Source organism: Hylobates moloch, unplaced genomic scaffold, assembly GCF_009828535.3.
Source record: "Hylobates moloch isolate HMO894 unplaced genomic scaffold, HMol_V3 SCAFFOLD_4, whole genome shotgun sequence".
NCBI classification, from domain to species: Eukaryota; Metazoa; Chordata; class Mammalia; order Primates; family Hylobatidae; genus Hylobates; species Hylobates moloch.
Window position 1 is genome coordinate 159,481,575 of NW_026652279.1, and position 144,179 is coordinate 159,625,753.

Genomic DNA, 144,179 nt, shown 5'->3' on the forward strand with positions numbered 1-144,179 from the left:
CCAGCAACTGGTGACAGTATTTTTTATTTCAGCCATTTTAATAGATGTGTAACAGTGTCTCACTGTGGCTTCAATTTGCATTTCCCTAAAAATGGCTGTGATATTGAACATATTTTCATGTGATTATTTCCTTATGTTCTCTTTGGTGAAATATCTGCTCAAGTCTTGCCCGTTTTTAAATTGGGCTACTTGTGTTTTTTTGCTGTTCAGTTTAGAGTTCTTTGTATATTCTAAACACAAGTCCTTTGTTGGATATATGATTTGAAAACATTTTGTTCTAGTGTAGTGTAGTTTATCTTTCCATTCTCTTGAGTCTTTGCAGATAAAAGTTTTTATCTGCATGATACAAAATCATATAATTTTGATGATGTCTATTCATTTTTTCTTTTATTGATTATGCATTTGGCATTCTGCCTGAGAACTCTTTGCTTAACTCAAGTTCATGAATACTTTCTTTCATGATTTCACCTGAAAGATAACCTTTCATTTTACATTGAGATCTAAGATATATTTTGAGTTAATTTTTGCATAAGCTGTGAGATTTGGGGCTCGTTTTTGTATGTGTGCATATGTTCAGTTGCTCAAACACCATTTATTAAAAAGATAATGCTTTCTCCACTGAATTGCCTTTGCATTTTACTCAAAATTGGTCATATTTGTCTGGTCCAATATTTAGGCTCTCTTTCCTGTTGCACTGATCAATATGCCTAGCCCTTGCCATACCGCACTGTCTTGCTTACTTTAGCTTTGTAAAAATTTAGTAGTATGATCCCTCTGAATATATTTATTTCTTTCAAAATAGTTTTGACTATTCTAGTTCCTTTGCCTTATCAAATGAACTTTAGAATCAGCTCATCTATATCTACAAAATCCCTACTGGGTTTTTTTTTTTAGATTGCCTTATATCTGTGCATTCACTTTGGGAGAATTGCCGTATTTACTATGTTGACTTTCCTAATCTATGTTTTTGAGGCAGGAGCTCACTCTGTTGCCCAGGCTGGAATGCAGTGGCACAATCACGGCTCTGCAGCTGCAACCTCCCAGGCTCAGGTGATCACCGTGAATAGCTTGAATCTCTTAATCTATGAACACAGTATATCTCTTATTAATTTTTGTCTCTTCAGTGTTCAAGTTTTATAGCTTTCAGTATTCAGATTCTATACCTATTTTGTTAGATTCATATCTAATCATTTATTTTTGAGTGAGCGATTGTAAATAATGTGTGTGTATATATATTTAAATTCTGCAATATACTTTGTACTGTTAGTACATAGAAATACAATTGATTTTCATGTTGACCTTGTATTCTGCAACCTACTAAGCACATTTATCATATCTCGGAGGCTTTTTGTGGATTCCTTAGAATTTTCTATGTAGCCAATCATTTTGCGTGTGCAAGAAAACCATTTGGATCCCTTCCTAATGTGTATGTGCTTAAGGTCTTGCCTTATTGTACTGGCTAGGACTTCCAGCATGATGGCAAAGAAGATGCCAAAACTTTTGTAGTTTTTGTTTTTACTTTTCAAGGTTGCATTTATCAACCTTTTCTCTCTCTCTCTCCCTCTCTTTTTCTTTTCTTTCTTTTTTTTTTTTTTTTTTTGTTGAAATGGAGTCTCACTCTGCCACCCAGGCTGGAATGCAGTGGTGTGATCTCAGCTCACTGCAACCTCTGCCTCCCGGTTTCAAGCAATTCTCCTGCCTCAGCCTCCCGAGTAGCCAGGATTACAGGTGTGTGCCATCATGACCCGCTAATTTTTGTATTTTTAGTAGAGATGAGGTTTCACCATGTTGTCCAGGCTGTTCTCAAACTCTTGACCTCAAGTGATCCACCCACCTCGGCCTCCCAAAGTGCTGGGATTACAGGTGTGAGACACCACGCCTGGCCAATCAATCTTTTCTTTTTAACTCTTATTTTAGGTTTGGGGGTACATGTGCAGGTTTGTTACCTAGGTAAACTTGTGTTATGAGGTTTGATGCACAGATGGTTTCATCACCCAGGCCCTAAGCCTAGTATCCAATAGTTATTTTTTCTGATCGTCTCCCTCCTCTCACCCTCCACCCTCACGGAGGACCAAGTGTGTGTTGTTCTCTTCTTTTTGTCTATGTGTGCTCACCATTTAGCTCTCACTTATAAGTGAGAACATGCGGTATTTGGTTTTCTGTTCCTGTTAATCTATCAATCATTTCTTAATGAATGATAATGTGTCATTAAGAAATGATTGATGCATTATCCTTACATTTTTAATTTTGAGTAATGATAAAAATTGCTTTCCCACTGAAAGTTATTTTATAATTTTCCTTATGTTTTTTTGGAAAAATGATGGGCCAGGCACGGTGACTCATGCCTGTAATCCCAGCACTTTGGGAGGCTGAGGCAGGCAGATCATGAGGTCAGGAGACTGAGACCATCCTGGCCAACATGGTGAAACACCGTCTCTAATAAAAATACAAAAATAAGCTGGGTGTGTTGGCGCATGCCTATAGTCACAGCTACTTGGGAGGCTGAGGGAGGAGAATCATTTGAACCCAGGAGGCAGAGGTTGCAGCAAGCCGAGATTGTACCACTGTACTCCAGCCTGGAGACAGAGCAAGACTCCATCTCAAAAAAAAAAAAGATGTTAGGGCAGCTACATTTGTGAGGCCTGGATGAGGGAGAAGGAGAGACTTAGCCATGTATTATGGTAGTCTATGTATTTCTTTTCATGGTGTCTGGGAAATGCTATATGAGAACTTGAGTTATTTTGAAATTAATTTTTTAATTATTGAACTCCATTCTTTAATCGCACTCCACTCACACTCGATAATGTGAGTGAGAACTCTACGGGGGTCATATTACCTCAAGGATACAAAAGGTATCCACATTCATTTCTTTTTTTTTGAGATGGAGTCTTGCTCTGTCTCCCAGGCTGGAGTGCAGTGGTGCGATCTTGGTTCACTGCAATCTCCATTTCCCAGGTTCAAGGGATTCTCCTGCCTCATCCTCCCAAGTAGCTGGAATTACAGGCACCAGCCACCACACCCAGCTAATTTTTGTATTTTTAGTAGAGACAGGGTTTCGCCATGTTGGCCAAGCTAGTCTCGAACTCTGGACCTCAAGTAATCCACTCGCCTTGGCCTCCCAAAGTACTGGGATTACAGGCGTGAGCCACTGCACCTGGTCCACGTTCAATTTTAACAAGAGTGTGTTTACTAATGTGAAGTGAGGCTTAAAATTCAAGTGTCCTGAAAATTTTAAGTACGATTTCAAGAACAACTAATAAACATATAAAAACATGCTCAATCTTATGAGACATCACAAAAATCAAATTAAAGTTCAAATGTGACACTATTACATACTCAACACAATGGCTAAATGGAAAAAGACAAATACTGAGTATTAGGATATGAAAAAAAACAGAACATTTATGCCCTGCTGTTGTGAATATAAATTGGTACAATCAATGTAAAAAGTTAGTGATATCTACCTAATGCTACTGTACATATCCCAGGACGTGCCAATTACATACTTAAGTAGATGTTCAAGATAAATGCACAGCTATGTTTGACAAAAGATATACAACACACGAATATTCACAGTAGTCCGAATTGGAAGCTACTTAACTCTCCATCAACAGTGGAATGGGCCAGGTGTGGTGGCCCATGCTCGTAATCCCAGCACTTTGGGAGGCTGAGCCTGGAGGGTTGCTTGAGCCCAGAAGTTTGATACCAGCCTGGGCAACATAGGGAGCCCTGGTCTCTACAAAAACATTTTAAAAATTGGCCAGGCATGATGACGTGTTCCTGTGGTCCCAGCTACTCCAGGAGGCTGAGGCAGGAGGACTGCATAAGCCCACTGCGAGGTTACAGTAAGCTGTGGTCACACCACTGCACCCCACGGGGCAACAGAGTGAGACCCTACCTCAAAAAAACAGCAAACACACACACACACACACACACACACACACACACACACACACACACACCAGTGGAATGGACAAAGAAATTATGGTATAGTCACATTGCTGTATACAAAACTATATCCACCAAGAATAAAGGCCAGGTGCAGTGCCTCCCTTCAATCCCAGCACTTTGGGAGGCCAAGTTGGAAGGATGGCTTCAGGCCAGGAGTTTGAACCAGCTTGCTTAACATAGTGAGACCCTGACTCTGGAAAACTTAAAAAAAAATTAAGCCGGGCGCAGGGGCTCATGCCTGTAATTCCAGCCCATTGGGAGACCAAGGCTGGCAAACCACCTGAAGTCGAGAGTTTGAGAGCAGCCTAGCCAACATGGTTAAACTCCGCATCTACTAAAAAAAAAAAAATAAAAAATAAAAAAAACTTAGCCAGATAGGCGCCTGTAATCCCAGCTACTCGGGAGGCTGAGGCATGAATCTGGGAGACAGAGGTTTCAGTGAGCTGAGGTCGCGTCACTGCACTCCAACCTGGGCAACAGAGCAAGACTTCATCTCAAAAAAAAAAAAAAAATTAGGTGAGTGCAATGGCACACGCCTGTAGCCCCAGCTACTTGGGAGGCTGAGGAAGGAGGATTGCGTGAGCCCAGGAGTTTGAGGTTGCAGTGAGCCATGATCACACCACTGTACTCCAGCCTCGGCAACAGAGCAAGACACTATCTCAAAACAACAACAACAAAAACAAAAAAACACGAATGAACAACCCGTAACTACATACAATACTGTGGATGTATCTCACAAGCATACAAGCATAAAGTCAAGTTAAAGAATCTAGACACAGAATAATGCATACTGTGTGAGTCCACTTATATAAAGTTCAAAAATAAGCAAAACTGATCTATAGGGTTAGGAATTAAGATAACAGATACCCTAAGGGGCGTAAGAGCAAAAGGAGGCATGAGAGAGCTTCTGATAACACTTGGTCTCTTGATACGGGTCCCATTACATGGGTGTGTTCAGTTTGTGAAAATTTACCAATTTTACTATTATTATTTGTGCACTTTTCTGTGTATATTTTACACAAGTTTTAAAAATAAACATGTTTTTATTTAGTAATCATGATTGTTAATTGGTGGAATAAGACACAACTGGTCTCAAAATTCAGCCACATAATGCATTATTATTATTATTATTATTATATTATTATTATTATTATTTGAGACAGAGTATCACTCTGTCACCCAGGCTGGAGTGCAGTAGCACAATCTAGGCTCACTGCAACCTCCACCTCCTGGGTTCAAGCAATTCTCCTGCCTCAGCCTCCCAAGTAGCCGGGACCACAGGCACGTGCCACCATGCCCGGCTAATGTGTGTATTTTTAGTAGAGATGGGGTTTCACCATGTTGGCCAGACTGGTCTCGAACTCCTGACCTCAAATGATCTGCCTGCCTTGGCCTCCCAAAATGCTGGGATTACAGGCGTGAGCCACTGCGCCCAGCCTGTGCAAACTCTTCATAGTTTACTTGACTGTCACCATCAATATCTGCTTCCCTGATCATTTCATCAACCTCTTCATCTGTTAACTTCTCTCCAAGGTTTGTCATCGCATGGCAAAGTTCTGGGGCACTAGTATAACCATTGCCATCCTTATCAAACACACGGAATGCTTCTCTCATTTCTTCTTCACTGCCTGCATCTTTCATTTTTCTTGCTCTCATTGTCACAAATTCAGGGAAGCCAACTCTGCCATTACTATCAGCATCTACTTCATAAGTCATGTCCTGTAACTCCGCTTCTGTGGGATGCTGCCTAAGAGACCTCATTTCTGTTCTCAGTTCCTTTGTTGTTATGGTTCCATCACCATCTTTGTCAAATAGTAAATAAGCTTATTTGAATTCTACAATCTGCTCTCCAGTCAGTTGGTCAGCCATGCTGAAAGCGCTACCGGTTTCGAGACGCGACTGCACGACCACTCGGCTCGCTCGCTCCACTCGGACTCCTATCTACTTTAAAGATCAGATAATCTCAAAGCTCTTAATTCCAGACCATAGAAAAAAAGAAAACTATAGATAAATTTCACTTATGAATATCAATGCAAAACTCTTAAATATAACCATAGCAAACAGAATCCAACAGCGCATTAAAAAATAATACATTAGCCAGGCGCGGTGGCTCATACCTGTAATCCCAGCACTTTGGGAGGCTGAGGCGGGCGGATCACCTGAGGTCAGGAGCTCGAGACCAGCCTGGCCAACATGGCGAAACCCCGTTTCTATTAAAAATACAAAAGTTAGCCAGGCGTGGTGGCAGGTGCCTGTAGTCCCAGCTACTTGGGAGACTGAGGCACGAGAATCGCTTGAACCCGGGAGGCGGAGGTTGCAGTGAGCCGAGATCGCGCCACTGCACTCCAGCCTGGGCGAAAGAGCGAGACTCCTTCTCAAAAAAAAAAAAAAAAAATTGTACAAATGATGATAGCAAAGACATTGTACAAAATGTGTTACATTTCTTTTACAAAATTATTTATTTGCCTTTTCTTTGTTTGTAACTTATCTGTAAAAGATTTCTCCCTACTGTCAAAAAAAAAAAAAAATGCATGCATAGTAATCAGGACTTAATTCCTCCATGTTTTCTTCCCCTATCTCACTGTCATTGTCTTGAAACTTTATTTTAGAAAAATGAGGCCGGGCATGGTGGCTCACGTTTGTAATTCCAGCACTTTGGGAAGCCGAGGCAGGCGTTTTAACTGAGGTCAGGAGTTCGAGACCAGCCTCGTCAACATGGTGAAACCCTGTCTCTACTAAAAATACAAAAATTAGCTGGGTGTGGTGGCACACACCTGTAATCCCAGGTACTCGGGAGCCTGAGGCAGGAGAATCACTTGAACCCAGGAGGCGGAGGTTACAGTGTTGAGATAGCGCCATTGCACTCCAGCCTGGGCAATAGATTGAGACTCGATCTCAAAAACAAACAAACAAACAAACAAACTCCACAAAAAAATATATGTACTTAAAAGTGGCACTATTGCAAAACGGGCATATTATTCAGGTGTTCATATACTTTTTTTGAAATGCAGTCTCGTTCTGTCTCCTAGGCTGGAGTGCAGTGGCATGATCTTAGCTCACTGCAACCTCCGCCTCCTGGGTTCAAGCAATTCTCCCGCTTCAGCCTCCAGAGTAGCTGGGACTACAGGTTCGAGCCACCACACTTGGCTAATTTTTATATTTTCAGTAGAGACGGGGTTTCACCATATTGGCCAGGCTGGTCTCGAAATCCTGACCTCGTGATCTGCCCGCCTTGGCCTCTCAAAGTGCTGGGATTACAGGCATGAGCCACCGCACTGGGCCTATACTCTTTTTTTGTACTGCTGGTTCTGTACCAGAAACATTTTAACTGCTACTTGCTTTTTAAACTTTGTTTAGCCACTTAAAGAAAATCCACTTACACTGCAAGTTGCCTCAAATTCATTCCAAATTGTATATTTGTTTTCTAATTCAAAATTACAATAAAATCATAATAATAAAGTAGATGGAAGGTAGAATTCCCCTGTGAAATCTGGGCTTGGCGTTTTTTTTTTTTTTTTTTTTTTTTTTTGAGACAGAGTCTCCCTCTGTTGCCCAGGCTGGAGTGCACTGGTGCAATCTTGGCTCACTGCAAGGTCCGCCTCCTGGGTTCTCAGCATTCTCCTGGCTCAGCCTCCCGAGTAGCTGGGACTACAGGTGCCCACCACCACGCCTGGCTAATTTTTTGTATTTTTAGTAGAGATGGGGTTTACCGTGTTAGCCAGGATGGTCTCGATCTCCTGACCTCGTGAACCGCCTGCCTTGGCCTCCTGAAGTGCTGGGATTACAGATGTGAGCCACCGCGCCCCACCAAGCTTGGCATATTTTTGAGGAGAGCTCTTCAGCTACTTCTTCTATTTCTCCAGTGGTAGTTAGCCTGTTTAAACAGGTTAATCGTTATAAGTAGTGTTTTTCTTAAAAATTACATATTTTATCTGAGTTTTCAAATTTATTTACAAGGAGTTGTATATGGTAATGCCCAATTTTTTTATTTCCTCTGTGTTATGGTTATTTCCAATTTTGTATATTTATCCTAGTGGTTTAACTGTTTAGTTTATATTTTCAGAAACAAACTTAGATTTATTAGTTCTGTTTATTTTCCAACTCATTAATTTCTGTTTTTATATTTATTGTGTTTTTTTTCCTTCTGCTTTGTTTTGGCTTATTTTGTTTTTTCTTTAGCTTTCTAGAAAGGAGGTTTAATCAATTAATTTCCATATACCCCAGGTACTTAATGGTACTCATATATACTTAATGCAATAAATGTTCCTCTAATCACTGCTTTAGTAGTATGACACAGATTCTGATACATCATATTTTCATTATCTATATTTTCAAGAAGTTTCCATTTCAATTTCATTTTGACTCAAGAATTATCTAATAGTGTACTTTGAAATTTGCAGGTGGAAGAATATTTTGCTTTCATTATTTCTAGTTATATTGCACTGTGGTCAGAGAACACTGTGTACTTTCTTTCTATTTCTTGACATTTCTTGAGATATTATCTTTGTGCCCTAAAATGTGGTTATTCATGCATATGCACTTGAAAAAGTACATTCTCCAACATTAGGATTTGGAGTAAGTTCTGTTCAGCCTACATATTAAATAGGTTTTTAGTTTTGTATTCCTCCTTCCTTTTGTCTGCTTGATCAGGCTTCTGTTGGGAGTGCTCAGGTCCACTCTTATTGGTGTGCTTGTTGGTTTCTCACACATGTCCTTTAAGTTCTGCTTTATGAAAGTTTTAACTTTTAACTTTTTTTAAGTTTTAAGTTTTTAACTTTTAAAACATATTAATTTTTCTGAATCTTTTTTGAGATGTGTCTTGTATATAGCAGAGTGGTGGAGTTTGCTCTTTTACACCAGTTTGAAAATCTATTGTTTCTGGGCAACCAGTGGCAGCCGACAAGTCTGATGACACTATGACACCCTTTTTTAAAAAGCAACTTGATTTTTCTTTTTTTTGCTTCAATATCCCCTTTTTTTTGGCTGTGAGCAGTGGCTCATGCCTGTAATCCTAGCACTTTGGGAGGCCAAGGTGGCAGATCACCTGAGGTCAGGAGTTCGAGACCAGCCTGGCTAATATGGTGAAATCCCATCTCTAATACAAATACAAAAATTAGCTGAGTGTGGTGGTGCACGCCTGTAATCCTAGCTACTTGGGAGGTTGAGACAGGAAAATCACTTGAGCTTGGGGCGTGGAGGTTGCGGTGAGCTGAGATCACATCACTGTACTCCAGCCTGGGGGACAGAGCAAGACCCTGTCTCAAAAAAAAAAAAATCCCCTTTTCTTCCTCTATTGTCCAATTGTTTTGCTAAAATATGACTTGGTGCTGGCTGTTCTGGGTCAGTTTCCCTAGGTATGACAGGTAGTGTGATCTTTTAATAGGATGTTCCGGTTGTCTTTTTCAGGAGGTTTTTCTTTCTTAGACCACTAACTGTGTATCTTAGGCTAATTACTTAATCAGAAATGGAAGCCTCCATTTCTGTCTGAAAAAGGGAATGAGAGACCCTCTTTCAAAAGAATGTTGTGAAAATTAAACATCATCATATGCGCAAAACTCTTGACTCTGTGTCTTGCAAATAGTAAGTGAATATTAAATATTAGCCAGTATGACAGAGAACCTTAATACCAAAAAAGATTCTTTCAGAACACCATTGATCTTCTTAGCATTAGAAGAATCAATTACACTTAAATCCACTGCCTTGTAGTAATACTCTTTCCTTGGATAATCACTGGTATAACACATACTAAAAATCTTGCTTTTTCAATTTTTCCTTTATAGTTTGAGGCATTTCACCTATATTACATTCATTGGTTTTACATAAGAATTGACAGGTAGGCAGTAGTTTTCAAATAAGCATTTAAAATGTCCAAATATAAAATTAATAGATGTTCATTGTAGAAACTTTGGAAACTTTGGAAAATAATATTTTTAAAGAAAAAAACACCCAAAAAATACACTCACAAAATGGTAGGTTTACCCCCATATTTTCTTCCTGTGCATTTAAAAATCAAAGTTGTGATGATTCCCTTTTACATACAATCTTATGTCCTGGTTCTTAAACCCAATATAATGCAAATAATAACTTGTTAGCTTGAGCCACCAATCTCAGCATAGTGTCTTATCCAACAAAAACATATGTGACCTTAAAAAGCCAGGAGAAGTCTGGGTGCAGTGGCTCATGCCTGTAATCCCAACATTTTGGGAGGCCAAGGCGGGTGGATCACGAGGTCAGGGGTTTGAGACCAGCCTGGCCAACATGGTGACATCCTGTCTCTACTAAAAATACAGAAAAATTAGCCGGGCATGGTAGTAACACGCCAGTAATCCCAGCTACTCGGGAGGCTGAGGCAGGAGAATTGCTTGAACCCAGGAGGCAGAGGTTGCAATGAGCTGAGATCACACCATTGTACTCCAGCCTGGGCAACAGAGCAAGACTCGGTCTCAGAAAAAAAAAAAAAAAAAAAAGGCCAGGAGAAATAATGTAAAACTTTACCCAATATCTCTTATGGAGGTGGGGATGGGCGATATTGAAGCAGATGTAACAAGGAGAATTCCTAGAAAATTATAGCAATGTAAAATGGATTTGGGGATGTTTTGCTGTGTTTTCGTGGTTAACACCCCCTTCAGAGTCCCCAGAGATGGTTATGGGACAATGACCCATGTCTTGCTTGCCTTGCCTTAGCCCTCTGTTCTAGTTGTCCCCGACATTCATTCTCCCCTTATTTGCTATAACTGGGATTCTGGGTTTGGCATATGGTGGCTCTACTGACTATATTTCCAAGACCCCTTTGCATGAATGCATCATCGTGACCAAATTCTAGCCAACAGGGTGTACCTAGAACTGAGGCATGTAACTTCCAGGCTGTGGTCCTGCAGGGAAGGGGTGTTCTCTTTTCTTCCCCTTTTCTCCTCCTTTAGAATGTGGGGGCTGGAGCAGTCATCTTACACTATGAGATGGAGGCTGTGCTGAGAATGGTAAGGCCACAGAAGGAAAAGAAACTGGGTCTCTGATGATGTTGGGATTCCCAGACAACCTGCCTGGATGTCTCTGCAAGAAAATTAAACTTCCACCTTGTTAAATAGAAGTTTCCCTGTTAGAGCAACCAAACCTACATTCTAACTAATACACCTTCACATGTGAGTTTACACTCAGTTCTCATTGGCTTTGCACTTGCTCAGGTCTTTGATCCCCTGGTCTGGTATCTTTGTGAATGCCTCATCACACAGGTGGGTGATCCATTCCTGCTACCGTCCTTCCCCACCCAGGCCTGGGCATGGAGACGCTTTCCTTCTATCTTAGTGCTCCTCTAGCTCCATCAGGCAGAAGAGCCCATGAAGCATCTTATTAAAAGTAATTAAGGCCAGGCGCGGTGGATCACACCTGTAATGCTGGCACTTTAGGAGGCCAGGTGGCCCAGGAGTTCAAGACAAGCCTGGACAACATGGTGAAACTGTGTCTCTAAAAAAAAAAATTAAAAATTATCCAGGTGTGGTGGTGCATGCCCATAGTCCCAGTTACTTGGGAGGCTGAGGTGGGAGGATCACTTGAGCTCAGGAGGTGGAGGTTGTAGTGAGCCATGATCGAGTCACTGCACTCCAGCCTGGGTGACAGAGTGAGACTCTGTCTCAAAACAAACAAACAAACAAGCAAACAAACAAAAACAAGTGATTAATAAACCTTAAAGAAACAATGTTTTGATAGCTGAAAATATTCCATTCTAGAATTTTTAAATCAAACCCTATTATTGGTTATTTAGGTTTGTTTCCAAATATTTGCCATTACAAAAAATAACAAGGCATAACGGGAGGACAATTGGCTGAGAGAGGCAGATGGGAGTTTGACCTCTGCTCTGACCACTCACCATCTGGGTGGTTTGGGACAAGGCATTTTTCCTCTCTGGCCTTCAGTTTTCTCCTTTGTAAAATAAACACTATAATACTCATCTCTCTGATTTGTTATGGAGATTAGAGACCATTACATAACTCAACTAGCACAGTAGCAATCATAGAGGAGGCTCAATACATGGTAATTATCAGCAGAGGAGTCGTTATGTGCTTTTGTACATAATACTATTTCTAGGTACCAGATTTTTTCAGTGATAAAACTCCTGAAGTAGGAGATTGCTGAACTGGTCAGAAACAGAAATCAGAAAGGAAAGGGGTTCATAAGCAGGATAAACAGTATCTGTCTCTCAATAGTGGAGAATGGGAACTTATTAGCTGACCATGTCTTGGTAAAAATATTTCTTCCAACAGCTGGCTTCTTTTAATTTCATATTCACGGTACAACTCCAATCTGAATGTATTTTTTTCAAGGTTATTGACCTGCTAAAATGAAGATTTGATTGCTTTCATTGTAAATGTATAAGGGAACCTGTTGCTTTGTTGAGTTGTGCCCATGGAAAAGGCCTGTTCGCCCTTGAGTAAGTCTGAATGGCGGGATCTCTAACGCTGAGAATTCTGGAAACTGCGCTGGAGGCCTTTGGCAACCTCCATAGCAACAAGATGAGGGGCCACGTTGCTTCTGGAAGAGTCTTCCAGAAACCAGGTATTAAAAATGGTTTTCGGCAGGCATGGGTCTCTGTGCACAGATTTGCACACCAGAGTGGCGCTCCCAAAAGATCTAGTCTTGTCCAACCCTTCATGGTTGACATCGTTGATGGAGAGAGGAGATAAGGTCTCAGAAACACCTGATTGTTTGTCTCTCCCTCTCCCACAGAAGGATTTTGTGCCCCTATTAGTCCAGCTGAGGACATAATCTTATCAGTTAAGCAAGATAGTAGGGTACCTGGTTAGGAAAAAGGGAGGGCCTTTTAAGTCATAGGAATGGGTCAGGTAGATGGGCCCCAGCAGATCAGTAGACATAAAAGTTTTTTCCAGGGTAAAACAGATTACAAGAGATTCTCAAAAAGCAGACTCTCTGGAGCAATTGTCAAGGCCCATGTGGTGAGCAGGGTGGGGCAGACCCCTGTGAAACAAAGGAGGCTGTGTCTCCTTAACTCCCATGCCCTTGGCACCTGCCCCACTCAAGTCCCTCCCCTGGTGGTTTGGGCCTTCTTCTTCCAGCTGCTCCAACCACTGGCTTCTGGAACGTTTTCAGTCTTCAGTCTCCTGCTCCAGACTTTGACTGCTCGGTGGACTGTACCTGCTCAGATCTTGGTCCAATTCTCCACCCTGGAGCCCTTACTTGGCTTAATCACACCCAGACTTGCCTGCAGAGCTTAAACAGATTCAATGTAAAGGTTCCAATGGAGGGAAATGACTATGCGTCCCCTTGATGGAATGTTGTATTTCTTCTGCCAGATCCCATACCCTTCATCTGAGATCAACAAAACCACAGGAAGAGTTTGAGCTGGGTCGGCTAGGAAAATACCACCTGCCCTGTGACATTATTAAGATGTATGGAAGCTCTGTAAAGGCCAAATTATAGTGTGGATCCCATGTGGCAACAAGGAAAGATGCTTCTGGTGAAATGGCAGTGAAATAGGACCGGAATGTATATGATGCCAAGATTACAGCCCTGTACAAGATTTCTCAAAGACAATGCTCTCAGAAGTATCTAGGTCTCCAGTCCTAGGGCTGCTGGATCAGAGCTTTTGGGGCTAGAGCCCAGGAATCTGAACTTTAAATGAGTTTTCCAGGTGGTTCTTCTGAACTCTATAGAATGAGGTCAACTATGTAAAGAAAGAATTGTGTGCTCAAGGCATCCTACTGCAGCAAAGAATTGTGGCCAGATTCAGTGGGACTACTCATGGTAACCCACAATTTTCAAATTTTATCTGTACATATAAAGTATTTTACTTTTATAATAAAACAAAATACATGAAAATAAAAACAAAAATAAATAAAAAGTTAAAAACATATCAATAAAAAGGATAGATAAATTAGATGAAGAGGGCCCAGAGACAGGGACACAGGTAGGCAGCCACTGATTGGCCCAGGTGAGAGAGGATGAAGACAGAACCTTTGCAGTGCAGGTGTAGACAGACAGGTCCTTTCCACCCAGACTTAGGAAACTCAGGTTTGATGCCAGCTCTGGGTTGCTGGCTGTTAACATGGGGTGAGACACTGAGCCTTAGGATGTTGTTGTGAAGTCCAAATGTAATAACTGATGTTCTTGAGCACTTTCCATGAGCCAGTCCCTGTTCTGAGTGCTTCACATATCATGTGATCATCACAGAAGCTCTTTGGTGTAGATACTATCATTATCCCCCTTTTTCAGATGAGAAAATTGAGAAACAGAGAGGGTAAGTAACTTGCTCAATGACACTCAGCTAGGAAGTGGCAGAGCTAGGAAGTAGGTATGGACGTACGCTGTGATGTGTACAGCTCCATATAATGTTAGGGGGCAGCATTTTTCTGCCTCCTAAACGTGGCAGAGTAATCCCTTTAATTAGAAGGAAACCTTTAGATTCTTCTTAGCGGCTTCACACATTGCTCTGTTTTCTAAAGAGTCCTTCTCTCTCTCTCCCTGTGATCAGCACAACCTGAAATGGAGGCTCTCAACTGGGAAAATGCCATCCCTCCGTGGCAAGTATTGTCGAGGGAAGCCCAGTCTCTACTTCAGCCTCTTACAGTACATCTGCTCTGTGACCCGGAGGTGTTACTTGCACTTCCAGCTCCAGGAACTGGCTCCTTAAGCCAGAGCTTGGGTTTCCCTGTCAATAGATCTGGGCTCAAGTCACAGCCCTGCCACCTGCTGGCCATGGGATTGCCTGCAACATATTTAACCCAAGGGTTTTCAACCAGGCTGCCCTTTTTGGGGATTACCAGGGACTGGGCATTTAAAAGCCCTCCAGGTGACTCTCGTGCACAGCCGGTGCTGAGAACCTCTGGCTGACCTCTCCAAGGCTTTTTGTTCCTTGTGTGTAAAATGGAGGGATCCACTCTTAACCAAGATTTATTCATTGAGCACCTTTGTTTTTTTGGCCATCAGCAAAAGCCCACAATTTCAGTACTATGTATCTCCCATGCAACAGTTTGTGATTAGTCGCAAACTAGACCCAAACCTAGCTGATCCAACTGCCGGCCAGCTCTTCCACCATTCCACAGCCCTCCAGCTGATCCAACTGCCGGCCAGCTCTTCCACCATTCCACAGCCCTCCATCAACAGATATCCCAGCTGATCCAACTGCCGGCCAGCTCTTCCACCATTCCACAGCCCTCCATCAACAGATATCCCAGCTGATCCGACTGCCGGCCAGCTCTTCCACCATTCCACAGCCCTCCATCAATAGATATTTTCCACACATGGTTGTTCTGAGGATCAACCAAGAAACTCCAAGTACAATGCCTGCAGCATGAGTCAGTAGCAGTAATATACTTAATTAACTTGAGATTAGAACATTAGAACTCATTCTAATTTACATCTTTCCAGGTATCTTGGAGCTCAGTATATACATATCTACATACTATATATATATGAGGGGCTCAGGTCATACACACACACACACACACGTATATATGAAAAAATAACGACAAACAGAAATTAAAATACATATAGCCGGGCGCGGTGGCTCACACCTATAATCCCAGCACTTTGGGAGGCTGAGGCAGGCAGATTACCTGAGGTCAGGAGTTCGAGACTAGCCTGGCCAACATGGTGAAACCCCATCTCCACTAAAAATACAAAAATTAGCCGGGTGTGGTGGCGGGCGCCTGTAATCCCAGCTACTCTGGAGGCTGAGGCACAAGAATTGCTTAAACCCAGCAGGCAGAGGTTGCAGTGAGCTAAGATCGAGCCATGGCATTCCAGCCTGGGCGACAGAGCGAGACTTCATGTCGAAAAAAATAAACAAATAAAATTAGGGCCCTTACCCCTAGTCCTGGATTTCCTGGATCAGCTTTTCTCAGCCAGGCCTGCATCAGGTGGTCCTTGGGATCATTGCAATGTGGTCTGTTTGCTCGAGTGGAGGAAGACGATGGCTTCCAGTGGAGCATGCGGGCTTGGAAGTGGTGTGGATGCAGGATGGCTTGAGCCATATCCCCTTTGTCTCCCTGAAGGTCCCGTTTCAGGAAATCTTTGACTCTTGTTTTGGGGTATTTGAGTGACTTCCTGATATAGTCCCCCAATTCCAGGGCTATGGCTCCAGGGGGCCAACTGAGGGCTGTGCATTCTCAGGGTGACAGCCTGAACCACACAGACGTCAGGAAAGCCTTCCTTGAAATCCCTGCCCACTTCCCCTCTCCATATCAGAATCATCTGGAGACTCGTTAAAGCACAAGTGTGGTGGGTTAAAGCAGTGTTTGATTCAATACAGCTGTGGCAGTGCCTGAGAAGGCGCATTTCTAAGTTGTTCTCAGAGGCTGCTGATGCGCTGGTCCAGGGACCACACTTTGAAAACCACTAAACTAGAGAGAGAGCCGGCATCATCACCTGAGTCTTGTGAGGCTGCCTCTTGGGGATTCTAACAGTGACTTTGAGGCCTCTAGGCCTGACCTGGTCCATGAACTCTTTCTTCACATTGGAGTATAGAAGACCATGGGGAGAAGTGAGAGGCAGGAAGTTTGGGCAGATCCACGACCAGGAGTGTAGGAACTCACACTTGAGGCTGGACAGTGAAGTCTAGAGTACGGAGTCTGTTTTTTTTTTTTTTTTTGAGATGGAGTCTAGCTCTGTTGCCTAGGCTGGAGTGCAGTGGTGTGATCTTGGCTCACTGCAACCTCCACCATTCAAGTGATTCTCCTGCCTCAGCCTCCCGAGTAGCTGGAATTACAGCATCCGCCACCAGGCCCAGTTAATTTTTGTGTTTTTAGTAGAGACGGGGTTTCACTGTGTTGGCCAGGCTGTTCTTGAACTCCTGACCTAGTGATCCGCCTGCCTCAGCCTCCCAAAGCACTGGGATTATAAGCATGAGCCACTGTGCCCAGCTTTTTTTTTTTTTTTTTAAAGAGGCAGGAGTCTCGCTGTGTTGCCCAGGCTGGTCTTGAACTCCTGACCTCAAGCCATGCTCCAGCTTCAGCCTCCCAAGTATCTGGGACTACAGGCGTTTGCTGCCGTGTTGGCTTAGTTACAGAAGTCTTACACGCTAGGATTGAAGATCAAAGTCCAGGGATAAATGCAAGCCTTGAATGCCAAGAAAGTCTTAGCAGTAACAGCAGACAAGGTCCAGAGGTAGCAAAATGTGGGATGGTGATGCCAAATGGGAATCACTGACATGATGAATCCTCAGGCAGAGAAGGACCTGAAATTCTGTGTGCAAAGGTGGTGAAAAGTGGGGTGGGATCCTGAGCTCATAGGGAAATAGCTAAAGCCGAAGGCAGAGTTGAAAGACCATAGATGCATTCTGACTGGGCCTAGGGCAGAGGAGCCCAGAGCCCTAGGAAGCAACCCTGGCCAAGCCATGTGGAAATATCAGTGTGATGGGCATATGTTTTTTGCCACAGGAAACTTAAAAATAAGTTTTTGTATGATGCTAACTGAGGCAGGAAATTGATCTTGAGAAACTGCTTTGGTAAAAAATATCTGATGTCAATGGTTTTTGCACGTTTAGATAGTGAGCCCCCAGGCTGGTCTAAGCCAGCCATTGCTTTGAATCTGCTGGTTCTCTTAAGAAAAGTGTCAACTTCATTCATTTGGAAATCGCATTGTATTCTTCTGCAGTATGGTTAAGAGCAAGTGAGGGCTGGGCTCGGTGGCTCACACCTGTAATCCCAGCATTTTGGGAGGTCGAGGCAGGTGGATCATGAGGTCAGGAGTTTGCGACCAGCCTGGCCAATATGATGAAACCCCGTCTTTACTAAAAATACAAAAATTCAGCTGGGCGCAGTGGATTATGCCTGTAATCCCAGCATTTTGCGAGGCTGAGGCGGGTGGATCACCTAAGGTCAGAAGTTCGAGACCAGCCTGGCCAACATGGTGAAACCCCGTCTCTACTAAAAATACAAAAATTAGCAATGGGTTGTGGCAGGCGCCTGTAATTCCAGCTACTTGGAAGGCTGAGGCAGGAGAATAGCTTGAACCCCGGAAATGGAGGTTGCAGAGAACCAAGATTGCGTCATTGCACTCTAGCTTGGGTGACAAGAGTGAAACTCAATCTCAAAAATAAAAACAAAAACAAAAACAAAAAAGTTAGCTGGGCATGGTGGCAAACACCTGTAGTCCCAGCTACTCAGGAGGCTGAGCCAGAAGAATCGCTTGAACCCGAGAGGCGGAGATTGCAGTGAGCCGAGATTGCGCCACTGCACTGCAGCCTGGACGACAGAGCGAGACTGTCTCAAAAAAAAAAAAAAAAAAGAGCAAGTGAGATGCAAGGCTGGGATTGGGACAGGTAACTCCTTTCCCTGCAGGAAACAGTGAAGCCCTCGCAGAGCCCTGCGCTTCCCCCAAGCTCTTCATTAATCATTCAGTCTCGCTTGGACATTTCCAGATCAAATGAGGGCACACTGCTTTAAATGAGAATAGGAGTTATTTTTTGTCTAGGAGTTATTTTTTGTTAGGAAAAAAACTGTACTCTGACTCATCACAATAAAAAACATTTTCAACCTGCTGTTCTTCAACCGGTAAATTATTTTTATCGGAGCATCTTAACATCATTAGGCTAACACATGTGCTCTGAAATTCGCTGGTATCCAGGTCAAAGGAGGTTCACTTCTTTTGCTTGGAGCCTGGGATGAAAAGAACACCAGGATCTGAATGGTTAGCATTCACCATTGACAAGCATGTTTCAGTTCTGTCTTGCGTGTGCTTTCTTCTTAATGGAATTTCAATTGCACTGAAAACTGTGTTGGCTAAAATAAGGCTCAGGAATGCATAGGAAGTCGTAAGGTGAGTAAGCGCACAAATGGAAGAGAAAGTGAAATGCGCAAATGTGAGGCTGCCCACGAACCTGAGAACGGCTGAGAGGGCCTCAGAATTACATTGAAAGGGCTTTGGAACACAGAGGGAGTTTGCAAATGCTCTGCCCTTCTCCTCGGAGAGCTTTTTGAGAGCATTTTTCCTAATTCAAAAAAGATCCAGAAAGTGAAATCCGGTGTGTTCATCGGGTTGAGTATTCACACGGGCGTTGTTTTGAGAATTTTCCTGGACGAAGCCCACATGACTGTCGTCACCATGCAAGGGGATGGCTCTTTGTCCACTGTCAGCCAGGTTTTAACGACAAGATCACATCTCAACCCGTGTTGGCACGTGATTCCTTTCTTTTCTTTTTTTAAATTTTATTATTATTATACTTTAAGTTTTAGGGTACATGTGCACAACATGCAGGTTAGTTACATATGTATACATGTGACATGTTAGTGTGCTGCACCCATTAACTCATCATTTAGCATTAGGTATATCTCCTAATGCTATCCCTCCCCCCTCCCCCGACCCCATAACAGTCCCCGGAGTGTGATGTTCCCCTTCCTGTGTCCACGTGTTCTTATTGTTCAATTCCCACCTATGAGTGAGAACATGCGGTGTTTGGTTTTTTGTCCTTGTGATAGTTTGCTGAGAATGATGGTTTCCAGCTTCATCCATGTCCCTACAAAGGACATGAACTCATCATTTTTTATGGCTGCATAGTATTCCATGGTGTATATGTGCCACATTTGCTTAATCCAGTCTATCGTTGTTGGACATTTGGGTTGGTTCCAAGTCTTTGCTATTGTGAATAGTGCCGCAATAAACATACGTGTGCATGTGTCTTTATAGCAGCATGATTTATAATCCTTTGGGTATACACCCAGTAATGGGATGGCTGGGTCAAATGGTATTTCTAGTTCTAGATCCCTGAGGAATCTCCACACTGTCTTCCACAATGGTTGAACTAGTTTACACTCCCACCCACAGTGTAAAAGTATTCCAATTTCTCCACATCCTCTCCAGCACCTGTTGTTTCCTGACTTTTTAATGATGGCCATTCTAACTGGTGTGAGATGGTATCTCATTGTGGTTTTGATTTGCATTTCTCTGATGGCCAGTGATGATGAGCATTTTTTCATGTGTTTTTTGGCTGCTTAAATGTCTTCTTTTGAGAAGTGTCTGTTCATATCCTTCACCCACTTTTTGATGGGGTTGTTTGTTTTTTTCTTGTAAATTTGTTTGAGTTCATCGTAGTTTCTGGATATTAGCCCTTTGTCAGATGAGTAGGTTGCAAAAATTTTCTCCCATTCTCTAGGTTGCCTGTTCACGCTGAGGGTAGTTTCTTTTGCTGTGCAGAAGCTCTTTAGTTTAATTAGATCCCATTTGTCAATTTTGGCTTTTGTTGCCATTGCTTTTGGTGTTTTAGACATGAAGTCCTTGCCCATGCCTATGTTCTGAACCCAGTCCCTTAATTCTGTCAGGCCTACAAAATTTTTGTGAACAATAACAACAAACACAAAAACGAACAAGGTTCCAGGTGCGGTGGCTCATGCCTGTAATCCCAGCACTTTGGAAGGATGAGGTGGGCAGATAAACTAAGGTCAGGAGTTTGAGACCAGCCTGGCCAACATGGTGTAACCAAGTCTCTACTCAAAAAAACAAAATACAAAAATTAGCCAGGTGTGGTGGTGGGTGCCTGTAATCCCAGCTACTCAGGACGCTGAGGCATGAGAATCACTTGAACCTGGGAGGCAGAGGTTGCAGTGAGCCTAGATTGTACCACTGCACTCCTGCCTGGGTGACAGAGTGAGACCCTGTATTCAAAAAGCAAACAAACAAACAAAAAACAAAGAACAATACTGGCATTGGCAAGGACATTCGGTGTCTAATCCACTCTCTGATGGTACGGACATTTGGGGCCTAGTTGTTTTTTTACAACCCTAGAAGAGCAGTCCCCAACCTTTTTGGCACCAGGGACTGGTTTCGTGGAAGACAATTTTTCCATGGGGGGGATGGTTTCAGGATGAAACTGTTCCACCTCAGATCATCAGGCATTAGATTCTCATAAGGAGCACTCAACCTAGATCCCTTGCAGGCGCAGTTCATAACAGGGTCCGAGCTCCTATGAGAATCTAGTGTGGTGGCTGATCTGACAGGAGGTGGAGCTCAGGCAGGAACGCTCACTGGCCCACCACTCACCTCCTGCTGTGTGGCCCAGCTCCTAACAGGCCACCAACCTGTACCAATCCGCAGCTCGGGCATTGGGGACCCCTGCCGTAGAACACTCCACATGGCTGAATTTACACCTTCTCAAAATATGGGATAAACCATTTTGGTGAGATAGGAGCCTTTTCTCTAAGACTTTGGTGTTTAGCCTTTCCCTAAGGCTCTCTCCAACACTTCCAGATCAAATGAGGGCACACGGCTTCAAATGAGAAAAGAATTTGACCTCATCTAGGAGTTATTTTTTATAAGGAAAAAACTGTACACTGACTCGTCATAATAAAAAAATATTTTCAACTCACTGCTCTTCAAGGACAAAAGCAAGGGACCTCTCTGAATATTAAAGTTATTCCGTTCTTTGAAGGAAGACCTGAGAAGGCATAGAGAACTCTATGCTGAGGTCTGATGCACTGTTGCCTTTGTTTGTTTGTTTTTTCTTGAGATAGGATTTGGCTCTGTCACCCAGGCTGGAGCGCAGTGGCAGGATCTTGGCTAATTGCAACCTCAACCTCTGGGGTCCAGGTGATCCTCCCACCTCAGCCTCCTGGGTAACTGGGACTACAGGCATGTGCCTGTAGTCTCATCATGTTGCCAGGCTGGTCTTGAACCCTTGGGCTCAAACGATCCTCCTGCCTCAGCCTCACAAAGTGTTGGGATTATAGGCATTAGCCGGGCCCACTGTTTCTATTGGAGCCCCAATTCAGTCTTTGCCTAAAGGTGGTGGTTGGCATGGAGGAGAGGCTTCGTGTTTTGTACCTAATCACTGCTACTACCAGTCATCTGATCCGTCCAGGGGTTGCCAAAGGTGCTACTAATTCTGCGGGGTCCCTAGCGTCTCCTTCCTGCCCCAGCCATGCTGCCTGCTGCTCCACCATGGTGAGTTCTGCTGGAGACTTTAATTTGCTTTCCCGAGGGTCACTTCCTGTGAAACTCCAACCAGATGCCCACAAGGCTGATGCCTGAAGGCCTGGAGTGTCCACGTTGGGTAGTGCCTCCCGAACATCGGAAAACCACCTCAGGCCCCTGACTCATTATCTGATCTGGGAAGAGCAGGCTGGAAGGAGGGGCCAGGAAGAGGTGGCAGGAGGGTTGGGCGGGCAGTGGAGGGTTCTAGAGGTGAGAGGGCTCCATGCCATCCTTGGCACACGGATTTACCTCGGCAGCAGGGAGGACATTGCTCTCATCCAGCCTTGACCCTGGAAGGGTCTTCTCTCTTCCTAGGAAAGAGAGGCTGGTTCTTGCATTGGAAGGAATCAACAAAGACCACTCAAAGGAGCACAAGGAAAAGCAATTTATCCAGAGCTTGCCATAGCAAGGGAGCTGGCCACCATCACCGGCATTTGGCAGAGACTCAAAGACAGGCATGGGAATGGGAGAGCTTTACCGCTGACATGAGGGACGGCTTCAGGTATGCCCTGTTGGAGGCTGTTGGCCTGGGGAAGCCGGGGGCAGCTGAATGGGAGTGGGGCAGCCACGTGATTGGTCCGGGGCAAGCTGGCTGGTCCTAAGCTAGAAATGGGCACAAACATCAGGGAAGTGGTCAGTTATTAATTGAGTCCTGGCCATTTGGGACCCACTATTGGAGGGGTTACTCTTTGGCTTCCTGGGCTGGTGGCTAGATGTGGTGGCCTGAGTCCCACTGGTCTGATTCACAGATACCAGGCCACGTCCTGGGCTGGCTGCTACAGCTTTGGGGCCAGAGTTCTATTTTCATGTATGATCTGGCCACGAGCCGTCTGCATATTTAGCCTCTCACCTTCATCTTACTGCACAGGGGTCCTAAAGAAGGATAACAGGGCCGGGCGCGGTGACTCACGTCTGTAATCCCAACATTTTGGGAGGCCGAGGCGGGTGGATCACGAGGTCAGGAGATCGAGACCATCTTGGCTAACATGGTGAAACCCCGTCTCTACTAAAAAATACAAAAAATTAGCTGGGCGTCGTGGCAGGCACCTGTAGTCCCAGCTACTCAGGAGGCTGGGGTAGGAGAATCGCTGGAACCTGGGAGGCGGAGGTTACAATGAGCAGAGATCATGCCACTGCACTTCAGCCTGGGTGACAATAGCAAAACTCTGTCTAAAAAAAAAAAAAAAGGAAGAAAGATAACAGAGACTGCGGACCACGAATGGGGAGTGGGCCCGGGAGAAGGGCTTCTTATTCCCCAATCCCAAAGGCCCTGCTGAAGGCAGCTGGCACGCCCATCTAATGGTCTCACCTCTGGAAAGGGAAGGAACGCCAGGTGAGCGTAGACAGAGCACGGCCCTATCTCACTTTCCTTGGTGGGTGCTGGCCCTGCGTGCTGGTGTCCTTGCTGCCCTCCCCAGCCCTCTCACAATGCTTGGCCCATAAAGGCCGGAGAGGGCCTCTCCCCAGGCTGCCTTCACCTACGTGCCCAGCTCCAGCACACTATTTCCTTCTCCACCTCTCCTCCGTCCTCATCTTCTGCCTCCAACGCTCTATTCTCAGAGTGTGAGGTCTTGGTGGGCATTGCAAACAAGCAGGCATGTGAATGTGCCCGGGTGATTGGCCTTTCTGAAGAAGATGCTGGTTGAAGCTAACAGCTCGCTCATGATAGCTCTGGGCTGTGTGTCTCAGGGAAAGATGCCCAGGTGATTGGCGTCCTGTGCAATGGGAGGGACACTTTAATTTAGCCAGCTTGCTGGATTGAGAGGACAGTGAGCCAGGGGATCTGAGGCCACCCGGAGTGGTGCAATTCATAGGTGCAACTCCGGCCTCTCAGCCTGGAGACCCAATCAAAGCATGTGAGCTGGCAACAGCCCTTCACGGGTAACTTACGGAACTCTGTTCCTGTAGATTTGGGCTCAATATTTTGATGCTGATAGAGCATGTTCTTCCCACAACACAAAGTCTGTGAGCGAAAAATCGGTGGCTTGGAATCTGGAGAAGAAGCCAGAGCATGGGGTCTGGCCCCGCTTTGTCTGATCAACAGAGAAGATTTGCATCTCTGGCCTCGGCCCTGACATGAAGTCTGTGTGCCTGGTGCTGCACAAAGTGTTGGAGAAATAGAATTAAAGTTTTTAAAAATCCACTCCCAGCCCAGAAAACCTATCCTGAAAGGTAGAGAGGAAGAAGATACTGTTATCATTGAATAAGCATCTAAACCAGAACAAGATGAACATCGCACGTGGCAGCTAAAGGTGTCATGTTTCTGACATTAGGCAGGTTTTACAATGTGGAGTCAGGTGATGCTCTAGGTTTTTCTCCTCCCAGGAAAGTGGGAGATGGGAGGGATGCTCCTGTCCTGGATGATTCCATTGCAAAGAGGGGGCTCCCCCTGGGTCCTCGAGGAAACATTTCTGAGTTGTAAGACTGGCTTATTTAACCATTAAAAAGATTCACATAGGCCAGGCACGGTGGCTCACGCCTGTACTCCCAGCACTTTGGGAGGCTGAGGGGCAGGCGGATCACTTGAGGTTAGAAATTCAAGATCAGCCTGGCTAACATGGTGAAACCCTGTCTCTACTAAAAATACAAAAATTAGCCAGGTATGGTGGTGTGTACCTGTAATCCCAGCTACTCGGGAGGCTGAGGCAGAAGAATCGCTTGAACCCAGGAGGCAGAGGTTGCAGTGAGCCAAGATCGTGCCACCACACTCCAGCTTGGGTGACAGAGCAAGATCCCATCTCAAAAAAAAAAAAAAAAAAAAAAAAAAAAGAAAGGAAAAAAGATTCACATACATTTGAAAAGGATGGAGAAATAGCTTCTGGAAGAAAAGGGAAAGGTGGGGCATCCCTTTCTTTTCAGCTGGGAGAATTACTCCTCTTGTTTTTAATTTGTATTTGCCTCATTTCAGGAATCAGGGACTGGTTCCGAGGGCTGACCCCGGAACCTGCCAGTGATCAAGCCTGGCACTGACGTCATCCACGAAAACTAGCAGGAGTGGGGCAGTTTCCCCCTTCAAATGCTCCCTGCAGCCCAGAGCGAGACCTGGGGTGGGGGTCCTCATTCATGCTAGGGAACAATTCTCAGGCCAAGGTGGGGACCTGTGAGGGCTTACATCACCTTTCCTTCTCCCCACAGAGCCTAAACACCTATCCTCTGTTACAGGAAAGGGGTCCCGATCCAGACCCCAAGAGAGGGTTCTTTTATCTCACGCAAGAAAGAATTATCGGTGGGTCTGCAGTGCACAGCAAAAATCGTGCCACTGCACTCCAGCCTGGCAACAGAGCGAGACTGCATCTCAAAATAAATAAATAATTAAATGAATAAGAAAGTAAAGTGGTGAATGAACAGGCTACTCCATAGACAGAGTAGGGCATTCCCTAAAGTAAGAGGAAGAGCGCGTCTGCCCTAGGTACAATGCTTGTATGTATGTGTATACACACACACACACACACACACACACGTATATATATGTGTATATATGTATACATGTGTGTGTGTATATATATATATATGACTAAAAAAAGATGATGGGAAGAAGTGCTCTTCTACAAGGGTTTGTGATAAAGGATTAATTTTATTTAATTACTATATTTTGTAAGAATCAATAATATTAACTCTAAAGCAAAATTAGGAATGCCTGTGTTTTCCAGATATTAGATATCTGGACATTCACAAGTCTGGGTCTGTCTAGTAAGTATTATCAATCTGTTCCCTTAACCATAAACTTCTAGAGGCTCGAAATGCCCGACTCTCTGGGAAAACAGCCCAGCAAGTACCAGCCTCATTTTCCAGCCCTCACTCAAGATGGAGTCACTGTGGTTCGAACGCCTCTGACACCTCCATAAGTCTCACGTTTCTCTCTGGTCCTGACTCACCAGATACGGTTTCTATAATGGAAAATACGAGCACAAGCCATGTCAGGTGGTGAGTCAGAGATGTTCAACTGCGACTAAAGAAGCCTGCTCCATGGGGTGGCTCGGGTACTGACACCTACGCAGAGGAGGAACCTGCCAGGGAGTCGCGGCTGCTACACGTGGGTGTTTTTTTGTCTTCCTTCCAAGTCATCTTTTCCCAATCTAGTCCTTTCTGGAAGTACAGCCGCTGTCCTCCCTATGGCTTCTGGAGCTCTGAGTGGAGTGGGTGTTCTACTGTTTCTAAAACATTCCCTCAAAGCCTCAGGCAACTATTTGGTGGGTTTCTAACAAAACAATCAAATGTCAAAAAAAAAATGGCAAATAAATCACAAATTCAAATCCTCTGCCTCCAGACAGGTCATTGCCTGATGTTTTCAAGGTGGATAACTGCTGGTCTTCTCTTAAATGAAATATCAACATTGCCACATTCTACCGACCATACATTCATTCACTGGTTGATTCCTTTTGAACAAAAATGTATTGATGGCCAACTCTGCATTGGACATTACTCCAGATGGTACGGATTTAGGACAGATTCTGCCTCTGTATGTCCCAACAGATTGAACAAATGTGGCAACCTGTGGGATTTGAGCCATGCATCCCCAGGGATGCTTAAGTATTCCTGGCAGTGACCAGGGACCCTTGGGAGTCATTTGCCATGTGGTCTGAATTCTGTATCTCTCATATTCCTGAAAACTGTTCAGTGGAAAGACCGGGAAACCTTTGAAAACCTTGAAAAGCATCTGGTAGCAGATAAGGATACAAGGAAGTTTCATTTAGCCTGTGCTTTTGGCCGAAGTCTGTAATTCAGCTTTGCAGTTAGGATTGCCTTTAGAGTGTCTGACAGCAAACTTCATTGCTTTTTTGGACATCCTGACCTCATGTACCTAGGTTACCATTAAGTCTAACTAATGCAGTGATGAATGCAGTTCAGGTTTGTTATTATACCTGAATACTTGCTTTCAAATATGAGCAAATATTCCAGATTAATGTGTAATGAAAACACCCAGAAAACACATTCTTTAAGCAATGCACAGGTCTTAGTTTACGGGATTGCTTTGATGAGCTTGCATTTTTGCCATTGATCAAATCTATAAGCTCAGGAGTTAAAGAACAAATACATCTTTGCCTTTGTCGCTTGCCACTTGGAGAGGAAGGGAAGCTTAATAATTTGGTAAACATGATCAACCCCAATGCCTTGCCCTGGCAAAGGTAACCCCCCAGAAATCTTGCTCCCCCACCGACTTTATTGGAGAGTGACCAATCTCATAAAAATGTAGTTTTGTGGCCACGAAAGAAATTGGTTTTGTGTTGAAATGTCAAAATTTAAAAACCGACTTCTTAAATTCTTGATGATAACATTGCAATAATAAATAATTTTTGATGAAATTTCAGGTTTATTTTTGTAGCTCAGAGGTTTAGTCTTTGATGATTATTTTTGGCTTCAGCATCAGCTGAATATTGAATTTAACACTCAACCATTCCCATTTGGCCAAAATAAACATTTGCTGCACCTGTGGTCACAAAGACCTTCAGGCTGACTCCACCTCATTCTCCATGACTGGTCTGTGGTGGGGTTGGGGTGGGGACAATGAAGAATAATGAGGGCAAACGTCAAGGGGTAAAGAAAATAGCTGGAGAAGTTGTGAGCTCAAAACTTTTGTGACAACATTAGTCTTACAGCTTACCCTCCACTAATCTCCTTTTCTTCTAAAGGAAGGGACAGCTGCATTTCTCTTTTGAGCCCAGGGCCCTGGTCAGTACTAGCATTTTAGCACCTGGACCTCCTCTTGTCCTGCTCCTGGTCTGAGTTCTTTGGTCCGGAGGCCTTGATCCCTCTAGCACTGGGATCTCGCCTCATGCCCTAAGTCTACCTTTGAAGCTCTGAGTTCATGGCTCTGCCCCTACTGTCCATTGTCAGTTTCTCTGAAAGAACTTTCCATCTCTCAGAGTCTAAGCCTTGAGCCTTGGTCCCACTGCATGGCCCCTTCCTGCGGCTGTTGGCTGGCTGAGCCCCACTCTCTAGATTGAGTAGGTTCTGCTCCGGTATTGGCTTTCTCTGAAAACCCTGTGTCAAGGTCACGGCTGCCATATTGATTAAGTGTAGAAGAAGGCTTGGTCAGACTGTTAAGGCAAAATACACTGGAATTCAAGAAATCTTTGGAATAAACAGATAAAGGAGGAAACATACATCATAGGTACAGGCATTTTAAAAAATAGCCCTTGTAGCAAGCCAGATAACACCTGGTTTGGAACTGACACTGATGATATCAGTTAATGGGAGTGAGGACCCAATGAGACCCCAGAGCAGGTAATGGGGAGAGGGCAAGCTCACTGCTACAATATCTTACTTCCTCTTGATTATATGCCTGGAACAGATGCTCAGAAATATTTGCCGTAGAATTAAATGAATTGGAAATCCTTTTACGTCTGCCTTTCCAAAGCATGCTTGTTGATATTTGATTTAACAATTTATGATGATGTTTTCATTTTTTATTCAAAATTTTTACCCTGAAGAAAATCTCAGGCATCAGAAAAATTACAAGAATAGAACAATGAGGCTGGGCGCAGTGGCTCATGCCTGTAATCCCAGCATTTTGGGAGGCCGAGGCAGGCAATCACCTGAGGTCAGGAGTTCAAGATCAGCCTGGCCAACATGGCGAAACCTCGTCTCTACTGAAAAATACAAAAATTAGCCGGACGTGTGGTGGGCGCCTGTAATCCCAGCTACTCAGGAGGCTGAGGCAGGGAGGATTGCTTGAACCCAGAGGCGGAGGTTGCAGTGAGCTGAGATCGTGCCACTGCACTCCAGCCTGTTCTACTAAAACATAGAACAATGAATTCAATGAATTTCATGCACTCTTTGCCTGAATCCACCAATTCTAGCCATTGTTACATGTTTGCTTTCTTGCTCTCATTCTTTCTTTCTCTTTTCCCCCTCTCTCATAGTATAGTATCTCATAAGAACAAAGGCATTCTGTTACCTAACTAGAGTACAATTAGTCAGAGTCAGGAGATTGAATAATAACACTCTTCTACTAGCCCAGGCGCGGTGGCTCACGCCTGTAATCCCAGCACTTTGGGAGGCTGAGGTGGGCGGATCACAAGGTCAGGAGTTAGAGTCCAGCCTGGCCAACATGATGAAACCCTGTCTCTACTAGAAATACAAAAATTAGCCAGGCATGGTGGTACCCGCCTGTAATCCCAGCTACTTGGGAGGCTGAGGCAGGAGAATCGCTTGAACTCGGGAAGCGGAGGTTGCAGTGAGCCGAGATCGCGCCATTGCACTCCGGCCTGGGTGACAAATCGAGACTCTGTCTCAAAACAAAAAAACAAAAAACAACACTCTTCTATTATCTAACCAACTGTCCAGTAATGTCTTTTAGAACATTTCTTTCTGAACCAGGATCTAGCCCAGGATTGTGACTTGTATTTGGTTGTCATGTGTCTTTCCTTTCCTTTATCAGGACCAGTTCCTCAGCCTTTTGGTTTTGGTCTCCAATTTTATATATATATATATATATTTGCCTTTCACGACATTGGCATTTTGTAGGGGTACAGGTCATGTGCTTTGTAGATTATTTCCCCATTTTATCTTTGTTTTCTAGTAATTATGATCAGCTTTCTTGATTAGAATCAGGTTCTTCATTTGTGGCAGGGTTTCTACATAAATGATGTTGGATCCTTCTCAGTGCAAAGCATTAGGAGGCATGTGATGTCAGCGTGTCCCATTACTACTGATCACTCAGGTAAGAGAGTACCCTCCTGGGCCTCTCCACTGCAAAGTTCCCTTTTTCCCCATTGCAATTAATAAATTAATTGTGGGGATAGGCTTTGAGATATGTCCTGTGCCCCACTGCATTAGTCAAGGTTCTCCAGAGAAACAGAACCAATAGGATATGTGTGTGCATGAGCGCGCGCGCGTGTGTGTGTGTGTGTGTGTGCGCGCAGAGACAGAGATTGGTTTAGTTTAAGGAACTGGCTCCTGCAACTGTGGAAGCTGTCAAGTCCAAGATCTGCAGGGCAGGCTGGCAGGTTGGTGGCCCAGGGAAGAGGAGATGTTGCAGCTTGTGTCTGAAGACAGTCTGAAGGTAGGGTTTCCTTTTTCCTCAGGGGACCTTAGTCTTTCTCTTCAGGCCTTCTGCTGATTGGATGGCCGCCCTCCCCCATTAGGAAGGATAATCTACTTTGCTCAAAGTCTACTGATGTAAATGTTTAGCTCATCTAAAAAAGACCTTCACAGCCACATTCTCGTGTTTCACCAAACATTTAACCTAGCCAAGTTGACACATAAAACTAAGCATTACTCCTGTCAAACTTTCACTGTTTTCCAGTGGTATGGTACACAATTATTACTTTGATGTATATAATTCCAAAGTATTTCATTTTTTAAATATTTAAATCTTTGCTTCATTTGGAACTTATTCTGAGTGCAGTGTGACCTATGGATCTAACTTCATTTTGCTCCAGGTTAACTATCCTACTTTCCTATCATCGTTTGTTGAAAAGTCCATGTTTTCTCCCACCAATTTGATATGACAGCTTTATCGAATTCTAAATTCCCATATGACTGGTGTTCATTTGGATCTTTATCTTCCATTCCATTTGCTTAGTTGTCTTTTCATACACTTGTATTTGCTGTTTTAAGTATAGAGGATATAGACCACTGTCTTTGGGTCTCTTGCATTTTTCTACACCTTGTCAGCTGAAGATGCCTTTGGTCCAGACTATCTTTACGAGGATATTTAGATGGCAAACAGCCTTGAAAGATGGAGATGGTGGCTCCCTGAAGTGAAGGACAGTCACACCTATGCCCACCGTAAAAGATTTGGCTTTCCTAGGCTCAGAGCTCCTTCCCTTAGTGTAATCCACGGTACATGCCGGTGTCCCCTGGCCCACTCTATGTCACCTTGTGGGAATCAGGGGTTGGGAAACCCATCCAAGAAAATGTTGATAATGCGGACACGTGGCTTTCCCCAGGAATCTCATGTCTTCTACCAGCATCACGAAACTGTGCAGGGTAACTTGTTAGCTTGAGAGAGGACAAAACATCACACTCTTCACCATCCTTGATGCCTCATACAGTCGTCTCTCCTCGACGCTCTTCTTTTTAGTTTTCCTGGTATTTTTCCATGTCTACTTGTCCCTGTAAACTTAGAATTATCTAGTTCCAAAATGAAATCAATCAATCGAAGAAACAAAAGCTTCAGTATTTTTATATGGAGTGTGTTAACTTTACCAGTTGATTGAGGGAAAATCTGTCTTCGTTGTCGAATATTCCTCTTTTCCAGTCTCATGCTCGACTTTGTAATCTGGGTCCTTATTAATTACAATTGAATTACAGCCCTTCTAAGAATCAAATCTTGGATTTTGTTTTAAACAAGTGAAACCTTAGGATGAAGAGCAAATGGCCAAAATGCGGCCTGTCATTTAGCAGAACCTGGGCTCCGTCTGAAAAGTGAGGCAATAACAGAGCCAGTCCTGCGGGGCTACTGGGGAGAGCACGTGCATGAAGGGATATGGGTCAGGCGTGAGGAGGGCTGGATAAACGGCAGCAATTGTTATTCTTATAACTAGTTCTTTGTTGCAATAGTGATCTTTCATCTCATTTGGTCCTAAAAGTCCCAGTTCTAACCTTTGTAATATATGCAAATCTGTACGGTGAGGAAAGTCAGAATAATTCTTGCAATATGGAAATATGATTTATTGGACTCCTGTTGAACACAAATTCATTAATTTGACTAATATGGTTATTATCATCTATAAATAAAATCATTTCCCGCAAATTTATCTTTTAATTGAAAAACATTTTACATTTCTCATGGAGGCCACTACTTAATCATTTCTACAATGTAATGAGAATGAGAGCCCTGCTTATTCAGAGAGGGGTAGTAATTGATGGCTGTGTTCCCTAGCAGAACTATTATGCTAAATCTGGGTCATCCATCCTTGGAAATGTTTGGTTCATAGATTAAAACCGATAGAAGGCACTGCAATCTTCACACTTTTACTGGAATTTGGCAATTTGCTTCATTCTAAGATATATTTTTCAATTCCCAATATTTCATTTGGATATTAAGAGCCCTGCCTTTGAGGTCACAATCAAGTGACTGAGTGATTTCCATAATTATATGCTAATTTTTAAGGCCTAAATCTAAAAATGCAAGGGGACTCCTGAGTTGTTAAGGGCAAATCACTCAGCACAGTAACCTCGTCCAGAGGCAGGAGCGAAACTCAGGCAAAGCCTGCGTGGGTCTCATGGAGAAGCCGGTGGGATTTAAGACATGGCGCCCTAGTCCAAAGACAATGCCCTCACTTATCTGTGACCTGGATGCTCCCTCCCTGCTTCGAGTCTTCCTGTCTTTGCTTCAAGTTGTCCCGCCTTTCCAGATGGAACCAATGTACTTCTTACATATATTGATTGATGCTTCATGTCTCCCTAAATGTATAAAACCAAGCTGTGCCTTGACCATCTTGGGCACATGTTATCAGGACCTCCGACGCTGCGTCAGTGTCCTCAACCTTGGCAAAATAAACTTTCTAAATTAATTGAGGCCTGTCTCAGATGTTCTGGGTTCACAATATGTACCACATTTTCTTTATCCAGTGTATCATTGATGGGCGTTTGGGTTGATTCCCTGTCTTTGCTATTGTGAATAGTGCTGCGATGAACATATGTGTGCATGTATCCTTATAATAGAATGATTTATATTCCTTTGTCTACCCCTACTCTTAAACATAGAGCAGACAGCCAAGGGTCATAAGACATCGAATGAGATCTGCTATTTGAAAAACATACCAAAAAACAAGCACATCAGAAAAAAAGGCAACTTGGGGAAAATAGAGATTACATAGGGTAAAAAAACTTCAAAATCCATATGTCAACTGTCTGAAAGTTCTAAGAGAAGACACTGTAATCACGAAGTACAAGCTGGATACTATAATCAATAACAATTTAGGTAAGTAAAAAGCCCTTTGGATTGAAGACATGATGAAGGAAGTAAAAAATACACGAGAGAGCTTAGAGCATAGCTGAAACAATCTCAAAGTAGAGGCTGGGCTCAGTGGCTCACTCCTGTAATCCCAGCACTTTGGGAGGCCAAGACAGGTGGATCACTTAAGGTCAGGAGTTCGAGACCAGCTTGGCCAACGTGGTGAAACCCTGTCTCTACTAAAAATACAAAATATTACCTGGGCGTGTTGGCGAGTACCTGTAATCTCAGCTACTCGGGAGGCTGAGGCAGGAATGGCTTGAACCTGGGAGGTGGAGCTTGCAGTGAGCCAAGACCACGCCACTGCACTCCAGCCTGGGCGATAGAGTTAGACTGTGTCTCAAAAAAAAAAAAAAAAGAGAAAAAGAAGTAGGAGAGAATGGATAAGAAAATTAGAGAGCTGGTCAAGGAGGACTAACCTCTAAATATAATAGGAGTCCAGAGAGAGCAGAGGAAATGGAAGGGAGAAAATTATAAATGAAAAATTCATTAAAATGTCCCAGAATCAAAGGACATCAGTTTCCAGTTTGAAAGGGCCACTACAGCATCAGCACAATGGTTAAAAATGGGCCCATGCCAGATATATCATCATGAAATTTCAAATTTCTAGAACCCAGCAGATGATTGTACAAGCTTCTGGAGAGAAAAACATTCTTACACACAAGATCAGTAATAATCAGAATGCCTTGGGCTTTTCAATAGCTGAAACATTGAAAGCTGAAACACAGTGGAGTGATACTTTCAAAATTGCTGGGGAACACTGGGCATGGTGGCGTATGCCTGTAGTCCCAGCTATTCAGGAGGCTGACGGGGAGGATCGCTTGAGCTCAGGAGTTCTGGGCTGTAGTGTCCTATGCCAATCGGGTGTCCACACTAAGTTTGGCATCAGTATAGTGACCTCCTGGGGGTGGGGGACCACCAGATTGCCTAGCAAAGGGTGAATTGTCCCAGATTGGAATCGGAGCAGGTCAAAACTCCTATGCTGATCAATAGTGGGATCGTGCTTGGGAATAGCCACTGCATGCCAGCCTGGGCAACATAGTGAGGGCCCATCTCTTTAAAAAAAATTACCAGGTAAAATGGTCTCCAGCTGGAATTCTATACGCAGTCAAATGTCAAGCAAAAGAGAAGGGAGAATACAAACATTTTCAGACCTGCCTGAAAAACATTTTCAGAGTTTACCTCCCCTATTACCTTTCTCAGGAAGTCACTACAGAAAAGTACCCTACCAAAAAAAGGAACTTCTTTCTTTCTAAGTCAAGAAAGAAGATGATATGGGGTACAGGAGGTGACAAAGTGGAGAGATGAAGGGGACCCCGACATCGTTTTTTGTTTTGTTTTTTGTTTTTTAACCCAAACCAAAAATGGTCAATACCCAACATAGGTTTAGAAGGATTTCTCGGAATTCTGCTGTACAATGGGCCTCCAGGTTGGAGTCCTTCAAAAGGTTCTTCAGATACTGAAATTAATAGAATACTCATCAGAGTTGACTAAAATATCAGCCTTCATTACTCTCTGCCTCCTTACTCTCTTTGTTTCTGCTTTATGACACTTATCCACACCTGACGTTAGATTCTCTGTCAGTTTATCTGGCCTACATCCGTGCCTAGAAAATAGTAATGCTTACTTAATATTTGTTGAATGAATGAATGGACGAGGACATATGTAAAATAATGCAAACCCTGGCATGTAGGAAGTGCTTTGTCAATGTGAATTTCTTTCCGGAATTTCTCCTAATTTAGTTAAAGCCCATTGCTTCCACAAGATGCCTGGTGCCATCTGGAGGAACTGTGATCCTTGCTGGAATCCCTACCTGAGTCCAGACAGACTGCGAGGCCGCTATGGCCAGTCCCAAGATTGAAACTTCTAGAAATACAAATACTCAGTTTCGGACAGGCCTTCTGATGTGTACGCACAAAAAAATTCCTAATTTCTGGCATTTAGAAAAGCCTTTTGTTGCCATGTTTTCCTACAAATGTGCTTTCCTGCCATCTCGTGGCCAACCTGGGGAACTTGCAAACAGTTTGCTTGGACCTCATTCACTCTAAAGAAAAGGCTCCGGGAGCTGGGCTTGCCCAGAGCCATTTGGCAAAGCACCTGTGGTCATTTGACCACACCCTGGGGCCATCCGGCTTCTCAGACGCCCATGTTTTCGAAACAGGAAGCCACTGAGGTCACTGCTCTGTTTGGTGGCTTCTGCTGGGGACACCTGAGAGAAGTGCCTGACCTTTGTCCTCCCATTTAGACACAGCCCCACTATTAACCCTGTCATGGTTTGACCCCAGGGATTTGCTCTGAGCATTCCGTGAACACCTGCAAACTCCTTGAGGGCAGGGCTTTATCTATTTTCTACCCCCAGTGTATCGCACATCATTGATAGGTGTGCTTACTAAATAAATGTTGCTGAAGAGATACTGTCATTGCAGCATTTAAGAGCACTTCAACGTGCCAAGTCCAAGCACTTTACATCGATTGTCTTATTAAATTAAAGTGACCAACTCATCCTGTTTGGCCAAGGACTGTCCTGAGAATCCTCTCAGTCCTGGACCAATGAGGGCAGTTGTTCGGTCCCCTTACAGCAAATTCTGGCAACACCTCTCTGACACTGACATTACCATTATCCCCATATTTCAGATGAGAGGACCGAGGCTCAGAATTCTAAGAACTTGCCCATTATCACACAGGTCTTAAGAGCTCCCTACTTAGGGACTTAAGTCCAAATCTTGGACTCTGCGACCTCCGTTCTCACCACTGTTCTGTGCTATTCCCCGAGAGGCAGCGCAGGTCATTGTGCCGCAGACGGGGCTGCCTGTCTCACAAGGCATTCCCTGCTCCTATGACGGTGAAGGTGTGAAGGGGATTGGAAGTGTCCTCAAGTTCTTTCTGAAGAAACACATCAGGCAAATAACAGAATTATAAAGGTGAGCTGAGACGGAAGAGAGAGAGAGAGAGAGAAAGAGAGAAAGAGGGAGAGAGAAAGAGAGAGAGGGAGAGAGAGAGAGAGAAAACATGCTCTTCTTAGCAATTCCACCTTGATATGGTTACAGACTGGAAGTCTATACCTAGACTAGTTAACCAGGAAGGCAGATGGGAACTTAGATTTCCTACTTCCCAACTGTGGTTTCTGTTTCTAATCACAGACTGCTGCAGTCACCTCTCTGTTGGAAACAAACGTTGAGTCTCTGCTTCCTCCCAAGGTATGGGCGCTCTCAGAATTCGAGAGAAGAGAGGCACAGGAAAGCCATCATCAAGCTTGGGTTTGTCTCTGTCACTTACAGAGTTGTAGGATCTCGAGCAAGTTATTGAACCACAGTGTGCCTCAGTTTCCTCATCTGTGGCATGAGGATGCTGATATGTTTACCTCCAAGGCCTGCTCAGGGTATTAAATGAATAAAATACTCAAAGTCCTTAGAACAGGCCATGCTGAAAGTAGCAAATATCTTTCTCTTGTCTCCCACATTCCATCTGTCAGAGAATCCTGTTGGCTCCATCAACCTCCAAAGTGTATCCAGAATCCCACCGCTTCTCACCACCACACTCTGCCACCTACCTAGTAGAACCACCCCCCTGGAAGGTCACCTGGGAACCTGCATGGACACTTGGCCTCTTTCAGTTTATTCTTTAATAATTTTTTTTGTTGTTTTTTCAAGATGGGGTCTCCCTATATTGCCCAGGCTGGAGTGCAGTGGTGTGATCGTGACTCACCACTGCCCCGAACTCCTAGGCTCAAGGAATCCTCCCACCTCAGCCTCCTGAGGAGCTGGGATCACAGATGTGTGCCACCATACCTGGCTAATGTTTAAATTTTTTGTAGAGATGAGGTCTCCCTATGTTTCCCAGGCTGGTCTCCAACTTCTAGGTTCCAAGTAATCCACCTGCCTCAGCCTCCCAAGTGCCCAAGTGGCTGGGGCTACAGATGCGCCACCACGACCAGATCAGTCTATTCTTAAGACAGTAGCTAGAGGGGTCCTTCCACACAGCAGTCACATGACTTCTAGGCTCGGAACCCTCTGGAGACATCTCAAAAGCCCAAACTTTCACCCTGGCCTGCCCAACATGAAAGACACACCCCTTCTCTCTGCCCTCAGCAACTCGCACCCCTCACTCCCCTGATTCTGTGTGCCGGCCTCTCACTCCCCTCACTCCCCTGATCCTGTGTGCTGGGCTCTGGCTCTCCCTCACTCCCCCTGATCCTGTGTGCTGGGCTCTCGAAGACACCAGGCTTGCCCCGCCTCCGGCCTTTGCACGGCTGCCCCTCTGCCAGGCACTCTCTGCCCTCACCTTGTTGAAAAGGCTGCATGCCACCATCCCAGGAAGCACCCTCTGACCATCCTTTTCAGTCGCAACCTCTGTCCCTCTGCTCTATTTTTTTTCAGATCCATGGCACCTAACACCTCCTACTATACCACATCATTTTCCATAATTTCCTTATTTAGCACATTTGTTGTTTATGGTCCATCTGCTGCTGCAAGAATGCGAGTGTGCACAGAGGCAGGGTTCTGGCTTCTTTCTGTACTGGGAGGTATCCCACGTACCTGGCATGTGTCTGCCCTTGGTGCATGCTCGGTAGGCATGGGTAGAACAACTAGCACAGGGCAAGGGCTCACCCAGGGTCCTTTCTTGGCACCACAAGGCCCTTACCCCAACCCTGGGAAGCGGGCACTGTCTTTATTTTACAAATGATGACGTTGACGCCTCCAGCGGCCTGCCCAAGCTCACAGGTCAAGGAAGGGAAGAACCAGGAGCGTGATGTGTTTCCACCCTCGCCCTGCAGTCTCGCCGCAGCCCCACCCTCCCGAAAGCACGTGCTCGCCCAGGGTGCAGGGGTCTCTCCCCGTGTCCGCTTCTCCCCAGCACCTACCTGCCTGCTGCCCGCCCCCTCCCACCTGCAGGCAATTTGCCCATCTCCACTTGCCAAAGGCACCTCCCAGGCCACACCGCAGAAACCCTGCACACTCCGATTTACCTTCGTATCCCGTGTTGGTCACTGCCGTGGTTTGGGAGCCACCGCCCTCTGCTACTGACTTGGTCCCTTCCTGGACCTCCCTAGTGGGCTCATCTGTTTCATCTTTCTGTACACTCGTTAGGGAAGATGGGCACACGCACGCACGCACGCACGCTCTCTCGCTCCTGGGATGCCTGCTGTAGGTCCTTAGTAACTAACGACTAGTTGTGCCTGTTAGTAGCTGGGTGGGACTTATTCCAGATCCTTTCCAGGTTTGTAAATCAAATCAAGGACCTGAGTCAGACTCCTGACTTACTGAAGTTCAGCCTTCCCGAAGATGAAAACAGGCTGAGCAGCATGGACAGCAAGGCTGTCTCTGCCCCAAGGCACCAGCTGGCGGACGGGCTTTCGGTTCCATCTAGCAGCCACTGCAAAGCAGGGACATGTGTGTCAACCGGACCCTGGGACAGGTGGTCTGGGCCTACCCTCTCTTCCCTGTGGTGATAGGGACAGGGAACTTTGTAGGAGAAACCTATGAAATGGAAACTGTGAAGGGAAATGCTTTTTTTTTTTTTTTTTTTTTTCAAGGAGACGGAGTTTCACTCCTGTTGCCCAGCCTGGAGTGCAGTGGCGCGATCTCGGCTCACCGTAACCTCCGCCTCCTGGGTTCAAGTGATTCTCTTGCCTCGGCCTCCTGAGTTTCTGGGATTATAGGTGCCTGCCACCACGCCCGGCTAATTTTTGTATTTTTAGTAGAGACGGGGTTTCGCCATGTTGGACAGGCTGGTCTTGAACTCCTGGCCTCAGGTGATCAGCCCACCTCGGCCTCCCAAAGTGCTGGGATTACAGGCATGAGCCACCGTGTCCAGCTGGGAAATGCCTTCCTTGACTCAGTGCTAGGAGTAGGATGGCCCCCAAGCACAAAGGGCTGCTTAGTCAATCCTCTGACTGCCAGAAGGTACAAAGCTCTTAGGGCCTGACATGGTTTGGGTGTGCGTCCCCTCCAAATCTCAGGTTAACTGTGATCTCCAGTGTTGGAGGTGGGGCCCAGTGGGAGGTGTTTGGGTCATGGGGGTGGGTCCCTCCTGAATGATTTTGTGCCATCCCCTTGGTGATGGGTGAGTTGTCGCTCCGTTCACATGAGACCAGGTTGTTTAAAAGTCTGGGATCCCGCACTCTCTCTCGTTCCCACTCTCGCCATGTGATGGGCCCGCTTCGGCTCTGCCTTCCGCCATGGTTGTAAGCTTCCTGGGGCCTCGCTAGAAGCCAAGCAGAGGATGGTGCCATGCCTGTATAGCCTGCTGAACCGTGAGCCAAATAAAACTCTTTTCTTTATAAATTACTCAGTCTCAAGTATTCCTTTATAATAACACAAAAGCGGACTATGAATAATACAGGGCCCCACGCTGGCCTCCAGAACATTCAGCCCTCAGAAATGCATGGCTTTTTGTTCCAGACGCACCAGAACAGCACCCCACCAGATTCGGTTCCCGTGGCTTTTGAGTCTTAAACACATCTACGGCGTCTAACAGCCTCATTAGAACAAACCAGACATTACATCAAATGAAAACCCCGGTGGTTCTGAATCACCAGACGTTAGCAGGAGGCGAGATGAATGAAAAGCCACACTCCTCTCGCAGCAGCTGCTGGAGGTGGCTGTGTCCTTGCTGATGGACCTGGAGGTGGCTGTGTCCTTGCCGATGGACCTGGAGATGGCTGTATCCTTGCTGACAGACCTGAGAGTCCTGGAGGGCCAGGCTCACTCCCTGCTCACTGCCTCAGATCAGGGCTGGAGACAGAAACCCGGACACACAGGACACTCTTGAGAAAGCCCAGGAGCCCTCAACATCACAGGACACAGGCAAGTGGAAGGAGAATGGCTTTTTCGTTTCTCACACTCTGGTGGCCTCTGGGGTGAGGGGGGAGTGGGGAGTTAGTGTGGAATGAGAACAGAGTTCCCGTTCTGCAAAATGAAAAAAGTTCTGGAGATGGATGGTGGCCATGGTCCTCCAGCAGTGAGGATGTTCTTCATGCCACTCAACTGCAGACTTAAAAACTGGTTCAAATGGTAATGTTACCTTATCTGTATTTTGTCATAATTTTATTTTTTGGGACAGAGTCTCACTTTGTTGCCCAGGCTGCAGCACAGTGACACAATCCTGGCTCACTACAACCTTCATCTCTCGGGTTCAAACTATTCTCCTGCCTCAGCCTCCTGAGTAGCTGGGATTACAGGCACCCACCACCAGGCCCGGCTCATTGTATTTTTAGTAGAGACGGGGTTTCACCACGTTGGCCGGGCTGGTCTCGAACTCCAGACCTCAGGTGATCCGTCCACCTCAGCCTCCCAAAGTGCTAGGATTACAGGCGTGAGCCACCATGCCTGGTCTGTATTTTGCCATAATTTTAAAATAAGTAAATGGAGGAGCCTGCCTATTCTTGCTGCCCTGTGCTGTAGGCCCATGGACTTCCATGCTACAGGCCTTCCTTTCCTCTCCTTCGCTGTTTCTGGCCACTCCTTTTTCTGTGGCTCTCACTCACTCTGCCCCTAAGCCGGCTGCCCCTCCAGGTGAGATGCTGGCCTACTGTGTGGTGAGTTTCAGAGCTAATCACCACCGCCTTGTTGGAGGGGTCACCCACAGGGACACCCGTCGGCAATAGGGCACTCACAAACCGGGCCCCTGGGGGAGGGGGTTCCAACATCCTTACAGAAGGCCCCGGCTCCACTAAGAGGATAAATGTGCTGAGACTTCACTAAGGGGATAAATGTGCTGAATCTTTTCTGTTTAGCCCTTTGAGAGCAGGGTTTTTCAGCCTCTCCTTTCTACACACTTAAGCCCCTCTTATCCACCGAGGCCAGGCCTGGGGGTTCATCCTGCGCTTCAAGCGGACAGTTCCCTCTCTGCAGCCCTTCAGTGCCCACTTTGCCTTCCCTTGCCCCCTTTACATGGCCTCAGCCATCACAAGTTTGCTTTCTGTTATATGAACAAAGACGGCATAGTGTCGTGGGTAACAGGGCTTTCTCTTTGCCCAGACATGCTTGGGTTCAAATCCTGGCTCAGCAAGCAGCCAGATATATGGCCTTGGACCAGTTACTTAAACTTCACGTTCTCCAGTTTCCTTGTCTCCAAAATAGGAATAACCAAACCTTCCTTAGTTTTGTTATAAGGATAAAAATAGAATTAATCCATACTACCCATTGAGCATTGGCAGTGAGAGGCGGCTCTGCGCAATGACTGGCAGCTGGGCTCTGGAGGAGTGGGATGGCCTGGGGCAGGGTACTTGGTTTCGCTGTGCCTATTTTCTCCTCTGTGGAATAGGAATGGGTAACGTAATCTACGTTACAGGGCTGTGGCAAGGATTGCATGTTTGTAAATTTCATTCAAGAGCGTGCTTGGCATGCTGTCTGCACATACTCAGTGTTCAATAAATACCACTTTTGTTAGAAAGTGAGGTGGCCATTTAGAAAGGAGGTGTGGCCAGGCACAGTGACTCACACCTGTAATCCCAGCACTTTGGGAGGCGGGCAGATCATCTGAGGTCAGGGGTTCGAGACCAGCCTGGCCAACATAGCGAAACCCCGTCTCTACTAAAAATACCAAAATTAGCCAGGCATGGTGGTAGGTGACGGTAATTGCAGCTACTTGGGAGGCTGATGCTGGAGAATCGCTTGAACCTGGGAGGCGGAGATTGCAGTGAGCCGAGATCATGCCATTGCACTCCAGCCTGGGCAACAAGAGCGAAACTCCTACTCAAAAAAACAAAGAAGCTACCAGGCCAGGCTTGGTGGCTCACGCCTATAATTCCAGCACTTTGAGAGGCCAAGGCAGGTGGATTGCTAGAGCTCAGCAGTTCGAGACCAGCTGGGGCAACATGGTGAAACCCTGTCTCTACAAAAATTAGCAGGGCATGGTGGTTTGCACCTATAGTCCCAGCTACTTGCAGGGCTGAGGCGGGAGGATAGCTTGAGCCCAGGAAACAGAGGTTGCAGTGAGCCAAGATGGTGCCACTGCGCTCCAGCCTGCATGATAGAGCTAGACCTAGTCTTAAAAACAAAAAAAAAAAAAAAAAAAAAAAAAGCTACCAAAAATATTCCAGAATGCATGACAAAAATCAATGTCTAAAATAGTCAACAAAAATCAAACCTGGACATACATTAACCAAAGTAATTTTATAACATCTAAAAGAGATACCAAATAAATACTTTAGTGCCCTGAAAAAAAGAACATTCACAAAATGAAAAACATAATTGGCTGGGCATGGTAGCTCAAACCTGTAATCCTAGCACTTTGGGAGGCTGAGGCAGGCAGATCACTTGAGGTCAGGAGTTTGAGACCAGCCTGGCTAACATGGTGAAACCCCATCTCTACTAAAAATACAAAAATTAGTTGGGCGTGGTGGCACACACCTATAATCCCAGCTACTCAGGAGGCTGAGGCAGCAGAATCACTTGAAGCCAGGAGGCAGAGGTTGCAGTGAGCCAAGATCATGCCACTGCCCTCTAGCCTGGGCGACAGAGTGAGACTGTCTCAAAAAAAAAAAAAAAAAAAAAAAAAAAAAAAAAAAAAAAAAAAATTATGGAGCACATGGAAACAAGTAGAATAGGCCAACATGAAAAATACTCATATACGCATTGTAAACACTTCTCAAGGTATGCTGGCTTTTAGGAGTAAGATACGAAGTCCTGCTATGTCCAATTAAAGCATTTCCATCCCAGGGGCTTCTTTAGCTCCTCCCAACCCATGCTGAATTGTATTTTAATAGTCAGACAATGGTCAAGTCAGTGTACTATTTTGGTTATGCATTGGTTGTCATGGAATTTAGAGAAAGGCACAAAACACAAAAAAATGAGTTGCAGGGAAAGTACAGAAGAGCAGAGGTTACTGATGTGGCCTCCGCATTCCCCTCCACCACCCCCATCCATGACATTTGCAATTGCATGAGGTCTGGCAAAGAGGGCACCCATGATGGCCTCTGTCTATCTTGATTATGCTTGCAAGTGGTCAAATGAGAGCCAGAGGGAGGATTACTCTGCAAAGTCAACCCTGATGGGCAAAATGCCCAAGCTCCCCTCTGTGCTGTCTGCATGTCCATCAAAGGTTGAAGAGGAGCCTGTAGGCATCATTTCCACCCATATGCAAAGCACACTACATGTTAGTTACTCACACGCAAAGCACACTCTATGTTAATATCAGACTTGGTTGAGGGGCATGACAATGGCCTTCATTCAAATATATGAATGCCTGTTGTGTGCCAGGCACCCTTAAACAAAGGATTTATTTATTTATTTATTTTGAGATGGAGTCTCACTCTGTTGCCCAGGCTGGAGTGCAGTGATGCGATCTCGGCTCACTGCAAGCTCCGCCTCCTGGGTTCAAGTGATTCTGCTGCCTCAGCCTCCTGAGTAGCTGGGATTACAGGCATGTGCCATCATGCCTGGCTAATTTTCGTGTTTTTAGTAGAGATGGGGTTTCACCACGTTGGCCAGGCTGGTCTCAAATTCCTGACCTCAAGTAATCCGCCCGTCTCAGCCTCCCAAAGTGCTGGGATTATAGGCAAGAGCCACTGGACCCAGCCAAACAAAGGATTTTTAAGGCCTCACATTGTCTGCCTGGTATTCTCTTTATTTCATAGGAGAGGAAATGAGATTAAAAAGATCAAAACCTGCCCTAAGTTAAACAGTAACTGTAAGAGTCAGCACTAGGGCTGGGTTGTAGTGGTTCATGCCTGTAATCCCAGCACTCTAGAAGGTCTTAAGCCCAGGAGTTCGAGACCAGCCAGTGAGACCCTGCCTTTACAAAAAAATTAAAACTTAGCTGGGTGTGGTGGCACAAGCCTGTAGTCCTAGCTACTTGGGAGGTTGAGGTGGGAGGATCCCTTGACCCTAGGAGTTCAAGGTTGCAGTGAGTTATGATCGTGCCACTGAACTCCAGCCTGAATAACAGAGTGAAAACTTGTCTTAAAAAAAAAATTAAAAATTAAAAAACAAATAGAGGATTACTATGTTCTGGAGACTGAACAGTGAACAAGATATACAGAAGAGCTGTTGGTCTAGGAAAAGCTAGATAGACATGATCCACTGAGGTCTGTGCAACTTGAAAATGTTAAGGTGTGTTATGGGAGCTCAGAGCAGGGCCACATCCTAGCATGGGAGGGAGGGAGGACAGGAAGAGTCTTGGAGGACATGGCATGAAAATGAAGAGGGCTTAGCCAGGTGGAGGGGTTGGGGGTGGTGGGCAGAGAATTAAGTGTCTTGGGGTATTCTTTTTCTTGGCTTTTGACTTGGGAATGAGAATGTGATGTGTTCCAGGAAGGAGCAGCAGCTCCACGCTGGCAGGATCAGAGTGCATGGAGAGAAAGGAAGTGTGTCCAGAGGGAAAAAGAGCCTCATGGGCCCTAGTTAAGGAATTAGGACTTGATCCCAAGGCTAGAAAAAGTGTTAAGGTTTGATAATCACATTGTGTTTCTCACTCTGGGCTTTGAGTCTCCCCTTCAATGCAGCCCCTACGGTGCAATGGCGAGCTTGTATGTAAGCATTTTAGAGGCCAAATGCGAACCCTTCCTTCTAATCCAGGAACCAGTTTCGGTCTTCAGAGTTGTGCACTAGTTTGTCTAAGAACTGTGGCTTTTTTGTGTAGGAGCGCCAAGGTAGACTCATTCTGGACCTGATACCTGGGATGGCTAAATGATAAACATCTCTAGGATAAATTAGGCATTAGGTGTTTACAATGTTTTAGAAGAATTTTTACGCCAGCAGAAAATGTTTGTGAGTATCGAGAAAAACGCTAGGAGATGGTACACAAATGTGCACATAGGAAGGTCCTAGTAATATAAGTCTCTCCTATCTATCTATCTAATCTGTCTATCATCTACCTGCCTACCTACCTCTATCTATCTATCATCTATCGATCTATCTTTTTTTTTTTTTTTTTTTGAGATGGAGTCTTGCTGTGTCACCCAGGCTGGAGTGCAGTAGCACGATCTCAGCTCACTGCAAGCTCCGCCTCCCAGGTTCACGCCATTCTCCTGCCTCAGCCTCCCGAGTAGCTAGGACTACAGGCGCCTGCCACCACACCCGGCTAATTTTTTCTATTTTTAGTAGAGACAGGGTTTCACCATGTTAGCCAAGATGGTCTCGATCTCCTGACCTCGTGATCCACCTGCCTCGACCTCCCAATGTGCTGGGATTACAGGCATGAGCCACCACGCCCGGCCTATCTATCTATCTTCTATCTACCTACCTATCTTTATCTATTTGTCTGTCTTTCTGTCTGTCTGTCTGTCTATCTATCTATCTATCTATCTATCTATCTATCTATCTATCTATCTATCATCTATCTACCTACCTTTATCTGTTCGTCTATCTACCTACCTATCTATCATCTATCGGCCTACCTACCTTTCTTTATCTGTTTGTCTATATATCTATCAATCAATCAATCAGTCATCCCTGGGGAAAACAGGACCAGGAAGAAATTTCAATGAGCAGGTGCTGCTTTTATAATCAGATAGTATGTTAAAGATTTCTTACCCTACCCAGAGATACGTGAACACTTATGCTTAAGAACAGAAATTTATTTCACACCATTGAAACTTCAAAAAAATCATTACTGGCCTTCACATGAGCTGTCTTTCAAGTTATCCATAATTTAAACAGAGGTAGGGACTGGAAAAACAAAACAACAAAAACCCAAAGGTAAAGTTATCAGTTAATACCAGCTGGTCCTTATCACAGCCATTCTCAAACCTGTATGTTCACTTTTGGCCTTGGCTCTTGCCTCCTTTAGAATAGTTTTCATAAGAGTGTTAGAAATGAACAATATAGAATAGGAAACTTTGTTACCCTTTCAAAATTAAGCTAGTCCAAAATAACATCATTTGTGTGATAGGGAAGATGGCAAATGTGGGGTGGGCTTGCAGTGCTGTAAGACAGTGTATGTGTGGCTTAAATAAGCCTTTCAAACCGAAGACTTCTTCCAGAGTTTTAGATTCATTGCTGGCTGCTTAGAAAATAGCATTTGTGGCCGGGCGCGGTGGCTCAAGCCTGTAATCCCAGCACTTTGGCAGGCCAAGGTGGGCAGATCACCAGGTCAAGAGATCGAGGCCATCCTGGCCAACATGGTGAAACCCCATCTCTACTAAAAATACAAAATTAGCCGGGTGTGGTGGTGCATGCCGCTAATCCCAGCCACTCGGGAGGCTGAGGCAGGAGAATCGCTTGAACCTGGGAGGTGGGAGGCGGAGGTTGCAGTGAACTGAGATTGTGCCATTGCACTCTAGCCTGGACAACAAGAGCAAAACTCTGTCTCAAAAAAAAAAAAAAAAAAAAAAGAAAGAAAGAAAATAGTGTTCATGGTTTAGTTCCCAATTCTGAAGTCTTCCTCACCAGGGGCCATCCAATGGAGTGTCCTGCTACCTGGGGGCGGAGGTCAGGGCGTCTGCGGGCCCAGTCCATCCTCCACTTGCCTCCTGACCTTCACATCTGTGTCTGTGAATTGGCCCCCGACATGAAATATGGGTTACTCTTTTCCAGTCTCTTTTCCTTTTCATCCTCATCAAATTGAGCTTCAATCTCTGCTGGATTGATGTAAGTATAGAATCGAGCCATGATGGCAAAAATTACACAGACGACCAGAAGCAACGCGGCAAATAGAATGTACTCAGCCCACTTTGAAGAAATCAGAGTTGGAGCAGGAAAAAGAACAAAAATAAAACAGGTCATACTGATGAATATATGGTGTATACATTTTCTTGCTACATGCAGATGGAGAGTGCTTTGAAATTAAATTATGGAAAATTGGTAAGCAACCAATACAGATACAGTAAGGCCAGCTTTTCTTGAATGCCCAAGATAGATAGATGCTAATATAGACAACATGTTTTGAACAGCACTAAGGTACAGCAACAACAGACTTTGGGAAGATGAGAAAAAAATTCTGAAATACTCAAGCCTTAAGACATATGGCTGGACCCTGGAAGGATGGGGACCAAGAGAACAGCAAGCAGTCCCCACGAGGGAAAAATGAATGTGCTGAACTCTAGCAAGTTAAGAGCCCCATGTTCCTCCCTGGAAACACCTGGAGCTCATAAGCACACAGCATTAGCACATCTGCTGCTGGGACCTGGTGCAGGAAGTCATGAAACGGATGGGATAACAGCTCCCTTATGAGGTAGACATGCTACAGTGCAGAAGGAAAGAGTGTAAGTATCAGTAGAGCCCTCATTTAATTGTAAAATTTATAACCATCTCTAGGATGGCTTTAACTTCAGGTGTTATGAAAGTTTCAGGATAACATGTGTCTGCTTTGCAGCTACTAAGCTGCACTCACTGAAGGTAGGAGACATGTTTCCCTTGATAGTAAAACACATAAGGGCGACTTCAAGTTAACCTATTCCGGCTATTTTGGTTGTCAATTTCCAGCTGCGTTAACAACAAGTGGAAATAAGAAGAATCAGCAGGCTGGGTGCGGTGGCTCACACCTGTAATCCCAGCACTTTGGGAGGCCAAGGTGGGCAGATCGCGAGGTCAAGAGATCGAGACCATCCTGGCCAACACGGTGAAACCCTGTCTCTACTAAAAATACAAAAATTAGCCGGATGTGGTGGTGGGTGCCTGTAGGCCCAGCTACTCTGGAGGCTGAGGCAGGAGAATCACTTGAACCTGGGAGGCAGAGGTTGCAGTGAGCCGAGATTGTGCCACTGCACTCCAGCCTGGCAATAGAAAAAAAAAAAAAAAAAAAAAAAGAAGAAGAAGAAGAAACAGCAGACACTTTGCCATAAGTCTATTTGGGAATAGCCCTGGCTGGTCTGGCAGTTTAATCCAGCTATTAGCCTAGATGACCACACAGAGCAGACAGATGGCTAGGGAGGGCCACCATGATGACCATGAATAGGAAAGACAGAGGTATGTGCAATCTCCCCTCCCTCATCATACCTGTTTGCTGAACTGGCCTGCCCCTGCCACGATGAGCACGATGATGTTGCCAACAGCCACCGTCAGCAGCCATCCTGCCTGAAGCACCGACTTCATGTTGGAAGGAGCCTGAGGAAGCAAAGCAAAGTGAGTCCTGCTCCAGGTCTCACCCTCCGAGCAGGAGAACACAGCTCACCGATGGGCATTTCATGAAGCAGACCACCCTAACAATGCACACGAAAAGTCAGGTGGCCTCAATGTAAAAAGGATCATCACTTAGGTAACAAGACACCCAAACACGCACAGACGAGTAGACAAGAATCCCTGTGTTTCATGCTCCACATCCTTGCAACGCCGTCCCCTTAGTTAAATGGACACATCTACAGAGGAGCTGATCCTATTTCTACAGGAGAGCTTCCAAGCGAAGCCACCCAGCCTGGCATAGTCTTCCCCTCAAATGCAGGCTGCCCTGGGCTGCAAGCTTGCCCTTCTGTGGCTTTCCTGCCACATCTCCAAAATATCTCTTCAAACACCTGTCACCTGTATTACAGCTATCTCCTTTATTAGACTGTGAGGTTATCACAGAAAGTGATTTTCTGACTCATCTTGGCCTCTTTACTATAAAAATTGATGGTACTAGGCATTGCGGGCTATAATGCCTATAAGTATAGTTCTGACAACACAGTTCAATAATTAAGCTCTAATTTGGGTATCAATAAAACCTAGCTCATTAGTCTAACACACTTAAAAGCAATAATTCTTTTAAACTTTTTCCTTTTTTTTTTTTTTTTTCGAGACAGTATCTTGCTCTGTTGCCCATGCTGGAGTACAGTGGCGTGATCACAGCTCACTGCTGCCTCAGACTGCTGGGTTCAAGCAATCCTCCTGCCTCAGCCTCCCAAGTAGCTGGGACCACAAGCGTGCTCTACCACGCTCAGCTATTTTTTTTTTTATTTTATTTTTAAAGCTAGACCTTATTTGCTATGTTTACTGGGAGCTATAAAGAGACCTCAACCAAACCTATCACGAGGACACAGACCTGTAATTGAGCTGTTTTATGAATGGTTGGTTACATTTGGTTGTTTCAGAAAGGAGAATCTGCTGACCTTCATCATTCTGGTAGCAGTCAGTAATAAATATTGGGCACTAAATGTCTAGGGTACGACTGTGGGGCTATAGACACATATGAACACACACTCTTGCACAGCTCAAGAGAGTAATAATTCTCATTCACTAAGGACAACACTTGGTGACCTCAGAGACCTTGCTCTACAGAAGATACCATAATACTTTCTAGACTTTTAAAAAACATAGTTATCCCAGATTTAAATGAAGTCCCATCAGTATTTTCTGCAGGCAGGGGTATAGCAGACGGGTGGTAAATACAACAAACAAGAAACCTGAGAATATGAGAATTCCAATCCTGTGACAGAGAAGACCACCTCGCCACAGGTGAGAAGAAAATACTGCGGGATTTGCAGAGCCATGTTAACTGTGTTGGCTGAAATATCTTCAAACGCCTTCACTTCGGGGCAGCTGTCATTCTGCAGCAGTAAGGCAAAAGCAGAGGAAGTTGAGAGAGCTTCTAAAATAAAAATTGTTCGAACAGGTAAATTGAGTTTGACCTTCTAGGGTTACATCATATGATTTATCAAGTACGTACACATTTTAAACATAAGGCAACACTGCATTTTACACTTGCAATGGGATTTGAAGACACGTTCACTAGCATTTTTCTTTTAGATAAGAGAGTAGGTTGGAAGTCGTTTTAAAACACTGCCCTCTCTTTGAACTATGAGTTCCTTAAGTCTATGTTAATATTCTATAAGGAGGCATCAGACATTGGCTAACATAAATTATTATCCAGGGGAAGTCAGTCTGTTTAGATTCTAATGATTAAGTCAACAATAAGTTAAAGAATTAGCCAAGCGAATTAATTCTAAGCCCATTTAAAATACAGATCCTAATATCACTCTAGTTAAATCATATTATGTCCTAAGTGTTTGTGAGTCTTCATATCAATCGAGTTTGAGCAGATCTTCTGATACAATGAAACGAGTTACTAACCTTCTTTTGGACTATATAGGTATAAGCACTACCAAATTCAAGGTAGAATGTATTGAAATTAGGTTGACATTGTGATGGAATCTCTGTTGAGCTTATTATGAAGCCTTTTCTATCAAAAGAAAGAATAATATTGGTTAACATTCTTGGCATTAAAAGTTTCAATGTATTTTTTAAAGAGAAATTCTTGAACCTTTGAGTGAAGCATTCAGTCTAGGTACTTACGTGCCAGAAGGAAAAAACTGATATTTGCTGACGTTGTAGCTGCTGATATTTGCATAAACTTTCCCACTCATTGTGATGGTGATGAGCTCGTTAAAAGTATTTACAAATCTGAAACAGAAAACCATCTGTCTTGTAATTGAACTACAGAATAATATATTCTAGGTCGCAGTACATGCACCTGAAGTTGGGCAATACTCCCTATTTTGAAGGAGTTTAAGATGTTTTCAGAATATTTCTAGAGAATAAAGACAAAAAGTGAAACACCCTGGGTTTATCCCTGCTCACCCACTCATGAGAACACACCTAAAAGAATGTATTTAACAGTGTTTATATGTGCTAGTTACTGCTCTAAGTACTTTGTGAATCTAACCTAGTTCAATACGTTAGGAATATTAAGCAGGGACTGAAGTAGATCCTGAGCCTCTTCCCTTCAAGAAGGTAGCCATGCCTTTGTGTTCCTTGTTTCAGAAACTTTATTTATTTAGAGATGGAGTCTTGCTCTGTCACCCAGGCGGGAGTGCAGTGGTGCAATCTCGGCTCACTGCAACCTCTGCCTCCCAGGTTCAAGTGATTTTCCTGCCTCAGCCTCCCGAGTAGTTGGGACTACAGGCATGCACCACTACACCCGGCTCATTTTTGTATTTTTAGTAGAGATGGGGTTTCGCCATGTTGGCCAGGCTGATCTTGAACTCATGACCTCAGATGATCTGCCCACCTTGGCCTCCCAAAATGCTGGGATTGCAGGTGTGAGCCACCGCGCTCAGCCAGAAACTTTATAGCTCAAGTAGTGAAAGACCAAAACCAGATGCTGCCCAGTTCCTTAAAGAAAGACCCCAGTTCCTAAATGACACCCCCTTCTTTAGGGGGTTGAGGAGGAAAGCCCACCTACTTCCTACCTCTAGGAGCCTCAGGTGGGGAAGGGCACCCGGGACTGGTGAGGAAGAAGTGGGCCAGCCCAGTAACAAGAGACAGGTTTTTTAGTGTTTTTTTAGAGATCAGGTCTTGCTCCGTTGCTCAGGCTACAATGCCGTGATACAATCATAGTTCAATGCAGCCTCGAACTGTGGGCTTCAAGTGATCCTCCCACCTTAGCTTCCTGAGTAGCTGGGACTACAGGTGTGTGCCACAATGCCTGGCTAATTTTTATTTTAATTTTTGTAGAGACAAGGGTCTGGCTGTGTTGCCCAGGCTGGTCTCAAACTCCTGGCCTCAAGAGATCCTCCCTCCACAGCCTCCCAAAGCACCGAGATTATGGGTATGGGTCACTACACCAGGCTGAGAGACAGCTTTAAGGAAGCCCCTTCAGAGGGTGGAAGCCTGTGTGGTCCTGGAGTGACAGTGGTCAGCATCCTGCTGGAATACAGCTTTGAATGGATACCCAATAAGACCGACTTCCAGGTCCAAGGCTTCCTATCTCTACAAAGTCCCGTGAGGCTACACTTCATATGGAAGCAGGTGAATTGTTTGCCTTCATAGGACCATACGGATGGTGAACAGCACGGATGGCTGATTATAGACCCCTTTCATAGCTGTTTCAGGCTATAGATGACCCTGAAACTCTCATACAACCCTAGTGACCAGGATGGTGTTGCTCAAAATAAGACCAGTTGACTTTTTCTACCAAACACGCGAGTGAAGGCCTAGAGAAGATTATCCAGTGTAGAGAACAGTAAGTCTTACTAGTGTACACCTCCGCAGTGTAAAGAACGATTTAATCTTTCCATCCCTAAAATATGGGGCCAAGTTTCATCAGCTTTGTGGCAACAAATAATACTGATCAAATTTTAGGTGCTGGGAGAAAATGTGTATGAATTAAGCTCAGGTCCTGAAGTCCCGAGGCCTTCTACTTGGTATCATTTGATAGCTGATTAATATAGAAAATGGAACCTGAGACAGATCCACACGGGCCTTAGCTAGAATTCACACTGCTCTAGACTGTAAGAGCTGCTTTTATCAAAGATGAAGATCATCCACTCAAAAGAGAGCGTGTGGTTTTGTGTGGGCAGAGTATGAGATCAGGAAGCAGAACGTTGGGCCTGAGGCCTGGCTTTATAACTTATCAGCCATCAGACTCAGAATGAAACCATCCCTAAGGCTAGAGGATTCTGAGCTGCCTGGCTTATGTCTTAGGGCTGGTGCAACAAGAAATGAAAACAGTCCCAAGTCACTTAATGATGGGGATGGGGTCTGAAAAATGCGTCAGGAGGCGATTCTGTGGTGATGGGAACCTCATAGCGGGCACTCACCCACACCGAGACGGTGCCACCCACCACACACCCGGGCTGCATGGGTGTGGCCTTTGGCTCCGAGGCTACAAACCTGTGCAATGTTGGCTGCACTGAATACTGGAGGCAACTGTGACACAATGGTAAGGATTTGCGCATCTAAATATGTCTAAACACTCCCATTCTTTCCTCCCCGGCCCCCTGGGAGCCCCTCATCTGCTTTCTGTCTCTGTGGCTCTGCCTGCCACTTCATTTCAATGGAATCATTCCATGCAGTTCTCTGTGACCAGCTTCTCCCTCTTAGCATACTGTCTTTCACATTCATTCATATCGTGGCATGTATCCGTACTCCATTCCTTGTTTGTTTTTTTTTGAGACAGTCTCGCTCTGTTGCCCAGGCTGGAGCGCAGTGGTGCGATCTCGGCTTACTGCAACCTCCGCCTCCCAGGTTCAAGTGATTCTCCTGCCTCAGCCTCCCGAATAGCTAGGACTACAGGTGCCTGTCACCACGCCCCGCTAATTTTTTGTATTTTTAGTAGAGAGGGGATGTGTTAGCCAGGATGGTCTCAATCTCCTGACCTCATGATCCGCCCACCTCGGCCTCCCAAAAAGTGTTGGGATTACAGGCATGAGCCATCACGTCCGGCCACTTCATTCCTTTTTATGACTAACATTCCATCATATGGATATATCACCTTTTATCAGCTGATGGACATTGGAGTTGTTTGTATGTTTTCTCTATTGTGAATAATGCTGTAATGAACATTCATGCACAAGGTTTTGTGTGGACATGTTTTCATCTCTTCTGGGTGACACCTCACATGTCACATGTGGCAGGCTTCCAAATCAACCACCTGGGGAAGGTCTCACAATGCCTGGCTTATATCCTGCCCATGAGTAAAGAGTGCCTCCCTCCAATCTTATTGTGCTGATATACTGATTAATACACAGCCCACTAACACTAAAAAGGATGCTGATTTGCTTCTGAATCATGACGTTTTACTGATTGTCTTGTGCTAAAACATTTTAGCCCATATGTTGTTATCTGCAGCCAGTGATCATAACCTCTGTATTATAACCTCCAATGAAAATGGAAAGCTCGGGCCGGGCACGGTGGCTCATGCCTGTAATCCCAGCACTTTGGGAGGCCGAGGTGGGTGGATCACCTGAGGTCGGGAGTTTGAGACCAGCCTGACCAACATGGAGAAACTCTGTCTCTACTAAAAATACAAAATTAGCTGGGCGTGGTGGTGAATGCCTATAACCTCAGCTACTCAGGAGGCTGAGGCAGGAGAATTGCTTGAACCTGGGAGGTTGCGGTGAGCTGAGATCGCGCCACTGCACTCCAGCCTGGGCAACAGAGCAAGACTCCATCTCAAAAAAAAAAAAAAAAAAAGAAAATGGAAAGCTCTAATATGAGGAGTCCCTCTCTCTTCTCCTAAACTTTTTTTTTTTTTTTTTTTTAAAGACAAGGTCTCACTCTGTCACCCAGGCTGGAGTACAGTGGTGCAATCGTGGCTCACTGCAGCCTTGAACTCCTGGGCTCAAACAATCCTCTCACCTCAGCCTCCTAAGTAGCTAGGACTGCAGGAGTGTGCCACCATGCTTGGCTAATTTTTAAATTTTTATATTTGTAGAGAGGGAGTTTTGCTTTATTGCCCAGGTTGGTCTTCAACTCCTGGCCTCAAGTAATTCTCCTGCCTCCACCTCCCAAAGTGCTGGGATTACAGGCGTGAGCCACCAAACCCGGTCTTCCTCAACTTTCTTATAAGGGTCTTCCAACTTGCAGCAGACTCTGGGACACTCCCTACTTTGCTGATGTCTCTTCCCAGGTTGATCCTCACATTTGGCTTCCAATAAATCAAATTATTTCTGCTTCCACACCCTTAATTTTGGTCAACATGGTTATATACCTAGGAGTGAAACTGCTGAGTTATATAGTAAAACTCTATGTTTAACATTTCAAAGAACTGTTTTTCAAAGTGGCTGTACCATTTTAGATTTACCACCAGCAGGGAATAAGGGTACTAATTTTTGTTTATTTATTTGTTTGTTTGAAGACGGAGTCTCACTTTGTCACCCAGGCTGCAGTGCAGTGGCACCAACATGGCTTATTGCAGCCTTGACCTCCCGGGGCCCAGGTGATCCTCCCACATCAGCTTCCCGAGTAGCTGGGACACACCACCATGCCTGGCTAATTTTTGTATTTTTTTGTAGGGACAGGGTTTTGCCATATTGCTCAGGCTGGTCTTGAAATCCTGGGTTCAAGCACTCAGCCCACCTTGGCCTCTCAAAGTGCTGGGATTATAGGCATGAGCCACCATGCCCAGCCAAGGGGTCCAGTTTACCCACATCCTTAACAACACTTGTTATTGTCTACCTTTTTTTTTTTTTGAGACGGAGTTTCACTCTTGTTGCCCAGGCTGGAGAGCCATGGCACAGTCTCAGCTCACTGCAACCTCCACCTCCCAGGTTCAAGCGATTCTCCTGCCTCAGCCTCCCAAGTAGCTGGGATTACAGGCACCTGCCAACATGCCTAGCTAATTTTTGTATTTTTAGTAGAGAGGGGGTTTCACCATGTTGGCTAGGCTGGTCTCGAATTCCTGGCCTCAGGTGATCTGCCCACATTGGCCTCCCAAAGTGCTGGGATTACAGGTGTGAGCCCCTGTGCCTGGCCTATTGCCTATCTTTTTGATCAGAACCTAGAAGGTAGGCAGTGGTATCTCATTGTGGTTTTAACTTAAGTTTCCCTAAAAACTAACAACTTTGAGCATATATTCATATGCTTATTGACTGTTTGGATATCTTCTTTGAAGAAATATCTATTTAAATACTGTGCCCATTTTAAAAATTGGGTTGTCTTTTTAGTACTGAGTTGTGAGAGTTCTTTATGTATTCTGGATATAAGTCCCTTATCAGATATATGATTTGTAAATATTTTCTCTCATTCTGTGGGTTGTCCTTTCAATTCTTAATGACATCATTTGCAGCACAAAAGTTTTCAATTTTTATGAAGCCCAAATTCTTTTTCCTTTTTTTGTCACTTGTGGTTTCGGTTTTCTTCGATAGATTTCATTGTTTTGGTTATGTGAAAGGAAGGAGAACCTGAGGACCCCAAAGTCACTATGCCAAAGAGAAAGCGAAGCTTGGGAACACAGTCACACAATACTGGCTTCTCTTTGTTCTCAGATAGCTGTAATTTTACAACCCTGTGTCACAGTCTCACAGTAAGCCAGCTTCCCACAATGATAGAAGGCCATGTATCTCCCCGGGTGGCCTCCCTCACCAATTGCTCACCCCCTAAATCTTTCAGGATTGAAGTCTTTGATCCATTGAGTTAATTTCTGTGGAGAGGATCAACTTCAGTCTTTTGCCTGTGGAAATCCAGTGGTCCTAGCACCACTGGTTGAAAGCTTCACAATATATAGATGAAATTTTGTTTTTTAAAAAATCAAATTATGGTCAATTATGCCGATACTCCCTTCTTGAAGTATCTTTTTCAGTATGACAGTCATGAAAAATAAGCATTGAAATGAACTGAACTTAATGCCAGGCCTTTGCATAGCTGTTTTCAAATCTTACACTGAGATTTTTAGAAATGAACAAAGTGTATTTCAACCACATTACCTACACTAATGATTTCTGTACCACTAATGAATAAAAATATTTGTAAAATATTGGTTTAAAAAAACTTTTCGCATCCTCTTTATATTTATTTTTTGCATTATTTATGAAGCACATTAATTTGATGCAGTTTATATAATTTATAAAGGATACCATATTCATATATAGTGGGTGCATGCTCAAATTATTTTCATTAAATGTGACAGAAAGTTTTAAAGAAATCACTGCCCTAGAGAAACTTCATACATGTGGACAAAGAAACAGATAAGAATGTGAATTTTGGCATTGTTTGGCAAAATCAGAATCATCTAAATGTCTTTGACTAGAAGAAATGAATAAATAAATTGCAGTATATCCATGTAATGGAATACTATACAGTGGTTAAGTGAATGCATAAAAGATGCATTGGCTGGGCGTGGTGGCTCATGCTTGTAAATCCCAGCACTTTGGGACGCTGAGGCGGGCGAATCAGGAGATCAGGAGGTTGAAACCATCTGGGCCAACGTGGTGAAACCCTATTCTCTACTAAAATACAAAAAAAGATTAGCTGGGTGTGGTGGCATGCACCTGTAGTCCCAGCTACTCAGGAGGCTGAGGCAGGAGAACCGCTTGAACCTGGGAGGTGCAGTGAGCCAAGATCACACCACTGCACTCCAGCCAGGGTGACAGAGCGAGACTCCGTCTCAAAAAAAAAAAAAAAAAAGAGATGCATATATCAATATGGCTAAATACTAAAATAACATATTTTCTAACATTATTTATAACATTGCAGAATGACATGCATTGCATGCAGGACAGTCACTTTCCTATTTAGTGTAAAAATCTGCTTAACAATGTGTTGTTTATAGACATATACATATGGAACAATGTATAATGTTTAAAAAGTGCATGAGAAAGATCACTATCAAACTCTCAACCAGTTATTTTTTATTTTTTAGATACAGGGTCTCATTATTTTGTCCAGGTTGGCTTCGAACTCCTGAGCTCAAGTAATGCTCCCGCCTCAGCCTTCCAAATAGCTAGGACCACAAGCATGCGCCGCTATGCCAGACCCAATTTTTTTTGTTTGTTTGTTTAAGACAGAAGTCCCACTCTGTCACCCAGGCTGGAGTGCAGTGGTGCAATCTTGGCTCACTGCAACCTCTGCGCCCCGGGTTCAAGTGATTCTCTTGCCTCAGCCTCCCGAGTAGTTGGGATTACAGACAGGCACACACCATGCCCAGCTAACGTTCTTGTATTTTTTAGTAGAGATGGGGTTTCACCATGTTGGCCAGGCTGGTCTCAAACTCCTGACCCTGGGTGATCTGCCCACCTCAGCCTCCCAAAATGCTGGGATTACAGGCTTGAGCTACCGAGCCCTGCCCAGGCCCACTTTTTGGCTGATGCATTGCCACTTTATTCAAAAGGTTCTATTTAAGTTAATCACTTAAGTCTTGCAACTTACTGATACCACATAGTCAAAGGATTCCATTTTGCTTAAAATAGTATATACTCTTCCTTTAATTCACATATTGCTCAGAAGTCTGACTTCCTGAGATTCTCTGTTGTTCTATTTCTCTGTTATTTTCTGACACCGGTTTTCTAGAACTTCTCTTTTTTTATGTTTTGTCCCTAAGGCCTCACTGAAATAATAAAACCTTTGATCCATTTAAGATTTGATGTTACCAATTAAAATTAAAAGGAAAAAAGCTTCCAGTTCATCTTTTACCACGTGAGTGGGGGTAAAGTAGTCAAGTGTTGCTAATCTCCTGGGTCTGTCTTCTTTTCTCAGATCTCTTTGAAGACAATTTTTTTAAATGGAGCTTTGGGACTGAGCACGGTGGCTCACAACTGTAATCCCAGCACTTTGGGAGGCTGAGGTGGGAAGATCACTTGAGGTCAGGAGTTCGAGACCAGCCTGGCCAACATGGTGAAACCCCGTCTCTACTAAAAATATGAAAATTATCTGGTCGCGGTGGCAGGTGCCTGTAATCCCAGCTACTCAGAAGGCTGAGGCAGGATAATTGCTTGAACCCAGGGGGCGGAGGCTGCAGTGAGCCGAGATGGCACCACTACACTCCAGCCTGGATGACAGAGTGAGATTCCCTCTCAAAACAAAACAACACAACAACAAAAAACCCCAACAACAACAAAGAAAGGAGCTTTAACAACACCGAAACAAGAAAGGATCCCCCAATCTCAATTGCTCAAAGTTTCCAAGGTTAGGAAACATTCCTGAAGAAAGTAAAGCAACGGAAACCACATTCTGAGGCGAAAGGGAAACTCCAGAGGTGCTCCCAGCTCAGAATCAAATACAAAGACCAGGACAGGACCAGGTGACCACTGTCAGTGTGTTTCCTTCCAGATCAACCACGGCAGCTGCGTATGAGCATGTGTGGGGGACAGGAATGATCCTGGAGAGGCGGGAAAAGGGGCGAAGGGCTGAATGGTGTCACTCTCAAATTCACAGGCTGGAACTCTAATCCCCAGTACCTCAGAGAGGGACTGTATTTGGAGAGACTTTTAAAGGGTTTACCCCTTTAAAGGTGATTAGGATGGGTCTTAATCCAACGTGACAAGTGTTCTCATATAAAGAGACGATTAGGACACAGCCACACACAAAGGGCCATGTGAGGACCTAGAGGGAAGGGGGCATTTACAAGCCGAGGAGAGAGGCCTCAGGAGAAACCAGCCCTTCTGGCATCCTGATCTTACACTTCCAGCCTCTGGAGCTGTGAGAAAATTAATTTTTTTTTTTTTTTTTTTTGAGAGGGAGTCTTGCTCTGTCACCCAGGCTGGAGTGCAGTGCCGCAATCTTGGCTTACTGCAACCTCTGCCTCCTGGGTTCAAGTGGTGCTCCTGCCTCAGTCTCCCCAGTAGTTGGGATTACAGGCACGCAAAACCACGCCCGACTAATTTTTATATTTTCAGTAGAGACGGAGTTTCACCATGTTGGCCAGGCTGATCTCGAACTCCTGACCTCATGATCTGCCTGCCTCACCTTCCCAAAGTGCTGGGATTACAGGTGTGAGCCATTGCTCCTGGCCTGAGAAAATAAATTTCTTTGTACATAAGCTACTCAGCCTGTACTATTTTGTCATGGCAGCCCTACGAAACTCATGGAGAAGAAAACAAAGAAAAGGAACGAAGGAACAACAAAAAAAAATGGAAGACCCTCTTGCTGGCAAGATGAATACAATTATGTACAATTATAGCCATGTTTAGTTACACTGCAGAGAAATTTGGCAACACCAAAGAGAAAGAAGACGCTGAAAGCTTGATGAGCAGAAATGGAAACCAACCACAAAGACTGGCCGATGCTTTTTTTTTTTTTTTTTTAAATCTTTTAGTCAAGCCTCCAAAGTTATGGAAGAAAATGTTGTCTAGCCAATGATCCAAGTGTGAGAATATAAAAAGGCATTTTCAGGCAAGCAACGACTTGGAATTGACCTTGTTTTCTCTTGACAAGATATTTGGCCGTACGCTGCCACAAAAGTAGAAAGAAGGCTGAGAAAGATGACATAAAATCCAAGAAAGAAAGGCATTAACCTGGCACACAGTGAAAAATTCTACCAGGATAGTGGTTCAGCAGGATGACAGAGCCAGTGCTCCCGTTAGCTCAAAGAATGTGCTGAAGAGTTGGTTTTTCAGGAGGAAAAGTGGATTCCCAGAATAATAGTATAATTAGGAAGCTGGTAACCTTGGAGACTGGGTAAAGGCTTATGTTTTTGTTAACAAGAGGCCAACTGGGTTACGGGGAAAAAAAACAGAAGCTGTGCAAGAAAGCCTTGGTGAAATGAAAGCAATCAAGATGGACACCGCTGAACAATTCATCAATGTAATAGGAGATTCCAGTGCACCTGGATATTCAAGACATTTTCAGTTGAGGGATACATTTTCAAGGATATAAAGTAACATTTTCTCTTGCAGACTGATCACACTTTATTATGTTGTAAATAATATTTATAGGGTCATATTGTAAATCCTGTTTATGGATCTATTATTTAGACTCAGCCTAGCACAGAGAAAACAGAAACATAAATCTAATAAATATTAACAATGTGAAACAAACAGGAGGTGAGATGAAAAGTAAAAGTCCATTTCACCACCATTTGTATTAGTAAGTTGTTTTTTGGTTTCGTTTTGTTATGCTTTTTTTGAGACAGGGTCTCGCTCTGTTGTCCAGGCTGGAGTGCAGTGGCAAAGTCTTGGCTCACTGCAGCCTCCGCCTCCACAAATGTTCAAGCATTTCTTCTGCCTCAGCCTCCCGAGTAGCTGGGATTACAGGCACGTGCACCATGCCTGACTAATTTTTGCATTTTTAGTAGAGACAGGGTTTCACCATGTTGACCAGGCTGTTCTTGAACTCCTGACCTCAGGTGATCCATCCACCTCAGCCTCCCAAAGTGCTGGGATTACAGGCGTGAGCCACCATGCCCAGCCTACATTCGTAAGTTAATAGACATTGTCCCAAAATATACTTAAGTCTCTATTATTTTGTGTTTTAGTGCTAACTAGTAAAAGCTAAAATCAGGAATTATCAAAGTTGTGGCTACTGGGGACTGGAGACTGGTTGAAAGTTGAGGTGAACAGGAGACCTACTCTCATTCCCCACAGTTTATTCTCATTAAAGATTTATTTATAGTAAATTGGCTTTTGGGGTGTACAGTGCTATATAAATTTTAACATTATTTTGATTTATAAATACTGTCACAATCAGAATACGTGGACCCCAAAATTGTGCTACCCCATAGTCAAACCTTTCCTCCACTCCTAACCCAGGCCGATCACTAATGTGTTCTGTGTCCCTGGAGTTTTTGGCTTTCTGTGTCCCTGGAGTTTTTGGCTTTCTGCGAATGTCATGTAAATGGAATTATACAATTATTCTGTTAATGCCGCTTTTTTGGGGGGAGTGGGACTGGGCAAGAGAACAATTTCCGTTTTTAACCACAGAGCTACGGCAGAAGGAACCAGTGAGCTGTCCCTCCCTTCCCCTTCTCCACATTTCCAATCACAGGTGTGAGAAAAGGAACTCCAGCCCAGGGCGGGACCAGCCCCTCCCCACACCCTCAATGTTTAAGAAGTAAAAGTGTGTAATTTTTTGAGGCTGGCTTCTTCCACAGCACAATGCATTTGAAATGCATTCACATCGTTGTATCAAGTTTGTTCCCTTTTTTGCTGTGTGGTAGGTGTTTATGCATCCTCCATTGAAGGACATTTGAGTGATTTCCAATCTTTGGTGATTATAACCAGAGCTTCTATAAACATTCATGTGTGGGCTTTTATGTGAACACAAGTTTCCAGTTCTCTAGGGTAAATATCTACGAGTGGGATGGTTGGGTAACACGGTGAGTGTTTACCTGTATAAGAAACTGCCAAACTGTTTTTCAGAGGGGCTACAGCCTCTTGTCCTCCAACCGGCAGTGCAAGGGAGTTCCAGGTGCCCCGCATCCTCACCAACACTTGGTATTGTCAAGGTTAAAACAATTATTACAGCCACCTGATAGGTGTGTTGTAACTCATTGCGGTCTTCATTTATATTTCCCTTAATAAGACCAGTGCTATTGTTCATGTGCTTATTTGGCATGTGTGTATATCTCCTTTGGTGACAAATGTGTTCAAATCTTTTGCGTTTTTAAATGGGTTATGTAAAATTAAATTTAAATTAAGATTACACAAATTTGCTGTGAAAGAAGCCAGCCTCAAAAAGTTGCACACTGTATAATTCTATTTACATTGAGTTTTTAGAGTACTTTACATATTTTGGATACAAGTTCTTTGTCAAATACATGATTTCTAAATATTTTCTCCCAGTTTGTAGCGAATCTTTTTATTCTCTTCAGAGTGATATTGGCTGGGTGCATGTATCCAAATTTGTATTCAAATCTTAGTGTAGGCCCAGCACAGTGGCTCATGCCTGTAATCCCAGCATTTTGGGAGGCTGGGGTGGGAGGACTGCTTCAGCTCGGGAGTTTGAGACCAGCATGGGCAACACAGTGAGACACCACCTCTACCAAAAGTAAAAATCAGCTGGGCGTGGTGGTACACGCCTGTAATCCCAGCTACTTGGGAGGCTGAGGCAGAAGGATCACTTGAGCCCAGGAGGATGAGGCTGCAGTGAGCTGTGATTGCACCACTGCATTCTAGCCTGGGCAATAGAGCAAGACACTGTCTCAAAAAAAAAAAAAAAAAAAAAAGAAAAGGTGACATTGACAGAACAAACATTTTTAGTTTTGGTGAACTCTATCAAGTTTTTCTTCTACAGATTGTTTTTGATGTCATATCTAAGAACCCAAGGTCACAAGAGTTTATGTTTCTTATATAAATTTTATAGTTTTATATTTTACTTGCAGATCTATAATCAATGTTGGGTTTTCATGTAAGATGTGTAAGAATTTAATAAAATTTTTATATGTGAATTGTGTATAAGATCTGAGGTTTAGGTGAAGTTCATTTTTTACATATGAATGTTCAAATGTTTCAACACTGATTGTTGAAAATACTTCCCTTAATCCATTGAACTGTCTTTGCACCTTTGACAAAAATCATTTGGTTGGGTCTAGATTATTCATTCATCTATGCATCTATTTCTTTGCCAATACCATTTTGTCTTGATTGCTGTAACTTTATAGTAAGTTTTAAAACTAGTGGTAGTAAGACTCTTCCAACTTAATTCTTTTTCAAAAGTATTTGAACTGTTCTAGTTCCTTTGCCTTTCCCTATACATTTTAGAAGCAGCTTTTTTATACCAATAAAAATAATGCTATGATTTTGATAGGAATGGCAATAAACCTATATAGGTCAGCTTGGGGAGAAGTAACATCTTTACTATATTAAATCTTCTGATCAATGAACACAGCTGTCTCTCCATTTATTTAGCTTTTCACTGATTTCTTTCATAAGCAATTTTGTAGTTTTCACCACTCAAATCCTGCACGTTTTGTTAGATTTATATCTAAGTATTTCATATTCTGTGGGGGGAGATAGTATACACGAAATGGTTGTAAAATTTCAGATTCCAACTCTTCATTGCTAGTACATTGAACAGTGATGGATTTTGTTTTTGTCCTGTGTCCTGTGACTTTTCTAAATTCACTTATTGATTCCATGAGCTTCTTTTGGTAGAGTCCTGGGGACGTTCTATATAGACAATTGTCATCTATAAGTAGAAATTTATTTATTTATTTATTTGCATTGGTTTATTTTGAGACAAGGTCTCATTCTGTCACCAGGCTGGAGTGCAGTGGCAGGATCACGGCTCACTGCAGCCTCAACCTCCCCAAGCTCAGGTGATCCTCCCACCTCAGCCTCCCGAGTGGCTGGGATTACAGGCACACACCACCATACTCAGCTAATTTTTTTTTTTTTTTTTTTTTTTCGGCCAGGTGGATCAGAACACAATCACTCACTGCAACTCTGTCTCTGCCTCAGCCTCCCGAGTAGCTGGGATTACGGGCGTGTGCCATCACGCCTGGCTAATTTTTTTTTATTTTTATTAGAGACGGAGTTTCACCATGTTGTCCAGGCTGGTCTCGAACTCCTGGGCTCAAGAGATCTGCCTGCCTCAGCCTCCCAAAGTGCTGGGATTACAGGTGTAAGCCACCACACCTGGCCAATTGGAAATATTTTTATTTCTTCCTTTCTAATCTAGATGATTTTACTTCTTTTTCTTGTATCTTTGCTCTTGCAACCAGAGGATGTTTAATAGAAGTGGGGAGGGTGGAAAAATCTTACCTTGTTCCTGATCTTAGTGGAGAGCTTTTAGACTTTCACCATGAAGTATAATATCAGCTCAAGTTTTTGTAGATGTCTTTTTTCAGGGTAAGGAAGTTCCCTTCTATTCCCAGTTTGCTGAGAGTTTTTGTCATGAATGGATGCTGAATTTTATCAAATGCTTTTTTAAAATCAATTGATAAGATGATGTACATTTTCCTCTTTAGTTTATTAAGATGATGGGTTATATGGATTGATTTTTTGGGGGGAATATTGAGCCAGCCTTACATTGTTGGGACAAATCCTATAATCTCATTTTATATCGTTGTTACCTTTGGACTTTACTATGGGTATGCATTACTTTCATAAGAAGCTGATAAAACTTAAATTTTAAAGAAATATACATACCTGATTCCATTTTCTCCTTTTTCTGGCTTCTGGTTAAGACCATCCTCTACCTGAGAGAGGAAACAGTAATATAAAAATATTTTCAAAATAATATTCATTAGAATGAGTTCAGATGAATATTTTAGTCTTTGAGAAGGTGGTATTGACACTTATCCTAGGACCTAAGGACATGGTTACATTAGAAGGGCTCTGGAGGCTGGGCACAGTAGCTCATGCCTGTACTCCCAGCACTTTGGGAGGCTAAGGGAGGAGGATCACCTGAGCTTAGGAGTTTGAGACCAGCCTGGGAGACATAGCGAGACCTTGTCTCTATTAGAAATTAGCCAGGTGTCAAAGCACACTTGTAGTTCTAGCTACTCTGGAAGCTGAGGTGGGAAGGAGAATCATTTGTTGAAAATGATTCTTGAGTCTGTGACGTCGAGGCTGCAGTGAACTGTGATCCTGCCACTGCACTCCAGATGGGGCAACAGGGGGAGATCCTGTCTCAAAAAAAAAAAAAAAAAAAAAAAAAAAAAAAAAAAAGAGGGTTTCTGGGCCAGGCATGGTGGTTCATGCCTGAAATCCCAGAGTTTGGAAGGATCTCTTGGGGCCGAGAGTTTGAGACCAGCCAGTCAGCATAGTAAGATCTTGTTGAAAGTGAAAGAAAGAAAGGAAGAAAGAGAAAGAGCAAAAGAATGGATGGATGGACGGACAGAAGGAAGGAAGGAAGAAAGGAAGGAAGGGAGGGAGAGAAGGAAGGAAAGGGAGAAGAAAAGAGAAGAGAGAAAAGAAAGGAAGGAAGAAGAAAGAAGAAGGGTTCCATTTCTTCAGCCTTGATTTTCTTTAAAGCTAACATGAGCCTCTACAATTTTTGATCATTGGTTGCCGGTGCTTCCACAGAACACTACTCTCTCCAAAACTTTGGAACAAGCCACTCAGCAGCTCCCTAATTAAGCAAATGACCAAGAGTCTTAATTCCATATTGCAGTTCCCTAGAAGCTCACTTAAATGCACTTTACAGAATGCCCACAACTCTACAACTCTTTCATTTAGTTCAACTATACCTTCATAGCTGCTGCTTTTTTTTTTTTTTTTTGAGACAGGGTCTTGCTCTGTCACCCAGGCTGGAGCACATTGGCATGAACATGGCTCACTGCAGCCTCTACCTCCTGGGCTCAAGCAATCCTCGCACCCCAACCACCCAAGTAGCTGGGACGACAGGCATGCACCACCATACTCAGCTAATTTTTAAAATTTTTGTAGAGACAGGGGTCTCACTATGTTGTCCAGGCTAGATTTCATAGCTTTTTATGTGCAAATGACATATTTAGATCTCTGTATTTTCTCATCAAATATTTTGTATGTATAGTATTTTATTGCTTTTACCTGGTAGGCTTATTATACTTTTTCAGAGACTGCTCTAATTTTCTGACTAGTGCAAATTTTTAAATTCAGTGCAATTAATTATGTATTTTAAACTATCTGAAAAAGTCCCTGAGAATTCACATATGTACTCTGTGTGACTTCTGTACACACGTGCACGCACATTCGTGCACAGACCCAATACAATGTCCACAAGTTGTCTTTTTAGAAATTTCAATTAATATTAACTTTTCCTATCCACCAGTCATACTTTTATTGGAAGTCTGACGGGTGTTCTTGAAGTCTTGTGTTCCAGAAGAAGGAAGAAATTGAGGATGATCTAATATAACACTATATGGGAGTAAAACAAAGTCACACCATAAAAATTTTGGCCTCCAGTATCACAAACAGCAAAGAGTCAGCTGTAGGTGTTCACACACTTACCACCTGGTAGTGATTGGGGGCCCACACTAGAAGCGTGTGGCGCTGGCCCTGCTTGAAGCCGTCAGTTACGGCAGTAACTGGTGATCCAGGAGAAGAAATGTTTATACTTGTCAGTTTGTTTACATCAAAAGTCATAAATGCATTTGTCTATAGAGGGAGGCAAAGAGGCATAGTTAATATCACAGAGTCTCAGCACTATGCAACTGAACACTGGAACGGCAGTTATCTGATATTCCCCATTTCCAAGTTCATGTTCATAGATACCAAAAAATGCCTGTGGGGAGTTGGCATTTATTTGCCTCAGCTTCCCACCCACCCTTACAGACTCCATCATGAAGTTTTTAGTACCACCACAGGAACCATACTTTTCACCAAGCATCTTACTTTTATTTTGCTTTTATAAAAATAAATACTATGAGAATAATTTCTACTGTTAGGCAAAGAACAGCACCAGGGCAAAAGCAACAGCCCTGGTGAAAATCAATACTGGTCTGCTCCAAGCATTAGGAATCAGGCTTTTTGTTTTTACCTTCAAGATTATTAGTTTGGCAAGGTCTAAGGTTATGGTGCTCAACCATGGCTAAACAGGAACGAGACTGGCTAAATCTCAACATCTCTGGGGCTAGGGCTGGGCACGGTGGCTCATGCCTGTAATCCCAGCACTTCGGGAGACTGAGGCAGGCCAATCTCTTGAGGTCAGGAGTTCGAGACCAGCCTGGCCAACATGGCAAAACCCTGTCTCTACTAAAAATACAAAAATTAGCTGGGCGTGGTGGCATGCACCTGTAATCCCAGCTACTTGGGAGGCTGAGGCAGAAGAAATGCTTGAACATTTGTGGAGGCGGAGGCTGCAGTGAGCCAAGATTTTGCCACTGCACTCCAGCCTGGGTGACAGAGCGACAGAGCAAGACTCCATCTAAAAAAAAAAAAAAAAAAAAATCTGCATTTTAACGAGCTCCCTGGGTGATCTGCATACACAACACATAACATAGTGTGGAGAACACTGGTTTAGAATATAGCCAACATGAGATCAAGATCCTTAGTTCACTTCTGGGCTGGCCTTGGCATTTACACAAGGACCAAGAAAATCAGCTTCTCTAAATCCTATTATAACGGGGTCAGAAGATGAAAAAGAAGGCAGCATTTCCTTCTACTTACTTGAGACATTGGGTCAAGTGTCACCATCTCTCCAGGAAGAGATATATTCATGGTATTGTTTCCTATATTCAAAACTTTAATTTGGACTTCGTTTCCTTTGGGGAAGACTGGAAGAGTTTTCTGAGCAAAATAAAAGAAAATTGGCAGTGGGGTCTTCAATACAACATGGAAAGTCATCTTAGCCCTGACAAGGGGGCGCTTTCCCCCAGCTGTGAAAAGATGTGCTGGCTGAGACATGCCAGGTGTCTCCCAGTAAGCGGCCAATCACAGACCTCGTGGCACCCACAGAAATGACTTTTGCAGGGAATATTGAAGTGATATGGTTTGGCTGTGTCCCCACCCAAATCTCATCTCCAATTGTAGATCCCATCATTCCCGGGTGTTGCGGGAGGGAATCAGTGGAGATAACTGAATCATGGGGGTGGTTTTCCCCGTACTGTTCTTGTGGTAGTGAGTAAGACTCATGAGATCTGATGGTTTTATAAGGGAAAACCCCTTTCACTTGGTTCTCACTCTCTTTTTGCCTGCAGCCATGCAAGATGTGCCTTTCACCTTCTGCCATGATTGTGAGGCTTCCCCAGCCATGTGGAACTGTGAGTCCATTAAACCTCTTTTTCTTTGTAAATTACCCAGTCTTGGGTATGTCTTTATCAGCAGCGTTGAGAATGGACTAACACATGAACGAGTCAGAAAGACGCTGCTCTTAGTCTTATCTAGCCACTTCCAGGCCACAGGCTGCCAGGATATGAAGCCAAATATCTGAGGGCTCCGAGTCACTATAACCTAAACAAATATCCCTCTTGTCATGACACCTGAGATCTACCGTCACCCGACTCCAGTGTTCTCCTGTAAGTCTGGAAGCCCAGTCCCCAGCCCTAGACGCAGCAGTGTACACATCTCACAAATGCCTGATGCTCTCCTGCCTCCATACCTTTGTTCAGAGTTTTTGTCTTTTTTCTACAATGCCCTCTTTTAAAACCCAGTGTCACTGAAGCAATCTGTGTCCACCTTAGCCCACAATTCATCTTCCACAAAGCTAGCTATGTCCAAGAGGAGCATGAGTACCGCCATGTTCATGGCGGCACTGTTCGCAATAGCCAAAAGGTGCAGGTAACCCAAGTGCCTGTGGGGGGTGAATGGATGAACAATGTGGTGTATACACACAATGGGATTAGTATTCAGTTTACAAAGGAAGAAAATTCTGACACAGTCTGCAACAGGAGGAACCTTGAAGACAATATGCTCAGTGAAATTAGCCAGTCACAAAAGGACAAATACCATATAATGCCACTCATAGGAGGTGCTAGAGTAGTCAGATTCATACAGTCGGAAAGCATACATCCAAATTGATGGGGCTAGGGAAAGGGGAAATGGGAGTTGTTTAATGGGTACAGAAGTTCAGTTTTTTAAGATGAAGAATTCTGGAGGTTGACTGCACAACAATGGAAAGGTACTTAACGCTACTGAACTGTACACTTTAAAATGGTTAATACATGACTGGGCATGGGGGCTCATGCCTGTAATCCCAGGACTTTGGGAAGCTGAGGTGGGAGGATTGATTACCAGCCTGAGCAACATAGGGGAACCCCGGCTCTACAAAAAAATTTTAATAAATTAGTCGAGTGTGGTGGTGCATGCCTACAGTCCTAGCTACTCAGGAGGCTGAGGTGGGAGGATCGCTTGAGCCCAGGAGGTTGTGGCTGCAGTGAGCATGATTGCACCACTGCATTCCAGCAGCCTAGGCGACAGAGTGAAACCCTGTTTTAAAAAATTAAAAAAAAAAGAATATGGTAAATGTTACGTTATATATATATATATACCACAATTAGTTTTTTTTTAATTTAAAGATATTAAAAGAGCTGCTCTGCCTATGGAGTAGCCAGTCTTTATTCCTCTACTTTCTTAATAAACTTGCTTTCACTTAAAAATATAAACAAACAAAGATATTAAAAGAGAGAGAGAGGGGGAGGGAAGAAACGAGAGAAAGACAGAGAGAGAGAGAGGCAAATAGAGGGAGGAAGTGGTGGGGGATGGTGGGGAGTGGGAAGAGACTCTTACCCACCACATAGCCCTGTTTCTAGGAGCTTATCTCAGACTACCAGCATTAGGAGTCTAGTTTAGCCCACTGCGAGTCCAGCAGATGTGTGGATTAACTTAGAAACCAATCGTTTTTAGAAACACTAGAATTCAAAATACATTCTCACACCAAAAAGACCATTTACACACATTTGAAGTGATGCTTGTTTGTAAGTGATGAACTTCTTTTAACCAGATCCCCTGGGAGTTCAGATTGTGAAGGAACACGTTCTGTGAACTTCTTGTCCATTATAAAAACTGTATTATAAATGCAAGCTACTTATGTAAGCCTTTTTCCCCTACTGAAGCCCACCCACTTTACCCTCACACCCATGGTGCCTCCCACTGCCCACAGCTCCAGGGCTCAGTTTGCAGAGAAAGACTTTGGCCTCCTCTAATCCCCTTCATCCTGAAGAAAGAAGATTCTGAACGCTCTACCTACATCCACTAGGAAAGGACATGGGAGAACCAGGGGACAACTCACATCGATTTCCACCTGCACGATGGCAGCCACCACAAAGGCCATGGAGGCCAGGAACATGCCGACTGTCATCTTCTTCAAGGAGCTGATGGGACAAGAGAAGAGTGACTCTCAACCAGTCTCACATAGATGAGCTAAGCTAAACCCCCACCCCCATCATCCCCCCAACAAAACTGAATTCCCTCCAAAAACATGGGCTTGAAAGCACCTCTCCCCCTCTTGGTCATGGATTCATGAGGATTCAAGGAGGATAAGTGGAATATAGCTTCTTGTTTGCTTATTTACTTTTTTTTTTTTTTTTTGAGACAGAGTCTCTTTCTGTCACCCCGGCTGGAGTGCAGTGTCACAATCTCAGCTCACTGCAACCTCTGCCTCCCAGGTTCAAGCAATTCTCATGCCTCAGCCTCCAGAGTAGCTGGGATTACAGGTGAGTGCCACCACACCCAGCCAATTTTTTGTATTTTTAGTAGAGATGGGGATTTGCCATGTTGGCCAGGCTGTTTCTCGAACTCCTGACCTCAAACGGTCTGCCTGCCTTGGCCTCCCAAAGTGCTGGAATTACAGGCGTGAGCCACTGTGCCTGGCCTGTATATTTACATTAATTTCTAGAAACTATAGTTCAGGTTTTCCTCCAGATTACAATGACCATTCCTATCATCTGCGTAGAGAAGAAAGCCTTGATTAAAGGCCTTTTCAGGCTGTCACTCACAGCATTTTTATTTTAAAGAACATTTTCAGAAACATCAGCACACGAACATTTGTTTTCTTCCTTCTTCAAAACCCTACCCTCTAGGTGGGGTTGCAGGAAGGGCTGCAGGCTGAGTGCAGCCCATCTGCAAAGCCCTGGGACCAAGGGAGCTTCAACCAACCCAACCCACCCATCACCTACGTGAAATTGAAGCCACATTTTGCAATGAGAGGGTAAAGCACAGCATCGAAGACCGGGACCATGATCACAATCAGGATGGCATTCACGGTCTGCAGAGGAAGTGGAGGAGAAATGGTAAGCTTGTCTCAAAGAGGACTCTGATCCCTGAAAGCAACTTACATGTCTTCTACCTGCATCTGATCAGGCTGAATTTCAAGAGCTCCCTAAAAAGAGAGGAAAACAACCTCATTGAGAAATGTCATGAAAGGGAAGAAGAAAGGGGACAAAGAAACCAACACAAAGGAGTCAAACTTACGATTTTCCCGGACATAGTTGTTGCCTGCAGTGTCCACCTGGAGCCCTTAAAAAGGAATAAATTTGCTGTATTATTTGGGGATGTGGGTTTTTAAAATTTTACAAGTCAATAGTGAGTCTTTTCCAAATCAGGAATGAGGTCTGACATGTTATGGGATTTGAAGTTGTTTTAAACATCAAGTTAATCTCCCAGCTGTATTATAACACTAGGTCAAAAGAAACAGGTTGCATTTCTAGTGTACGAGTGAACACAATATGGAGTGCTCCAACCCCTCCTGAAGCCGCACAAAGCACTACCCTGAGATGAAGCTATCCCTAGGAAATACAAAAATGCATTTCTGAGGCTCGTTGGAAAGCATGGTGTCATCTGCAAGGTGAAAGCAGCTGTGTACATTGCGGATGGTCCATATTCACTGCCATCCAAGATTCAAAAATATTATTGTTAACAGCCGTTTTGACAGTCTAGGCTGACCCCAACTAGATCTCCATCAAGAGTGTGGTGGATTTACACCTGGGCAGCCCCTTTACAGTCAACCTATTTCACAGTGAAAGAGGACCCAGGACAGGTAAATATGATTATGTCCATGGAAGACTAAACATGTAAATGCTTCCGTATGAATCCATCAACTCCACTAGAAAGACATCATAGAAAGTCAGGAAATTGGCCAGGTGCAGTGGCTCATACCTATAATCCCAGCGCTTTGGGAGGCCGAGGTGTGTGGATCACCTGAGGTTAGGAGTTCGAGACCAGCCCGGTCAACACAGCAAAACCCCATCTCTACTAAAAATTAGCCAGGTGTGGTGGCAGGTGCCGGTAATCTCAGCTGCTCGGGAGGCAGAGGTAGGAGAAACGCTTGAACTTGGGAAGTGGAGGTTGCAGTGAGCCAAGATCGTGCCACTGTACTCCAGCTTGGGTGACAGAGTGAGACTCTGTCTCAAAAAAAAAAAAAAAAAAAGAAAAAAGAAATCTACCCCCATTTGAGTTCTTCATATAGGCCAGTCACTGAGTACCTTATGGATGTTCTCACACTGGACCCTCACAGCCTTGAGGAGGGTGATTAGCACGCTTTGGGAAGTGTTAAGAGTTATTACAGCCACTCAAGCCTCACAGCTACCAGGTGAGGAGTGTGTTTCCAGAGCAAGCCTCATTCCAGGGACCAGCTCCTGTCCGCATGCAGCTCGGCCTCCCGGGTCCGTCTGACACATCTCAAACTCCTACTTTCAAATGAGGAGATGAATGTGTACACTCACATTTCTCCCAAGCAATGCTTTATCCCTATCATCATCCTCCCTGCTCAAACCACATGTGTTCATAAGTTTTTTTTAACTCCAGTTTCTAAGAGAAACAATATCTATTTTTTTGTTCTTAAACCAGGATTGATCTTTAAAAAAGAAACACTATCTGATTACTTCGGTTACTGAGCCCCATGCACTGAGTTGTCTAACATGATTGTGAAAAATTCCTGGGTATGTGTCTTAGGACTGTGGTAGAAAGAGACAACAGGTCACCTGCCGGGTTCTAGGTCCCTGCTCAGAGAGGAGTCATTCTCCACCCCAGGATGGTACTTCTAGCCCAAGCATTCCATCTTACAGTGGAAGAGATCAAGTCCTTCTCCATTTACGTATGGACTCCATAAAAGGCAATGTATCTTGTTACCATGCTGTATTAGTAGGAAAACAAACTCTTGACTCTCAGCTTTGATTGGAAGAGTCCTGGATGAAATCTTTCCCGACGCTACTTGACTTGACCTCATCCAATTGTCTTCATTGTTTAGCAACAGAAGTGTGGATAGAACCACCTAGAATTGCTTTTGTTTTTGTTTTGTTTTGTTTTTTACAATAAACTCAATGTGATCTAACAATTAAACAGGTGAAATATAAATGAGAAACTGGAAGAGCACTTTTTAGGTGTGAAATATACAGTGAGCCTTGGTACCTGGCAGTGTGGGATGTGCGCTTGCTCAGTGGAGAGGAGCGGAAGCAGAGTTTCACATTACCTGCTGGTCAAACAAGGCCCAGAACATTGGGAGTGGAATATACAGGAACATCACCCTCGTAACCATCTTAATTTGGGAGATAAGCCGCTCCTGTAGTTGGAGTGAGGAAGGGACAAATCAGCCACACCCTGTGTCCTGTGCCACTCACGGCTTACAGGTGCTGCTGATTTCAGTGGAGACACAGGTATTTGCATCTAGAGACAAGCTGGGAGGTGATTAATCCAAAACATACTGCCACAGTTTTCTTTAGAAAATCGAAAATGTCTAAACTATTTAAAATATGAGTGAAAACATCTATTTAGGAGGTAAATTATGTGAACTTACTAAATGTAAATCTCACCACCGCAGTCACTACTGCTTGACTCTCCTATATTCAAACTAAGGTTATGTGATCCCAATTACATATAATTAATGCCAGATTATACCAAATGAAAAACTATGAAAAGGTAGTATTCTTTCCAGGTCTATTTATCAAGTTCTTTCAATTAAAAACATGCACTCATGAATAGTTTTATTTAATATGCTATAAAGGTTCAGAAGGTATCACTGATCATTTTGTCCATGTAACCTTAATCCGAATTGAGATTTTGGGTGTTCACTTCCTGGGGGAATCAGGGTCATTGTAGCAATGACAGTTACTTACATCGTATTTCTCTTTAGCCCAGTCCAGCCAGTGCTCCCTCTTGGGAAATGCCTTACTCCGGTGCCTAAATCTATTCTTGATGGCAAACTGAAGGAAGGAAGAAAAATCAAATTTCCAAATAGGACCAACAACTTTATCAGGGAAGCACATTCCAATTAAACTACCTTTAGTAGAAAAATATACTTGTGAGGAAAGCAAAATATACCATTGTATCTACTAGTATATGAGCACTTATTTCTATTAATAGTCTCTTTCCAACTAAGAACATTTGAGTTGGGGTGAACAGAATTAAGCTGCGTCTACTTTACTTTCTAGATCCTCTAGAGAAGCACGCCCAATAGAAATAGAACACTTTTGCAATTTAAGTTTTCTAGTAGCCAGCTTAAAAAGTGAAACAGGTGAAATTCATTATACATTTATATAACATGATAAACCCCACTATGATTTTAATAGGTAATCAATATTTAAAAATTAGTAAGAATTTTTACCTTCTTCTTTCATATTGTCTTCAAAATCCAGAGAATATTTTACACTTATGACATAATCTCAGTTTGTTTGTTTTTGAGACAAGGTCTTGCTCTGTCGCCTAGGCTGGAATATAGTGGCACTGTCTTGGCTCACTCAGCCTTGACCTCCCAGGCTCAAGTGATCCTCTCAGCTTGGCCTCCCAAGTAGCTGGGACCATGGGTATGTACCACCATGCCTGGCTAATTTCTTGATTTTTTTTTTTTTTTTTTTTTTAATGGAGACAGGGTTTTGCCATTTTGTCCAGCCTGGTCTCAAACTCCTGAGCTCAGGTGATCCACTCGCCTCAGCCTCCCAAATTGCTGGGGTGGCAAGAGCCACCATGCCCGGCCAGCATATCTCAATTTGGATGCTAGATTTTTATTAGAAATACTTGATCTGTATTTAGGTTTTATAAAGTTCGTGTTTGAAAAACCAGATTTACACACTAAGTTGTTTCAAACATACTTAAAAGCCTTCCAATAACTGAACTGAGTAAGAACACACTACAGAGAAATACATTTATTAAAAAAATTAAGGCTATAGGGAAACATTTTAAGATATAATAACACAGGTCAGAAAAAATACGATGGCCCACCCATCATAAAATTAGGGGCCACTAAGATTCCTTGTTAGTGTTGTTTAGGAAAAAGTCCTTTGGGAAGAGTAAAGTGCATTTGCAATGACACAAGAGGTGAGGCTAGTGGAGGCTGGAGGCATGAGTGTGATCGAAAGGCAGTAAGTTGGCCAGGCGCAGTGGCTCACACCTGTAATCCCAGCACTTCAGGAGGCTGAGGTGGGCAGATCACTTGAGACCAAGAGTTCAAAACCATCCTAGCCAACATAGCAAAACCCCATCTCTACTAAAAATACAAAAATTAGCTGGGCGTGGTAGTGTACGTCTATAGTCTCTGCTATTTGGGAGGCTGAGGCTGAGGCAAGAGAATTGCTTGAATCTGGGAAATGGAGGTTGCAGTGAGCCGAGGTCATGCTACTACACTCCAGCCTGGGTGTCAGAGTGAGACTCTGTCTCAAAAAGAAAAAAAAAAAGAAAAGAAAAGCAGTAAGTCGAAGCTACAGGCTGACTTTAGGATACTTCGCAATACAGTTCTCATGACTCTAAATAGCTTGAAGTTGTTCTTCTGGGTTTGAACTAAGTTGTCAATGACTTGTTAGGGAAGGACTTGGATAGGTAATTGGTAAGGTCCTCTCTTTGCTTGGAAAAAGCTTTTAGGTGGGAACAGGTTTAATGTTAGAAGAAAAGAGTACAGCTGCCCTTGAAGGGATTTTTTTTGACAGGGAGAGGGCACATTTATTTCAAAAAGTGAAATACAACACAATACAACAATCTAATAGTACAATACAATTGAAATATAATACAATAATCCCAGCACTTTGGGAGGCTGAGGCGGGCGGATCACCTGAGGTCAGGGGTTTGAGGCCAGCCTGGCCAACATGGCAAACCCTGTCTCTACAGAGATAGAAAACTTAGCCAGGTGTGGCGGTGTGTGCCTGTAGTCCCAGCTACTTGGTAGGCCGAGGCAGGAGAATCGCTTGAACCGGAAGACAGAGGTTGCAGTGAGCTGAGAGTGCACCACTGCACTCCAGCCTGGGCAACAGAGCAAGACTCCGTCTCAAAAAAAAAAAAAAAAAAAGAAATGAAATATAATACAATAATCTAATGCAATAAGGCCAGGTAAGATAAAGTAAGCAATCTAAAATTATCTTAAGGCTGCCTTTTCATCCAAAAGATTCACACATGTGGTTTTTTTTTTTTAAATAAATGACACATTTACCTCCAGTTATACAACACATACAGTATGTTCACTAAAAAAATGGGTATTGTATAAGAAAAAAATTATTTGATTCCATTATCTAAGGATTCCTACTGTCAACATTTATTTCCCACCCACAAATGTATGTATATATGCATATACTATGGAGGTGCTTATGGAAGAAACCATATTCTGCACATTCCTATCACCAAATATTCTTTAAAAACAAGACTGCTCCTGGCTGCATGCTATGCCAGAGATGAACTGTAAGTTCAGCACCAACTTTCTATTTGCAGCAATTTGTGGGCTTACGTTTTTGCTATTATAAATATTACAATGATAATCTTTGTATATGAGTCTGTGTTCACTTTTAAAATCTTTTTCTTACTCTAGTTTTGTTTTGTTTTGTGGTGGAGTCTCCCTCTGTCGCCCAGGCTGGAGTGCAATGGTGCAATCTCAGCTCACTGCAACCTCTGCCTCCCAGGTTCAAACAATTCTCCTGCCTCAGCCTCCCGAGTAGCTGGGATTACAGGCACCCGCCACTATGCCTGGCTAATTTTTGTATTTTTAGTAGAGACAGGTTTCACCATGTTGGCCAGGCTGGCCTCGAACTCCTGACCTCAAGTGATCCGCCCGCCTCGGCCTCCCAAAGTGTTGGGACTATGGCCGTGAGCCACAGTGCCTAGCCTATTTTCTTACTCTTAATTCTTGAAAGCAGCATGACTGACGGAAGCATCTGAACACCTGAGACTCTTGTTACACACCGCCAAATTGAGCCTCCCCATTTTTGATTCACTGCTCCCTGACAAACCTCAAGCACTGTTCTGCCATTTTGACAGATAAGGAGTCACTTTGATTTGCTTTTCTTTGACCAATGATCTTATTTTATAAGCTCAAGAGCCATTTCCATTCCTCCCTTATTATGTTCTGTTTGTGTCTTTTTCCATTTAGAAGAAACTGCAATTTATTGAAATAGTTAAGAACACTAAAAATATACTTAAAGGAAAGTCAAAGCTTAAATTTTAATTTAAAGGAAGTAGAAGGTTCTGAGGTGGTTAAATGGCCTTGAGAAAGAGCAGCTGAGATACTTACACCGATGCACTTGGCCACTTTACCCATGATGTTGCCCTGTGGCTTGAACTTCTTGTACATCCCACTGCCAAGGACAAACACAACTAGATAGGGCAGAAGAAGACATGTCAGCAAAGCATGTGCCCGAGCGACCTGTGGCCTAGAGAGATGCGCCTTTATTTGAGTTATAACTTTGTTTTGGGATAATGGGATTACTTGTGGAATGGGTTTACCTTCCAACCTCACAGTTTAGAAAGTGCTTTTAACTCTCGCAATCCACAAAAACCTCTGAGTAACGTTATGTTTGTGTTCTAATACGCAAACTTTAAGCCTAATATCATCTACTTCCCATAACTTAAGGTAGCTCACGTACACTCACACAGCTATTTAAGCACAAGTTCTATCTCTACTTAAAGGGAGACAAAAGGAATCAGTACTTTCATATAACACATTAATGTACTATTCTACTAAGACAATAAATGGGGCCAGGCGCGGTGGCTCAAGCCTGCAATCCCAGTACTTTGAGAGGCTGAGATGGGTGGATCACTTGAGGTCAGGAGTTTGAGAGCAGCCTGATCAACATGGTGAAAACCCGTCTCTACTAAAAATACAAAAATTAGCTGGGTGTGGTGATGGGCACCTGTAATCCCAGCTACTCGGGAGGCTAAGGCAGAAGAATTGCTTGAATCCAGGAGGTGGAGGTTGCAGTGAAATGAGATCGTGTCACTGCACGCCAGTCTGGGTGACAGAGTGAAACTCCATATCAAAATAATAAAAATAAAAATAAATGGAGCTGTAATCTTCTGAATGCAGTGGGAAGAGAAACCTTTTTCTTTCTCTTTTTAATATTCAGGAAAAAAGAATTAATCTTAATCATATGTGGCAGAAATTTTTTCTGTGGTCACTGTACAGAAGCAGTTAAAATTAATTGCATCTGCAGCTGCAGTTTTACAAAAGTTAGAAGCACTTTTTCAATGAGGTCATTCTTCCACGGACCTTTTTGGCAAGTCATATTGTGAAAATAACTTAGAAAAAAACCATTCTGGGGCTGAGTGTGGCGGCTTATGTCTGTAATCCCAGCATTTTGGGAGGCCAAGGCAGGAGGAGCACTTGAGACCAGCAGTTCAAGAGCAGCCTGGGCAACATAGTGAGATCCTATCTCTATCATCTTATTAAAAATTTTTTAAAATTTTAAAGCATTGTTGCAAGAGTCTCTGAAAACATAGTCCATATACTAGGATTTCTGATTATCCAATACCACAGTTCAATAATTTAAAAACACGGATAGATAGCTTGAATTCTACTTATTTTTCTCAATTAAGAGGGTCTGAGATTTTTGACAGGTGCTAGCTCCAAGTATGTGCCTATACTATAGATGTTCTTTATAGCTGATGAAAGAGATGTTTACTAATATTCTTGCCGAATGTCAACCTTTCTGAATGCAGACATGGATGGTAAAGATGTCCAAGAGATTGAGTCTACGTTTTCTTTTACCACTAATATTTAATCTTTAAGCTTCTGATCAACTGAAACCTAATTCAAGCATAGGAATTTCTAGAGGTGGTGTTGACACATCGGATTTGGCCTGTTCTCAATTCCTCCAGAAGAAAAAGCATAATCTTTGATAGAGGAATGACTTGTACAGATGAAATAAGAATGTACCTAACGTGCTTAATACAGTGTCTGGTGTAAAGCAAGACTTTTTGAAATGCTCTCTGTCTCCTGCCAAGAATGAGAGAGGAAGAGGTATCAATGAGCCTGCTAGGGCACGGTGGCAGTATGGGAAGAACCACGGAAGAAAAGAGACATTAAAAAGAGAATACTGAGCTCTCACCTAAATGAAAGGGGAAAGCTAAATTGCTACACTGTGAGCAAAAGAGATTTAAAATGGTCCTATTCCATGCACTACTAAGATCTGAAAACAAAAATTGGAGAGAGAGATGTGATTGTCAGCTGAGCAAAGCTGATGACAACCTCATCTGAGTGGGAGAAGGGGCTCCGAAGAGTTGAGGTGGCCACTGGGCTGTTTTCTTTTTGCACCGTTCTTGGCCACCTTTCACATCCAACCATCCCATGTAGAAAACGCCACCTTTCCTAAAAGCCAGTGCCAAGAACTAATGTGCCAATGAATGCCTCGAATAGACGTATATGTTCTATCCAGTGGGAAAGAATTCTAGTAGAAACATATGGGGGAGGGGGGTGATACTAGTTTGGTGCAAAAGTTATTGCGGTTGTTGCCATTACTTTTAATGGCAAGAGCTGCAATTACTTTTGCACCAACGTATTCGATTATGGAAATGTAGACGTTCACTGGATGTTTCAATGGCAACTGAACCAGGTTGCCATTTCTTCGAGTAAGTTATAGATAAGTACATGTTGACAAGAACAAAAGCTTTTAGCCTTGGGTTCAGCTAATCCAGCAGATTCTATCACCTTCAGCTTTTTTTTTTTTTTTTTTTTTGAGACAGGGTCTTGCTGTATCATCCAGGTTGCAGTGTTGTGGTGCAATCATGGTTCACTGCAGCCTCGACCTCCCAGGCTCAAGCAATCCTCCCACTTAAGCTTCCAGAGTAGCTGGGACTACAGGTGTAAGCCATAGCACCCAGCTAATTAAAAAAACAAATAAACAAAACAAACAAAAACAACAACAAAAAAACCAGCCAGCCATGGTGTCTCATGCCTGTAATCCCAGCACTTTGGGAGGCTGAGGTGGGTGGACCACCTGAGGTCAGGTGTTCGAGACCAGCCTGGCCAGCATGGTGAAACCCTGTTGCTACTAAAAATACAAAAATTAGCTGCGCATGGTGGCGGGTGCCTGTAATCTCAACTACTTTGGAGGCTGAGGCAGGAGAATCGCTTGAACCCAGGAGGCGGAGGTTGCAGTGAGCTGAAATCACACCATTGCACTCCAGCCTGGGTGACAAGAGCAAGACTCTGTCTTTTGTTTGTTTGTTTTAGAGGTAGGGTCTCTCTCTGTTGCCTAGGCTGGTCTTGAACTCCAGGCTGGTCTTGAACTCAAGGGATCCCCCTGCCTTGGCCTCCCAAAGTGTTGGGATTACGGGCACGAGTGACCATGCTGGGCCTCTCTCACCTTCATCTTAATCTGCCTAAATTACACCTTTCAATGACCAACTCAGTATTACACCTTTCAATGACCAACTCAGTTGGTTCCTTTTCTTGTAATCCTTTTTTTCATCCTATTCCCTCAGAACTGATGGCCAATCCTACTTTCTTTGAATACTTAGAGCGTGTTTAACATCTGATGCCAATTCTTCTCACTACTTTTTGTTGCCACTTGTTACATGCACTTTAAAAAAACTAGTCACAATCATTCATGTAGGGCCTGACCTGGTCCTAGGCTTCTGTTAATTCAACCGATTTCCACTTACTCAGGGATACAGCCATGAGAGCAGCAGGAACCCCAAAGGCCAGTGGGTAACAAGCTTGTTTACTGTGAATTCCACATTGTTGAACTAGGGAGAAATGACAAGATTAAAATTATTATGGCATTGGTAATGAGGATATAGTTCCCATTTGTAAAGATCCCTCACTGATAATTACATATTGCTTTCACATACTGTTCTAGACATATCCATTTGCCTCACTGACATAATTGCCAGCTAAGCAAAGCAGCAGTGTAGCAGGAGGAGCAGGAGATGGAAACCAGTTCTAATCTCAGCCCCTAAATAGATGGGTGATCCCAGCTTGGCCAAAATCAGTGGCCCCCTCTTGGTTCTGTGGGTTTTCTTTGCGGGGGAGCTAAAGATGACCTGGATACACTAACTTGATTATATGGGACTCAGTAAATGAAAAGTAGACTGGTAAGTCAATATTGTATGTTCCTGAATTCATGCCAATCAGGCAGCAATTCGAAGACCCAGGGCAGGGGTTGGCACACTTTTCTGTGAAGGGCCCAACAGTAAATATTTCAGGCTTTGTGAACCATTGGTCTCTGTCAACTACTCAACCCCACCTTTGCAGGGGAAATCAACTGTAGGCAATACATCAATGAATGCTCTTGCCCAGATTTCTGGATTTGGCCCATGGGCCACAGTTTGGCAACCTCTGACCAGCAGCTATTTTAGCTTTGAAATAAAAATTATAAAAAAAGTAAGCCTTTGTTAGAAGTCATAGGGATTCCTGGAAACCCTTTCCATGGAATGCTGGAGCCTCCAGGCATGATCTGATGCTATCAGGGTTTTGCTTTGGTTCAGCTATCTCACAATTCGGGAGAGAAAGAAGTTAACTAGCAGAAGTGACAGTCATGCAAATGTTTCCTGTTCCTGGCAAAAAAATAATTTTCCCCCTATAAAGAATAGAAATTTGTTAGTCAAACCTTTATTTGAACTGATTTGTTATCAACTAATTAACAAGTTACATAAAATTTTTGTCACATGTTCACTTTATATTTGTATGAGAGTCATGAATTTCCTTTTAACAAATTATCCTTTAACAGATTCTATAATTTAAACATGCACCCTCTAGTAGAACCTAGACATGGGAGAGGTGAGCGAACAGGACGCAGGAATAAAAGCTGTTACATTTTTATACAAAACAAGTTGGAAAAAAACAAAAAATAAAACAAGTTAGAATGGGGTTTAATTGTCTGTCATCTTCAAACCACTATGCTGTGCAGGAATACATAAATCCCCCTGAAATCTTTATTTCATAATCTAATCTGATTCAAATGTGGGCAAGATGGTCTTGTTAGTTTGTCACCAGTAACACCACATATTCCCTTCCACGTGGGAAATTCACAAACTCTCAATGGAGCATTAGCAAGCACAAACCTCTGATAGTTACTGACACTGTCCCATTCTCTTTATCTGAGCAGTTCTTTTGGAAATACTTGAGATGATAAGAAAGCAAAGAAAAAAACTTTGCCTTGGCTGGGCGTGGTGGCTCACATCTATAATCCCAGCACTTTGGGAGGCCAACGCAGGGAGATCATGAGGTCAGGAGATTGAGACCATCCTGGCTAACACGGTGAAATCCCGTCTCTACTAAAAATACAAAAAAATTAACTGGGCATGGTGGTGGGCACCTGTAGTCCCAGCTACTCAGGAGGCTGAGGCAGGAGAATTGCTTGAACCCAGGAGGCAGAGGTTGCAGTGAGCCAAGATCGCGCCACTGCACTCCAGCTTGGGCGACAGAGCAAGACTCCTTCTAAAAACAAAACAAACAAAAAATCAAAACAATTTTGCCCAGTAAACTCTTCCTAAGTCACAGAAATATCACTGGGGAGCAAAGCTTGAAGGCTAAAATGGCAGCTACGGCCACCAGCTTGGCTTCCGAGGCACCTCTCTTGCCTCTTACCTCTTACCATGAGCACAACTTTGCATGAATAACAGTTTAGGAAGATGGATGCCCATGCTAAGGATGGCTTAGACTCTCCAGTGGTCACTGGGATAAGGGATTTAAATAAGATGAAAAGGAGGTGAAACTCACAGGGAAGGAAGCACTTATTCCAGATTCCAACGTCCATCCCAGCATGTAGCTGACAGCTAGAAAACAGGGGAGAAGGGAAGAACAGAACAAAACGAAGAAGACATGGACTTAGCCTTACTAAAAAAAGACCAACAGAAGTTCCTTTCAGGTATCTCTTACCTCTGAGCATGGGAGTGATGATCGTGGAAAGCAAACTTCCAGCATTAATGGCCAAGTAAAAGATGGAAAAAAATCTGTTTCTTTGTTTCTCCTGCAACGAAGAGGAGAAAGTAAGATGACTCTGGCTATCAATCAACTGAGCAGAGGGAGCTGATGATCTCACTTTACTACTAACTTAGTTTTGGTTTGTATCTTACTTTCTAATGTACTTAAAAAGAATCCGATGGAGAACAGACTTTGTGCCAGTGGCCTCTGACTCCTGGACGTGTAGTTCATTCATGTGGGCTCTGGGGAGGCCCCTACTCTTACCTGGCCCTCTTCAAACTGATCTCCGCCAAATGCAGACACGCAGGGTTTGATTCCTCCAGTCCCGAGAGCTATCAGGGCCAGGCCGATCATGGACAGCACCCTGGGAAAGACAGGGTGTTAGGGCCAACACGGCAGATCCTCCCAAGTAGAAGCCTTCTCTTTTCCCCAGTTTCCCTCAGTGGGCCCGGCACAGTGACACACACAGAGAAGAAGACAATCTCGCAAGAAGCCAGATCACAGGAATGCAGCGTGATAGCCATATGCAAACTTGAACTCATGGGCCTTCAAACTCCTGCCCCCATCTAATAATTTACCATCCAGAAAACATAAAACAGTAGCTCGTGAGCTGAGCAAAGCCTTAGGTTTGGGGTTCTTTTGTAGCTTTATTGTTTCCAGTAAAAGAGAGGGTAAATGAAATGTTATTGAACAAATATAAGCATTGTGTCTGGTACAGTCATAACCGACTCATAATAGTAATTAAGTAACATTGGAAAACATGATTTCATTGCAAAGCAGAATATCAGGTTAGGTAGTATGATCTCAGTTTGTTTACAAGGTACAGAAAACTGGAAGGAAATAGACTAAAAGATTTATTGTCATGGCTAGATGGTGGGATTAAGGGTTATTTAATTTACTCTTGTATTTTCTAGGTTATTGCTAAGTATTTTAACTCCTGAATTGAAAAAAAAATTCATAGCATTTATTGACCCTCACTTTGTAGTTTTATTAAATTTACAGGTAGGTACTACAAATTTCTGGTTTTATAGGCATGTATCCCATATCTTCTTGGTTGCTAATGTTGCTTTCAAACACTTAAAAAATTTTATGAGACAGATAAAGTCAAATATTGCACAGGTAAAGAATTCTTTAAAAATCATGCTTCCTGAACCAATCTTCCTGAACTGGCTGGCCAAATCACCTCTTTAATCTTGTCTGCCTCTTAATACAACTTGCATTTAATGTTGTCAATCTAAGCATTTTAAAAGACAACAAAAACATGGCCAACTGAATATTATATACAATTTACTCTTGTGAGAATTTTAGGTGTGCTCCGATATGGACTCCATGAAATGAAAAATGAAAAGCTAAGATTTCTTGAGCACCGATCACTTGTCAGGCAGTGTTTTAGATGCTTTACTTGGATTAACCCACAACAGTCCTACACGAAGTAGGTACTATTATAAACAAGGAAACTGAGGCACAGAGGTTAAGAAACTTGCTCAAGCTCACACAACTAGGAAGGGGCACAGCCAGAATCTGGCTCCAAAGTCCATGTTCTTAATTGATATTACAGATTAGAAAACTGAGGTGCAGAGAAGAGCACCTTCCCAAGGCCACAGAGCTGCTCTGTGGGAGGGCTCACAGCCACTCCCTCCACCGACACAGTTCCCTCTGGGCACCAAGAGTGTTGCATCAAGGCAGCCAGTCTGGACAGCAGTCTGATCAACTGATAAGCCAGCAGTGCGGGGATGGCCGATACTAATTTGAGTTTCTATTCTTCTTTCCCAGCTCATTAGATAGTTTACTTATAGATCAAGGAACTGAAGCACAAAAACAGGAAACTAGATAAATCTCTACAACTAGTCTACTAGGCCAGACTGCAGTGAAGCAAGATTAATCCAGCACATGAGCATTTATCAATAACACCTGCCATCCAGAGCCCAGCATAAAGGGCTGGAACAAATATTTATGAAACGGGATTATTGAAAACTAGGCAGAAGTGTGGTACAAGACAGAAAACCAAACGTCCTGGAGTCCTGAGGACACCTGGCGGTGTGGAGGATCAAGGTCTGTGGGACTTTATATCCCTCCAGGGTAAGTGAAGACCAACATGAATCCCCTGCCCACTGACTGTACCTCACATGGGATATGACGGCCCATAACAGCTGAGCCTCAGAGTGAGCAATGCCTCCAGACAACTTTTAGGGTGGTGACATCCTGAAGACCCAGCTCAATCTATTTGACAGCCTTCTCCATGCCGCCCAAGGGGGAGGAAAAACCTCCTTATGCTCACAGTGAAGTTCAAGGAAAAAGACGAAGACTTAAGGCATCAAATGAGCACGAGGTAAGAGGGTGATGGGGGCAGCAGTGAGCACCAACTCACACGTGCACAGAAAGGCTGTCGGGGGTGCCATCGTGGTTGTGGTCTGTGAGGTCATTAATGGAGCTTACTGAGATGACTGCTTGTCCAATTGTGTAGACAATGGAGAGCGACACAATGGTCCTGTGTTTCCAAAGATTAAGAGAATCTGAGTTAATTGCACAATAGCCGTCCACTTCTGACTCCACCACAAAAGACCCCCTCCTTGAAAGCTTTCAATCCTGAATACACTTATTTCTCGAACTTGAGTAACACTGTTAACTCTCAGGAAGGCACATGGGCAAAAAGAATAGAACAAAGTTTTGGGCTAGGCATGGTGGCTCATGCCTGTAATCCCAGCACTTTGGGAGGCCAAAGCAGGAGGACTGCTTGAACTCAGGAGTTCGACACCAGCCTGGGCAACATAGCAAGACCCCATCTCAACAAAAAAATAAAACATTAGCCAGGTGTGGTGGTGCATGCCTGTGGTCCTAGTTGCTCAGGAGGCTGAGGTGGGAGGATCACTTGGGTCCAGGAGGTTGAAGCAGTGAGCCATGATTGCACTACTGTACTCCAGCCTGGGTGACAGAGTGAGACCCTGTCTCTTAAAAAAAAAATTAACAAAATTTTGGCCAGAGGGCCAGGAGAGGGGAAAGATCCACCTCCCGGGTTCATGACATTCTTCTGCCTCGGCCTCCCGAGTAGCTGGGACTACAGGGGCCCGCCACCATGCTCGGCTAATTTTTTGTATTTTTTAGTAGAGATGGGGTTTCACTGTGTTAGCCAGGATGGTCTCCATCTCCTGACCTTGGGATCCGCCCGCCTCGGCCTCCCAAAGTGCTGGGATTACAGGCATGAGCCATCGCACCCGGCCTATCTTTTTAAACAGTAAGAATTACTTATCTTCTGATTGGTAATGATATTTGGCCAGGAAGTGGACCTTTGGTAATTTTTGTAGAATTCTTTAGAGGTAGTGATTCTTCTTTCTTCTGCCCATGCTACAGTTTGGTTATCTGTCTCCTGCAAACCTCAAGCTGAAATGTGATCCCGGTGTTGGAAGTGGGGCCTGGTGGGAGGTGTGTGGGACACTGGGGCAGATTCCTCATGAATGGCTTGGTGCTGTCCTCATGGTCATGAGTGAGTTCCTGCAAGAGCTGGTTGTTGAAAAGAGCCTGACACTTCCCTCCTCTCTGTCTCTCACTTCCCCTCTGGCCATGTGATCTCTGCACATGCCAGCTCTCCTTCACCTTCCTCCATGAATAGAAGCAGCCTGAGGCTTTCACCAGATGCTTGGTCTTCCAGCCAGCAGAATCATCAACCAAATATATCTTTTTCCTTTATAAATTCCCCAGCTTCAGGTATTCCTTTATAGCAACACAAGCAGACTAAGACAGCCCATGTCATTCCTTTGGCCTGGAAGAGCCTCTACTTCCTTCTTCATTAAGTCCCAGGAAAACCTTCCTGGCAACATCCCACTGGGTGTGCTCGTGGAGCCCTTCCTGGAGGGCTGGGTGACTTCTCTCCTTAGTGACCTCACACCATGTGACCTCAAGCAGCGTGAGCCCCTCAGCAGCCAGGGGGTATTTTAGAGAGTTTCTTCATTTCCCCAGACCTTAACTCCATGCCTCACACATCACTAATAATAGACAGTATCCCTGCTACTATGTCAAGATGAGACAAAGATGCTACATTTGTTTGGATTAGGGAAAAACAAAAACCTATAGATGCTGTTTCCAGTCACTAAATGTCAGCCACTGTGTTAGGCTCCAGGGACAGGAAACTGAGCAGAAACAGAGCTGTAAATGCTCTCCTACGGGTTTGTTTTTGTTTTTGTTTTTGAGACAGCGTCTTGTTCTGTCATCCAGGCTGGAGTGCAGTGATGTGATCACAGCTCACTGCAGCCTTGACCTCCGGGGCCCAAGTGGATCCTCCCACCTCAGCCTCCCAAATAGCTGGGGCCACAGGTGTATGCCACTATGCCTCGCTCATTTCTTTATTTTGGGTAGAGATGGGGTCTCATCATGTTGCCCAGGCTGGTCTCAAACTCCTGCCTCAGCCTCTCAAAGTACTGGGATTACAGGTGTGAACCATACCACACCTGGCCCTCCTAAGAGTCTCTGTTCTGTGATTCATCATTCCCAGATTCCACCATTCCCAACTACAAAACCTACATTTACTTTTTGGCTTGTTTGTGAACAAGACATTTCCAGCCACTCACTTGAACTTTCCCAGCCACGAGTCAGCGATAAGAGCTCCGAGAATTGGCGTCAGGTAGCACAGAGCCACAAACGTATGGTAGATGGCGGTGGAAAGGTTATCATCCCAGCTGATGAAATTTGTGAAGTACAGAATCAGGATTGCTTTTGCAGAGGGCAGGTGGAAGAGGAGGGGGAAACAAAGTTAGGACTGGTTATGGCCACTCCCGCTCTTCCCCGAAGGGTGAGAAACGGCCAATACAGTTACCTCGCATTCCATAGTAGGAAAATCTTTCGCAAAACTCATTGACGACGATGAAGAAGATGCTCAGGGGATAACCAAAGAAACTCTGACAAAAAAGAAACAAGCACAGGATTGAAATACACCCCTCACTGGTCCATAGCCACAAAGGAGCACCAGTGGCATGAAAGGCAGCCAGCACAGATTCAGTAACTTACCAGTGACTGTCTAGAGCAGGAAACTAGCATTTAATCATTTTATTCCCTACACTAATCCTTCCACATAGAGACAGCAGTGAAATAAAGCATCCAGTGCTATTGTTAGTCTGAGGAGGATTATCCACAGCATTTCCTCAGGAGAGGACATCCCACATGGAAATCCGGGATCACACCCTCACTGGTTCTAGATGTACACTACAGATCTGTGAGGTGAATGAACCCTTAGGGGTAAAACAGATGATGAAATTTACAAGATGAAGATATGTAGAGAAGGAAAAGGGTACTCACCCGTGATTTGGACATTCCTGAAAGAAAAACAGAATCCCAATATTAAAGTCAAGCCATTCCAATACTTTTTGCTATGTCTAAACCCAGAGCCTCTGACTTTTTAGGGTGGTCAGAGGGGCCATTCACCAAACAGCTCCAGCCCTCCCTGGGATCCTGGCCCCAGACTCATGCTTCTTATCTGAGGTGGGGCCTGGCATCTGTATTTTCTTTTAAGAAGCTCCTCAGGCAATTCTCGTGTGCAGTCAAAATTGAGAAGCAGCAGCTCAGAGAATCAGGCCTAAACCATTTCCTTCTGAAACACTTCAAAGGCTGCCCATCAGGATACAATCCACACATTCTAGCATGTTCTTCGATATCTGACAAGTGTTTTGGTGGGGATTAAATTTCTGTAATATAAAATGCTTCTGACTGGCTGACACACTGTGCACACTCAACCGCCACCTCCTATGGCTTGGGCCCTGCCTGCCAGGCTCACCCCCTGATTTAAGTCTTGCCACCAATTTTCCCTTCCCAAATCATCTCTGATGTGCCTACGTCACCATACTGTAATGATGGGCAGTTTATATTTTTGCTTCCCTTCTGGACTAGGTTCTGCAAATGGAAGAATTATGTGCCATCCATCACACCAACATCCCCACTTCCAACGTCCCGTACAATACCTACCACTGGTAGGGGGTTATGTCACAAGAACGAATGAAAAGAGCAGGAAGAAACAGCCTGAGAATACAAGGGAGCCGGTGCACATCAAGTCCAGTGGACTCTCCCATCTGCATCCTAGGAGCGTCTCATCCCCATCCCGTCAGCACCTGCTCTTCTGTCTCCCCAGAATTTTGGCAAGAGCTGAGCTGTGCCATTGTCTCTAGTCTTTATACCTCCTCAGTCTGCTCCTACACAAACACATTGCCCTGTGTTCATCCGTGTCTATCACACACTATGCTGTTTCCCACAGAGCATCCGTCCCCTTCCCTCTCACTCACCCCGATTTCCTTATATTAGAGCTCTTTGCTGCCAGGGCTCCCTGAACATGCTCCACCTCCATTAGGAATCTAAGAATCGGTGACCCCGTAGCAGTGGGTCTCACACTGGAGTGTGCCTCAGACTCACCGGAGGGCTTGCAAGAACGGATAGCTGGGCCCCACTCCCAGAGTTGTTGATTCTGTAGGCCTGAGATGGACATTGAGCTTGCATTTCTAACAAGCTCCCAGGTGTGGGTGCTGCCACTGGTCCAGGCAGTGTGCTTTAGGAATCACTACACTGGAAAATTATTCTTTAGACTGTTCTTTTCCCAGTGTTTGTTCTTGGCAGCTTTGTCAAAAATGAGTTGGCTATAAACGGATGCATTTATTCCTGGGTTCTCTTTTCTGTCCCATTGGTCTATGTGTCTGTTTCCATGGTGATTTGGTTACTACAGCTTTGTAGTATATTTTGATATCAGGTGGTACCTCCAGCCCTATTCTTTTTGCTCAGGGTGACTCTGGCTTTTCGAGGCCTTTTGTGGTTGTATATGAATTTTAGGATTTTTTTTCTATTTCTATGAAAGTTGTCATTGGATCTTGTCATTTGCAGCAATACAGATGAAACTGGAGGACATCAGATTAAGTGAAATAAGCCAGGCACAGAAAGATAGATATCACATATTCTCACTCATATGTAGGAGCTAAAAAATTGATCTCATGGAGGTGTGAGTAGAATGGTGGTTACCAGAGGATGGGAAGGGTAGGTGAAGGCAGGAGGATGAAGCAAGGTTAGTGGATACAAAAACACAGTTCTGTAGAAGGAATAAGAGCTGGTGTTTGGTAGCACAACACGGTGACTACAGTTAACAAAAATTTATTGTATATTTCAAAATAGAGGCTGGGCATGGTGGCTCACACCTGTAATCCCAGCACTTTGGGAGGCTGAGGTAGGCAGATCACTTCAGGTCAGGAGTTCGAGACCAGCCTGGCCAACATGATGAACCCCTATCTCTACTAAAAATACAAAAATTAGCTGGGCATCGTGGCACACGCCTGTAATCCCAGTTACTTGGGAGGCTGAGGCAGGAGAATTGCTAGAACCTGGGAGGTGGAGGTTGCAATGAGCCAAGGTCGCACCACTGCACTCCAGCCTAGGCCACAGAGTGAGGCTCTGTAAAAAAACAAAAACAAACAAACAAAAAAAAACCCAAAACAAAAAACAAACAGAATAGATAGCAGATCTGAAATGTTCTCAACACAAAGAAAAGATCAAGGTTTGAGGTGACAGATATTCCAAATATCCAGGTTTGATCACTACGCATTATATACCTCTATTAAAAATCATATGTACCCCATAAATATGTATAATTATTATGTATCCATAACAATTTTTTAAATCCTTAAAGCCCTACGGCAACCCAAGTGTTGCAAACAGCAGCAGAGCCGCCCATATGAAAAGCAGCTCAATTGGAAGTCAAGGCCTGCCTCTGTGGCTGGTATTTGAGAAGACTGACTTCTCTCTGCACCTGAGATTTGCATCTCTAACAAGAGTCAAGGTGATGTCAATGATGCTGGTCTGGGGAGTACACTTGGAGGACCACATGCAGGCTGTGATGTCCTGCTGCCTAACGGCTCTATATAACAGAGTTTTATCACTTCCCTGGTTCCAAACGCCAGAAAGACCACGCCAGCTATCCAGAGCAGAACGGAATACAGGAGCCATACAGCATGCTGAAGCCTTCACCACAGCACCCTCCTGCATCTCCCACACCGTTTCCCTCTGGGGGCCTTCCTTGCAGATTTACTGCCTTATATTTTCATTATGTGCAAGTTCAAAGCCCTATCCCACAAGAAACAACGCCACAACCCTGGCAGAGGAACTCCCTTCCTGACCCTGACCACGGGGCCCTCCAGGCTTCACCACCTCTTCCTGGGCAGGCGCCTTCCCTCCTGATCTGTCAGCCTGTGCTGGGATTATTGCCACTCCTGTAGCTCAGTGTGGCCCCAGGGGCCTCCTACCAGATGGTCTTGCATTTTTGCCCACTTAAGAGCATTTTAGGGCCGGGCGTGGTAGCTCACACCTCCATCCGAGGTGGGTGGATCACTTGAGGTCAGGAGTTGGAGACCAGCCTGCCAACAGGGTGAAACCCTGTCTCTACTAAAAATACAAAAGTTAGCTGGGCATGGTGGTGCGTGCCAGCTACTCAGGAGGCTGAGGCAGGAGAATCGCTTGAGCTTGGGAAGCGGAGGTTGCAGTGAGCTGAAATCGCACCACTGCACTCCAGCCTGGACAACAGAGTGAGACTCCGTCTCAAAAAAGGAAAAAAGGAGAAAAAAGGAAGGCAGGGGAAGGGAAGGAGAAGGGAAGGGGAAGGGAAGGGGCATTTTAGATGCTATTTTAGTCCTTGTCCTAAGGGAGAAATACACTGTACTGGTTTCACAGGACCCCAGTTCCCAACTCTTCCTGCCTATTAGAGTTCTGGACAGAGATTCCTCTACACGAATAACCTGCTTTCCTCCTGAGTGAGACCTATCGTGGGATGGGGCTGCTTCCAGGGCAATACACCAAGAACGAGGGTCATGGAGTCAGCCCTGAGGCCAAGTCTCATGCTGAGACCTGCCAGCTGCATGGCGGGTGAGCCCACCTGTTTCGCGCCAGCTGAACAATCAAATGAGGACGACCTCCGCCCTGCGGGGTTGCTGGAAGAGTCCTGCGAACCCCACAGCCCTCAGTGCATCGTTACGGGGGAGACGCGACTGCCTCAGGGTCCTCAGCGCCCCCGCGCCGCTTCCCACAGAGCAGAAATTCAGTGTTTGTGGGACATGTTTCCTAAGGCCCCGTTTATCAGTCACAGAGCACAGCGCTCAGATCCAGCTCTGCATTGTGGGTCCCGCGGGTCCTTCCAGGACCGTCCTTCTTCTTCAGCCCCGAGGCTGACCTGCAAGGAGCTCATCCATGTCCCGGGTCTCGACCTGGCTCCCAGGTCCTTTGGCCAACAGGGAGCCCTGGGAAGATCAGAGGAGGGAAGAAACATTGGGGTATTTGTTTTTCTGGTGCCCTCCCTGCAAGGTCACCTCAGACTGTCACCTCAAGTGACAGTCACGGCTTCTCTGACGTCACCCCTTCCCACACAACTCTTTCCTTCCAGGTTTCAGTAGCGGTTCCTTCCCCTCATCTTGCAGGCCCAGGGGGCAACAGGGAGGCTGCTGCAGGCCCAGGTGCCATGCTACCACTGGTGCCCATCCACCGTGGCATCTTTCTGTGACCAAGCCCTCCTGTGCTGAGCATGGCCTCTGTGTCCTGGGAGGTCCGTGGTGAGGCAGCGCACCTGCTGTGGACTTGGGCTGTCTTTCACACCAGGCAGGGAAAGTGCCAGTGTCCAACAAATAGGAAGGGCTGGTCAGGCAAGCGTGTGTTTCGCAAGCTCGGTGCAAACCAGCCTGAAGGTGCAAAGCGTCATTGCTGTAGTGCTGTGTGTTCTTGAGGACACAGCAATAGCACGTTATGCTTCGTCTACTTAGACTTTGGGTAATATGGCCTTACCATTGCCTCCCAAAGCCAACGAGAGGGGTGAAGTCACACAAAGGTCCGTGTTATCCTTGGCCCCCTTCAGGGAAGCAGGAGCAAGCTCTGAAAACCCAAATCACCCAAATCCAGCAGAGAGAGCCCGAGGCTTCATCACAAACCTTCCTTTCCTGTGTCCCCCGGATTTTTATTTGCAGGGAAAGACTTCATCTTTCCAGAGTTGTCCTTTTGTCTTTGCTCAATATTTTGTACCTGTTATTTGCTTAATAGTGGTAAAGTTCTTCTCTACTTCAAACATACTACAGTTACAGAAAAGAGGCCATTCAGAAAGCTTAGGTCTTAACAATCATTATACACTGAACTAAATTATGAGAAAGGAAATCCCTTGAAGTGTAAATCTGAGACTCAGTACCCAGCCATCACCGAGAAGGCACTTCGTTTTCTGAAAGTGTATATTCCAAGAACTGCTTTTATTGTTACAGGGCAGAGGTTGCTAAACTCTTTGATAGAATCCAGAGCTATCTACTGGGTGTAACATTGCAGTCAGCATTTCTTATCTTAATGTGCCTGTGTCAACAGGATTGCTATCTTAGAAAGCTCAAATGCAGAAGTGGTGAGACTTCAGACTGAACTCAAGTATCAGCTCTCACAAGACTCTGTTTACTTTGGTGCAATCATGTTTACGTTGGTCCCCTGCTAGTAAACCTCAGAGGCATATTTGAGTAGCCCAATGTTTCTAGTATCACTCTGGGGTCCCTTGTGTTGAACTATGATCAGAGCCAAACCCAGCCTAGAATCTGGACTTCACACAGGACAGTTCATTAGTACCCAACATATTGCAATCGCTGAATAAACGCAGGCTCTTCTTGCTATTCTAGGCCCCGCAGTGGTTTTGCTTTCTTTTGGCTAAATAATTTGATGAGATAAGTGTATATTATATATTTATATGATTATTGACTTGGGGGTTGGGGGGGACAGGGAACACAGGAGAAAACAAGACTCCCCTCTTCCGCATGACTCAATAAAATCTCCCATCCATATGAATATTTCCTGCTATTTATATAAAGCATGCTCCATATTTTGAACCATTTCAGGATGAAAACTCTAACTTTGAAGTTTTATTACCTAGAAATTAATAACTCCCTCAGCAACTGAAGGCTGCCGAGAGTGCACCTCTAGGAGTCGGACTTCGGAAGTTGGAAGGAACGAGGCATTTTGCCGAGGTCTAAGAGAGAAGGCCTCACTTTCAGGCAGAGAGATAACTGTTTCCTATAGTGACCAAGAATGAAACGGAAGGAATACTGTAAGCTTCACATACTGCTTTGAGGACGTGTTTCCGAAATTTCAAGGTGTGGTGTTCAGAATGGCCGTCCCCTAGAGATGTCCATGTCGTAATCTCTGGGATTCAGGGATATGTTCCCTCCCATGGCAAAAGGGTCTTGCAGATGTGACTAAGTTAGGGGCCTTTGATGAAGAGTTTACCTTAGATTATGCAGGCAGACCCAATATAATCACAAGAGTCCTAAAAACAGTCAGAAAAGGTGAAAAGCAGGGGAGTGACTGCAATTGTTGGGGGAGGGGTCCCCAAGCCAGGGAATGTGGCAGTCTGGAGAAGCTGGAAAAGGCATGTAGGGTTCTCCCAGACAGCCTTTCAATGTAGCCCTGCCAACACCTTGATTTTAGCCCAGTAAAATTCATTTTGGACTTCTGACCTCCAGAACTACAAGAAGATACCTGTGTGAAGCCACTAAGCTTGTGGGTTTTTTGTTACAGCGGTAATTAGAAACTAATACACATAGGTTTGCCCCAAACTCTGTAAATACAGGTCTTTATAATCACTACTTACATATAACTAAGACTCAAATTTCCTGCCACATTTTGTTTGTTGGTGAAATGCTCTCTTTATTAATTTTTTCCTAAACGATATTTTTCTACTTGGAGCTTAGAAGTGCATACCTGGCACCTGGCTTTTAAACTGGATTTGGCAGAATCTAAGTTCTGGTGCTTGCTCTGAAAATGGTTTCCTAAGCCAAGAGTAAAGGAGTAAAGTTGACAAAGTTGGTCCCACAAAAGCCCCAGGAAGCCAGTGGTCCCTGCAAGAACACAGCTTGGCCTTGCTAATGGCAAAAGTGGTTTTTCAGTTAAGGACAGAACTTTCTCAATATTGCCCCTGGATCCAGCCAGTGGAAAGACACGGGCTTTTGGGAATCAGGAGATCGAACCTCAGTGTAGAGACATTCCTCCTAGCCATGTGGCCTTGATCAAGGTACTTACCCTCTGGCTTCCATTTCTTCATCTGCAATATAGTTTGCATGTATGTCCCCACCAGAATCTCATATTGAAATGTAATCCCCAATGCTGGAGGTGGGGCATGGTGGGAGGTGATTGAATCTTGGGGGTTTAGCACCATCCCTCTTGGTACTGTCCTCACCGCAGTGAGTGAGTTCTTGTGAGATCTGGTCATTTTATTTTATTTTATTTTTTGAGATGGAGTCTCACTCTGTTGCCCAGGCTGGAGAGCAGTGGTGCAACATCAGCTCACTGCAACCTCTGCCTCCTGGGTTCGAGCAATTCTCCTGCATCGGCCTCCTGAGTAGCTGGGATTACAGGCGTGTGCCACCATGCCTGGCTAATTTTTGTATTTTTAGTAGAGACGGGGTTTCACCATGTTGGCCAGGCTGGTCTTGAACTCCTGGCCTCAAGTGATCCACTCACCTCGACCTCCCAAAGTGCTGGGAGTATAGGCATGAGCCACTGCACCCAGCCTTAGATCTGGTTATTTTAAAGTATGTATCATCAATATAGCTCCCCTTTCCAAGATGGCCAAATAGGAACAGCTCTGGTCTGCAGGTCCCAGCATGATCAACACAGAAGATGGCTGATTTCTGCATTTCCAACTGAGGTACCTGGTTCATCTCACTGGGACTGGTTGGACAGTGGGTGCAGCCCACGGAGGGCGAGCTGAAGCAGGGTAGGGCATCGCCTTACCTGGTAAGCAGAAGGGGTCGGGTCCGGGGATTTCCCTCTCCTAGGCAAGGGAAGACTGTACCAGGAAAACTGGGACACTCCAACTGTCTTAGCAAACAGCACACCAGGAGATTATACCCCGCGCCTGGCTCAGCAGATCCCACGCCCACAGAGCCTTGCTCACTGCTAGCGCAGCAGTCCGAGATCGAACTGCGAGGCGGCCGCCTGGCTGGGGGAGGGGCGTCCGCCATTGCTGAGGCTTGAGTAGGTAAACAAAGCGGTTGGGAAGTTCAAACTGGGTGTAGCCCACCGCAGCTCAAGGAGGCCTGCCTGCCTCTGTAGACTCCACCTCTGGGGGCAGGGCATAGCTGAACAAAAGGCAGCAGAAACTTCTGCAGACTTAAACGTCCCTGTCTGACAGCTCTGAAGAGAGCAGTGGTTCTCCCAGCACAGTGTTTGAGTTCTGAAAAGGGATAGACTGCCTCCTCAAGTGGGTGCCTGACACCCATGTAGCCTAACTGGGAGACACCTCCCAGTAGGGGCTGACTGACACCTCATACAGCCGGATGCCCCTCTGAGACGAAGCTTCCAGAGGAAGAATCAGGCAGCAATATTTGCTCTTCTGCAGCCTCCGCTGGTGATACCCAGGCAAATAGGGTCTGGAGTGGACCTTCAGCAAACTCCAACAGACCTGCAGTTGAGCGACCTGACTGTTAGAAGGAAAACTAACAAACAGAAAGCAATAGCATCAACATCAACAAAAACGACATCCACACCAAAACCCCATCTGTAGGTCACCAGCATCAAAGACCAAAGGTAGATAAAACCACAAAGATGGGGAGAAACAAGAGCAGAAAAGCTGAAAATTTTAAAAACCAGAGCTCCTCTTCTCCTCCAAAGGATCTCAGCTCCTCGCCAGCAATGGTACAAAGTTGGACGGAGAACGACTTTGACGAGTTGACAGAAGTAGGCTTCAGAAGGTTGATAATAATAAAATTCTCCGAGCTAAAGGAGGGTGTTCCAGCCCATCGCAGGGAAGCTAAAAACCTTGAAAAAAGATTAGACAAATGGCCAACTAGAATAAACAGTGTAGAGAAGACCTTAAATGACCTGATGGAGCTGAAAACCATGGCACAAGAATTACATGATGCATGCACAAGCTTCAGCAGCCAATTCGATCAAGTGGAAGAAAGGGTATCAGTGATTGAAGACTAAATTAATGAAATGAAGCAAGAAGAGAAGTTTAGAGAAAAAAGAGTAAAAAGAAACGAACAAAGCCTCTAAGAAATATGAGACTATCTGAAAAGACCAAATCTACATTTGATTGGTGTACCTGAAAGTGATGGGAGAATGGAACCAAACTGGAAAACACTCTTCAGGATATTATGCAGGAGAACTTCCCCAACCTAGCAACACAGGTCAACATTCAAATTCAGGAAATACAGAGAACACCACAAAGATACTCCTTGAGAAGAGCAACCCCAAGACACATAATTGTCAGGTTCACCAAGGTTGAAATGAAGGAAAATATGTTAAGGGAAGCCAGAGAGAAAGGTTGGGTTACCCACAAAGGGAAGCCCATCAGACTAATAGCAGATCTCTTGGCAGAAACTCTACAAGCCAGAAGAGAGGGGGGCCAATATTCAACGCTCTTAAAGAAAAGATTTTTCAACCCAGCATTTCATATCCAGCCAAACTAAGCTTCATAAGTGAAGAAGAAATAAAATCCTTTATAGACAAGCAAATGCTGAGAGATTCTGTCACCACCAGGCCTGCCTTACAAGAGCTCCTGAAGGAAGCACTAAACATGGAAAGTACCAGCCACTGCAAAAACATGCCAAATTGTGAAGACCATTGATGCTAGGAAGAAACTGCATCAACTAATGAGCAGAATAACCAGCTAACATCATAATGACAGGATCAAATTCATACATAACAATATTAACCTTAAATGCAAATGGGCTAAATGCCCCAATTAAAAGACACAGACTGGCAAACTGGATAAAGAGTCAAGACCCATCAGCGAGCTGTATTTAGGAGACCCATCTCATATGCAGAGACACACATAGGCTCAAAATAAAGGGATGGAGGAAGATCTACCAAGCAAATGGAAAGCAAAAAACAAACAAATGAACAAACAAAACAAAACAAAACAAAACAAATAGTGGTTGTAATCCTAGTCTCTGATAAAACAGACTTTAAACCAACAAAGATCAAAAGAGACAAAAAAGGACATTACATAATGGTAAAGGGATCAATTAAACAAGAAGAGCTAACTGTCCTAAATATATATGCACCCAATACAGGAGCACTCAGATTCATAAAACAAGTCCTTAGAGACCTACAAAGAGACTTAGACTCCCAAATAATAATAATGGGAGACTTTAACACCCCACTGTCAATATTAGATCAATGAGACAGAAGGTTAACAAGGATATCCAGGACTTCAACTCAGCTCTGCATCAAGCAGACCTAACAGACATCTACAGAACTCTCCACCCCAAATCAACAGAATATACATTCTTCTCAGCACCACATTGCACTTATTCCAAAATTGACCACATAGTTGGAAATAAAGCACTCCTCAGCAAATGTAAAAGAACAGAAATCACAACAAACTGTCTCTCAGACCACAGTGCAATCAAATTAGAACTCAGGATTAAGAAACTCACTCAAAACTGCACAACTACATGGAAACTGAACAACCTGCTCCTGAATGACTACTGGGTAAATAACAAAATGAAGGCAGAAATAAAGATGTTCTTTGAAACCAATGAGAACAAAGACACAACATACCAGAATCTCTAGGACACAATTAAAGCAGTGGGTACAGGGAAATTTATAGCATTAAATGCCCATAAGAGAAAGCAGGAAAGATCTAAAATCGACACCCTAACATCACAATTAAAAGAACTAGAGAAGCAAGACCAAACAAATTCAAAAGCTAGCAGAAGGCAAGAAATAACTAAGATCAGAACAGAACTGAAGGAGATAGAGACACAAAAAAACCCTTCAAAAAAATCAATGAATCCAAAAGCTGGTTTTTTGAAAAGATCAACAAAATAGATAGCCTGCTAGCAAGACTAATAAAGAAGAAAAGAGAGAAGAATCAAATAGATGCAATAAAAAATGATAAAGGGTATATCACCACCGATCCCACAGAAATACAAACTACCATCAGAGAATACTATAAACACCTCTATGCAAATAAACTAAAAAATCTAGAAGAAATGCATAAATTCCTGGACACATATACCCTCCCAAGACTAAACCAGGAAGATACTGAATCCCTGATAGACCAATAACAGGCTCTGAAATTGAGGCAATAATTAATAGACTACAAACCAAAAAAAGTCCAGATTCACAGCCGAATTCAAAGGTACAAAGAGGAGCTGGTACCATTCCTTCTGAAACTATTCCAATCAATAGAAAAAGAGGGAATCCTCCCTAACTTATTTTGAGAGGCTGGCATCATCCTGCTACCAAAGCCTGGCAGAGACACAACAAAAAAAGAGAATTTTAGACCAATATCCCTGATGAACATCGATGCAACAGTCCTCAATAAAATACTGGCAAACCGAATCCAGCAGCACATCAAAAAGCTTATCCACCACGATCAAGTTGGCTTCATCCCTAGGATGCAAGGCAGGTTCAACATATGCAAATCAATAAATGTAATCCATCACATAAACAGAACCAAAGACAAAAACCACATGACTATCTCAATAGACGCAGAAAAGGCCTTTGACAAAATTCAACAACACTTCATGCTAAAAACTCTCAACAAACTAGGTATTGATGGGACATATCTCAAAATAATAAGAGCTATTTATGACAAACCCACAGTCAATTATCATACTGAATGGGCAAAAACTGGAAGCATTCCCTTTGAAAACTTGCACAAGACAGGGATGCCCTCTCTCACCACTCCTATTCAACATAGAGTTGGAAGTTGTGGCCAGGGCAATCAAGCAAGAGAAAGAAATAAAGCGTATTCAATTAGGAAAAGAGGAAGTCAAATTGTACCTGTTTGCAGATAAAATGATTGTATATTTAGAAAAACCCAACGTCTCAGCCCAAAATCTCCTTAAGCTGATAAGTAACTTTGGCAAAGTCTCAGGATACAAAATCAATGTGCAAAAATCACAAGCATTCCTATACACCAATAACAGACAAACAGAGAACCAAATCATGAGTGAACTCCCATTCACAATTGCTTCAAAGAGAATAAAATACCTAGGAATCCAACTTACAAGGGATGTAAAGGACCTCTTTAAGGAGAACCACAAACCACTGCTCAATGAAATAAAGGAGGACACAAACAAATGGAAGAATATTCCATGCTCATGGATAGGAAGAATTAATATCATGAAAATGGACATACTGCCCAAGGTAATTTATAGATTCAATGCTATCCCCATCAAGCTACCAATGACTTTCTTCACAGAATTGGAAAAAACTACTTTAAAGTTCATATGAAACCAAAAAAGAACCCTCATTGCCAAGACAATCCCAAGCAAAAAGAACAAAGCTGGAGGCATCATGCTACCTGACTTCAAACTATACTACAAGGCTACAGTAACCAAAACAGCATGGTACTGGTACCACAACGGAGACATAGATCAATGGAGCAGAACAGAACCCTCAGTAATAACACCACACATCTACAACCATCTGATCTTTGACAAACCTGACAAAAACAAGAAATGGGGAAAAGATTCCCTATTTAATAAATGGTGCTGGGAAAACTGGCTAGCCATATGTAGAAAGCTGAAACTGGATCCCTTCCTTACACCTTATACAAAAATTAATTCAAGATGGATTAAAGACTTAAATGTTAGATCTAAAACCATAAAAGCCCTAGAAGAAAACCTAAGCAATACCATTCAGGACATAGGCATGGGCAAGGACTTCATGACTAAAACACCAAAAGCAATGACCGAAAAAGGCAAAATAGACAAATGGGATCTAATTAAACTAAAGAGCTTCTGCACAGCAAAAGAAACTGCCATCAGAGTGAACAGGCAACCTACAGAATGGGAGAAAATTTTTGTAATCTACTCATCTGACAAAGGGCTAATATCTGGAATCTACAAAGAACTAAAATAAATTTTTTCTCGTAAAATAAATTTACAAGAAAAAAATCAAACAACCCCATCAAAAAGTGGGCAAAGGATATGAACAGACACTTCTCAAAAGAAGACATTTAGGCACACATAAAAAAACGCTCATCATCACTGGTCATCAGAGAAATGCAAATCAAAACCACAATGAGATACCACCTCACACTAGTTAGAGTGGTGATCATTAAAAAGTCAGGAAACCACAGGTGCTGGAGAGGATGTGGAGAAATAGGCATGCTTTTACACTGTCGGTGGGAGTGTAAACTAGTTCAACCATTGTGGAAGACAGTGTGGTGATTCCTCAAGAAATACCATTTGACCCAGCCATCCCATTACTGGGTATATACCCAAAGAATTATAAATCATGCTAATATAAAGACACGTGAACACGTATGTTTATTGTGGCACTATTTACAATAGTAAAGACTTGGAACCAACCCAAATGTCCATCAGTGATAGACTGGATTAAGAAAATGTGGCACATATACACCATGGAATACGATGCTGCCATGAAAAAGGATGAGTTCATGTCCTTTGTAGGGACATGGATGAAGCTGGAAACCATCATTCTGAGCAATCTGTTGCAAGGATAGAAAACCAAACACCTCATGTTCTCACTCATAGGTGGGAATTGAACAATGAGAACACTTGGACACAGGGCAGGGAACATCACACACTGGGGCCTGTCGTGGAGTGGGGAGTTTGGGGAGGTATAGCATTAGGAGAAATACCTAATGTAAATGATGGGTTAATGGGTGCAGCAAACCAACATGACACATGTATACATATGTAACAAACCTGCACATTGTGAACATGTACCCTAGAACTTAAAGTATAACAAAAATAAATACATGAAAATAAAATATGTAGCATCTTCCCCCTCTCTCTCTCGTGCTTGCTTTTGCCATGTGACATGCCTGCTCCCTCTTCACCTTCTGCCATGATTCAAAGCTTCCAGTGGCCTCACCAGAACCAGATGCTTCCATGCTTCCTGTATAGCCTGCAGAACCGTGAGCCAATTATATCTCTTTTCTTTATAAATTACCCAGGTGTTTCCTTATAGCAATACTAGAATGGCCTAACACAGAAAAATGGTACTGAGGAATGGATCATTGCTATAAAGATATCTGAAAATGTAGAAGAGCTTTGGAATGGGCATAGGTCAGAAGAATGTGGAGGGCTCAGAAGAAGATAGGAAGATGAGGGAAAGTTTGGAACTTCTTAGCAACTGTCTAAATGGTTGTGATCAAAATGCAAATAGTGACATGGACTGTGAAGGTCAGGCTGAAGAGGTCTCAGCTGGAAACGAGGAACTTATTGGGAACTAAAGCAAAGGTCACTTTTGTTATGTCTTAGCAAAGAACTTGGCTGCATTATGTCCATGCCCTAGGAATTTGTGGAAGTTTGAATTTAAGAGCGATGACCTAGGATATCTGGTAGAAGAAATTTCTAAGCAGCAAAGGATTCAAGATGTGACCTGGCTGCTTCTAACAACCTATGCTCATAGGTGGGAGCAAATAAAATGACTTAAAGCTGGAACTTATATTTAAAGGGGAAGCAAAGTGTAAAAGTTGGGAAAATTTACAGCCTGGCTATGTGGCAGAGAAAGAAAATGCTTTTTCAGCAGAGGAATTCAAGCAGGCTGTGGAGCAACCACTTGCTAGAGATATTTGCATAACTAAGAAGGAGTCAAATGCTAACACTCAAGACAATGGGGTAAAGGCCTCTAAGGAATTTCAGAGACCTTCCTGGCATCTCCTCCCATCACAGGGCCTGGAGGCCTAGAAGGGAAGAATGGTTTCATGGGCCAGCCCGGGGCCCCACAGCCCTATGCAGCCTCAGGACACTGCTTCTTGCATCCCAGCCACTTAGGCTCCAGCCTTGGCTCAAAGGGCCCAAGATACAGCCCAGGCTGCTGCTTCAGAGGGTGCAAGCCATAAGACTTGGTGGCTTCCACATGGTGTTAAGCCTGTAGGTGCACAGACTGCAAAAGTGAAGGAGGCTTGGGAGTCTCTGCATAGATTTCAGAGGATATATGGAAAAGCCTGGATGTCCAGGCAGAAGCCTGCTGCAGGGGTGGAGCACTTAAAAAGAACCTCTGCTAGGGCAGTACGGAGGGGAAAGGTGGGGTTGGAGCCTCCACACAGAGTCCCCATTGAGGCATTGCCTAGTGGAGCTGTGAGAAGAAGGCCATCATCCTCCAGACCCCAGAATGGTAGATCCACCAACATCTTGCACCCTCAGCATAGAAAAGCCAGAGGCACTCAACAACATGTGAGAGCAGCCTCTGGAGCTGAACACTGCAAAGTCACAAGGGCAGAGCTGCCCAAGGCCCTGGCACCCCACTTCTTGGATCAATGTGCCCTGGATGTGGGACATAGAGTTACAGGAAACTATTTTGGAGCTTTAAGATTTAGTGCCTGCCCTGCTGGATTTTGGACCTGGGTGGGGCCTGTAGCCCCTTGCTTGTGGATGATTTCTCCCTTTGGAATGGGAATGTTTACCCAATGCCTATACTCCCATTGTATCTTAGAGTAACTTGTTTTTGACTGTGCAGGCTCACAGGTGGAAAGGACTTGCCTTGCCTCAGATGAGACTTTGGACTTGGACTTCTGTGTTATCACTGGAATGAGTTAAGACTTTGGGGGATTATTGGGAAGGCACGATTGTATTTTGAAATGTGAGAGGGACAAGAGATTTGTGGAGGCCAGGGGGAATGATATAGTTTGAATGCATGTCCCTGCCCAAATCTCATATTGAAATATAATGCTCAATGTTGGAGGTGGGGCCTGGGGGAGAAGACTGGATCATGGGGACAGTTTCTCATGGATGGTTTAGCACCCTCTCCCTTGATACTGTCCTCATAATAGTGAGTTCTCATGCGATCTGGTTGTTTAAAAGTATGTAGCACCTCCCTGCTCACTCCTTGCTCCTACTCCAGCCATGTGACATACCTGCTCCCCCTTCAACTTCCAAACATGATTGAGCCCCCCCCAGAAGTGAGCAGATGCCAGCACCATGCTTCCTGTACAGCCTGCAGAGCCATAAGCCAATTAAACCTTCTTTCTTTATAAATTACCCAGTTTCATGTATTTCTTTATACTGCTGCAAGAACAAACTGACAGAATCTACCACTTTCTCTGAAAGTTAATTAATAAGATTGAATCTACAATGAATAAAATGAGATTTTTTATTCACTTCATCTCAGGAAGACAACTTGGCAGATTCTTAATTGAGTGTGGATGGATATTTAGAATGGACTGACTTAAAATACAGACAAGAATTTACCATGGGGGACCCCTGGCAGGGGTGAGGAGGTGGCCATCGAAGAAGAAAGAGCCCCCTCCAGGGTCACTTACATTGACCCAAAGTAGAAGGGCCTGATGATGTCACGCTGGAAGTCAGACCATGGGGATGAGGATGGTGCGGACCAGAGCAAAGTGGTCTTCTCAAATATAAGCCATCATGGCAAGCATTACATTGTCTTTCAAACTGCTTTTTGGGTGGACGTTGCTATAGTGCGCACCAGGCAGGAGCTAGGGAGAGTGAAGGTCCTGTCGCTCTGAAGCCATGCTAGTGAGCTGATGCAGAAACATGCCTGGGGTGGGGAGGTGCTTGCTAGGCATGGACCCTGTCCAGGGTCACCCGCTCTGCTCTGCACTCCACCTGGACTGTCCACCATCCACACCAGCAACCTGAGCTTCCCCCAGTGGAGAACCTTGCTCCCAAACCTTGCGTGCTCTCTCCTTCCTGCAGGTGAAGCCCTACTCCTGGGCCCAGCATTCAAGGCCCCCCAGGGTCTGACTGTAGCTCCATCCTCCTCCACCCCAGCTGTCCGTCCACATGACTAGTTTTCTGTCTCCACTTGGGCCCCTTCAGAACTCCATGTGCTATGTGGTCTCCCTCTGCCTCCTCGGCTTCCCAAATCTTCTCTCCTTTCTCAGGGCTCTTTAGACCCTTTGCAGCTGCCCTGGCAGAGCGAGGGGTTCTACTTCAGAAAACTGTCACAGAGCCTCCTGTAGCATAGGATGTCTCTCACTTCTTTTTAAGAAAATAAAGCAAGTGCCACTTCACAAAGCAGCAGCAGGACCTGCACCAGGCTTCACTGTGACTGCCCTGAGGACAGGGGTGGGGTGGCGGGAAAGAGGAAGGATGTGGGTGCCTTGTGTCACACACTTGGTTTGATGTTTTTTCCAAAATGGATAAACTTTGATCGAGCAATGAAAAGTGATTTTCTTTCCTTAAATGGGCTCTTCTAGCATCAGAGTCAGGTTAGCTTTAGAAGAAATTCAGTGCCTATAACCCAAAGCCCTTGTTTCTGGAGTGGCTCTTGTTGAGGCTGTTTCTTGCCCAGCTTGATTTTTTTTTCTTCTTGGATTTGAATGTTTTGCCGCCTTTCCCACCCTCGGGAACTCTGCTTGTCCACACAGCATTCTGGTGTGGATTAGAAAAGTGTGGGTTTCTAGGCCGGAGGCAGCCCAGGGAGGCCTGGCCTGACAAGTGAGTGAGGGCCACTCAATCCAATCAGAAAAAGTGCCCCTGATGGCTGCACTGCTGGTGACTGGAGCGTGGGCTGCATTCCGTACCAGGGGTCCTCCTGCTGGGACCGCCATGAAGGCCTAGCTGGCACCCAGGCTGCGCCTCTCCTCAACTGCTCTTCATAAAAATCGCCTCCTTTTCAGGGGCAGGCACGGTGGCTCACATCTGTAATCCCAGCATTTTGGGAGGCCAAGGCGGGGGGATCACTTGAGTCCAGGAGCTTGAGACCAGCCTGGCCAACATGGTGAAACCCCGTCTCTACTAAATATACAAAAATTAGCTACACTCCTGTAATCCCAGCACTTTGGGAGGGCGACGCAGGTGGATCACTTGAGGCCAGGAACTTCAAACCAGCCTGGCCAACATGGTGGAATCCTGTCTCTACTAAATATACAAAATGTAGCCACATGCCTGTGATCCCAGCTACTCAAGAGGCTGAGGCCCGAGAATTGCTTGAACCCAGGAGGTGGAGGTTGCAGTGAGCTGAGATCATACTACTGCACTCCAGCCTGGGTGACAGAGGGAGACTCCGTCTCAAAAAAAAAAAAAAAAAAATAGGCCTTGTTTTCCACAGCTACTCTCTTCCCTGCTAGGAAGCTGCTGCAGTTCCTCTAATCCATAAACAAACAGGGCCATAAACACAGAACAGGCTGATGTGTGGTTTTTGAATGCTACTTGCTCAAAGCAAGTGAGGTATCAGACTCCAAGAATGAAGAAATCTCACTAACCCCTAACAGCAAGAAACTAACTTAGAAACCGTGTGGGGAAACTGGTGCTGAAGGGAGACTGGGGGTTTATCAAGTGACTGGGCATGTTGCCATGTGGACAGCAGCCTAGCCCTGCGGACCTTGCCCGCAGGCCACTGGGCCAAGGCTTGACTGCAGCTGACCTGAGTCTCAGCAGACGCCTGGTGGTCCTCCCAGAACACAAGAGAATGGGAAGGCCGTGAGAGGCTCCACCTGCCTCAGGACCCCCGAGGATTCTGGTGAGGTAGGGGGGCTTTCTGCCCAGCACCCTCACAAGAGAGACATGGAACACAAAACCACTCAGCTGCAGCCTGGCCCCGGCTCCTTGGCAATGAGCCACCTCCCACCTGTCATCAGCCCCTGCTGTTGCAGGGCTGCTTTTCCCGCCTACGTGGGTCACGAGCTTCCTTGCCTGTACCTCTTCCACGCAAAGTCAGGCCCTGCACCATCTGGTGTGTGCTGGACAGCCTGCCTTCACCTTTCTTTAAGACAGTTCGTCCCTCAGCTTGGGTGTCCATGGCTCCAGCCTGGGGACAGCTCCTGGTCAGTGTAGGAGTTTGCCAGGGCTGCCTTACAGAGTGCCTCAAACTGCGTGGCTTTCAACATGGAAATGTGGCCTTTCACAGTTCTGGAGGCCGGAAGTCTGAGATGGAGGTCGGCAGGGTTGGGTCCTTCAGAGAATCTGTTCCGGGCCTGTCTCCTGGTGCTTTGAGGCCCAGCTTTGGTGTTCCCTGTCTTGTAGGAACATCACCTCCACCTCTGCCACCATATTCACATGGCATTTGCCCTGTGTATGAGTCTGTGTCCAAATCTCCTCTTTTTACTCATTTTTATAATTGTTGCTATTTTTGAGATAAGGTCTCGCCCTGTTGCCCAGGCTGCAGTGCAGTGGCACGATCATAGCTCACTGCAGCCTTGAACTCCTGGACTCGAGGGATCCTCCTGCCTGAGCCTCTTGGGCAGCTGGGACCACAGGTGTGTGCAGCCATGTCGGCTAAGTTAAAATTTTTGTAGAGACAAGGTCTGCTATGTTACCCAGGCTGGTCTCAGACTTCTTGTCTCAAGTGATCCTCCCACCTGGGCCTCCCAAAATGCTGAGATTACAGGCATGAGCCACCATGTCCAGTCCAGATTCCCTCTTTTTGTGAGGACACTGCTCATATTGAATTAGGGGCCACCCTACCCCAGTATGACGTCGTCATAGTGAATTATATCTGCAATGACTCTATTCCCAAATAAGGTCACGCTCCAAGGTATTGGGGCTTTGGGCTTCAGCATATGCATTTTGGGGGATAAATCATTCACCCACAATAGTCACAACTTACTGCTTTAGGTTCAGATATCCTCCTATCTTTTAAAAGGTTTCCACACACAACTATCTAAAATCATAGGCTGAAGAGGCCTGAAATGACGAGCCTCTCGTGGTTTTATAAATTACCTACAACTTTCAGCATCTTGTTCCTATAACTACAGGCATGAATCTTTGAACACCATTCCTGTCCTCCTTCAGGAAGAAATGATCTCTCTGGGACCCAGAATCCAGCCACCTTTGGACATGTGGACAGACACTGGATTTCCAACCTGCTCTCAGCTGCAGGGAAAGGTAAGCCAGGCCACAGAGCGCTCCAGGGTTCACACGCAGCAACGCTGTTCGGCCAAACAGGAAAGATCTCAGGACAGTCCTAAGTCCTGCCTCAGGTAGAGGCTGGGTAGTCAGGTGAGATGATTTTCCTGGATGTTAGTACAGCAACCCTTGCTCTCCAAGTTAGCTTCCTGATCTACACCTGGATATTTTCAGTCTAGAAGAACACCTTTCCTTCAGAACTAAGAGTTAGACTCACTTCAAATGCCAGACTGCTGAGGGCAAATAAACAAATATATGCTCAGGTTAAAGAGAAGAGAGACCCTTCCTCAGAGCAGACTCTAGAAGGAGAGAAGAGGAGAGAACACGAAGGGAAGCAGATACCAGCCTCCGAGACAGCATCAGCTCCACACACCCAACAGGCAACAGAAATGGTGGCCCTAATAATATTGTGTATTGTCATAGGAGAAAATGACTCTAAAGATACATAAGTGTCGCTAAATTAAAAGGAAATAAGCCTGGGCAATGTGGCAAGACCCCACCTCTACAAAAAATACAAAAATTAGCCAGGCATAGTGGCACGTGCCTGTAGTCCCAGCTACTTGGGAGGCTCAGGCAGGAGGATTGCTTAAGCCGGGGAGGTCAAGGCTACAGTGACCTGTGATTGCGCCACTGCACTCCAGCCTAGGTGACAGAGCGAAACTCTGTCTCCAAAAAAAAAAAAAAAAAAAAAAAAAAGAACCAATCTCTTGGTCTTTTGAAGGGTTGTTTTTCAAGGCAATGAGGTTAAGACCCTAACTTGTACACACACAGACTTTTTTTTTTTTTTAAGTAGTAAACCATAACTAGAAAAAAATGCTTTACAATCATGGTTAAGTATGAAGTTAGGGTATAAAACAGAATGCAAGTTTTCTGCCCACATGATAGATTAAAAGTAATGGCAAGGCTGGGCGCTGTGGCTCACGCCTGTTATCCCAGCACTTTGGGAGGCCGAGGCGGGCCGATCATGAGGTGAGGAAATCAAGACCAGCCTGGCCAAGACAGTGAAACCCCCATCTCTACTCAAGATACAAAAATTAGCCGGGCATGGTGGCATGTGCCTGTAATCCCAGCTACTCGGGAGGCTGAGGCAGGAGAATCATTTGAACCCGGGAGGCGGAGCTTGCAATGAGCCGAGACCACGCCACTGCACTCCAGCCTGGGTGACAGAGCAAGACTCCATCTCAAAAACAAAACAAAAATAACAGCAAAAACCACAATTACTTTTGCACCAACCTAATATTTGGGTTGCACATGGCTATTTCCTATCATAAGAATATCTGTAAGAAAGTTCTAGACATAGAATGCTGTTAAAATATTACGCGTATTTTAAATTTCATTAGATACTATCTAACAACTCTCCATAAAAATGTCAGGTGACTTGTTTTTTTTCAGTCTTCTAATTTTAGAATTAGCATGCGTAGCAGAAACAGCTATATTTTTCAAAAACCAGAAAAGTGAAACTCTGTGCATGAAGACTGCCTGGGAAGTTTATCTGTAGGTCCACAGTACCGCATCAACAGAATGGGAACGTCGTTTTTAGAACTGGAGGTAAATCGCCTGTGTCTCCTAGATCACTTTGGGGCCTGTTTTCTACATACCAACTCTCTTACTAAGTGGACCGTTTACAGTTGACCAGAAACTATGACCAGAAAACCCATCTGTCTTGCTGGGGGAAGACACTGGTCACCAGACATAGCATCTGAGCTGAGGACCGTGGTGCAGTTATCTTTACACTACAAATGTTTTCCACCTAAAGCCATCTACAAGCCATGGACGTATTTCAGAGAGAATACTTTCTGTTACCATGTCGGGGTGTCGAATTGTGTCCTGCCCATCCCCCCACAAATTCACATCCTTCTCAATCTCAGAATATGACCTTACTTGGAAATAGGATCATTACAGATGTAATTAGCGAAGACCAGGTCATACTGGGACAAGGCAGTCCCTCATCCAATGTGAGTAGAGTGCCCCTAAGAAGAGGAAAAGCGACACAGAGACAGATGGGCTGGCAGAGATGGCAGGGGTGTGTCCACAAGCCAAGGAATGCCAAAGACCGCCAGCCACACCAGAAGCAAGAGAAAGGCCTGGATTGGCTTCTCCCCCAGAGCCTTTGGAGGGAGTGTGGCCCTGCTGACCCCTTGACTCTGGGCTCCCAGCCTCCAGGACTGTGAGAGAAGACTTTTCTGTTGTTTCAGATTCCCCAGTTTGTGGTGCTTTTGTTACGGCCACCACAGGAAACAAGTACACCATGTGAGTTTAGGTGTCTTATTTTTGGTTTTTTTGCTTTTAACATTTATTTACCACTTTAACTTTGATTTTAGGGGTACATGTGCAGGTTATGTAGGTAACTCGTGACTCAGGGTTTTGATGCACAGATTATTTTTCCACCTAGGTACTAAGCCTAGTATCTAATAGTTGGTTTTTTCCAAACAGCTCTCTCCTCCTACCCTCTACCCTCAAGTAGGCCCCAGTATGTGTTGTTCCCCTCTGTGTCTTTGTGTTCTCATTATTTAGCTGCTGCTTATAAGTGAGAACATGCAGTGTTTGATTTTCTGTTCCTGTTAGTTTGCTGACGATAATGGCCTCTGGCTCCATCCATGTTCCTGTAAAGGACATGATCTTGTTGCTTTTTTATTGCTGCGCAGTATTCCACGGTGTATATGTACCACATTTTCTTTAGTCTATTATTGACAGGCATCTAGGTTGATTCTATGTCTTTGCTATTGCTAATAGTGCTTCAGTGAACATATGTTTGCATGTGTCTTTACGGTAGAATGATTCATATTCTTTTGGGTATATACCCCGTAATGGGACTGCTGGGTCAAATGGTAGTTCTTGGAGGAGTCGTCACAATGCTTTCCGCAATAGTTAGACTAATTTACACTCCCACCAGCAGTGTATAAGTATTCCCTTTTCTCTGCAAGGTGTTTTGATTTAATGGAAAAAAAGGAAAAAGGTTTATTTCCTCAAGAACATCTCAAATGTATAAACAACTGCCATGTCCTAATAGAGCTTATAATAAAATCTTGTCACTAAGGGCAGATTGTAGAAGTTTTAAATGCCTAGTTTGAGAACTTTTAATGAGCCTTCTTATGGAAGTACATTTTGTGAATTTTCTAGTTGTTAGTCTGATCTCTGAACCAAAATTCCCTCTGGACATGGACCCGTTGTTCCATATCCCCACATCATACCTGGAGGACTCTAAACCCTCTCTCCAATGAGAAACCTCTTTCTGCAGCCCGGTGAGGGGCTTTGAGCAGTTTCCAGTCTAGGAACTGGGAGAGGAACTAGACTTTCCTCCTTCTTAAGCCTCTGTGGAAGACCCTGTCCCTCTGCCCCGCAGCTGTGGCACTTCCCAACTGCTGAGCCTGTGCTTTAACTGTGTTCTCATAGCTGCCCTCATCCTAAACCCCAAAAACCAGAGGGGCCGAGAGCAGAGGTGTGGCCCCCCCACCCCGGCTGACACAGCCTCCTTTATATCACATCCATGAGGTGACCCCAGGGTCCAGTGTCCTCCGCAATAGACTTCCAGCTTTTGAAACCAAAGGACAAAGGTACAAAAGAGTGACTCCCTGGTTCTTTGTGTTGCAACCCCGGGATGATGAGTCAACTGTGCTCGCTCAGCTTAGAATACTGCTCTTTCTCTCACTGTCCTCAAGGAAGAATGTGGAAAGGTTCCTCAGGCCTGACCCTTGTTTTTATTTCCTTGTCGGCTCACCTGGGACACCTACCCATTTTCTCTCCTGCAAAGCATAGAATCAAGACGCAACTGTGTCTGAGAGCTTCTGCCCCCGCCATGGGAACACAGCTGGCTGGGTAGTCTCAGTTCCAAGGTTCCACCCCAGGCCCCCAGCCATCAGCAGCTCCACCATGGGGAATAGAGTGGCAGTCCCATTTGCTAGGGAGGATTCCTGGTAGCTCAACTAGCCCATTGAGTAAGCCCTGTTTGTTCCTCATGGAATGGTTCAGTAACTCAAAGGGCAGTAGAAAAAAATTATTAATCAAAAAAACCCAGCCTGGCACAGTGGCTCAGGCTTGTAATCCCAGCACTTTGGGAGGCCAAGGCGGGTGGATCACCTGAGGTCAGGTGTTTGAGACCATCCTGGCCAACATGGTGAAACCCCATCTTTACTAAAAATACAAAAATTAGCCAGGCATGGTGGTGCACACCTGTAATCCCAGCTACTCTGGAGGCTGAGACAGGAGAATTGCTTGAACTCAGGAGGCAGAGGTTGCTGTGAGCCGAGATCGTGCCACTGCACTCCAGCCTGGTTGACAGAGCAAGACTGCATCTCAAAAAACAAACTAACAAACAAACAAAAAACCCCAAGTGAATCAAAAATGGAATAATCTTACTCAGGACATTTTGTAAGAGACGTGAAGGACCATGCAAACATTTAGCATTCCATCCAAACTGGGCAAACCTAAAGTAGGCAAACCCTCCTGCTTAGACAAACACTCCTAGTTGCTGCTTTCACTGGTCTCATAGTACCTCATTTTCCTCAACTCTAACCCAGAGTGGAAGAGTGTTGTTTACCGGCTTATGTTCCTGCCCCCTGAGGACATAATTTCTTCAAGGCAGGATTATTTTATCCTCACATGGTAAGTAAATACCTGCATAGATAAGCGATTCAGGTGCATCCTGGCCAGCCCAGCTGAACCACGTTCATTTCTCATTCCCATTCATTTCTACTCTCTTTACTTCTTTGTTTTTCTCTTGTTGTTGTTTCAGACACAGTTTCTCTGTTGCCCAGGCTGGAGCACAGTGGAGCAATCCTAGCTCACTGCAACCGCCGCCTCCTGGGCTCAAGTGATCCTCTGGCCTCAGCCTCCCGAGTAGCTGGGACTAGAGGTGCTCACTGCCACGCCCAGCTAATTTTTTTGTATTTTTTTTTTGTAGAGACGGGGTTTTGCCATGTTGCCCAGACTGATTTCAAACTCCTGAGCTCAAATGATCTGCCTGTCTCAGCCTCTCCAAACGCTGAGATTACAGGCATGAGCCATAGCGCCCAGCTCTCCCTACGTTAAGACAGCACCGGCAGACTAATTCTCAAGTTCTACCTGCTAATTTACCCAATGCTTCGTCATCATGGACATGTACCCACACGGATAAGCCGGGGGCCAGACTGTACTAGACCTTCCCACAGCCCAATTTTTAGGGCACAGTAGCAACATTTGCACATGGGCAGGGGTCAACAAAAGAACCCAGGGGTTCTTTAGAGCTGTGGTTCTCAAAGCATGGGCCTGGGACCAGCAGCATCACACCACGTGGGAACATGGTCAAATGTCAGTGCGTGAGCTCTACCCTGCACCTGAGACTCTAGGCGAGGGGCCCAGCGAGCCCCACTGCTAGAACAAGCCCTCACTCATATAAGCCTGATGCACGTTCAGTTTGAAAACTGTTGACTTAGAGCAATATTAGCCCAAAAGAACCCAATGTTAAAAGTTCTCTCTTCTTGCTGCTGGCTAGGAGGAGGTGAGTTTCCCCGAAGGTCATATGCCAAAGGCCTCCTTCAGTGTGGGACCACCTCTATAGCTTGCAGCAGGGACACCAGCTGCCCTGGTACTTCAACATTGTTCTTCGGTTCACTCAAGAGTTGACAGGAGGAGGAGAGAATGTGGAGGGACGTGCCAGGTGTGAGAGACCTTCACAGCCCATCCATCATTTTAAGCTCCGGCAGCTGACTTGGAAAAACCCATCAGCATCACAAACAAGGCCAGCCAGGAGCCTGAGATCTGGTGGGGCAGGAAGAGAATAAAGTATCCTTCATTAAGTGAATGAGTATCTCCAATCAACCTGGAGGTCTTGGCAGATAGAGGCAGGTGCTTGCTGCATTGAACCTGAAACCTTGAACCTAATTTTCAGAGTCAATTTAGCATAGTCTTGCTAAGCTTCGGATAAGGGAGTGAGGTGGGGTGGGAGGAAAGAGATCAAATAGTCAAAACCTTCAGCAAAAGCATCCCCAGCGCTATGATCCTACGAAGGCTTTGGAGGCTGCTTTTTTTTTTTTTTTTTTTTTTTTGAGACGGAGTCTCGCTGTCGCTCAGGCTGGAGAGCAGTGGCACGATCTCGGCTCATTGCAGACTGCGCCCCCTAGGGTTCATGCCATTCTCCTACCTCAGCCTCCCGCGTAGCTGGGACTAGAGGCACCCGCCACCTCGCCCGGCTAACTTTTTGTATTTTTAGTAGAGACGGGGTTTCACCGTGTTATCCAGGATGGTCTCGATCTCCTGACCTCGTGATCCGCCCGCCTCAGCCTCCCAAAGTGCTGGGATTACAGGCGTGGGCCACCGCGCCCGTCCCTGGAGGCTGCTTTTTCTTACTGACGCTTCTTCCCAGCATATAAGAAGTTTTCTGCTATTCAGAGACTGAATTCAACCTGGCAGCCCCTGGGAAAAGAACGTCTCTCCACCCCAGGCTCTGAGAACCACACAGATACCTTGGCTGGGATCCCCAAACTATGGCTCATGGGCTAAATCTGGCCCACTGCCTGTTTTTGTGTGGCTCACAAGCTAAGAAGAATGTAAGCTTACATTTTTAAGTGAATGTAAAAAGTTTTTTAAGATTTTGTGGCACATGAAAATTACATAAAATTCAAATGTCTCAGTACATAAATGAAGTGTTATTGAAACTGCTCTGCCCATTTGTTTATTGTCTACAGCTGCTCTAGAACTGCAGCGTTGAGAAGTTGCCACAGAGACCACCTGGCCCCCAGCACCGGAAGCATTTCCTACCTGGGGCTTTCCAGAAGAGACTGTCGACCACTGCTTTTAAAACAAAAGAGGTGCCATTCATGAGCCCAACAAGACACTCAGCCAGGTTCGGCTGTGCGTTGCCACACCCAAAGCAACATTTTTTTTTCTTTTTTTTTTTTTTGAGATGGAGTCTCACTCTGTTGCCCAGGCTGGAGAGCAGTGGTGCAACATCAGCTCACTGCAACCTCTGCCTCCTGGGTTCAAGTGATTCTCCTGCCTCAGCCTCCCTAGTAGCTGGGACTACAGGCACCCGCCACCATGCCCAGCTAATTTTTGTATTTTTAGTAGAGACGGGGTTTCACCATGTTAGCCAGGATGGTCTTGATCTGTTGAACTTGTGATCCGCCCGCCTCGGCCTCCCAAAGTTCTGGGATTACACGTGTGAGCCACCGCGCCCAGCCCCAAAGCAACTTTTATTTATTCTGTTAACTGTTGTGGATTCTCCTTGCCTCTGTTACTAAGTCTAATAAATGCCTTAATGGTACGATTCTGAGTCTCATCCAATCCCTCATTTCTTATTCATTCAGAGCTTCTGCTCCTGGATTTTCAAGGAGTGAAGAAGCAGCTACCGTGAAAATTTGCTCCAATTACAGTGGAACAAAGTCAGAGGCAGGAGGTACAGGCTTCTCTAAGGACCACGTCCTTTTTGTCCCCTGCCTTGTTCACCAACTGCTTCAAGTGTCCCCTCAGTCACTGAGGGATCTGAAGCAATTCTGGCATGACCTAAGCACCAAAGATCTGTTCTTTTTTTTTTTTTTTTTTGAGACAGAGTCTCACTCTGTCGCGGAGGCTGGAGTGCAGTGGCACCGTGTCGGCTCACTGCAACCTTCGTCTCCTGGGTTCAAGCGATTCTCCTGCCTCAGCCTTCAGAGTAGCTGGGATTACAGGTGCCCGCCACTATGCCCGGCTAGTTTTTATATATTTTTAGTAGAGACGGGGTCTCACCATGTTGGCCAGGTTGGTCTTGAACTCCTGATCAAGGTGATCCACCCACCTAGGCCTCCCAAAGTGCTGAGATCACAGGCGTGAGCCACCACGCCCGGCCAAGATCTGTTCGTAAGAGAAGTTACTACTACTTTTTTCCCCTGTAACAACCATTAAACAATTTTTTTTTCATTTACTAACTAACCCTTGATATTGAAAAGTTAGGACTTCAGTAAAAATCAAATCGGTTTTTGCATATAAACTTTTTGTTGCTATTCACATGCTACGTCAATCTCAGTTGCAAACAGAGGACCAGTTGCAGACTAGAACGCGTCAATTCATTTGAAAGGAGGCTTCAAAAGCTAACTCCGTATTCCTTCACCAACAACCAGGCAGCTGCCTTTAACAACTCTTGGGATTGGATCTGCTGGAAATGCTAAACACGGGTCATCAATTCCAACTCAACAAGGATGCTACTCAGGTATTTGGTATTTGATGATCAACAGAAATACTTCAGCGCACCTCCCAGCAAAGTTACATAGAGTGACAGGTGGGACTTGTTTGAGGGCGGGACCCAGAGCTGCAGCCCAGGAATCTGCCTGCAGAGCTGAGCTCTGCCACAGTCTCCACCAGAGAGGGAAGTTGCAGGTCTTTCTGGAACAGGCACAATTGACTACAATTAGAAGTCCAAAGTGTGAACCACTCACTGCTTCTCCTTAGGAACCACTATATGGTGTGTCCGGCAGGCATTCTGAGAGCCAGAGGACGGCTGCACCCTGGGGCTGGGCACTGACACACATCACCCCACCGGGACCACTGAGGCAGCCACCGACCTACATTCCTGTCTACAGGCTCAGATCCCCCTCAACAACGTGGCCACATCTTCTGCAAAATGCTGGCCGGGGGCATCCATGGCACAACTTTGGGAAGCTGACTGGGCTTCCTCATCTTTAAGAAAGCAGCAGGCTGGGCTGCTCCCCGCAGCTCTGGCTGTGCATCCGTTCATTCTCTCTGGGTCCGCCTTAGTTCCAGGGTGGTTAATTCGGAAGCGGGGCAGGAGTCAAGTTGCCTCCTAGCTGTTTTGCTGACGCTCCAGCCCCATTAAGAGCCAGCTCCTCACCTTCTGTAAGGCACAGAAGGTGCCTCAAATTAAGCCAGGGGACAGTGCAGAGGGTTAAGAGGGGGCCACAAAGAGAGGGCCCCAACTCCTCTTGGGCCAGGGCTCCCTGCGGACCTCCAGGGTCACCTCGCCAGCCAGAGGCAAGACAAGTGCAAAGGAGCCACAAGGCGTCCGCCAGTTAGACGGTGTTTCTGCCGGCCCTAACGTTACCCGCTGGGTCCCGTCCCGCTCCAAGCGCATTCCCGGCCCGCAGGGTGGGAACACGAGGACGACAGTGCCCCCACGGGCGGGCGGGTCAGGATCGCAACCTCGGCGGAGTCGGCGCCTCTGGGCACCTCCGGCTTCCGCGCCCCGGCCGCGCAGTGACCACCCGGGAGGGAATCCCGGGCGCCCCGCAGCCTCCCGGGCCCCGTGGGCCTCCGGGTCTCCCCGCTTCCCGCCGCTGCGTCCCCTTCGCGCCTCCCGGGCCTCGGTGCCGGCCCCTGCCCCGCTTCGCTCCGAGTCTTTAGCTCAGCCGGCCCCCCACCCGCCGAGCGTACCCATGGCGGCGGCTCCCAGGGCTCCTGCGACCGGCCGGCGTGACGTGCTCCTGGCAGGTGCTGCTCCTCCGACCTGGCGTCCGGGCCCGGCCCCGTCGCCCCAGGTGCAGCCCCAGCTCTGCGAGGCGGGGCCGCCGGCTCCACCCGGGGGGCGGTGCTGCGCGGAGCAGAGGTCCGTGCTCCCGAGCCGTAGCGCGTGGACACCAGCCCCGGCCCAGATGCGGGTGGGAATTCCCCGACGGGAGCGAGTGGCAGGCCCGGGAAGAGCCAGTCTAAACGCAAATTCCCAGGCCCCACCCCCAGGCCAGTTGACTCAGGAGATCGGGGCTGGGGCCCCAGAATGTGCATTTCTAAGAAGTCTAAGGGGAAGTTGATGCTGCTGGACCCAGAACCACACTTTGGAAACCACTGCGGGAGGAACGCACGCTTCTGGGTGGGGAGGCAAAACACGGTGGGACAGTGGTCAGCTGTGTATGTGTGTGTGTGCGCACGCGCGCACGCACGAGCGTGCATGAGGATTGTGTGTGTGAGAATGTGTGTGTGGGTGTGAGTGAGGATTGAGTGTGAGCATGTGTGAGAATGTGTATATAGTTTGCGTGTGAGAATGTGTGTGTGATGTGTGTGTGAGAGTCTGTGTGTGTGTGTGGAGTGTGTGTGTGGCTTTATTTTGAGATTCAACCTTTGAAAGCATTTCTGGATTTCTGGATTCTACATTTCCTTTCTTTAAGAATCATCCTTTCTTTAAGAGGACACAACCAAATGGAAGAACATTCTATGCTCATGGATAGGAGGAATCAATATTGTGAAAATGGTCATACTGCCCAATGTAATTTATAGATTCAATGCTATCCCCATCAAGCTACCAATGACTTTCTTCACAGAATTGGAAAAAACTACTTTAAAGTTCATACGGAACCAAAAAAGAGCCCCCATAGCCAAGACAATCCTAAGCAAAAAGAACAAAGCTGGAGGCATCATGCTACCTGACTTCAAACTACACTAGAAGGCTACAGTAAGCAAAACAGCATGGCACTGGTACCAAAACAGATATATAGACCAATGGAACAGAACAGAGGCCTCAGAAATAACACCACACATCTACAACTATCTGATCTTTGACAAACCTGACAAAAACAAGCCATGGGGAATGGATTCCCCATTTAATAAATGGTGCTGGGGAAACTGGCTAGCCATATGTAGAAAGCTGAAACTGGATCCCTTCCTTACACCTTATACAAAAACTAATTCAAGATGGATTAAAGACTTAAATGTAAGACCTAAAACCGTAAAAACCCTAGAAGAGAACCTAGGCAATACCATTCAGGACATAGGCATGGACAAAGACTTCATGACTAAAACACCAAAAGCAATGGCAACAAAAGCCAAAATAGACAAATGGGACCTAATTAAACTAAAAAGCTTCTGCACAGCAAAAGAAACTATCATCAGAGTGAACAGGCAACCTATAGAATGGGAGAAAAAGTTTACAATCTACTCATCTGACAAAGGACTAATATCTAGAATCTACAAAGAGCTTAAACAAATTTACAAGAAAAAAATCAACCCCATCAAAAAGTGGGCAAAGGATATGAACAGACCCCTCTCAAAAGAAGACATTTATGCAGCCAACAGACACATGAAAAAATGCTCATCATCACTGGTCATCAGAGAAATGCAAATCAAAACCACAATCAGATACCATCTCATGCCAGTTAGAATGGCGATCATTAAAAAGTCAGGAAACAACAGATGCTGGAGAGGATGTGGAGAAGTAGGAACACTTTTACACTGTTGGTGGGAGTAGAAATTAGTTCAACCACTGTGGAAGACAGTGTGGCGATTCCTCAAGGATCTAGAACTAGAAATACCATTTGACCCAGTGATCCCGTTACTGGGTATACACCCAAAGGATTATAAATCATGCTACTATAAAGACACGTGCACACATATGTTTATTGAGGCACTATTCACAATAGCAAAGTCTTGGAAACCAGCTCAAATGTCCATCAGTGATAGATCAGATTAAGAAATTATGGCACATATACACCATGGAATACTATGCAGCCATAAAAAGGATGAGTTCATGTGCTTTGCAGGGACATGGATGAAGCTAGAAACCACCATTCTCAGCTAACTATCACAGGGACAGAAAACCAAATACTGCATGTTCTCACTCATGGGTAGGAGTTGAACAATGAGAACACATGGACACAGGGCGAGGAACATCACACACCAGGGCCTGTCAGGGGGTGGGGGTCTGGGGGAGGGATAGCATTGAGAGAAATACCTAATGTAAATGATGAGTTGATGGGTGCAGCAGGCCAACATGGCACGTGTATACCTATGTAGCAAACCTGCTCGTTCTGCACATGTACCCTAGAACTTAAAGTATAATTTACAAAAAAGAATCACAAAACAAAAATAATAATACAGTGATTGTCTCCAGATTATTGTTCTGTTTTCTTGCCTGATCTCAGGAGGTTTTGCAAACAAAGAAAGGAACATTAAAAAGGGGAATGAAGGTGAGTTTCCACAGGCTTTTTGTTTTAATCATGCTGAAATACTACTTAAAACTATCTGAAGTGCACAGTTCAGTGGCGTGAAGTACGTTCTCATTGTTGTCCCACCATCCCCACCATCCAGCTCCAGAACTTCTTCATCTTCCCAAATGGAAACACTGGACCCATTAAGCAATACTCCCCATCCACCCTTGCCCCCAGGCCCCGACACCCACCATTCTCCTTTCTGTCTCCATAAATCTGACAACTCTGGCGTCTAGGGAAGAAATCTCCAGTGTTTGTCCTTTTGTGTCTGGCTTCTTTCACTTTGGGTAATGCCCTCCAGGCTCATCCATGGTATGAAGTACATCAGCGTTCCTTCCTTCTGAAGTTGAGGAATATTCTCTTGTGTGTCTACAACACACTTGGTTTATCCACTCACCTGACTCTATTATCTCTTGAGTCTTAGCATTCCCCCAGCCAGCCTTTCTGGAAGACTGTGGTGCCTAGGGAGAAACAGAGACCACTATTCCACAGAGGTGGCTGAGCCTGCCCTCCCCAGGCTTTCTTCACTGCCGATGAAGAGTAAGAAACTCTTCAAATAGTTGCAGCATCGATACACACAAGGTAGTGCTCAATGTTACCTCCAGAAATGGGGGCTGCAAGTCACGGGACCTCAGTAGGTAGAAAAATGCAGCCTTGGCTGACGGAAAGGAAAACTTTCTCTGGAAGGTTTGGAAGCACACTCACAGTTGCTACCCTGTGAGATATGCCGGGAGGAGAAAGGTGGAGCTTGTGATGGTTTGTTTAGGTCAAAGTTTTCTCTGCAGGGTGGTATTTCTGTGGCTGAGCTCATGAACCCTGGAATCCCGGACTTCTGTAAACACACACTTGGTCTAGGCCAGCGGTTCTTAAACTGTGATCCCTGGACTAGCAGCATCAGCATCACCTGGGAACTGGAGAGAAATGCAAATTCTCAGGCCCCACCCCAGATCTGCTGAATCAGAATGTCTGCAGTGGGTGCAGCAACTTCTCAGTAGTTGTGAGACAAATGCTGTTTCTTCCACATGCTTATTTAATCCTTCATTCAGGCATTATTTATTTGTCACTTCCCAGTGCCAACTACCATGCTAGTGATGGCATTGGGCAGAGTGGGTGGCCAGTGCAGAGACAGGCCTGCACCACAGGGCATTCTTATCCGTTAAAGCACGGCCAGAAGAGGCAAGGGACTCCAGATGGAGAAGCCTAAATGAAGAACAAAAACCAGGGGGGTCAAAGAGACGGGCTCTGCAGATCCTGAATAGATCAGCCAATCCCTGGAGACCTGTGTCTCGCTGGGCTGCTCCCTGGCAGGCTGTGTAGGGGATAATAGTATAAACCAAAAGTAAATTTCTAAGGCCCCCAACCATCTGAATGGACTTCCTCCTCTGCCAGGGCACTCTTAAAATTTAACCTGAGAGACTGCTCCAGGCCATGATGGGAAGTGGGGATTGGGCGTGCCTCCTTGTACCTCTTGGGCATGGCACTAACATCAACGCAGACCTTAAGTCTAATAAAAAACATTTACAATACATTCTCTCTGAAGCCTGCTACCTGGAGGCTTCACCTGCATGATAAAACTTTGGTCTCCATCACCTCTTATTGCAACCCAGACATTTTCTTTCCATTGGTCTCAGCTCTTTAGATAAATTCAGCCAACTGTCAACCAGAAAATTTTCAATCCACCTATAATCCAAAAGCACGCCTCCCCCCACCCCCTACTGCTTCAAGTTTGTCCTGCCTTTCTGGACTGAACCAACGTACCTCTTAAATGTATTTGATTGATGTCTCATGTCTCTAAAATGTGTAACACCAAGCTCCACCCGGATTACCTGGGGCACATGTTCTCAGGATCTCTGAAGGGCTGTGTCGGGGGCCTTGGTCACTCACATTTGGCTCATAATAAATCTCTTCAAATATTTTACAGAGTTTGACTCTTTTCGTCAGCAGTCGACTCGGTTTTTACACCCTCCATCTGGGCAACACAGAGTCTATGTATTCTATTCATTTCCTGCAGCTGCCGTAACAAACTGCCACAGACTTGGAGGCTTATGAAAACACAAGTGTATTCTTTCACAGTTCTGGAGGTCAGAAATCCAAAATCAAGGTATCAGCAGCGTGCTCCCTTCAAAGGCTCTGGGGGACCCTTTCTTGTCTCTTCCAGCTTCTGGTGGCTCCAGGTGACCTGGGGTTTGTGGCAGCATCACTTCCATCTCAGCCTCTCTCTCTACATGGCTTCTGCCCTGTGTCCTGTCTCCCTCTCCTCCCTTATAAGGGAACTTGTCATTGGAGCTGGGGCCCACCCTAGTCCAGGATGAGTTCATCTCCATATCCTTAACTTGCTTCCATATGCAAAGACCCTTTTTCCAAAAGAGGCCCGGGTTCCATGCGGGCACCATGAGCCCATTATACTCCCCAAAGGGACCCAAGTCTGGAATTGGAGTGTACAGAATTGGCAGGCTGGTCCTGGAGACACAGAAGTGTTGCTTGGCTTCCGAGAATTGTCCTTAGGCAAATGTTCTGATAATGAGATCAGCACTCAGTGGTGGCAGTCAGGGTTGTTCAAAACTAGGCCTGTCCTTGTTTTCTTACTGACACACTTCAATGATACAAAGGTATACTAGTAGTGTATTCTAGGAAGAATGTGGCCTTGAAAAGGTGGCTTGCAAACTTTTTGGAGTAACAGAGTGTCATTTCCGCCAGTTCTGTTCCTCAGATTGCTTGGCCGTAAAGACCTTTTCATTCCATCTCAGAGAGAAATTGAGTAGATGTCAAATGTACAGCAATTAGAGTTGCTATGGAGATGCTGATGGTTAAGGAAGGGACTTGAGGAATAAACAATAAGAGTGAATCCCATAGCCATTATTTGAGAAGAGAGAGAGTCTGGGAAATGGAAAGAGATGGTGGGGAGGAGGTAGGAGGGGAATAAAGACGTGAAGTTTACCTGGAAAGTAGGAGAAGGAGGAAGACCAGTAAACAACTCAAACTCATTCAAAGGTACTTGGGAACCAAGAGCTCGTGGACAAAATTCACATGTCTTGGCACATGAACCCCCAAGGCCTCAGAATATTAAGGGACTAGCCCCAGGAACATGGGATTGGGGGGCTTCCAACCCGTGATGTCCTATTTATAGCATCTAGAAGACAAGATGAGCCGTAGCAAATAAGTACATTACCATGAGCACCAAACTAATCTAAATTAAAACAGACTTTCCTTGCAAATCTAGTTCTCAATCTTGATTGCCTCTAGTGTACTGACACAGTAGTAATGATCAATATTGATTACACACTTGCTGTATGTAGATCCTGTGATCAATCTCATTTAATTCCTTCCTCACTATAATGCTATGGGTATTATTATCGGGGAGCATTTTTTCTTTTTATTTTTTATTATGAAAACTTTCAAACATACATGAAAAGGAAGAAGAGAATATGGCTGGGCGTGGTGGCTCATGCCTGTAATCTTCGCATTGGGAAGCCAAGGAAGGAGGATCACTTGAGCCCAGAAGTTTGAGACCAGCTGGGCAATTTAGGAGACCTTGTCGCTACATAAAGTACACATAAAAAGTTACCCGGGCATGGTGGAGGTCAAGGCTGCCATGAGCCGTGATTGTGCCATTGCACTCCAGCCTAGGTGACAGAGTGAGACCTCGTCTCTAAATGAAAAAATACAAAAAGAAATACAGACACAAATGTCCTGTTTATTCACTTCAGGTTTAATTATACAATACCAGAACATATCTGACAACCTGCTTTAGTCAAGTTCTATACATTTAAAATACTATAGGTGATGGAGTTGGCAGTTATTATGAATAAATATACATCTCGACACCTTATTACTCATGCACAATTACTCTATGTTTATTTTCTACAATTACAAAAGACATGATCTCTCCAAATGCCACAGCTGACAAAGATTTTAGAAAATTCAGGTATTTCTGTAACACGCTGCTTAATTTGTCTTTCAAATTTTCTTTTTTTCTTTTTTCTTTTTTTTTTTTTTTTTCTTGAGACAGAGTCTCACTCTATTGCCCAAGCTGGAGTGCAGTGGCAAAATCTCAGCTCACTGAAACATCTCAGCTCACTGCAACATCTCAGCTCACCGCAACCTCCACCTTCTGGGTTCAAGTGATTCTCCAGCCTCAGTCTCCCAAGTAGCTGGGATTACAAATGTGCACCACCACACCTGGCTAATTTTTGCATTTTTAGTAGAGGGGGTTTCACCATGTTGGCCAGGCTGGTCTCAAACTCCTGACCCCAGGTGATCTGCCCACCTCAGCCTCCCAAAATGCTGGGATTACAGGCTTGAGCCACTAGACCTGGCCATCTTTCAAATATTCTACCACTCATATCTATATTAAATAACTGGCAAAAATCATGAGTTTTTTTTTTTTTTTTTTTTTAGGAAAGGTGTTTGTTTTCTGCTGGTACTGGAATAAATTATCACAAACTTAGTGGCTAAGACAACACAACTTGCTGACAGTTCTGGAGGGCAGAAGTCCAGAAAGGGTCTTATGGGTCTAAACTCAAGGTGTTGGCAATCTGCGTCCTTTCTGGAGGCCCTGGGGTAGAACCATTGCCTAGTCTTTTCCAGCTTCTAGAGGCCGCCAGCATGCCTGATCGTGTAGCCTTCTCCTCCATCTTCAAAGCCAGCAGCATAGAATTTTCCAACATCTTCCTTGCTCTCTGCTTCTTTCACCATCACATCTTCCTCTCTGATCCTGACTTTCCTACCTCCCTCTCACTGAGGCAGAAATTTAAAGAAAAATAAATACTGCATTTATTCACTCCAAGGAAAGTAAGGGTTAAGTGAAAAACAGAAGTTTTCCTCTACTGCAGGCAAGGCTATAGAAAGGACATGTTGACCTGGCCTGCAGAAATGAGCTCCACAAACCCCCAAAGCAAGGCTAAAAGAAGAATAACAAGGCTGGGTGCTGTGGCTCATGCCTATAATCCCAGCACTTTGGGAGGCTGAGGCAGGCAGATCATGAGGTCAGATCGAGACCATCCTGGCTAACATGGTGAAACCCCATCTCTACTAAAAATACAAAAAAATTAGCTGGGCATGGTGGCGGGTGCCTGTAGTCCCAGCTACTTGGGAGGCTGAGGCAGGAGAATGGCGTGAACCCAGGAGGCAGAGCTTGCTGTGAGCCGAGATTGCACCACTGCACTCCAGCCTGGGTGACAGGGCGAGACTCCGTCTCAAAAAAAAAAAGAGAACAACAACAAATTCCTTTACTGTTTCTCCTGTACTGAACTATTAGTTATGACTATGTTCGCCAATGCTTGTATTTAGTAAGATTTGCAAAGTTCCTGTTTGTTTGGTTGGTTGGTTTTTTGACACAGCTGCAAGGCCACTAGGTATGTAAGGCCGTAAGTTATGCCAAGTTAGCAGTTACGCTAACTTTGTGACTTGTCAATGTAAAATTTACTGTCTTTGTTTTGCTCTTGTGTGCTGGCCTATGCAAGCTAAACTCTGTCTTTGTTCAATGCTCAGCTTTTTAGATGTGAATCCACTGAGCCAGTGCGTACCTTAAAATAAACATCCTCCTGTTTTCCCATATCGGTCTCTCTGGTCCTCAGTTTACCACAACATTTTGGTGAGCCAGCCAGGAGTGGAGATGGCAGGTTTACTGTCTCCTTTGCTAGTGGGGCTGAAGCCCTGGGTCAAGGGAAACCTGTGACCCCAGGCACTGCCAGGAGAACTTCAGCCCGGAGGGGAAATCAGCTCTCCTGTGACCAGGCATCCCTACCCAGCAGTGCAGTGGAACCTGAGAGGGGCTACAGGATGATTACCAGGAACAGCGTGCTACTGGACCATGGTAAGGTTTTGGGGCCCAAGGCAGGACCCGTCCCATAAGGACGGAAGGGGAGCCTGATCACTTCCCATGGTGTAACTAGTAGTCTGACCCAGAGAGGTTGGGGGCAGCAAGAGTGGCTCGCCAGTTTGGATGAAACTCACACCCCAACCAACATAGGATGCAAGAGTGGCTTGCTAAGTCGGTTAGGAAAAGAAAACTGGAGGTGGCAAGAGTGGCTCACCACCTCCGTTAGGGACACAGGAATTGGGAGTGGAGAGGTGTGTGAAAGTGTGTGAAAGAGATGGTTCCGGGAGGAACCAACGTGGGGAGTGACGTGGGGAGTCACAGATCTCTTAGCATGGACAGTGTGCTCCGAGCAAAGTGTGGGGCCGACCTGGACTAGTGGCAAACCGCATACAGCTAATAGGAGCTGCCCCACAGCTCAGAATTGTGGTGGGAAAAAAGACCTCTCCAAAGCTAAGCAGCATCTGAAAACTCCCGTAACAGGAGACGTTCGGGTGAGTCCGAAACAAAAGGAAGAGTGAGTGCGCTGCTCCATAAAAGGAGGAAAACGGGAGGACAGTCATCAAAACCTACCCCATTAGAGTGCATGTTACAGAACTTTAAGAAAGGTTATGCAGGGGATTATAGAGTTAAGCTAACCGCCCAGAGGTTGAGAACTCTCTGTGAATTAGAATGGCCTTCTTTGGTGTTGGATGGCCAACCGAAGGAATTGTAGACAGGGAAATAATTGGCCATGTATTTAAGGTGGTGACAGGGGTCAGAGGACAGCCTGGGCATCCAGATCAATTTTGTTATATTGACTCATGGTTAAATATAGCACAGACAAAGACCAGCATGGATCCAGCCCTGTATAGCAGCTTATTGCAAAACACTTGTGGCCCGAACTGAGCCAAAAATGGAAGCAAGAGCAGCTTCTCTGGCAGACTCAGAGTTAAAGGGAAAGTCGCAGAGGGAGCAAGAGAGGCCAGTCTTACAGGAGCTACGAGAGGGAGCAGAGATTCCTCCTCCACATGTCCCAGCCTACCCCCCTTTACCAAGGCCAACAGCCCCCCAGGAAGTAAATTCAGGAGCTAGCATGCCCCAAGTCTCACCCCAAAGGGAAGGATCACAGCTTCAAGAGGCCAGGGAAGGAAATTAAGATAGTCAAGCAGGCCGTCTCAGATCTGGCTGTGCTCGAGCTATGCAAATGCCTCTCAGGGAGGCGCAAGGACTCATTTATTATGACGACCAAGGCCAAGTCCGGGGGGAGTGCAATGGACTTTCATCTATCAGCCCTTTACAACCACTGATCTCTTAAACTGGAAACACCATACTCCCTCCTATATGGAGAAGCCTAAAGCTCTTATAGATCTGATGCACTCCATCTTTCTGACACACAATCCCACCTGGCCAGACTGCAGGCAGCTTCTTCTCACATTGTTTAACACTGAGGAGTGTCAGAGAGTAACACAGGCAGCTCTCCACTGGCTAGAAGCCCATGCACCAGCAGACATAGTGAATGCTCAGGCATGTGCCCAGACCAAGCTCCCAACTAGGACCTGGAAGATGCAACCCAGCTTCAGCGTTTGCAGAGACACCGAGAGGCACTTCTGCAAGGGCTGAGGGATGGTAGAGAAAAGGCAATCAATATAAGAAAGATCTCAGAGGTGCTTCAGGGAAGTGATGAGAGCCCTTAGCCAGTTTTATGAAAGACTCTGTGAGGCATACCAGCTTTTCACCCGTTTGACCCTGAGGCTGCTGAAAATCAGAGTATGGTAAATACGTCATTTGTAGGACAGGCCTAGGGTGATACTAAGCAAAACTTCAGAAACTTGAAGGTTTCGCAGGCATGAACGCCACCCAGCTTATAGAAGTAGCCACCAAGGTGTATGTTAACCGTGACCAGGAGGCAAAGAAGGAAGCAGAATGGAGGCTTAAAAAGAAGGCCATTCTGTTAGCGGCAGCCCTCATAGAAAGAAACCAGCAATGTGAGAGGACATAGACGCGGGACATGGATGTGGAAGAGGTCAAGTTAGACAGGGATTCGAGAGCTGACCAAGACTAGAGAAGGATCAATGTGCACGATGTAAAAAGAAGAGACACTGGAAAGATGAATGTCCAGAAGGCAACGAGGGAAAGGGCCAAGGCCGCAAAACAAAGAGGTCACCAGCCAGGGGCTGCTGCACCCTAGGAGAACCAGACACTGATCTAATTGGGCTGGCAAGGGCTGAAGGATATGAAGACCAGGACAGACTGGGCTCCTTCTCACTGGGCCTCCAGGAACCTATGGTCACATTAGAAGTTGGAGGCCAATTGGTGGACTTTATGGTAGATACTGGGGCTGAACACTCAGTAGTAACTCGACTCATAGGGCCTCTATCCAAGAACTATACAACTATTGTAGGAGCTACTGGAGTCTCAGAGAAGAGGCCATTCTTCCAGTCAAGGAGGTGTGTCATAGGAGGAAGAAAAGTTCAGCATGAGTTCCTGTACCTCCCAAATCATCCAATTCCCTTGTTAGAGAGAGACCTACTTCAAAAACTGCAAGCACAGATTACTTTTGGCCTGCAGGGAGATATGACTTTAAATCTAACTCACCTGAAGGCCATGATGTTAATCCTTACCATCCCACAGGCTGAGGAGTGGAGACTTTATAGAAAGAAACTACAGGCACCAGTGCAGCCTCGTATGCAGGATGAAGAGAAATTATTATTTCAGTTAGTTAGAGAAATTCCTAGAGTATGGGCTGAAGACAATCCACCTGGGTTAGCTGTCAATCACGCACCAGTAGTAGTAGAATTAAAACCAGGAGCAACTCCTGTTCAGGTTCGTCAGTACCCAGTTCCCCAAAAGGCTGTACGAGGCATCTGTAAACACCTAGAGAGGCTCTATAAACATAGGATTTTAGTCCAATGCCAGTCACCCTGGAATACTCCACTTTTGCCAATACGAAAGCCACTGCCAGAGGGTCTGATGAGTATAGACCAGTGCAGGACTTGCGTGCCAAGAACAGGGCCATGGTAACCATCCATGCAGTGGTACCCAACCCATATACTTTAATAGGACTTATTCCAGCAAATGCTACCTGGTTTACAGTCTTAGACTTAAAGGACACTTTTGTATCTGCTTGGCACTAATTAGTCAGCCTATCTTTGCATTTCAATAGGACAAAGAAGCTAACACAGCTCACCTGGACTAGGGTCCCAGAAATGTTTAAAAACTCTCCCACAATCTTTAAGGAAGAATTGGCCTCAGACCTCAAGGCCTATACCCCACCAAATGATAACGGCGCCTTATTGTGCTACGTGGATGACCTTCTTTTGGTGGCCCCAACCTGAGAGGACTGTTACCAAGGAACCCGAGACCTCCTCCATCTTCTATGGAAAGCAGGTTACAAAGTATTGTAGGGGAAAAAAAGAGAGATCAGACTGTTACTGTGTCTATGTAGAAAGGGAAGACATAAGAGACTCCATTTTGAAAAAGACCTGTACTTTAAACAATTGCTTTGCTGAGATGTTGTTAATTTGTAGCTTTGCCCGAGCCACTTTGCCCCAGCCACTTTGACCCAACCTGGAGCTCACAAAAACATGTGTTGTATGAAATCAAGGTTTAAGGGATCTAGGGCTGTGCAGGACGTGCCTTGTTAACAAAATGTTTACAGGCAGTATACTTGATAAAGGTCATCGCCATTCTCCAGTCTTAATAAACCAGGGGCACAATGCACTGTGGAAAGCCGCAGGGACCTCTGCCCAGGAAAGCGGGGTATTGTCCAAAGTTTCTCCCCATGTGATAGTCTGAAATATGGCCTCATGGGATGAGAAAGACCTGACGTCCCCCAGCCCAACACCCGTAAATGGTCTGTGCTGAGGTGGATTAGTAAAAGAGGAAAGCCTGTTGCAGTTGAGATAGAGGAAGGCCACTGTCTCCTGCCTGCCCCTGGGAACTGAATGTCTCGGTATAAAACCCGATTGTACATTTGTTCAATTCTGAGATAGGAGAAAAACCGCCCTATGGTGGGAGGCAAGACATGTTTGCAGCAATGCTGCCTTGTTATTCTTTACTCCACTGAGATGTTTGGGTGGAGAGAGACATAAATCTGGCTTACGTGCATGTCCAGTCATAGTACCTTCCCTTGAACTTAATTATGATACAGATTCTTTTGCTCACATGTTTTTTGCTGACCTTCTCCTTATTATCACCCTGCTCTCCTACTACATTCCTTTTTGCTGAAATAATGAAAATAACAATCAATAAAAACTGAGGGAACTCAGAGACCAGTGCCAGTGCAGGTCCTTGGTGTGTTGAGCGCCGGTCCCCTGGGCCCACTGTGGTTTCTCTATACTTTGTCTCTGTGTCTTATTTCTTTTCTCACTCTCTCATCCCGCCCGACTAGAAATACCCACAGGTGTGGAGGGGCAGGCCACCCCTTCAAGTATCTAAAAAGAAAGCCCAAATTTGCCATGAAGAGGTTACATATCTAGGTTTCATAGTGAGCCACGAGGAACACTGGCTTGGCGATGAGCAAAAGCAAGCCATTTGTGCACTTCCCAATCCTGACCACCCGACATCAAATAAGAGAATTTTTAGGGGCAGCGGGATTCTGCTGCATTTTGGGATTCTGTGGTTATATGAAGCCACAAAAGGAGGAGAAAAAGAGCCCCTTCTTTGGAAAACTCATCAGGAAATAGCATTCAAACAGATCAAGGAAGATTTAAATCAGGCCCCAGCCTTAGGACTACCAGATATAACTAAGCCTTTCTTTCTGTAAGTTCATGAACGAAAAGGAATGGCTATAGAGGTTCTGCCTCAAGTTATAAGATTATGGCATTGCCCAGTGGCATATTTATCTAAACAACTATACTCCATGGCAGTAGGATGGCCTCCTTGCCTTAAGGCATTAGCCGCTACCATCTTGTTAACACAAGAAGCTAGCAAATTTACTCTGGGACAACAGCTAACCGTCTGGGAGCCACACTCAGTTATAACTTTGACAGATCAAAGAGGGCATCATTGGTTATCAAACCCAAAAATGACTCAGTACCAAGGGCTTCTGTGTGAAAACACTTACATTATTTTAGAAACAGTGAACACCTTCAACCCGGCCACTCTGCTCCCTGTCGAACCGGGAGCTCCCCTCCATGACTGTGTCGAAACAGTAGATGAAGTATTCTCCAGTTGGAAAGATCTTACAGACTGACCCCTCAAAGACCCAGATGTCGAGTACTTCACAGATGGAAGTAGTTTTGTGCTAGAAGAGGTTCGAACATGCCAGCAATCAGTAGTAACATTAGACTCAGTAGTAGAGGCTCAGCTTCTGCCTACTAGAACATCTGCTCAAAAGGCAGAATTAATTGCCCTGACAAGAGCACCGTTGCTAGCAAAAGACAAGAAGGTTAATATTTACATTGATTCTAAATATGCTTTTACTACATTGCATGTACATGGAGCTATAAACAAAGAGAGAAGACTTTTAACAGCTGGAGGCAAGGAAATAAAGTACAAAGAAGAAATTCTACAGCTCTTAGAGGCTGTAGAGGCTCCAGAAAAAGTAGCTGTAATGCACTGCAGAAGGCACCAAAAGGCAAGAATGCCAGAAGCCAAAGGAAACAGAAAGGCAGACAGAGAGGCAAAACGGGCAGCAATGATTACGCTGCATTTTAAAGAGAAAGCTGAGGAAGCCTTAGCTCTGCCTCTCCTTCCAGAACCTCCTCTCCAAGAGGACCCAAGTTATACTCCAAATGGAAGAGCCTGGTTTGCCCAGCAAGCTGCAAAATATATTAAAGGAAGGTGGTAGAAATTCTTTGATAGGAGATTAGCTATTCCGGAGATGTTAGCTCCTAAGTTTGTGAAGCAAATTCATCAAGGAACTCGTACAGGAAAAACGGCCCTAGAAACGCTACTAAAATGCCATTTCTATGTACCGTGGCTCTCTGCCATCAGTTAAGCCGTTTGTGAACAATGCTTAACCCATGCTCAGAACAACCCGCGACAGAGGCCCACTCAGCCCCCAAGAATTCAGGAAGTAGGAGCCATGCCTTGTGAAAACTTGCTTATAGACTTTACTGAACTGCCCCGTGCTGGGGGCTATTGGTATAGGCTAGTGCTTATCTGCACCTTTTCAGGATGGGTTCAGGCTGTCCCCACCAGGACAGAAAAAGCAAGAGAAGTGACTAAAGTATTGCTAAGAGACATTATCCCCAGGTTTGGACTGCTGTTAACTTTAGGATCCAACAGTGGGCTGGCATTTGTAGCTGAAATAGTGCAAGATTTAACAAGACTGTTAAAAATAAAATGGAAGTTACACACAGCTTATCGGCCGCAAAGTTCAGGAAACGTGGAATGCATGAACCAGACACTCAAGCGGCTACTGAAGAAATGTTGCCAGGAAACTCACCTGAGATGGGATTAGGTCTTGCCTATGGTTCTCCTCCGAGTCAGGTACGCCCCCACCAAACAAACTACGTATTTGCCCTATGAGATTTTGTTCGGTCGGCCACCCCCAATCATAAGCCAAATTAAAAGTGATCACTTTTAATCACTAGAGGAATTAACTTTAAGAAAGCGAATGCAGGCTTTAGGAATAGCCATGCAAACTGTCCATAGTTGGGTACATGAAAGAATGCCTAGAAGTCTGACAGACCCAGTACACCCCTTTAAACCTGGAGACTTTATCTGGGTTAAGAAGTGGAATCCAACTTTTCTAGGACCCATACAGGATGGGCCCTATACTGTAATCTTGTCCACTCCCACTGCTGTTAAAGTTGCAGGTGTTGTGCCTTGGATCCACCACAGTCAGCTGAAACCAGCAGCTCAGGACAAGTAGACCAGCCAGCAGGACCCAGATCATCCAGCCCGGCTGATCCTGAGACGAGACCAAGCTCCTGCTGAAGACAACAGCCCTGCTCTAGTCACTCTGGAAGCTGACCAGTCTACGCATGGCTGCAGCTTGAGGAGACCACAAGCCCGGCTCTAGTTCCACAGCAGAAGCTGACTAGTCTACGCACAGCCGAAGCTTCAGGACTCATCAAGCAAGTAAATGTGGTTAGAAATCTTAAGACTAGTAGTTTTCCTTGTAATACTGTTTTTCTGTTGTTCTGTCGCTGTGCTCTACCTCCTCCTCCAGGTAAGGACCTCTTCTGTCCTTGCTAGATACGGAGAGCTGTACATTGCTTTGCTGTTGTTACCCCCTTTAACCATGCTAAAAGAAGCACCCATAGAAGGGTGTCCCCACTGTACACATACTACATGGTCAAGGAACAGTATAACTAGAACTCTATTGTACCAGACCTATTATGAGTGTACCGGAACCCACCTAGGAACTTGTACTTAAAATCAGACCACCTGTTCAGTCTGTGACCCAGAGGATGGCCAGCCTTATGTATGAGAATGAAAACACAAAAACGGGTACACGAATGTTCATTGCAGGATTACTTATAATAGACAAACAATGAACACCCCAAATGTCTATCAGCTGATAAATGAAGAAAATGTGGTATATTCATAAAATGGAATATGATTTAGCATAAAAGGAATAAAAATACTGATACATACTACAACACGGATGAACCTCAAAACACTGTGCTGAATGTATGAAGCCAGACACAAAAGGCCACACATTATATGGGCCCATTTATCTAAATGTCCAGAATATGCAAATCCACAGAGACAGAAAGGAGATTAATGACTGTCAGGGGCAAGAGGATGGGGAAGGGGGAATAACTCTTATTAGGTACAGTTTTCTTTCGAGAGCTGAAAATATTTTGCAATTAGGTAGTGGTGAGAATTGCACAACTTTGCAGCTATACTAAAAATGATTGAATTGTGTACTGTAAAAGTTGAATTTTCAACTTTTTCATATAAAATTCAACCTTTTCATATAAAATCTATGATTTAGAAAGGTTGCACAGGAGGTTCTCAGCAAATCAAAAGCAGATCGCGTGAGGGATTTTCACCCAAGGGAGCACATCACATAACGATCACCTCAATAAAAACTAGAACATTCCCAGAGCCCCAGAGGCATCCCTGGTACCCCCTCCCAGTCACTACTCTCACCCAAAGGGTAACAAAAGATGAGTTTGGGTGGTTTCTGAACTTCGTGAAATCACATGGAATATACTGTCTTTACGCCTGGCTTCTTTCATCCCACATGGTGCTATGAGATTCGTGCATATGGCTGTGTGTGCGTAGAGCATGTTCATCCCATTGCGGGACAGAATTCCATTTTGAGTTCCATTCTGTTCCATACCACACTTCACTTGTTTATTCTACTACAAATGGACTTTTTGGTTTGTTTCTAGCTTTTGGCTATTAGTGTCACCAACATTTTTGTGCATGTCTTTTGATATACGTATGTACAATATTCCTCTGGCATGTATTCTGCAGATTGCTGGGTGGTAAGACATGTGGACAATCAGGTTTAGTGTACAATGCCAAATAGCTTTCCTAAGTGGCTATACCAGTTTATATTCCCAACTGCAATATATCAGAGTTCCAGGGGAATGCTTTAAAGCAAAAGTATAAAAATTACGTGGTCCTCAATATGTCAAGAAAGGCAGGACTGTGGCCATACATTTTATAAATGAAAATAAATGAAGCAAGAGAGAAGACATAATCTCCTGGAGAAATGGAGATGGCGTATTAGTCCGTTTGCAACACTGCTATAAAGAAATACCCAAGACTGGGTAATTTATAAAGGAAAGAGGTTCAATTGACTTACAGTTCCACATGGCTGGGGATCCTCAGGAAACTTATAATCACGGCTGAAGGTGAAGGGGAAGCAAGTACCTTCTTCACATTGGTGGCAAGAGAGAGACAGAGCAGGGGAAACTGCCACTTATAAAACCATCAGATCTTGTGAGAACTCATATCACAAGAACAGCATGGGAGAAACCATCCCCATGATCCAATCACCTCCCCCCAGGTCCCTCCCTCGAGATGTGGGGATTACAGTTCGAGATGAGAGTTGGGTGGGGACACAGAGTCAAACCACAGCAGACAGACAGCACCACCTGCACGGGCCGTGTGGCCCACACCTGCATCCTTGCGGCCTCTGCAATGTATGGCCTCATTGTGAAGGCAGACTTGCAGCTGCTTCTCCTGCCATGAAACTTTCTTGTGTTAACTGTGTCGCCAGATAGAATTCATCTTCTGTGGAATACTCTCGCTGTGTTCAGTTAGTCGCCAGGTGTCCAGCTCTTATTTTGGTTTCAGCCCCGTGGTAGGAACTGTGCATGATCCAGGAGGCCATTAGATGATGTCTGCATCCGGGACTCCAGTGGCAAGCACTGGACAGCAGAGCTGGCAGAGATTAAACAAGCATCTGTGAACTGATATCTACCGATCTCACATGTCCCATTTTTCTCAGACTATAAGATGGAGAATAGGCAATAAAATGTCCCACCAAACTCAGGATGAAAACAGTAGGCTAGATTCATAAGCAGAGGAACAACCTTTATCAATGTGCTCTACTCCTGTCTTTGAAAATTTCCTGGGAAGGAGATATCTTCTTTCTTCTTTTGTTTCTCTCCCAGCCCAGTGCAAAGCTGAAAAAGATGTCTTTCTAATGTCTCTGCACCAACATTGGGTCATGGTTGGTTGAGAGTCCACCTGTGCCAGGTGCCATGACAAGTGGTTTCATGGACACTGTCACACAATCTGCCTGAGGCAGGAGTTCTCTTCTCCATCCTATAGGTGAGGGGACAGGGGACAACTATTAGGACAACCCACTGAGATTCCTCAAACGAGGACACTCAAACACACACTCCCAGCTCTATTAAAGGGAAATCTACACACAGTAGAATTCATCCATTATTCGTGTATAGTATGATGAGTTTTAGGGAATTTGAGCCTAGTCCTTCAGGATAACCATCCCAAAACCATGTGCACTACAAAACATCGATTTCAGCCATTTCTAGGCAGAGAGGACCTTGGCAGGTGCATCTTGAATAAGTAGCTGACCTTGGGATAGTCGGGACTCCAAATGAAATACCGGAAACGTGAGGTTTTCTCGAGGCCATCAGACATCTCCAAATGTAGGCACCGTTAATTACAATAATTGAACTAGGACCCTCTCGCTTTTAAGACAGAATCATGTGGTTCAGGAAGCTAGTGAATCCCCTGCATTCCACAGCCTCCAATTCCATTTTGCTTGTCATTGAAGACTTCTGTCCCAATACTTACAGATTTGCTACATTTCTCATGCTGTAGCATTTTGGCAGCCTGATCCAAGACCTGTTGGTGACATATGTGAGAAATGTAAAATATTTTAAGTGGAAAACTTAGGCCTCAGGTTTCAATTTCAAGACAATGCAGAACTATTTCTTCACCTGACATTCACTTTGCATAATGAGAAATCTCTAGAACCCTAATGGGCACACGGAAGGATCAGTTCATCTGAAAATAACAAACCCCCTGTTCTAGGAGTTTCACTTGTTGACTGGCCATAATGTCTTTTGGGCTGTTGATTATAACTAAAAAACTTCTTGAAATGATGCAGCTGAAATGACTTACATACATGGTGGGTCTAGCCCTCAGCCTCTTCACAGCCCTACCTCTGCTGGGCTACTCCAGTTATTTTGCAGAACTCAGAGCTGGTCATGGCTCCCTCTCTTCCCATCCCACCGCCATGACAAAACCTTCAGGAAATTCTCTCTGGCCACAGGTGTAAATCCCAAACTCTGAAGGTTGCACATAACACACTTCACACGGCAATGCCAGCTTGGTTTCGAACACCCGTTCTTGTCATCTCAGACTCTGAGCATGACGCTCCCTCCAAATAACCAGGTTTTTTTATATCTCAGAACTATGCACAGGCTGCAACTATGCACAGTCTGCCAAAAACACCCTCCCCTATTTTGAAGTGTCTGTCTATGTTAAGTTGGCCTGACTCTTCCTGGTGCGGTGTACACTGCTCTGGTACAGACGCTGATGACATAGTATTGTCATGAGGGGTCCCCACAGTGCAGGACAGGACATGGGCCATAGTGGATGGCCAGCATACGTGACCGTAAGAGGCAGGAGGACTTGGGGTGATTCCTGAGGCAATCGTGTGGTCAACATGTGGCCGTGCTAGTGTGGGTGCTTCCATTTCACTATGACCCAGGCCATTTCCTTCTCCTGGTTTCCTTGTTTGCTTTGAGAGAGGGTGGTGGGAAGGGAGGACTGCCAGGTGGAATGAATTGGATTTAGGAGTGGTGGCTCTGGCCTTGAGCATAGCATTATACTTTTCCAAATGACTGATAATAATAAAAACAGTTATTGAAAACACAGTCAGCTTCTGCTCATTAACAACACCGCATGTTTCACAGCTGCCTGGGCAATCGTGTGCCACTCAAATAGAATGATTTAATGTGAAATGAGCTTACTTTCAAAGTCACAAATTCATGTGAATTTATGAAGGCCCAGACTCTTGCCAGAGTTTTTACTGGGTTATCTATTATTTATTCAAGACCAAGTAAACAGAAAGTTGGACGCAGGGCCGCATGCTGGGATGGTGTAGCCCAAAAGCCAGGAAGTTCTGCCTAGGAGGGATAACTGTTCAACAGAGTCCCAGATGTCAAGCAGCCAGGTGCAGGGCTTCCAGCGGGGAAGGAGGCCTCCAAGCAGAAAGGTCAAGTGGGTAAGAACCCAGCAGGGAGGGGCAGCATAGGGCCCCGGGGCTGTCCAAGGCACCCTAGAGCTGCAGGTAAGAGGTTGGGGTGGAGACTGGCGCTGTAAGGGATGGGCATCAAGAGGTGAGGAAGCTAAGAGCGTAGCTGAAATTGTTGCACATTGTTTAAGGTTGTTAATATGGAATCTGCTTTTTTCAAAATAATCAAGAGACCACCACATGGTTGTCTTCACCTCTCAGGGTCTTGCTCTGTCACCCAGACTGTAGTGCAGTGGCACGATTACGGCTCACTGCGGGCTTGAGCCCCTCGGCTCTTCACAGGAGCTCAAGAAATACTTGTTGAATGGCTAAATCATCTCACTTACTCTTCACAGGAAAGTAAACTCCTAAGTAGATGCTCTTTCTAGCCTTCGTTTCCTAGGGGGAGATAAGCTCACGGCTCCAAGGCATTGCACTCCACATATGCAGAGCCAGAACTCCAGGCCAGCCCCTCAGCTGCAGAGGCTGCATGTGTCCCCCCTGGCTGTCCAGCTGCTCCAGCCCCTCAGCTGCAGAGGCTGCGTGTGCCCCCCCTGGCTGTCCAGCTGCTCGGGGACATTTTGCCCACACTTTTGTGTCTGACAGGGATGAGGTGAAGCAGGGCTGCCTCAACCCTTGGGAAGATGCGGAGTTTAAGGAGCAGCTGTTCTCCTTAGTTGAGAGATTCAGAGCCTGGGACCCCAGGCTGGAGAGCAAGCAGGCGACAGGCATGTTCTGCTGGGCCCTTTGGCTGGGGACTGGGTTCCATCCTGGAAGGAACCAGACCTGTAGAGGTGAGTGCTGGGCGGTGGTGCCAGGCGGTGGTGCAGCGCCCCTGGTGGGCTTGTTTGACGGAATTGCCCTTGGAGGTGCCACCCCTTGGTTGTCTTTGACTATAACGTCTACTGGAAGCCTGATGAGGTCACCCTTCTCTTAGGGCCCTAAGGAGATGCTCACGTCCTGTCCTAGTTTCAGGGCCACTTAGGTTTTCCTCATCAATTGAAAACTGCATTTCTTTTTCCACTGGCAACTGAAAGCCCACTGCGTCCCTTTCCTGCAACAGACGTCTAGGTCTGGAATCACAGGAGTCTCTGGCTTAGCCCCGCTCTTGTCTCTGTTTTCTGTTCCTGGATGGTTTTTTTTCTTCCCTCCATCCGCTTTCCACCTGAGAGTTGGCCTGGAATTATTTATGGAGCAATGTGAAATGAGTTAAAACACCAGTGACTAAAAATGGGAGGCCTCATGTTCATTAGGAAAGGTCTCTCCTTTCTTTGTTTGTCATTTCTTTCACATCCCATGGGGCTTCTGCTGTTGGTCCTGAACCAGGGAGCACTGGCCTGGAGGACTGAGAGTGCCCTGACCCTGCCAGGACCTCGCCCCTTGAGCCTGCCGCTCTCGTGAGGGTGATGAGAGGGGCTGAGGAAGAAGCAGATGACAGGCGAGGGCTGCCCAGGCTGAGAAGAGCTGAGGAGGCACAGGCCGCAGGTGGGGTGTGCGGTCAGCATGGGAGCCAGCACTGAGCTGCCCCGCAGCTCCCAGGGGAAGTGGCCGCCAGCCCTGGGCTTCTGCCAAGGAGTCTCGGGGAAGGACAGCAGGGCGGGTGGGCGGTCAGGGTCAGGTCCACGCTCGTGCTGGCCGGTCCTGGAGCTCACCATCCCGGGAGGGGTGCGCCACCGTGGGTGGAGGGGGATGTCCAGGCCGAAGCTGGTGACTTCCAGACAAAAAATGCCCAAGCAACTCTGAGGCCTGAGGGCAGCCTACAGGGAGCGGCCACCCGCTGAGTGTGGGAGCAACCACCGTGGGGTCGCAATTTAGGAGGCTTCGTCCTCCCGGACGTCAGATTCTGCGGCCTGAGAGTCTCACGGAGGGGCTGGCCTGCCTTGAGTGTGTGTGTGCATCCGATATTGAAGAAATGGATGGAGGGCTGGGCCCAGTGGCTCATGCCTATAATCCTAGCACTTTAGGAGGCCGAGATGGGCAGATCACTTGAGGTCAGGAGTTGAAGACCATCCTGGCCAACATGGTGAAACCCTGTCTCTACTAAAAATACAAAATTAGCTGGGTGGCACATGTCTGTAATCCCAGCTACTCAGGAGGCTGAGGCAGGAGAATCGCTTGAGCCCAGGAGGCGAAGGTTGCAGTGAGCTGAGATCATGCCACTGTACTCCAGCCTGGGTGACAAGAGCAAAACTCTGTCTCAAGAAAAAAAAAATAAATAAATAAAAATAAAAAGATGGAGAAGGCAAAGCACTCAGGCTTGGTTTTCTGCAGGTGGGAAAGGAGCACACAGAGGCCAGACCCCTTCAGACATGCCTGCACCCCACACAGCCGGCTTGGGAGCCAGGTGGCCGTTTTCCCATGTGAAGGAGAACATTTGCCTCCTCATTCAGGGCATCTGGGGTCGGAGGCCAGGACCCCCTCTGTCCCTGCTTCTCCTACATCCATCTGTCCAATGGATGCCAGGCTTCGACTGGTTGTCAGGCACGGGGCTAGGCCCCAGGAAAACCGGAGCGAGGACGAGACCTCTTCTCCGTGCTGGTGAAGTTCTGTTCCTGGGCAGGTTAGTCGGGTACTCAGGACACCACAGAGGGCAGTGGGTGGAGGGCTTCAAAGTCATGCCCTCTGTAACTGGCCAGCAAGTGTTGCCACCAAGAGCCGTAAGGGGGCTTCAAAATGCTGGCACCTGCTACTGAAAGGTGTGTGGAATCTTCTTGGGACTAAAAATGAAAATGCTGCTGGCCTCTGTCTCTACACATTCTCTAGTGCCTCTGTGTCTTCATCAGGGCAAATCATTCCTTGCCATAAATATTTTGAAGGTCTTCAATGAGCTGGCTAGTTAGAGCTTCTCTGGAGCCCTGTGTTCGAGTGGGACACTTGACTTTTGCTGTCGGGCCCCTCTTGGCATTGGGGTCACAGGGAGCTGTGATTCTCACACCCTAATGTGCAGAGGAATCCCCTGGGGCTTGTTGGAATGTAGACTCGCGCTCGGTGGCTCTGGGTGTGGACGAGGACCCTCTGCCCGCAAGCTCCCAGGTGCTTGTCTGTTCGTGGCTGCTGGGCTGCAGGTCACCCCTTGACCAACAAGAGCTTAGATGGAGGCTTCTCCGCGGTGGCTGTACTGCCGTCCTGGACGGCTCACTGTCTGTTGTGGGGGCTGGCCCGCGCACTGTGACATGTTCAGCAGCGTCCCAGCCCTCCACCCACGGGATTACAGTAGCACGCCCACCCTCAATCATGACAACCAAAAATGTCTGCAGACGTTTTTGTTTGCATCCCCTGGTGGACTGGGGCATGGGGGTGGGGTGTTGAGAACCACCGATTAGGAGACTTTCAAAGACTCTCCCAAATCCAGTTTTTTTATGATCAAAAGTCCACATCAAATCTTCTTAGTTGGAAAACACGCATCACTCTAAGGCTGAAAAAGATGACTCCACAGCTGAGCTCTAAATGTCCTCTTAAAAATATAAAATCCCAGATCAACCTGTCTTCACAACGGCCACATGTAGCAGCCCCTCCACAAAGGCTGGGTACAGTGGCATTTGCACCATCTAAGGGACGCTGGAGTGTGGCCTGCCTGAGAGGGTGGATGGGGAGGGGATGCCGGGTCTCTGGCTCAGGTGTTGCGTGATGGGAGCCCCCCAGGTAGAACAAGTGTCCTCCGCCCAGCTCAGCTCCAGAGCCTTCCTCAAAAGGCAAGAGGTCAATTCATCTTCTGCCTCAGCAGAATCATCCCTTCCTTTACAAGGGGACTTTGCTCCGTGATCTGACAGACCTGGGAAGTGTGTGGAGGTTTTACACGATGACTCAGCGCACATCAGAGTCAGAGACAGAACAGCCGAACACTGATTCCAGAGATAGGCATGTGGGCCCCGCCCAGGAAGGAGAGCTGCCTGGGAGACTGCAGAGAGCACCCAGAGGGGTCAATTTGCATAAGGCCACTGCGTACACTGGTGCGTGCTTCCTTGAAAATGTGACATTTTCAGGCAGGGTGCAGTGGCTCAAGGCCGGGCACGGTGGCTCATTCCTATAATCCCAGCACTTTGGGAGGCCAAGGTGGGTGGATCACAAGGTCAGAAGTTCAAGACCAGCCTGGCCAACAAGGTGAAACCCCATCTCTACTAAAAATACAAAAATTAGCGGGGCATGGTGGCGCATGCCTGTAATCCCAGCTACTTGGGAGGCTGAGGCAGGAGAATCGCTTGAACTCAGGAGTAGAGGTTGCAGTGAGCCGAGACCGTGCCACTGCACTCCAGCCTGGCAACAGAGTGAGACGCCGTCTCAAAAAAAAAAAAAAAAAAAAAATGACATTAGTTTTCATTGCTCTGAAAGAAAAGTGAGACTGTTTCAACAGTTGGGTAAATTACTGTGCTACTAGTAACAAAGACAGGTTTTCAGATGCAAAGTGACATGTACAACTACTGTGGAGAAATGTCCATCAGATGGAGTGCTAGGTGGGGACAGAGTGCCACCACTGAGCCAAGAATGGAGGAGATGAATGTGTGGGTGATTTGGAAAATAAATGGAAGGAGAATTCAAAACCTTTCAAATTTGTTTTATATAAGGAGTAGAGAAGAATAATGAAAAGAAGCACAAAAGTTAGACTTTTTTTTTTCTTTTTTGAGATAGGCTCTTGCTCTGTAGCCCAGGCTGGAGTGCAGTGGCACAGTCACAGCTTACTGTAGCCTCCACCTCCCAGGCTCAATTGATCCTCCCACCTCAGTCTCCTGAGTAGCTGGGACTACAGGCACACATCACCTCACTTGGCTAATTTGTGTATTTTTTGGAGAGATGGGTTTTTGCCATGTTGCCCAGGCTGGTCTCAAACTCCTGGGCTCAAGCAATCCTCCTGCCTGAGCCTCCCAAAGTGCCGAGATTACAGCCGTGAGCCACCACACCCAGCCTAGACTTTGTTACATCTGTTTTCTCGCATAATTGGCTTTGGAGTCATGAATTTATAAAAAATTAATAGAACTTGTTTTTGTTTTTCTGAGATGGAGTTTCGCTCTTTGTTACCCAGGCTAGAGTGCAATGGCGCGATCTTGGCTCACCACAACCTCCACCTCCCAGGTTCAAGCGATTCTCCTGCCTCAGCCTCCCGAGTAGCTGGGATTACAGGCATGTGCCATTACACCCAGCTAATTTTGTATTTTTAATAGAAACGGGGTTTCTCCATGTTGGCCAGGCTGGTCTCAAACTCCTGACCTCAGGTGATCTACCTGCCTCAGCCTCCCAAAGTGCTGGGATTACAGGCATGAGCCACAGCGCCGGGCTCTAATAGACTGTTTTTTGGAGGAGTTTTGGGTTCACACCAAAATTGAGAGGAAAGTACAGAGAATTCTCACATTCTCCCACTCCTCAACCCCCAAAACACCCTTCCCCACTGACAACAACCTGCACTGGCCATATGTTGTCGGACTCCATCAGCCACGATGGACACATCACTGTCAGCCGGAGTCCGTCATTTACATGCAGACTAGCCCTTGAGTTTAACAAATGTATAATGACACATATCCACCATTATAGCATCATATGGAGTAGTTGCCCTAAAACCCTGCTGAGATGGTGCTGGTATTGTTATTCTGAGGTTGCCAGGTATCTAACGTGGAATGAAGCAATAGGTCATCATTAGTGATATTCTAATTCTATCATTCCTGATGTCCCAAAAGCCATGAATATCAGCGTGAGAAAAAGGGGATACAGCGTGAAAGAAAGGGGATACTTCCAGGTGGAAGAGGAACCCCTGCCATCTTGGATATGAGTTAGAAGTGTGGTTAGGAGCTTCTGGGGTCAGAAGTACTTTATTTATTTATTTATTTATTTATTTATTTATTTATTTATTTATGAGACAGAACCTCACTCTGTACTCACCCAGGCTGGAGTGCAGTGGTGTGATCTCGGCTCACTGCAACCTCCGCCTCCTGGGTTCAAGCGATTCTCCTGCTTCAGCCTCCCGTGTAGCTGGGATTACAGGTGCCTGTCACCATGCCCAGGTAATTTTTGTATTTTTAGTAGAGATGGGGTTTCACAATGTTGGCCAGGCTAGTCTTGAACTCCTGATCTCAGGTGATCTGCCCACCTCAGCCTCCCAAAGTGCTGGCATTACAGGCGTGAGCCACTGCGCCCAGCCAGAAGTACTTTATAGATGTGTATTTCCTAGCTCTTCCACTGTAAAAGCTTAAAATCCATGACCAACCCTCAGCCATGTCCAGAGGGTGCCTTGCAAATTTCTAACTTAAAAAAAAAAAACCCGGAATCCTTGGAGAATGAGCGATTCCATGTTTGGGCCAGGAAATATATAAGATGAGCCGCAACATCATATCCAATAGCAAAGATGTTCTCAGAGACCGTGAGGGTCAAGACAACAGGGCCCAGGAGCAACCTGGAGAAGCACCCACTGGCCAAGATGAGGCCATTTAAACATCAATAACAATAACTCAGTGCAACACATCAGATATGTTTAAATCCATGAAGTTCACTCTGGCACGAAAGGGAAAAACAAACTGGTCAGTGCGGGAGATGCGGGGAACTGACTCATTGTTTTGCAAACTGGAAATTAAAGGAGAACACTTACGTATTCATCCTGTGGTGGCTGCACTGGTGGCTGACCAAACGGTATAGATAAGGAGAAATTTTCCTTACCAGGAGTATTCCAGTTAATAGGTGAAGGCAGACATCACGATTTTGCAGCCTGTAATCAATGAAATCGAACATCATAACAGCCCCACAGGACATTATCTGCCCTTGGATGGAAGATTACCGCACCATCTATCAATATTATCAGTAATCTCGCCAAAAAAAATCCAAATCTAAATTTGGTGAAGCCTCTAGATCCAATGGTCCATTGATAGGAAATACAAAGGAGAGAGGAAGGTGTTAAGAGACAGACTCTGGCCGGGCGCGTTAGCTCACATCTGTAACCCCAGCACTTTGGGAGGCTGAGGCGGGTGGATCACTTGAGGTCAGGAGTTCAAGCCTGGGCAACATGGCGAAACCCCATCTCTACTAAAAATACAAAAAATTAGCCAGGTGTTGTGGTGCACACCTGTAATCCCAGGTACTTGGGAGGCTGAGGAAGGAGAATCGCTTGAACCCGGGAGGCAGACGTTTCAGTGAGCTGAGATCGCACCACTGCACTCCAGCCTGGGGACAGTGTGAGTCTGTCTACAAAAAAAAGAAGAGAGAGAGAGAGACAGACTCTAGGGATGCCATCTGCGAAACCCAGCAGGAAACCCAGCAGGAAACCCCGCAGGACAAATGCCCCATTTTCTTCAACGAATACATTTCAGGGAACTCAAAGATGGAGGGGAGATTTGTAGGTTAGAAAAGGCTTAAAAGAAATACCTACTCAAAATATGAGTACTGATGAGAAAACTGTGAAAAAAATTAGTATGGCATCAAAAGACAATTGGAGACAACACTCACTGGAGGTTTGATGACATCAGGGAATAACTGTGAATTTTTCAAGTCAAGTGAGTATCCTTATCTCTTAGAGAAATGCCTTGAAATATGAGGGGATGGAATGAGGTGGTGTCTAGGATGTGCTTCAAGTCACACAGCAGAGGAACTAGCCAAGCATTGATCATGGCTGAAGCTGGATGGTTCGTGGGGAGGCATTGGGCAGTTTTGCCTCTTTTAAATTTTTATTTATTTATTTCATTATATGTGTGTGTATATATATATACATATATAATATAGATACACACACATATATATACACATATATTATACATACGTACATATATATATATATATATATATTTTTTTTTTTTTTTTTTTTTGAGATGGAGTCTTGCTCTGTTTCCCAGGCTGGGGTGCAGTGGTGCGATCTTGGCTCACTGCAACCTCCGCCTCTTGGGTTCAAGTGATTCTCCTGCCTCAGCCTCCTGAGTAGCTGAGATTACAGGTGCACACCA

General features: G+C 45.1%; 2 protein-coding genes across 2 annotated transcripts in view; both read right to left on the minus strand.

Annotated features, from left to right (window-relative positions):
* LOC116467516 (uncharacterized) overlaps nt 1-5,927 on the minus strand; it is a 19,581-nt gene extending 13,654 nt beyond the window's left edge. Inside the window, exon 1 of the mRNA XM_032151256.2 lies at nt 5,379-5,927. Coding sequence (XP_032007147.2) covers nt 5,379-5,712 — 334 coding nt within the window. The 5' untranslated portion in view covers nt 5,713-5,927. The remainder of the gene's footprint in view (nt 1-5,378) is intronic.
* Nucleotides 5,928-45,278: 39,351 nt separating this feature from the next.
* Nucleotides 45,279-116,376, minus strand: SLC15A1 (solute carrier family 15 member 1). The gene is made up of 23 exons (XM_032149197.2): nt 116,301-116,376; nt 87,481-87,497; nt 87,002-87,083; nt 86,757-86,898; nt 84,563-84,682; nt 82,459-82,558; nt 82,150-82,240; nt 79,932-80,015; nt 76,564-76,646; nt 73,193-73,279; nt 72,550-72,639; nt 70,554-70,598; nt 70,429-70,461; nt 70,259-70,347; nt 69,373-69,454; nt 66,813-66,932; nt 65,651-65,801; nt 63,870-63,915; nt 49,921-50,028; nt 49,699-49,807; nt 49,032-49,175; nt 47,653-47,760; nt 45,279-46,386 (listed from the first exon to the last, which is right to left on the minus strand). Exons 1-23 carry the CDS (start codon nt 116,302-116,304, stop codon nt 46,195-46,197), a joined length of 2,127 nt encoding a protein of 708 aa, XP_032005088.1. The 5' UTR covers nt 116,305-116,376; the 3' UTR covers nt 45,279-46,194.
* Nucleotides 116,377-144,179: the final 27,803 nt, after the last annotated feature.

Bases quoted from the DNA above. Each gene is read 5' to 3' on its own strand.
- SLC15A1 (XM_032149197.2), bottom strand. The intron at 82,241-82,458 runs GTAAGAGTAGGG...TCTTCGTTGCAG, and splicing joins ATCAGTTTGAAGAGGGCCAG to GAGAAACAAAGAAACAGATT. The intron at 80,016-82,149 runs GTAAGAGATACC...ATTTCTCCCTAG, and splicing joins CATCACTCCCATGCTCAGAG to TTCAACAATGTGGAATTCAC.